The sequence below is a fragment of the Protopterus annectens genome, chromosome 11.part0 (assembly GCF_019279795.1).
Source record: "Protopterus annectens isolate FY-2018-M chromosome 11.part0, PAN1.0, whole genome shotgun sequence".
Classification (NCBI taxonomy): domain Eukaryota; kingdom Metazoa; phylum Chordata; order Ceratodontiformes; family Protopteridae; genus Protopterus; species Protopterus annectens.
In genome coordinates, this window is record NC_056745.1 from 77040937 (window position 1) to 77185115 (window position 144179).

Sequence of the window (144179 nt, forward strand, 5' to 3'; positions counted from 1 at the left end):
GGCATGATTTATGATGAGCGCAACATAGAATTTCAATGCCATTGTGGGCATCCAGTGGTCAAAGTTCATCATGCTATATACATATAATCTCAGTGCTTACATTACTGGGTTTATGCATAGTAGGACTGTTGTCAATGCTGTGACTAACATGGAATCCCACTTTTCAGATGGGTAACATAACAAACACACATTTCTGCATTTATTTGTAGATAGTGTGCCTTTGTCACCATTCAGTTTTGTGTGTTAGCTCCTCCTGTACTATGTTATCATCATTGGTGGACTCAATGTTTGTACACAATATGCCTGAATCAGCAAACTTGGTAAGCCAAAGGCCATATACTTTTGACTGAACTGTCAAATAAAGTCAAAACAGTGAAGGGCCAAGCACAGATCTCTGGGGTTTGCCAATGGCAGCAGTTCTACTGGTACAGCTTGATTCACTAGTCTTCACAGTATGTATTCTGTCAGTGAGTCATTTGGTTACCCATCAACTGACATAAGGGTTAATTCCCAGTTGGGAGGATTTCTCAATGATACCTGCATGGGAGATTGTGTCAAAACCCTAGATCAGATCACAATAGACATTATGCACTGTCTTACCTTCATGCAGGCCTATCACATGAAATCAATGGGCTGCAACAACATCACAGATTGCCTATGGCATGACTCATCACATAGACCTTCCTGATGCGGTTGAATACACACTTCAACACACCCTCCACATGGGCTATGTTCCCATACAAGGGTGTACATCAACAGGTATGTATAGAGACATCCTGACTTTCCTCGACTGTGAGGTAGACCAACATGTCATCACAGACCTCTTGTACATGTAAACTAGTAGTATTCTGGCTGTGTGCAACTAACCTGTGTGAGTTGGTAATGCTACATCAGGTCAGTTACATCTGATAGATATCCTCTAAGACGTCCTCAAGGGCATGCATGATGACATAGTATCATCTTGTAGAACTTGACCAGGTCAAGACATTTGACACAAATCCACACTCATATCTGGCCATAAATAGCTATATCACCAAATGGGTAGACCAGTGTGTCACATACATGGCATCTGACTATGTTGAAATTTATGACGTGACCTATATCTCAGGTCCATTGATCAGGTCCATACATCAGGGTTGTCTGCTAGGCCCTTTCCTGCCCATTAGTTAAGTGAAGGACATCACAGATGGCATACACATGCTGTGTCCAAAACAGCCACCTGAAGGACTACAGATTGTGGGCAATCATTGACTCCAACTGTGATATCAGTATAATACAGCCAGTATCAACACATACCAAAAACTGCTGCCACATCCATGACAACACCTGCATTGACAAGAAACATGGGAGGGATTGTTGATTCAGGAAACAAACACACCAGCCAAGAAGAATGTGGACATCACACCCTATAATTCGACTAATAGGTATGCGACCCATATTCTGGGGTAGATGGTAAGTGGTACGTCCACCAGCATGTGGTCACAAGGCTGCCAACTCCCTTGAATGTAACACAAGTACTGGGTATGTGAAGGACATACACATCAGAGGTCATAATACCTTCTTGGTTCCCAGCTTTCATCACACCAATATGTGAGTACAATGCACCCTTCTTCATGTACCTCCCTACACATCTTCCAGTGATGTGGAACTGAAGTATATCACTTTTGTCACAGTGCACTGTCACACAGCCTATTGGCCATACCTAGGTATTCTTTCTGTGGAATATATATGAGTGTCTGATGGTGCAGAACACCCATCAAGTTGTTACTGCAGATGCATGTGCGCTACCTATACTGTTTATACACACACTACACACATAGGTGATTGACTGCATTAATGGCATGTATATCATTCATGACAGTGTGGACTGTGTCATAGATATATGCCATGCACAGAAGGCAACTAGCATGTATTGCCCATACTGTGTCATAAAGGTATAGCAGTGTCCCTTCTAACATATCCAGCAGATTCTATTCAGTGCCAGGACAGTGTGTATGGTTACCTTCACAGAGTGTGGATGTATCACAATAGTTGTTCAAGTGTGCGTGTGTGTGTGTGTGTGTGTGTGTGTGTGTGTGTGTGTGTGTGTGTGTGTGTGTGTTTGTGTGTGTGTTTGTGTGTTTGTGTGTTTGTGTGTGTGTGTTTGTGTGTGTGTGTGTGTGTTTGTGTGTGTGTGTGTGTGTGTGTGTGTGTGTGTGTGTGTGTGTGTGTGTGTGTGTGTGTGTGTGTGTGTGTGTGTGTTTGTGTGTGTGTGTGTGTGTGTGTGTGTGTGTGTGTGTTTGTGTGTTTGTGTGTGTGTGTGTGTGTGTGTTTGTGTGTGTGTTTGTGTGTGTGTGTGTGTGTGTGTGTGTGTGTGTGTGTGTGTGTGTGTGTGTGTGTGTGTGTGTGTGTGTGTGTGTGTGTGTGTGTGTGTGTGTGTGTGTGTGTGTGTGTTTGTGTGTGTGTGTGTGTGTGTGTGTGTGTGTGTGTGTGTGTGTGTGTGTCCCTATTCAGAACACACATTTCCCTTGAGTGATCATTTTACATGGCAGTCCGTGTTCTGTTACAGATCATTAACACAGCTTCAGTACAGAATGCCAGCTATGGGATATCACAATGCTCTGCACTGTAGGTACACTGTCCTGTACTGTGTTTGGACCATATAATTCACAGTCACACCTATCAAATGTCTGGAAATTCCAAGGATGTGCAGATGATTTCTTTAACAAATTTGTGTCTTCCTGCCATATCACCGGGATGATCTCTGGCCTGATGTGACTCAATATTACATACAGTTGAGTGCATCTCTCTCAACTCTCTTGATTTGTGTAGAATGTCCAGTTTTGTCTCATATTTGTGATCTTTTCTTTATAAGATTTTGGTTTTCTAGCAAATCATTGGCATGTCATTGTGGAGTGAAGTCAGAAGCTGATGACCGACATTTGTTTCAAACTTTATGTTCCTCAGAAAGTTCATGCTACTGTACAACCTATTATTCTTATCAACTTTCTAAGTTTAGAAGAGCAATATCAAAAATCTGTCCTTATTCTGGGCCTTTGTCCCTTCATTATTTATAGCTTTGTCCAGATTACTGCTCAAAGAGGTTGAGAGGTATGTTTGAGTTTCATTCTAACACATTTCTATGTGACATCTATGGCAAATGTCCCTGCTTATGATTTAATGTCCTTGCATTATGTTGGCCTTTGTGCAGATGAACAACAGCACTAACAGACTGACAGCTATCTGTGAAGCCTTGGTGATCATTGTGGCATTCTGAGCAAATCCACAGACCGTAGGTGTTCTGCTTTAAACAGAATTGTATTTACATTTGCTTACATGGTTTCTTGGCCAGCAACACTGTTGCTAGCCACAAAACCTAGGTTAGACACACCACATGGCATTATTGTTGCCACCACTCAAACATGTAAACTAAATGTGGGCTTCAATGTGGAGACTACACAGAGTTTATTGCATCCCAGGGGTTTTTATAGCATTTAACAGTTGATTGACACTCCATGTTAATTATAATAATTCATTAAAGCATTATGAAAAAATAACCCTCACGTTATCCATGCTGTATATTTCTTACTTCATTTTATTCCTTCTTAGAAAATATAATACAACTTCCATAAATGGAATGCATTAACCTTACGACCTTGTTTATACTTTGATGTGTTCGGGTTTTGTGCTTTCCATGGGACACAGCTTAGAGTTTTAATCTGGATCACTCAATTTACTATGCCAACAAGTGAATAAATGAAAAAGTGACCAGACATTGGCTTCTTTCAGAATTGAGTTACACTATGTAGAAACCTGTATGGTCACTAAATAATACAAAAAACCCCTTTAAAGTGCAAGGATTGTTTTCCCTAGCAAACGTATATAAATATATGAATGCATAGTTCACAAATGTTTCAGTACAAAGTTCCTTCATGTTACTCTGTTAAAGTCATAAAATGCAAAGAGAAGACAAGAAAGGAAGCAACAAAAGAGAGCGAATCTCCTGCACAGCTTTCTCTTATAGCTACGGCAACATTTTACTTGAAATATCTATAAACATACAAAAGAGTAGCTTTACAAATACATATCTGACTGCAGTTCTTTGTCAGTCCACAAAATTCCCACTATTCCTGTATACTTTTGGCAGACACTGCGGAAAATGTATAATCAATCAAAACCAGTACAAATGTCTGTGCATACTTAATTTATCTTGAGTGCTTGTATACTCATTTTCTATGTACAAAGCGACAAGAATGGACAACAACAGATATTTCCATGAAGATAATATCCTCTGTCCTTAGTAGTAGACCTCATGATAGCCTTAATTGGTGCAACATAGCCAGTTATGGCCACCTTACTGCAATAATTATTTCTGTACATCTACAGGATCAAAGATAGTCTATATAGAGTTTTAGTTGAAAGGAAGAGTAGAAAACAGGTGACTTGAAGTTAGGCAAGGAAAGTAATGTTATAAAGAGAATGATCATTCAGAATAACATGAATAATGTTCTTAGTCTCAATGCTTGTATGTTTCTGAATGACTTATATGACCCTTTAACAACACAACAGAAATCAGCTGCAGCATTTAAGGCAAGAGGTCTTAATATACCTTTTTGCATGACTGTGTGATCCAATATTTTTATTCTAGCTGTGCCACACTCTCTCCTTCAAAGAGTCATATTACATTTTAAATGGTATCTATTCCATCCTAGTCACTAGTAATAAAAACACTGTACATAAAGGAAGATACTTGGCATGTTGGCGTACTCAGCTAATACAGAAACTTTTCTTCCTAACTCCAGAAAAGTGCACATTTAGATCAAAGTTAATATTTAAAAACATTCTTTTCATTTAAAATATCTGCTAGGCATATACAAACTGTTAGGTTCAACTTCTTTTATTAAATGAGAAACTTAAAGCAGAGAAGAGATAATGTAAGTTCCTAAAAAAACTTAGAGACCTGAAGTTTTAAAGGCTGGAGATATTAGACGTGTTTTACTGAATGCAAAATGGTCAGCTTGTTACTCAGTCATTCAAGCTAAACATGCTGTCTGCCTTTTCAAGTCTCACTCTCTATTGAGATGTTCAAAGATCTTCTGCTTTTTAAGGTCAAATGCACCTACAAGACATTTTTCAAATATAAAAACAGATCTATGATCAAGGCATTGCAGCCATTTTGGATGCTCTCCTTAGCTTTACTTCAGAAGTGATACTGGCTAAGTAATGAAGCAGTGTTAAATAATGACTTGCTCCCTCTGTGGAACTAAAAATCAGCATATGAGCAAATTAAACTAAATGTAATAACACTAGCATTTCTTATTTGTGGTAAAATGGCATGCTAGGTCAAAAAGACATGAACACCTGATAGTCCATTTTATGCTGTGAAATGATTGATCTAGTACATTAAAAACATAATTTATTTTCCTTGGAAAACCCGGTATTGACACAAATATGTGAACTGAAATATAAATACTCAATAATTTGTTTAGTGTCATGTTAAAATACAGATGAAAGGGATATGGGTGGCAGGAAAACTCTATTTTGCCTATTCTGTGCTTCTTTTCTGCTTCTGCAATCTGTTCTTGCCATTTTCCGACATTTTTTTTCTTGCTCTTCTGATAAACCATAAAGAACTGTCTCTGGCTGTGACAGCTTTCCGAATACTTATGGTATGAAAATGATTTCAGTAGTCTCTCTTCCCAGCATTAAAATAGAATTTTCTCACATCCAATTCATATATCATATGTTATTTACAAATTGCATACCTTAATGCAGTGTTATACTTATTAATTGGTCCAACAGCCGCAGCATATCATAAAGTTGAACCCAATGGATGTGTCATGTTGCAAGTTGCATATTAATTTTGCTAATCTGTATTCACTGTGCTTTATGTAATATTGGTCACCAGATATTAGCTGTGATTTTGAGGTATACTGATACTAATGAAAGAGGGCCAGTCTACCGCAGTATGTTACCAGTAAACTCAGCACTCGAGATGTAGATCAGCCTCAGGTGAGTCTGTGCCACCAGAGGAAAATTCTATTGTACACCCCCAAGGAGAATCCATCAAGCAATGGAATACTCTTTGACATTAGAGCCAACAATGGCCGAACAAAGCTGATTATAGGCCATCTGAGCTGACGGGGTGCAATAGGGTGCTTCACCTAAGGGGGTGACATGTAGGCCTCCCCCCACACTTTCAAATGAAATCTACAGTGCCATGTATACTTCACAGAATACTACAATTTCTAGTCCTTTTATTTAGGTCAGCTACAACCTGTAGCTTTAAGGCAAGTTATTTTTTTTCTTTTCAAATACAGCCGAGTGGAACTACCCCATCCACCCACAACCTCTTTTCCCCATTGTTACACATAGGATCAGGGTGTCACTTCAACATGATAGTCATCTAGAGCCATTGTTCACAATGCCAGGTGGCTAGGCCATGTATGATGAATTTAGAGTGTCCAGTCCACCTACTGCATGTCTTTGGAATGTGGGAGGAAACCAGACCACCAGGAGAAAACCCACACAAACACAAAGAGGACATACAGACCCCACATAGAAGGTACCCCAGCTGGAAAGCAAACTGGACAACCTCTTGCTGTGATGTGATAACACTACCTACTACACCACTGTGTAACCAAGTGTATCTGTGTTTCTGGCCATTAGCATAAGAGAAGAAGACATGACCAGTAAAATGAAATGAAAAAAAAAACATCCAGGGAAAACGAAGTGTTCTGTTGTGCTTTTATTCCAACTTGCAGAACAACTCAATGAAAAGCATAAACGCAGAAATTCTCCTACACGTTTTTCGTCACAGTAGCTGTAACTTCTTCAGATAATGACATTACTGAATCAGTCTTTATTTAAACACATTGGTTTCCTGCTAAAAAACATTCCAACCTATCAGGCTTAAACAAAACCATTTGAATGACATTCACAATTACCTCGTTAAAAATGTAAAGCTCCCTTAGCTTACATACCAAAAAAAAAACGTTTTTATAGTCTTAAATAAACATTAAAAACCTGTCCCTATTAAAAACTTAATTTCAATGATACATTGTCAGAAAACTTGAGTTAAAAACATGATGAATAACAAAGTTTAAAAATGTAGTTTAAAACCATAATATATTAATTTAAAATATGCATTTGCTGTGTTACATTAAGAAGTGTTCACGCTCCCTCTTGTGGCCAAACATATGCACCACTATTAAACACAATGTAAAGAAAGAAATAGAAAAGGTATTCTAACATTTTTTCTTTTACAATTTAGCAGCTCTCATTTATAACAAAGATTTAATAGAGATGGTCTCATTTAGGCCAAGGGGGGATGCTGCCTCCAGTGTCAATTGACACCCCATTTCTTTGTATTCAATCCTCTCCTCCCAAAGACCCCCTCTGATGTCTTTTTTCACCCCCTCAAGTACAAAAAAGGAGACTTTTACCTCTCCACATTCCATGCTATGTTTGTACATGGCATTGGTTTTTTTGGACATACAAAAACAACTGCAAGCAGACTTCCTTTCTCTTACAAAATGGCTTAAAAACAAAAAGGTAATGCTGAACACTTTCAAAATTAAAATAATGTTGGTTCCTTCCCTAAGTGGCAGAAAAACACTCAATCACTTCTTATCCATGATCATCTTGACAATTCCATTGATTAAGTCATCTCCTTAATATACCTTAGTATGTGGCTTGATCCCACACTGAACTTTCACCTTCACCGAGAAGAAATAAGGAAAAAAATGAATTCCCTTCTACTTTCTCCTAAAAAATTTCTCCCTTACTCTCCTGGCCAACCAAGAATGCCATTGGCAATGGTATTCTACTAGCACTAGTTGCAGTAGCATCCAAGAAAAACTAATCCACTATCCAAATTATAAGCAACTCTACCTGTTATTTCATTACCCTCTGTCCCGTAGAAATGAGCATCCTTGTATCATGCTTAATAGAGCCTGCTGGTTATCTGTCCAACAACGTGGAAACCTGCTTCTTGGATCACAACTATACAGGCTCCTCAAAGTACACTTCTGCCTCAACCTCTTCATATGACCCCCAATCGAAGAAGTCTTAACCACTCTGGCCACTTCTTCAATGTTCCAGAACCAGATTTCATTGCACTAGCCATGCTCTCTCCATCCTTGGCCCCAAGCTCTGGGAATCTCTCCCTACTAATCTTAAAGACCTCACTTCATACCCATCATTTCATGCTGAACTTTAATATCATCTCAAATTTCATCTCTTAAATTTCTCATAACTTTGCACTATGTATAATCTCAGCTTGCTGCCATTCTATTCTAAACAAGAAGTGTCTTCCCTTGAATGACTTTTGTGTCTCAGTGAATTTAATGAAGACAGACTGTGATAGGAAACCTCTTAATAGAAGCTGATGACCTGGTGAAATTTAAGCACCAACCTCCCCTTCATGACCTCATCTCATACACTGCCACATTTATGTACAGTTTCTATACATATTCTATACATATCCGAGTACAAATCACAAAATAATCATAAACAGGATGGTAAAATAGTGGAATCCTATACCTACCCTAAAGGAGTTTGGTTTAGTAAAAATAATGCAAACATAATTCTACACAAATATAGGAATAATCTGCAGCAATGGGCTCAGACCTCATACTTTTGTAACACCTCCTTCAAGATAATCTGGGATATAGAGTTATATGCCTTCTCTGGGTACAAAATCATATGCAGACAGGACTGCCAAACTTTGACACCCTTTTAAATATCTTTTCAGGGTCAGTGAATTGATTTAGTATTCCATGGCTTGGACAGATGTAACATGATTCCTCCTCAGTTAGATGCTTGACTACTGGATGGGGGTCTCCTTTTCAGGACCCAAGCATAGGCTTTCTCATGCAGACTTAGGCATATAATTCCTTTACAATTTGATCACACTTTCCTGTCTTTTTTTTAATGGATACCATCTCCCAAGAGGTAAAGTCCCTGCCTTCTGCATAACATTGAAAAGGAGCATAAACCACAACATCCTGAAAATGTACAGTACATTAAGCATTTTAGCCATATTGTTCCATTCCTGTAACCTTGCTGCTTCAAAGTTGCATAATCACTGCATTGATCACATCTACTGAAATGGACACAGTCTCATCAATTGCTTCTGACACTGCTGCCCAGGAAGAAGGCATGTCCATCAAGTTCAGAAGCTCCTCAAACTGTCCCTTCCACCTTCCAACAGTGTATCCACCCGAGGTCAGCACTTGTCCACTATTACTGAAGATGGCCTGGGTGATATCCTACCTCCCCCTGCTCTCCTGAATTACCAGATGGCTTATAACACTTTTCTGTAACCATCCAAAAGTCATTCAGCAAGGCCTTGCAAAACCCCTCCCACTCCGGGCTTTTTCTTCAAAAATCAGTAACTCATGTCCATCACGTGTAAATACTGATTTTGGTTTTAAAAAATGTTGTAATACCCCTTCCATTATAGAATGCAATTAATATTAATAGCTAATATTAAAAAATATTATCTAATATAACAAGTGTTATCAATTAACTGTTCCTGGGGAGGTATGTTTATTGATTGTAATCTTGACTGTAAAGCTTGAGAAGCCATAAACAAAACTTTGAGACATATACTTTTCTGGTAATTGTTATAACATGTATTATTCTTTATAGTGCATGGATTTCCTTGCTTTTTTTACCATATTATTCATTTATCTATGGTCCTGTTTATGTATTTATTCATTCATTCAATCATATATACATTTACACACATTTATTATGAGGAAAATTGAAATTTTAATGTTACTGAAATGTTGTTCCATTTCATAGCTCTGCATTTTTAATGATTTTTTCATCTATATTATCTTGACAATAGTTTGACTAATGACTTTTTTAGTTGAATTTGTAGTGGGTGTGCTTTCAATTTAGATTCAGATTTCCATTGGAACTGGTACATTTGTGACCTGGTTTATGTACTATCACTCATTTAGATATTTTACAGAGCTAGTTTTAGAAGCTGGATGACATAGGAAGCACAGTGTTACAGCTTTATAATCTGCCCAGTTTTGTTTTCATATAAGATGCCCCTTTTATACTTTATTCGAATGGTTTAGTACTTGAGAGAGCACCATTTTCTGACTTTCATCAGACTAGTTATATATTGTTGAGGAAATATAGATGCAATTTGTTCTTTAGTCAAAGAAGGTATTTTCATTTTCTGTTTTATTTATATTTGTTTACCAGACTAGTGCACTGGTCAGTATTGACAAACTTCAGGCTCAGTCTGGGTGGAGTACAAAACATTTCACAAACAAAACATACCTAGAACAGAGTAGTTCAGACTAATAACATAGGAAAAAAAACACTGTATATACATTCTAGTAAATAAGCACAGTGCAATGTACAATCAAGCAGAGTGTAATGTACATTATATATATATTAGTTTCTAATAAGTGCATCTGGAGAGAGAAGAGTCTCAAAAAGGAGGTAGGTTAGGTGGTATGTCCTTTGTTGAAGAAGTGCTTTTTGAGTCGCGTTCTGAATTTGGAATAAGTGCAGATTTCCTTAATGCCATAAAATATGAAAACTTAAAAAATCAGCAGTGGGTTTCTCAGGCAGAAGGAGGTTCTACATATATTAAGCAATGATTTAAATGCTATGAAAACTAAATAACATAGATTTGTATTCCATGCCTTTCTCATATTGCGTTATAGTTTAAGGCAAAAATCAATGATACCTTTGCCATAACACTATACCACAGATCGTTTTCTTATCTAATTAAAAATCAAATCATAGCAGAACACTCAGAGCTACAGCACTTCTTTCCTTCTAAGTAAAGTAAATTAACTATTATATGGCCACTGAGATTTCCTATTCTGTCAAACAATCCTTTTCTGACTATCAGGTTTTGTTGATCTTTGTTTATGTCCCTTATTGCTGATGCTTAGAGACAGATTTATTCTCAGTCCAAATTGGTGGAACATGCATCTGGATTTTAGGGGTGATGGAGGTGTAGATATGTGATGGTTAGAGGATATTTATACGTCACTGACCATGCATTTACATACAATAAAGGAGATACCAATATTTCTTATTTAGATGTAATGGTTAAAAAAAGATTTCCATAGAAACTTTGATTTCACAAATACATAGGAAGCCAACATTCTTATTCCTTTTTGCATCACACTAGTTGCCACCGATTACCTCAAAAGAGGGAGATAGCGAAAGGCCAGTTTGTTCGTGCAGCCTGCATGGTATCCTTGTTCAATGATTTTAATAAGGAATGCAATATGTTGAAAAATATGTTCCTTAATAGAAGGTATCCCATAGAATGAGTTAATAGCGTAATGGATGAAGTTATAGAAAAATGAGGAAAAGGGTTTTATGTTCCACTGTTGTTAAGAGAGTGTAAAAATGGTGAAATCACTCAAATCATTAGCACTATGATGTTTCAGGTGGTAATAACTTAAGAATGGAACCAACCAAAAGTTGTGACACCTCCTTAATTATTATACAATAATGAAACTATAAGGGAGATAATTTATAAAAACTGGAGTTTAGTTATCAATAATGTGGACATAAGTAAGAAGTTGGGAAATAAACCCCAAATTGTTCATAAAAGTGGTACAAGCTTTAATAATATCTTTGAAAGTATCCAGATAAGTAGGCGCAATAAGATTAATCGAATGTCCAGATCTGGGCATTGTAAATATTGTAAATATATGTCTTTGGGTGAGTCTTTCACCATTCATATCCTGATTAAAAAAGCTGCTGGTAAATATAACTGTAATACATTACTTGTAGTATATATAGCCCTCTACAAAGAATGGCTTTTTTTGTGTAGCTAAAACAGAACAAAAAAATAAATGAAAGAGTTTATGAACATATATATATATATATATATATATATATATCTATATATATATGATATAAAAAACAAAGGCGCACTGACACTTAATATAAACATGTCAGTTAATTTCCTACACATATTTATTTATTTTTTATTTTAGAGAAAGTTGACAACAACCCAAAGGGGTGGACCGCGGAACTTGATTTTAGAGAAAAGGGAATTATTGTGGTATTTAACCTGAATGCAGGTGTTTCACTAGTAGTGAATGAAACATTCCCCGGGATTCATGAAGCTTCCGCCAGGTGCAGGCATAGCATTGGGATTCTAACACCAAATATGGCCGGCGAGCGATCCGGGTATGAGCTGTTTCCACATGCGCTACCGGCGTACGCTACGCCCGCACAGCTCCTGGCTCCTGTATGCTAATTACCCCATTTGCAGCAGTGTAGCATGCAAATGAAGGTATTTAGTGATCCATGAAGTGGTGCAGGCATAGTGTAAGCATGCAGAAATGTAAACTGTAAAAAATGGTTTACAATTTTGCAAACATAAAATCGGAGCCATGACAGCATGGCCAAACACATGTATTATGTTGTTAATATATGCCAAATGCTAAATATATTGCCATTGGCATAAAAAAATGTAAAAAATATAAAAAGAACATTTAATTTCATTTTTCGCACTATCGCGAAGTTTAAGCACAGGGCAGCATTGTGCAAACTCAATCGCAAGGAAAATAGAAACATATAGAATAAAACTGCAATGTAACACATATCATGATTTCCCCATAATAGTCAATGGCAGGCATGTTACACCACACCATGGTGCAAGGGTTGCTAAGGGGCTGTGACAGTGTTTTGTGCAGTAGCTAGGAATTAGTAGGCAATGCCATGCAATTGAGAGGAGTAATAGTGAATCACAGATTCCCTGCTGGTGTAAGGATGCACCTCACAGCATAGCATTATAACACCGAGGTGTGCCCTTGAGATAAAAATGACATCAAGAGAGGGGTGTGTCACCCTTGCTGTAAGCAGATTGGAGCATTGCTAATCCGGGTTTCCCATAGCTAAGCAAAGCTGCAGGAAAGGGGTGTGTTGAACTGGCTATAGCTTTGCTTAGCTGAGAGCACACAAGGTAACTGAGTATGCATGTGAACGGAGATTGAAACACACTTAAGCTTGGTAAATGGGTTTGCGCGACACGCAACGGAGCTGAAACAGGAAGGATATAGGAAAAAAATAAGGAAATGTTGCAGCAGGGAAATTGGAGTACAAATGACTAATTAACACCTAGGAACCTACAGTGGGCCATTGACAACAGCTAACAAGGCTGCAAGCAGCTACCTGCAGAACAGGAAATGAGAGGGGCTGTACTGCAAAGAAAACAGTAAAGTGTCACAGCAGAACAAAGCAGTTTTGCATTATATCAGCTACAAGACACATTTTGCAACACATGACAAGGTAGGAAAAGTACAAAACAAGAAAGACGGCAGGTGGAGGCATGCCTGATAATGGGAGGGGATCCTGGTATAAAAGTGAATTAAAGGGCAACAGATTAATCAAGGCAGGCAAGCATAACTCCACACTAAAGGCCCCACACTTGCAGTACTAACCCTAATTAAGATACCCTGCAGATGGAATTGCTCATACACACCCAATGACATCAGCAGCATCCATAGCACAATAGTATAAAGTGTGAAAGCACCTCACACACACTTGTGTATTCCCATACATTCTGCACCATTGGTGTATACAGATGGGGAACTTTTAATATGTGCATGTTAAGGGCTGCCATAGCTTTGATCCACCAGCATGTGTTGGAGACTGAAGGTGGTGTGGAGAATGATGCTCACAACCACCCCAGGCACCAGAGGAGGAGAAGAGTGTTCAGACCCAGGGTAACCTACCAGGGGCTACATGATCTGGAGATAGTAGAGCGTTACAGGGTGGATAAGGACACCCTACAGCAACTTGTGAAGCTGTGCTGGCCACACCTCAGACCCAGAACAAACAGAGGGGAACCCATCCCAGTGGATACGATGGTATGTGTAAGCCTGAGAATACTAGCTACAGGTACATTTCAAAGGCCAACTGGGGATATCATGGGGATCTCACAGGCATCAGCATCCAGGGTACTTCACCAGTTCCTGGATGCCATGTTACCACATGCCAATGAGCACATATACTTCCCCAAAATGCAGGAGGAGTTGGACAGCAATATGCATCTCTTCCACCATGTGGCAGAATACCCGGAGGTACTGGGTGCAATAGACTGCACGCACATACACATCAAGTCACCACCCGGTGAGCAGGGTAGGCGCTACATAAACTGCAAGGGATACCCCTCCATCACCTACCAGGTCATGTGAAAAGCCCAGGGCATTATCACGGATGTGTGTGCTGGCAGCCCTGGAAGCTATCACGACTCCCACATCTGGCATGCCTCACAGCTGTATCAGGAATTTGCCAGGGTGGACAACCCATATGGCCACCTGGTGGGGAATGCTAGCTATGCACGGGAACTGTGGATGATGACTCCCATCAGAAATGCACAAACACCCATGCAAGAACGCCATAATTAGGCACATGCACAAACCAGAATCATCATAGGGCATGTGTTTGTGATGCTTAAATCACGGTTCCGTTGCTTGTACATATCTGGTGGAGCCTTGCAGTACTCTCCAGGCACATGTGCCCACATCGCCATAGTATGTGCCATGCTACACAATATGATCCAGTGGAAACAGCTGCAGCAGGGACAGAATGGTGAAGGCCCTCACAGCCCACCACTATTGCCAAGGACCCCACATGCACAGAGGTACTCAGACCACGAACACCCTGAGCCAGTCCCAGTAGGCAGACAGAGGTGTGCCCAGTATGCCCATGATTTGGGAAGGAGGGAATGTATAGCACACACACTGACAGTGTAGGCACCTAGGGACTGACACCTTTCTCCACCTGCACACACAGTACAAATGGATGGCACATACACAAGACTACCTGTAAATTGTCATGTATAGGCAGTCTACTGTGTGCATCCAACATAGGCAGCCCTCAACTATTACACACACAACTGCTATTGGCACAAGGTAAGTCAACACCCGAACAGTAAATTAAGCTATCAGCATGTGCTGATACTGTGTGTATAGGTTCATAGGTAGGTACTTGGCTAACTGCCTGAGGGCATTCATAAGCCTAGCCAAAATGTGTCAGCTTTTGCCACCTCACTGATTAATTAACTGTCCCTCTGTAGAGCAGAGCCAATGGCGGGATCCTTGGGGTGTATCTACTGTTCCCCATCCACTCTTCAAGGTTCCTCTTGAAGAGTGTTAGTGAGTGGCTCTGTATAATGTAATTAGGGATGTAGTTCCAAAGCATGGGGAGTTTCTGTGACAGGAATCTGTCCCTCCAGCATCTTCTAGTTATTGTTGTGGCAAGGTTTAGCTCACTACAGCGTGTGGCTCACTGTGACATGGATTCCCATAGGTGGAGCATATCCATTAAGCCTGAGTTTGACATGGCTTTGTTGGCCAGCAGAGATCATCTCTGAGCAAATGAGATGCCACTGAGTAAAGCAGGAGTTTATTCTATGATGGGACTGATGACTGATGAGTAAAGGGGCACTATAACCTCAGTATGTCTAGATGTGAACCCTTTAGTAATCAGATGGCCTACATAGAAGGATGTCCTAACTACTTTGGAGATATGATTGTCAAAGGAGAGATCACTATCTACCTTAGTTCCCAGATACCCTATTACCTCATCTGTATTAAAGTGGCTGCCACTTATGTGTTAATATGTGGGTGTTTAGCTTTTCCAAAATGGAACAACCATGCAGTTTGTGGCACTTAGCTGGAGTCCATGACTTTAACACCCTGTGTCGGTCTCTGTGAGGTCCCTTGAAGGATGTCTGTGTCATCTGGACTGTCAATTATGGCTCCCAGTTTGCAGTCATTGCCAGACATGGTCTGCCATAGTCCACCTGTGTTTGCCTGAACCTCTGTGAAGTATATGCCAAACAGTAGGGGTCCTAGGACTGAGTCCTGTAAACACCAGTTGTGACTGGTTAAGAGTTGGACCTGGAGGCTGCTAGTCTTACCATGTGGGTTCTATGTGTAAGCCTGTTGGCAACCCATCCTGTGATGTATGGGTTTATGTACAGGCTGGTGAGGTTATCAATAATACCTGAGTGGGAATGGTGTCAAAAGCCTTGGTGAGGTCCAGGTAGTATGTATGATCCACCTCTCCCCTCATCTAACATCTTGGTGACTCTCTGTAAGATGTCAAAAAGGTTCAGTAGGCATGATCTGCACTCAACCAAGCTGACCTGGGTTGGGTCAAGTGTTTGGAGGTTGCCAATGTCTTTGTCAATGAGTGCCATGAGGATGCACTCCATAGCTTTGCAGGCCAGGCTAGTCAGGCTTATGGGGTGGTAGTTGCCATGGCCAGTTGTGTTTCCACCTTGGTGGGGTGGAATAACAGTTGCTATGCACCATTGTATGGGCATGTTGCCTGTGTAGAGGCTGAGGCTGAAAAGCTTAATTAGGTGGGGGTTAGTTTGTCTTGTAGTGTTTGCAAGATGCAGTCTGGGACACCAGCTGCCTCCACTGATTCTGTGTTTTGCCATCTAAGAGGGCCATTTCCACCTATGTGTCTCTGATGTCTGGGATACTGTACTTTACGGGTATTGTTGTGGGCTATTCAGGGGGTGAAGTTTGCATTGAATGTATCTGCAAGGATGTTGACGCTATTAGTAGGGTCAGTATATTTTGTGCTATATTGCACCGGCACAGTGCAAATCTGTGTGTTACCACTTAGATCCTTGACATAGCCAAAGAAGGCTTTGTGGTTATCTTTTGAATCCCTGCCTATTTTCCTGTTGATGTTAGCCTTGGATGATTTCATGAGGGACCTATGTTTCTTACTAATACTGGTCATGGATGTCTGCCCTTCTTGGGTTTCGCTGTTTTTCTGGACTACTGTCCTTCTTCTGTTGTATATCCTGTTTATTGCAGGGGTCCACCAGACTGGTGTCCTTGTCTAGGAAGAGCAAGTCTTGGATTATCAGTGATGGCACGATCCATATATCCTTGTAGGTGCTTACAGAGTGCATTTGTAAATCTTTCTGTATCTTGAGCAGTGTTTTCCCTTAGCGTGGGGGCTGTGAAACCTCCCATCTCTGTCTTTAGTAGTGTAAATTTAGCTGTAGGAAAGGTATTCACTGTGGTTTCCTTGAGTGGGGGAGATGGTTGGGTGTGGAAATCATCAGTGAATAGTCTATGGTCAAATCTAACCAGTGACCGGTTTACCTCTGCTGTGGTGCACCTATCGCCCATGTTGGTGATTACCACTTCTAGCATGTTTCCACCTCTTGTTAGGGAGTTTACCATCTGACACAGGGCATATAAGGTGATAAATGCCATGAAGCGCTGGGCCTGGAAGTGAGTACTTGAGTAAGTTTCCCAGTTAATGGTAGGAAAGTTGACATTGACCAATACCAGGGTGTTTGGTAGGACTGTCATGTTTTCCATGTCTCCAGGTAGGAGGAGTGGTGGTCCTGGGTCATGGAGGGTGATCTGTAGCAGGCCACAGTTTGCATTGCAGTTGTGGCTGATGTTAGCTGTACATGGATGATCTCAGAGGTATCATGCTGCCCCACTAACCTGGAGGTGTAGGTATCCCTGATGAATATGGATACACCCCCTCCATGTCTGTTTCAGTCCGTGTTCTGTGGTTAAAATGTGTGGTATGGGTTATAATCCAGTAGTGCTGGTGTGCTCTCAGGAACCTTAAAACAGGTCTCAGTTACTGCACAGATGTTAATGTCCATATGGAGGAGTGCTGTGAGTGCGTGCATTTTGTGATTACAGCTCCTGGCGCTGAGTAGCATAACCCTCATTGATTTTGCTATTGTGCTGTTTACGGAGGTGGGATTCACCTTCAAGATTTGCCTAAAAAAGGCACCATAGGGGCGCCAATAACCTTGGCCAGTATTCCAAAGCCTAAGGCTGGCACATGCAAGCCGGTATGGTATTGTTGCATGCATGTTTCCCATCTGTGCTTGTTTCACATCTTTCCTGTAGGTAACCTACTGGTAAGCAATATAAAGCCTTAAACTGATACAAGTCTTCTAGCTTCCAAGATAGACTTTTGGAGTGATTAAGTATCAGTGTTCTGCATGTTCTTTCTGTACTTAACTGTTTTCTGACTACATGGTGATTTTTCATTGTATATTGTGATCTGAAAGCTCTGTTTATTCACATATTATATCTGTGATGGCCTGCACTTTAGAGGTTCACAGATAGGTAGTAAGCTATCTGCCCAAGGGCATTTAGAAGCATAGCTACAGTGTGTTGGCTTTCTCCGCACCATTGATGAAGTAACTGAGCCTCTGTCAAGCATAGCCAATGAAGTGATTCCAGGCAGAGTTGCTGAAAGCTGTTGAAGACTGGGGAGGCGGAGGGTGATAGGGGCACTTAGTGATCTAAAGAGGGCATGTTAATGTGAAAAATCAACACCATTCAATTTCCCCAACAGGTCTTGTAGCTATAAAACTGGAGGGGCTCCCCCACCCCCTGGCTGTATGGTTCTGGGACACATGATCCAAGGGGTGTATATTCTGTTACCCATTTACACATCAAGGTTTCTCATGAAGTGTGTCAGTGAGGGTCTATGCCTAATGTAGTTAAGAATTTAATTATAGTCTCTCATTTCATTTGTTATGTTTTTATTTCAAGAGTAAGTGAATCTCAATGGGTTTGGGCGCCTCCACCCTTTGCTTAGCCTAGCTTACACATAGAAATCATCTAAATAGGAAATAGACAGAAGCAACATTGATGTCAGTAATGTAATGGTTACAGCATTTGCATAGTATTTGTGCATTCCTGGTTCAAATCCCAATAAAGTCAGTGATGGTTTTCATGTTAAAAAGTATACCTTAACCACAGCTTGCATATCTAGGTAGTATTCTTCAGTATAATAAACATTTGAAACACCCATATATACCCATGTGTGCTGGAGAGTAAAGTCAACAGAGAATGTAATGTTATGTGAGCACATAGTGAGATGTTACTTCACTGAAATGTATATATCCTGAGTAGTTAGCAAATGTGGCCGTATTTGCGCGCACATGTTATAAGTTTTAAAGTTTGTTTAACTGCTGCTTTGATGTTACACAAACAATTTTAAACATGCTTACAACTGCTTAAATGAGCCTTATTCTGGAGTAACACACATTTTAAAGCATCACAGGTGTTGAACCCTGGACCATGCACACCATAGTCATGGGACTTACCACTAAGCCATTGGAGCTGTATACATGTTTCAGGGTCTTTAGACTACATCTTATACTATAGGCGTTCCACAGTACTGACCACAAATGGGACAGTCACTTTGTGTACATATGTACAGTACATTGTAATGTACTGTAGTTTGTGAATCAACATATACAAGTCTACATATGTGTAACTGTTACAAATGAATACTATATGTATATATATATATATATATATATATATATATATATATATATATATATATAGATATATACATGGGTCTACTTAATTTGCCCTAATTTCCAATTGACTGACACCCATTTGACTGACCCCATTTGCCATTTGACTGGCACTTCATTTGACTGACAAGTATTATTGGCAGTCTCCAGAGCACTGTAAGGCAAGTAAATGGAATATGTCCCCTTCCCCACTGTAGTGCGACCCTGGAGTTAGAATATATAGTTGGGGAATTGTGGGGGCACAGCCATCCACAATGGAGTGTGTGGTTTTGATTTAATATTGCTTAGTAGCAATTGCCCCCCCACATCCACCTAACTATATATTCTAACTCCAGGGTCTAACCTTCAGACAGGTTAAAACACAAAAGGGAGTATTGTGTGAAAATAGGACAAACCGCCATGTACCCAATGAAAGATGCATGCTATAGATATATATATATATAAATATATATCTATATCTATATATATATATACACACACAGAGACATACATAGATACATGTCGATATATAGAGATATACATATATATGTAGATATATAGATAGGTTAAAAACATGTACACATCTATGGAGGTACATATAAACGTATGCAATAATATATATTATATATCTATATCTATATATATGTATATATCTATCTATATATATATATATATATATATATATATATATATATATATACATACACATGTATATACAGCATCTGAAGTGTTCAAATATGAGTATAACATGGACCATAGCAATCACACACTCTGCCACCCCCAAACAATATGAACATAACATATGAAGAGTATATGGCAATACACTATTACAAATATGTTCTATGGACATGAACCAAATAGGGTTAGTCACCAACACAACTACAGTGATTGCAAATATCCATGACAGAAATACACAGACATCTTTCATTTAGCAAAACTTTATTACATTCCGATGTATTGCCAAAAGGATTCAAGGTCTTACAATACCTGCATGCTGAATAAAGAAACGGAAGGAAGGATTTGAATACACCACCTCCGAATCAGCTGGCGCTGGTGCAGGATGACGATTCAAGTAGAACTGGAACAGTGAGACGTACAAATGTCATTTACAACAAAATACCAGAAGCTCCTTTTCCCATCAGAATGGAGCAGCGCTTCAGAGGGAGATCCACAAGCAGAGGGCCCAGGAAAAGGAAGAACTCGACAGACAGGTACGGGCAGCAGAAAAAACAGATGTTTTGACTGATCTGGTTTTTAACTGTTCTAGTGTTATCCTCTCTACTTCTGACTATTCTCTATTGAACAGAGGACTGAGTTACATACCCTCGCAACTGAGTTCACAAATTGACACCTTTTGTGACTTACGGCTATTTGCCAGGAATATAGCGCTCAAAATGTTTTTTGGTAGTGTTGAACACATTAACATCAATGACAGAAATAAGTTGACTTCGACTTTGAAACGGAAAAGTACTTTTTGTCCACCACTTCCACACATGGTGGAATGTTTTGTCAAATCGTGTGAATTTGATATGTATTCTCTCTACTCCTCCAAGCATGTTACTAACAAATTTTGCAACCTGAACAAAGCAGAATTTCATTCTTTGATTAAGTTAAGCAAAGATTGTAGTATTATTATAACAGCAGCAGACAAAGGGGGGGGGGGGAGTAGTAGTGCTAGATAGAAATGATTATGTTAATAACATTGAACATTCTTTATCAGGTAGTAGCTACAGAGAGCTGACATTGGAACAAGTTTTAGCCATTATCTCTAATATTCACTCAGATATGTATGACCTATTGATGTGCCGACAAGTGAGCCATGAAATGTATGAGTTTCTTCATATAGAGCATCCTCTTATACCCACACTGAAAGGTTTACCGAAAATACACAAGGTGTCGAGTCCCATTCCCATGCGACCAATTGTGGCAGGGAGACAATGGGCTACATATAATATTTCAATTTTTATTGAGAAGATGCTTAGACCCATGGTAGACACTATTGATACTATTTTGAAAGACACTAAGCATCTATTGAATGACATTCAACAATTCAACAGGCAGAGTTCAAAACAGAACTCCATCCTTTTAGTCACTCTGGATGTTTGTAATTTATTTACTTGCATTCCGAATGACTATGGGATGCAAGCAATTCGAGATATTATGGTGGCCAAGAGTGGTTTTTCAAATGACAGACAAATTTTGATTGGTCAGTTATTGGACACAGTATTGAATAACAATGTGTTTACATTTAACCAGAAATATTACTTACAGACATGGGGTGTAGCCATGGGCACCCCATGTGCGAACTCTTATGCCAATTTGGTATTACATTCTTGGGAAACACACAGTTTGTTCAATAATGAATGGATGAGCAAAGTTTGTTTATACAGGAGGTTTGTAGACGACATACTTCTATTTTGGGGGGGTACTGTTGAAGAGTTGAACATTTTTGTTAATTATTTACAATCCACTACGGATTTTCTTAAGTTCACTCTTTCATATTCCAGTACACATATTAACTTCCTGGATGTCAACTTATACTTTGATCCAGCAGGTATTATCCAGTCTAGACTTCACAGGAAAGAATGCTGGAGGAATAGCATCCTAGAATTTAGTAGCATGCACCCCAGGCATGTGTATCCTGGTATAGTGAAAGCTCAGTTCACACGATTAACCAGGATTATACAAGATTCAGCAGTTCTTAAAGAGGAAGCTGAAAGAATGGCTAACATTTTTTTGACCAGAGGGTATGACAAAACAATAGTAGAGAGAGCTAAGCAAACAACTCTGTCCATTAATACAATATCTAATACTCAGAGTGACATACAGATTTCTGGGAATACTTTGCAAAGTATAGAGTCCGGGACTTCTGTAGATATAGGTACGCATGGGTCCAATAATTACAACTCAGAGGATTTTTATAGGCAAAGAAAATATAATGGGAACAGAATTTCTTATATCATGAAATATACCAATGACAATGAACAAATCAGGAGGATAATTTCCAAGCATTGGAACATCCTCACAGCCACTGAAGAAATTAGAACTCTAGTGGGAGCAAGACCATCTTTTATTTTTCGTACTTGTAATAACCTGAAGGAGATTTTCTCTAGAAACTTTAATAATACAGGCATATCTCTTCAGCATAAAGCATCTGGTACTTTTCCCTGCACCAAATGCAACATGTGCCAACACATTACAACTATTCAGCATTATGCACATGTAAATGGGGTTTTTGAGTTCAAACCCAGGAAATATTATGATTGCAACAGCAGCAATTTGGTATATATGGCCAATTGTTTGCATAGCCCAGCATTTTATATTGGTTTGACTAGTAGGAAGTTAAAAGAACGTATATATAACCACAGCTATGATATACGTAAGAACAAGGAATCTAATGCATTAGCAAGACACATTGGTGAATATCCAACACATGAGTTTAAATTTAGAGTATTAGAAACTTTAGCAAAAAGCAACAGGATGGGGGATAATTTTAACCATCTAGCCAAACTCGAATTGAAATGGATTTTTAAGACAGGAGCACACAGGGATCCAGGCATTAACAGTTTTGTCTCATTGAAACCTATTTTAAGTGATAGGTAAAGCTCATTGTTATGCCTTAAGGAACTAGTCATTATCTCTTTTATGTTACATTTTAAAAATTCAATAAGGTTGTCATACATCTTTTGTGTACAATTAGGATTCATACATTAGTGTTACAAAGCTCGATTTAACTGAGATTTTGACATAAGCAAAAGGATAGGGCGTGATTCTTTTGTTATTATGATTGTGCACATTTTATTGTTTGGTTAAGTACCCATCTCTGGTTTTTTGAACTGGCACTAATTTCTGTGATTTTACAAATAGTTGCCTCTGGAATCGGAAGGGAATGCATTTCAGTCTTATTTTCTGCTCAGCAGAACTGTCCACTCAACAGACTTTAGCGTACACACTTCTTAAGAATAATACGATACTATTTTGCTTCGCCGTTGTCTGAAATAGAACTAGTAGGTGACTTGTTATGATGGTAATATTTATAACATTCAATATTAATAACATCCAATATGGTCATTGTTTATGTTGGCTTGCAATTTTTAGATTGCGGCATAAGATTGATTTGACGCATGTTATTTCGTTATTTTCATTATAAAATCAAATGGATGTTATATGGTTTATTTACAGCAACTGTCATCTTTCTCTTAGTTCTTAGCTCTAAGCTGTGAGTATGTTTTATTAGAATTTTGTAACAATTCGAACCAGCATAAGTGGCCGGTTTTATTTTTTATTTTTTATTTTTTATGTATTTTCTGTGTGCTTCAGCTTGATGAGGCCAGAACATTAGTCAATTGACCATACATTTTGGTAGATAGTGTATTGCCTGCTTTTTAATTTTGGGGACCCATTGTCTAAATTAGGTTCCTTGATTTGGCATTTTTATTTATTATTTTTACAAACACTAACATGGACTTTAATGACTTAGACAACAATCACAGTATACTTTGTTTCTGTTTTATCCTGCTTTAAGGGTTAACGTCCTAGCAGGTGTTTCAGGTTAGTGTGACTAATCTGGTACATTATACATTCTTTAGCTTTAAAATATAATTTATTGGACAACATGATAGAGTACCAAGGTCTTTATTCCATCTTATTTAAGCAGGAAATGCATAATGTATTATTGGAGTATACCGTTAACATCAGTTTGAGTCACGCAGTGTGATATCTATCAATATGGATTTAGAACATTTTTATTTGTGGGAACCACTATTCAGTTGCCCATGAAAGTCAGGATTGCTTGTTCTACATTTTCATGTATAACATTATATGATATTTATAAGTGAATCTAGACCATATTTCGAGAAGCTTGACTCACATTCAAATGCACAATATCACATTACTTATGTAAGTGAAACGAGACCGCGTTTTGAGGAGTCTGATTCACTTTATTCTTATTACGAAATAATTTACGCATCATTTTCAACAGCATTCTTGTGCTTCAGCATGAGATTTTCAAGTGTATTCAGTTGTTAATATATGATGCGATTAGTGACACATATCTGACGTGTTTTAAATAGCAAGTTTCTTAGTTTTTATTTTTCTTTTATCATGGAGTTAAACAAATGATTTGTGTTTATAACAGATTTTGTATTGATGGGAAGCGCAGCAATATTATTGAAATGCATTGAACATCCACATTTGTTAATTGTTTTCTTTAATTGAAACAGCACTGCTATTGGCTATCTACTAATTTATAAGCTAGCAGTTTGTGGCATTATATGAGATCTGATGAAGCGTGCAGTTTTAGCACGTGAAAGCGCTTATCTTTTTTATATTTTTTATGTTTTTAACTGAATAAATAGAGCTTGGAACTTCTCGTGGTGTGTCCTGAGGTTTTTATCCAGTACCAATACCTGCATGCTATACAGGAAGCATTTAACAGTGCCTTAATGAATCAGCCTGCAATTACCATAGTATTAGTCCACTAAGGGATAGGTGTTCACATAGGGAAAGAACCCCCACACACATATAGAACATGTATAAAATCAGTTCCTACACACCTGCATCTGCTATGTACACCCACCAACATCTCCCCCAACAGCCACACTAATTACAACAATACATACTGTCATACCATAACCAATTATTCACCCACTGTACAACATCTGCTGAAACCTTAACATACCTGGACAGAGACACACTAACATGGCCCTTTGTGAAATAGTTGCTGTTATACAATGGAATAGCTGCTGATGTTACAGGGTTTGTTTGAACTAATCTTGTTCCAGGGGTTGAAAAGTAATTACACCAGGAAGTGTTACCAATTACTGATTATCAGCACAGTATGATACACATTTACACCAAACTAAAGATGTCTGGTGAGCACACTATAAATCCCCTAACATTATATGCATAGCCATACAGCCTTGAGCTGGTCAAACATCCTGTCCAGACTGAAACATATGCAGAAGTATTAGGTACAGACAAACCCTGCACAAGTAGCAATGTTCAGAAATATAACAGCAGTACTCATATTTAGACCAAATCTTCTAGGCATTACACACAATATATTTGTGTTTGTCTCCATACAGCTGTTGCAATAGATTTCAGACAACACTTCCAGGCCATCTTGCTCACAAGTAAGGCAAAGGGACAAAGCCCAAGTGGAGTACTCCACTGTTGCCATGGTATTGGCTAAGGGAGTAGCTGCACAGTTGATGTGCATGTAATTAACTACTGTGGAACACCAGTTGGTGATCAGGATAGCACATGTTACTGATCTCTAACTATAAAAGGATGCCTTGTCTCACATTCAAACCATCTGTATCTACCTGCAGAATAGTACAAAATACCCAACAGAAGATCGAAACACAAACTGAAAACGATTAATATACCAGTCAATAACACCTCCAGTTACTAAGAAGGTATGTATAACATTTAGTATGTCTGTGTATGTAGTACCTGTTCTGTAATAATTACAGTGTAATCAATGCATACAGTGGAAATAGCTATCTTGTAGTGACGTAATGTTGAGCAGTAGTTAATGCCTGTAGTATTTTGTGTGTACTGCTGTAGGTCACAAGGCAAACTCCTCATACACCAAGGGATGATATATATGGACTTGGAATTCACCAATTCTTTTCCAGCCACTGTCAGTGTCAGGGTTGGTCCAACAAGTATGTGCTATAACAGGGGATAGTATATGTTGATATATTGTAACAGTAGACATATGTATGGGTGTATTAGTGAGATGAACATGTCAAAGGTGGGCTTACTGTGCAAATATGATTTGCATTGTGGGATATTGTGCCAATAACTGTGTAATGTACAGTATTTTAGGCAGATCTGTATTCCATTTTACATAGCATTTCTGTTATGTTATGTAAACATTAGTTATGTCTATTGGCAATTACAATACTCAATAACAGGATACATATGACTTGTATTCATATGACAGTTTAGCAGCATGATAGCAAAGAAAATTGGAAGAGCTAGCTAACTAGCCATGCACATAAGACATGTAGTATCCACTTTGCTAGCATCGTTTGCAAGCAATAACAGCTGTGCATGTGTACATGTTATGCAAATGTGTAGTGACCCTTGTTACAGGGCTGGCCCAAATGGCTATGTGAACACCTACATACAGTGGATATTGAGAGTAGAGACACACTGGTTGAACTTTCAGGTTTGTGCTGCCTAACCTCTCATTGCCAACCTAACATCCGCTTGCAAATACTGTATGTAAGGATGTGCACAGTACTGATAATGAAACAGGTTGCATATCATCTGTAACTCCAGTGTAACATCTGCAGTAGGAGTGTAAGATGTAGGAGACTGCTGCCCATGTGTAATAGCTGCTTCATAGGTGATGGCTTACACTATCTGATTATATCCTGATCATGTTGATAGTAGGAGCAGAGTCTATTGATACTTGACTCTGTTTGGGGAGTGGGTGTCTGTGCCCAACAGAGCTCATGGTTCTGGTGGATATGTGAGTATATACCCAGAAAAGGATACATACCTGTTGACACTTGCATCATGTGTAATCAATTATCAGGATGTGATGTGCTACTCAGAGGAGGATTGCTGCTAAAGGTAGCTACTAACTTTCTGTAATAGCCTGTGTTGTCATGTTCATAACACAAATATTTACTTGTGAGCATCACTGTCTAAAACATCTTCATAGGCAATACGTAAACTAAATACAGTACTTGGTACTTGTAGTACTGAATGTTCATACAGGCATGTCCACTAGTCAGCTACTGGTGTTTACTAACGTCAGCATTGTGTATGTGGCCATCCTGGGGGAATGTAATTTCAATGCCATGTACACTGCCAAACCCACCTACCACCACACCCCACACATTGTCTGGGATGCAGCTACAGGGGTAAGCTGGAAGGCAGTCCAGTCTACAGCCACGACTGGACTGGACAGTCATGAGGTGTAGGTTAACACATGCATCTCATCACCACAACAACACATACCCTTACCAGAACTGGACAGTCATGAGGTGTAGGTTAACACATGCATCTCATCACCACAACAACACATACCCTTACCAGAACACAGTAAGGGCACCCACACATACCACCAGAAATCACACACATTCACAGAAGCTTCTAAGTATCTGGCCAAGCAAGAGACCTCCCAAGCTGGAATAGACAACAAAATACAAAAACTGTATGACATAGTTTGCATAATTGTGCCACACGTCAGAACACATGGCCAGAAACATGCCCAACAGTACTCATTTGTGAATGCAAACTCTAGCACTATGTTACACGCCAAGCTATACGAGGGCAAACATGCTATCAGCTGCCTGTCTGCCGTGATTAGCCACATTTCCATACACTCAGACCACCTTTTGAACTGTACACATGGCTCTGGCATATTCCATGTTGTTGTGCAGGACCTGTGATGCTGTAGCCTGGACTGCATGGAAACACACATGTAGGAACTGTCAGGTCTTGTAGCCCCATGCAGGTATGTCCCAAGGCCTGGGTAGCATTCTGACATTGGCCAGAATGATACTGCAGTACAGGGAGAAAAGGATTGTATTCCACAATTGTCTAATGTACTGGTGTAATTCAAAGGGTATCCAGTATCTCTCTGCCTGGGATAACATGGTTGACAGACCGTGATGCTTTGCCAGACAGGGCCTACACCTGTCACACCTGGGAATCTGGATACTGGCTAGGGCTCATGCTTCCCCTATAGCGCCTTCATCGTGCAAAGTTCCAGTGAAAGTCCACTGCTGTAACAGGGACAACCAAGCAATAAACTGTGGGTCTTGCTACTCAATGATACATTTCAGAAACTCAATATGGACTCACATCAATCCTTAACATGGAGAACATATCTGTGCAGTGGCTGAGATATGGTTCAATGCTCTGCAGAGCACCCCTGCATGACCATGTTATAACACATACCTCACCTCTTGGCCATTATCCTTTATTGGAACACACGGGCCACAGGTGTGTCCATATTCCTGAAGGATATGTACACCCCCACGCTAGCTGCACTTGCATAACTTCAGATGCAGTTTGCTGAGCAACTACCTTTCTGCCAAAGTGGAATCCAAATTGCACCCTGCGACAGATAACCTACCACCATGCTTCAGAATTCCCAACTGTCATATTGTGCTGTAATGGGGAATATTAATTTTGAAACAGAAAACCATATTAATGGCTACTCTCAACTATTCCATTATGAACTGGGAAGACTCATGTACCAACACCTGTGCTCAATGTATGTTGGATTTCCTCAACCCCAATGAACTGGATCACCATAGTCACACAAATAGGGCTAACAGTATGCTACACATAGTCAGTCTCCAAAGCCAATGTTATGCTTCTTAAGAGCGAAGTGGTGACTGTCATGGCAGCCACACAGATGGACAATGCATGTGCAAATGCTGAATCCTACGCAAATGCACTTTAAGCACTCATATAAGTGCAGTGATTCTGCCATTGAAACAGAACCAGAACTCAGTAAGATGCAGATACACCATGTAAAACCACACAAAGCTACTGTGAAACTAATTAGCCACATATTATGAGGCCAACCACAGAGCATTCTATAGCTGTGTCATGAATCGTAATGGCAACAACAAGACCTGCCATGCTTCACAGCACTATGGCATGAGAAGTACTGCATCGACAGAAATAGCACCTGTTCATCCAGATAGGGTCTTGGATAACCTAAACCCACACTCACCTCCCCCCAACAGGGACACATATTTATATATCCATGTACACTACAGAGCCCCTGGAATAACAACTATGCAAGTACAAGCTGCACTCTCTAAAGCCATACATACAGCTTGCATGGGACCTGTCAACATCCCAGGGTGTATCTTACACAAATGTCAGAACAATTTGCTCTCTACATACACATCATGTTTAATCATAGCTTTATGTCAGGCTGTGTACACACTGAATGGTGCACAGCAACAGTTATCACACCCCACAAAGGGGGAGACACCACTGATAATGGGAAATAGTGCACAACTACCCTGCTGAGTCTGGTCTGTAAGGCCATGAACCTTGATCAACTCATTTGATGTAGTCAGTACAGATGTAGATGACAGTAAGGTTGATTCACACATCATATCATGGCCTTGCCAGGTCTTAGGACACCATCACCCATGCTGTGTTCCAGCTACACTCAGTAAACTAGGTGCATATTCCTATGTCACAGGAGTGGTTGGCATCTGGACTGCTGAGAGAACCAACACTACAGAAGGTGTCTGACTAATACATGCACATCAAACCAGTGCCAGCTACAGTAATACAGGGTAATTCCTGGTACTCCCCCTCATTGTTATCTATACCACATAGACTAACACAGAAGGCATCTGCCCATTGGAGTTTGCAAATGACTATGAACTAGTAGCAATAGTTGACTCAATGAGTGCTGCTGGAAACATACAGAAGGGCCTTTGTGGGTCAGATGTGTGGTGTGTGATGTATGGCCACAATCTGACAGCTAAGTATTGCATTGTCATCCCTAATGTTAAAAACTCTGCACCCATGAATGACCACCTAGGCAGTGGTCAACATAATGGAAACTGTGTGTGTATGGGATGCAGCTGGACAGTAGTCTTTCCTTTGATAGCTACTTCACCACACTAGTCAGGTAGTCATAAGTGGTATCCCTAATCATGGCAGGGTGCCATCCATGAATATAGAGATCAGTGTTCAGCCATATTCAACACTCAAGTGACCCATATTAGATCACATATATTCTTTAAGGGTTATTGGCCATGTTCAGATGGCCTACACCTGCCTTCTCAATCCCTAGCTCCACTATGTAGCATGATGCCTACCCTGAATAAAGCCATGTCCAACACAGAGATGTTGGACATGCTACACTTACACATCCTGATTTCAAATAAACACATACTTCATGGGCATCCACCTTTCTAGTACAAGGATCACAACATGCCTGACAGATCACTGCCTTATACACTTTACATACTCCTGCCATAATATACATCCCTGTCCAGCAAAGCTGCACATTGCCCCTCTTTGAGACATGGTGTGATGACCTCATGGCAAATATATCAGTAACCCTGTGGATCAGTTCTGTGGCACTGCTTGAACTGGCCACTGAAACATAACTGTCTGTTGGCTACAGCTAGGTAACCTTTCAGCCTAGGCTCATAAATGGCCCAGGGCATATAGCCTACTAGTTCACTATGACCAAACATGCTATAGTTGGTATCCAACCCTGCAAATACCATCAAGCTAGCCATTGTCCCATGTGTTTCGCATGTGCAACACAGGTAATACATGGCAGGATGCTAAACTGCTGTACAGTGCCATGTAGATGTATATGGCAAAATACATACATGTAAAACTTTCCGTGAGCAAGTCTGCAGGGTCACAGGTCATGTCCCTTAAGGCTGTGTATGACTATATATGTGACATATACACAACATTAAGGTCTATTGCATTAATGTAAACACATCCAGGCATGTGCTGATAGGTAAAGACACCAGTACAGGCAAGCAGACATGCCCAAATCAAGACAACATCCACATAGAGTATGAGCAATGTCATCACTTGACACACATATAACAATAACATCAAATCACCAGTACCTGTCAAATGCGTGTGAGTTAAACATGTCAGTGGTGTTAGTGTCATGTAGATTTGCAAAGACATATTTGTAATCTTAATAAATGTGATACACATGTATGTTCAGCTGTACGTCTGTACTTCTCTGTGAGTTACTGTGTACACCTTCTTGGAGGATGAGGTCCTGATTCCATACTTCCTTGATAAACATGTAACACTCTTCAGCCATGTGCCAGAGGATGCACAGCAGCAGGATGCCCAGTGGGAGGAACTGCGCAGGAGGGTAAATGATGTTGTCGGCCACAATCGCACCTATCAGCAGGTGCTCCGACACTGCACTGATATCATTAGATGGGCGAAACAGCGTTCAAATGCAATTTCCAGGGAACAAGGTGCAATAGGTGGGGGGGGGGCACTCAGCCAGCCCCCACTCACATGTACCGAGGAGCTACTGGCCAACCTGGGGACACCTGCAGACCTCCATCCACAAGCTTTAGCTGGTATTGTGGAGGTGGGTGTCTCACAACCACTGAGCCTGGAGTTGCCTGGCAAGTCACTAATGCACATATAACACAACTATATTTCATATAGTTACATGTGTTACTGTACAATATGTAATGTAACATCATATGCAAGGCATGTATGCACACATGCCACATATTATAGTTTGCTACTCTATGTATGCACAGGTGTGCATACTTCATAGTATAGTGTATTGTGCTGGCTTATGTGCTAACATGTTCATTGCACCCTGTAGCTATCACACCGATGTGGATAATGATTTTACTGCTGTGACACTCCTATTTAGGTACCTCTGGTGTTTCGCAGTGACAGCAGCCTGTTGCAGTTGACATTGTTATTATTTAGCAGGCTTGATAATGCACAGATCATATTAATTGCATGCTATCTGCCATGTGGCCATTTAACACACTTACACATTATGTATGGTGGCCCTGTTAATGTATATACAGGTCAGACCTGTAATGCATCACAGTGGTTACCCATGTGGAATAATTGAAGACTATATAAAACACCTACACTAAACCTTACAAACTGTCATTGCCAGATATGTGGACAGCTATGAATACAATGGTGAAGGTGTGGTTCACTGTAGGGACATGTACTACAGATCAGCATTACATATGTGGGGAGTACAAACAGTACTATACAGAGAGCATATGTGTGCACACACTCTAAATGTTTTGGAGCTGGAGTATGACCAGCCCACAGGATTCACCCTTGTGGATTATACCCTTGCTATGAATGTCACACAATGTCATGTGCTATCTGACATGTCCATGACATTTAATGGGCTGACTGCAACACTGCTTAACTATCCTGCAAAACATATCTCACATCCCAAACATACAACCCTTTGTCTGCATAACCCTGTCCTCAGTGGAGCATATGACATCTATGGGTGTATGTCATATGGGACAACACTGACATGTGAAATAGATGCCCATCACAACCATTGGAGAAAACATGTTTGCACGTGGCCATGGAGGATGGCCAGAGACATGAAGCAACACACACAGTAGAAGTGATGTACATGTGTGTACACCCTGTTGTACATTGGCTCAACACAATACAACTATGGCCTTTGTGTAATGGTGATATTGCAGATGTGAAACACTAAACATCATGCAGGCCTGTGCACAGCTTGTGTAGGCATGACATCAAACCACCACATAACATTTCTTGAACATCATGAGTGTGTCATGACATGAAAGCATTCCCCTATACAGTATCCAAATACATACATGTGTTGCACAACATACACATACAATCACATCAGGCCACAGATACAGCACATTCACCTTGCTGGTGTCAGACATCACTGTCATGCTTGCTCCTCATGTGAATGAGGTACACAGATGGCATGTGGGACATGGAGTACTGCTAGGCTAGCTGTGTCTGGGCACATAGTTGCCAGGCATCAGCAATATGGTTGCAGATATGCAGGGGTGTCATCTGAATACACTTCAGTGACCTGTGTCACACATTTCACATTAGGGTTTAGTGTGTATACACCTCAGTGACGTGGGTCACATTCCACATTAGATATGTATTGTATCTGAACACAGTCATGGCTATGAATTGTGTCTGTAACTCACACTGTATAGCAATAGTGAAGCCACATGATGCCCTGCAATGGCTATGCACATCAGCTCAATGTGCAGTATGTCACTGTATATCTTTAGGGCAGACTGACAACATTGTGTCAGCTGAAGGTCCATGTTAGTATAACACGTTCCTACATTGGGACACCATTACCTCACTGTATATTTGAAAGGACACCATTGTGTTAAACATGTATGCATGTCATTCAACACGTCAGCAGAAGACATGTCATACTACATGTGATTGGCAAGGTCATATGCCACACATCAGACTGGTGTACTGTTAACCAGTGCTGGTCTGTGGCTCCATTGCAAAGTAAGGACAGCCTTGTCAAACATGTGTGTATAGACACATGCACATTGTCTGTAGACACAGCTCAGGTGTAAGCAGAATAATGTTGAACAGACATGCACTGCTTTAGGGGAGATATGCAAGCTAGGGCTCAGGAAAACATAGTATCCACTCAACATACCCTTCTGCTCATGTCCTCACACACATGGGCAGTGGCCAACACAAAGCATCAGTGGCAGATGTACAAAGTTCAGCGATTGTCTGTTAACATGTGAGGTATGTTGCACAAAACATGGCAGTGTGGTGCAACGGTGCATAGTGCATGCATTGTGTTGCAGGTTTGGGGCATAACCTGCTAACACAAATGGTGCAACACAGGGATGTATGCTAACTACTACTATAATTGTTTAAGGTGCATGACTTCTGCTAGAACACATGCATGCTGTTGTGTGCAACAGGGATGTATGATAACTACCACTATAATTGTCTAAGCTGAATGCCTACTGCCATTTCACATGCATGTTGTATGCCATTGGGTGCCATATCTCGTGTCTCTGTGTCTGTCTGTGTCTCTGTTTGTCTGTCTATCTGTCTGTGTGTGTGTACTGTGATGTATAACATGTAATGTACAGTTCTTGTCTGCCCCTCACAGGTGTTGATGTAGGTGTGTTGCCCTCCTGTGGTTCACCTGATGTTAGTGTCCCCAAAGACTCTAGCAGTGATAATGAAAATATGATTGAGGCACAGGCAGGGTTGTCAGGGGCTGAATCTGTGCCATCGGTTGCCATTACACCTGCATCCCCCTCATCCCCACACACAGTTCTCATGCCTACACATACCCCATCACCAATGGCCATAGAGGAAGGACAGTTGGCGGGTGGCAGCATGGAAAAGGAAAGTGGGGAGACTATGGAAGGTGTGCCTGCACACCATGATCCCAGCCAACTGACTGGCGATGTCCCACACAGGCATGTGCCCAGTGCTGCTCATAGGAGGACCTCTGGCCAACATGCCCCTGCAAGACATAGCACATCAGCTGGTGTAACCAGATGCATGTTTCAGGCTGTAATGGAGGCACAGGCACATGTTGAATGGCACAACAGAGAGGGTCTAAAGCTTCAGAGGGCTGCTGTCCCTTCATTAACTGACAACATCCAGGCAAATGCAAATGCTCATCATCATCTTGCAGATGTTTTGTCTAGATGATTGGGTGACAAGGTGGGAGTCCTTGACCATGGCATGTCAATCCTCAAGCGTGGATTGTCTGTGCTGGAACATCTGGTGGGAATGAGGTGTCGGGGACATGGAGGTAGGCCAGCTACATCACTTGTTGAAGGTCTACGTGAACATGCTACTTTACATGCCCGCTCCCATAGTGGCGGTAGCAGCAGCAGTGCAGCTAGTGCTGTGCTGTCCACACCAGGACACAGCAGGCCATGTGCATGTGGTCCTGGATAGTCCCAACAGGGACACAGTTCCAGTGGACATGTGTCATCAGACAGTACCCAATCTGGACCTCTGCCTGGTAGTGCCCATGTAACCCCTGGCAGGCGCAGGTTACGTGGCCATGCCCAGACACTGTGAACTGTGAAACCTGCTCTGTACAGTCTGCAGCTGTCAATAATACCCCTGTGTAGGCCAGCCACATGCCAAACCTGTGCGCATACATACACGCACACACCAGAAACAAATGTAGGGCACCTCAACACACACACACACACACACACACACACACACACACACACACACACACACACACACACACACACATAACATCCACACATGGCCAATGAGATCAAAGGCCCTAATCCACACACACACATGATGTCATCCAATGGTGCAGCCTAGGCCTCTGGCAAACATTATCACCCTGTGCATATGATGATGCCTGTGCCACATCCCTGTCATCCACACCATCAATACAGGGATATGCTCATATGGTCTGATGCACAGGGTGAACGTACTGGCAAGACAATGGCAGATTACAATTGTTGAGTAGTGTTGACAGGCAGCAGACATACCACCATGTACTACAGTTTTAGTATACATTTTGTAATTTTGACAGTATGTATCATGTGTAACAACAGTAACTGCATGTTGATCTTGATGTTCTGCCTTCCTCTTTCAGGTGTAATTGCATGTGCCAGGGGATGTCAGTGTTTACGGTTAGTGTCCCATATGTAAATGTAGACTACTCACAGGTCTGTATGACAATACCTACATGTACGTTGTAGCTTCCACATCACAGTTATAATCTCCCAAGTTTCAAGCATGTTTACTGATCTAATGATCCAAGAGCATGGTAGCTGTGTAGTAAGCTACTGTGGCCAGAGCCGTCACATCCATAGTGGGTGACATCACAGGTATAGTTACCTGGAGCGGGGAGGAGGTAAAAGAGAGGTTTAGCAGATGACAAGTGTAAAGGCGGCTTCTCATTGGGAAGCAGTAACACCCACTCTCATGACAGGATGCATACATGTGCACACACTCAGGGATTCACAGACACACCAACACACCCATGCACACAGGGATTCAAAGGCACAGTAACACACAAACACACATACACAGTTGCCAGTATTGGGAGGAGAACCCCTGCCTATGTGCAAATCATCATTACAGTACTAGGCAATTACAAGACGTGCCACAGAGATTACACATGTGCAGGTAGTCAGAATGGCCTAAGATCAAGGACATCAACAGGGATATTTGATTGCGGTGAGTGTATGTGGGGAGGGGGGGGTTCATCAGTAGGCTATGTAACAACAAGCCTCACCCCAGGGTGTACATGTTTACAGGCAGTTAGAATGCCCTTCTAAGATTTATGACATCAACAGGGATACTAGATTGCATTGAGTGGATGGGGGAGGGAGGGGGTCTTATCATTTCACTATGGTAAAATACAGCCTCACTCCAGGGACCAAACAGCCATACATACACACACACACACACACACACACACACACACACACACACACACACACACACACACACACACACACACACACACACAATGCGACATTCACAAAGACATACACCTATGTGTGTTTTCCCCTTCAATTAACAAAACCATAGCTTAGCAGTTACACAGGTTATTGTAGGAATGGTTGTAACACACCTGTGAGCTGTCCTCAGTAATCATTCATCTGCAAATTAGCCCCTCCACTTAGTAGTTATGTCCAAACGTCTGTCCATGCCTAAAGTACAGCTTACTGTACTTTGAGCATTTCACCATATACAGTTGGCAATGTTGAGGCTGCATTGCAACTGCATGATGTACTAAGACAGCAGTCACCTTCAAACATCAGACACTGCACATGCATGGAATCTAAACACACATCAATACATGTACACATATGCGGTCTCCATCAGTAAGTGGACTAGCAGGTCAAGAGGATATATTCCACACCTTTCCCACACCATGTGTGAAACCTAGCTAAGCATTACACCATAATGGATGCTATATTCATGTACTGGTAGGGCACACAACTACCTTCACTGAATAGCCAAGTGCACATTTATGACAACAGCACATCAGCAAGACACACACACAGCAATATTCCATGTCATGATCCCACGAACTGTTAGTTGACAGTTCCACTGTGAAGACAGGGCACTGTAATGGTCAACAGTGAGCACATCATATTTGCCACACACGCATCATATTTGCCACACACACCTCATGATTACTTGAAGAGTGCCATCAATGTGCTCTGTTTGGGCTAGGCATTACACTTATTCAAGCATGTGCGAGTTCTATGGCTTGTAAAAATCTCACCCCAGCATGTTCTGGCTATTGTGGTAATAAGGTTACTGTCCAGACAGCACACGGCATGCATGGCTTGCAACTGTTGACATGGGGTATATGGAGGAGCTATGGGCACACATGGCTGTACATGTACATGTCATGGACATATCACCTGTAACTATTCAGGAACATACGGAGCATAGCTGTATTTCTCTGATTCTGTCAATACAGGCTATGTGTGTAGGTCCTATGATCCTATTTGGGTATGTTTGTAGACACTGCATTTGGTGGACATGTCTAATGACATACATGCCACATGGGTTGTTGTATGATATGATATGATATGATAGGTGTCATGGGTGACCATTAGAGAGGGAATATTACCTCTGTCAACATAGATATCAAACCATATGTACTGTTAGCATTCAGCAGCCATGGACCTATCTTCCATGTGCATGTGTGTAATGAATGTAGCCACCTGTATGTACAAAGGACAACAACAGCTATGTTATTTTCATTTATGCTGTATGAGTGTGGGATGTACATATCCAGGGCAGGTACATCTAGGCCATATCCAACCATGAGGATGTTTTTTACTGGTGTAAAGCAACAGTCAACTGTGTTAATGCTGACAACATCCGAGGGACCATGATATGTGTACAACTGACCTGGTTACAAACAGTGGTATTATTGCATTGCATAACACATTATGCAACTGTGTCAGTACATGGGTACTTTGCACAGTTGATGTAGGGCTAGGTACAGTCCACCAGTCGAAGGTTATTTGGTGTTCTACCATACTATTTCATACCACATGTATGGATGTGTATTGGTAGTCTGAGGACATGGTGGCGGATGTATATGAGGATACAACCTAGAATGCAGCTTTTGCCACTGTCACCTGTACCTGAGTCATCTGTGATGAATTATGTTGGAGTAATGATCTTTACTTGTGAGTAGCCTTTATGAATATGTGGACACCACCACTTGGAGTGGTCCATACCAGTCTTATGGCCCACATGTCTGGATCTGAGTTATATGGTGGTAGTGCTATTGTGCACTACAGAGCCTTCAGCCAGGTGTTCCTCACTGCACAGATGTCAGTATTCCCCATTGTAGGTTCTACATTGAACAAATGGATTACAAAAGCCACACATCTAGCACTGGTTATCATAAGCATCCAATGCAATTGTCTTGTAGGTGTCAGGGTGTTACTTCTGTGTATAGGACATTTGCCTTGGAATGGCACTATATGGGTAAATGCAACCTAGGTATTATCCACACTCCCTTGAATCATGGATGCATGTGCTCTGTGACAAAGGCATGTCTTCTTTCAATCATGACATCCCGGAATGACAGACACTGGACAACATCATAATTACAGCAGGACATTGGCTCATTGTTTTGGTCATACAGTTGCCACTCATACCTTGACATCATTGCGGGTGGCAGTATTGTGCTTGGTATTAAATGCTACATCTAAGGTGTCGGACAGCAGCAGATGCTGTGTAGATGACCAATGTCAGATATGCTTAGTGAAGCAGTCCTGCTAATAATGACAACTACTAACACAGCCGGGAGAGGTCATTTTGACACCTGTACCTCAGTACCATTAGACAATGGGGCTCACATATTATGCTTGCACATGCCACTGTTCCAAGTATAATGCCACTGTCCACAACCTGATATCAGTGTATGCCTTTCAGGGCAGCAATGTGTGTGACAAGTGTAAATGTCCTGCGAGTGAGTAGTCTATAATGCATTGCTTCCTACACAGACATTGAAACACACAGAAAACATACATAACTGCCATGGTTGTATATGGAACCCTACCACAGTTCTAAATCACACTCCAGCAGTACACAGTTACCCGACGTGCTACAGAGATTACTGGGATACAGCAGTCCCAGAGGTGTATTTCTAGGTGGGTGGCATCAGCACCATTGCCAAAGTTGAGTATGTGAATTGTAAGGAGTGTGCATACTCTAAAAAGCATTGTTCCTTTCTCAGGCAGATAGACACACACAGTTGGTAAGTCTGGGACTAAAACACCTATCAAACTAGTTTATCACACTACAGCATTATGCAGTCACAGGACATGCTACAGAAATTACTGGGTTACAGCAGTCCCAAAGGTGTATTTCTAGGTGGGTGACATCAGCACCCTTGCCAAAGTTGAGTATGTGAATTGTAAGGAGTGTGCATACTCTAGAAAGCATTGTTCCCTTCTCAGGCAGACAGACACATGCACACAGTTGGCAAGTCTGGGATTAGAACACCTACCAAACTACCCACCAAACTAGTTTATTACATTACAGTCTTACACAGTTACAGGACGCACTACAGAAATTACTGGATTACAGCAGTCTCAGAGGTGTATTTCTAGGTGGGTGACATCAGCACCCTTGCCAATGTTGAGTATGTGAATTGTAAAGAGTTCTAAAAAGCATTGTTCCCTTCTCCAGCAGACAGACACACACATTAGTTGGCAAGTCTGGGATTAGAACAGCTACCAAACTAGTTTACCACACTACAGCCTTAAGTAGTTATAGGATACACTACAAATATTACTGAGTTACAGCATTCCCAGAGGTGCATTTCTAAGTGGGTGACATCAGCACCCTTGCCAAAGTTGAGTATGTGAATTGTAAGGAGTGCGCATACTCTAAAAAGCATTGTTCCCTTCTCAGGCAGACAGACACACACACAGTTGGCAAGTCTGGGATTAGAACACATACCAAACTAGTTTATCACACTACAGCATTACTCAGTTACAGAACACACTACAGAGATTACAGTAGTCCCAGAGGTTTATGTCTAGGTGGGGTGACATCAGCAGGATTGCCAAAGAAGGGCATTTCAAGTGTACTGTGAGTTGTACATGTCTTTTACCTGTGTGTACCCGCTGCTTACTGTCACAAAAACAAATTCACAACTGCCTTATTCAGTCTTAAATGACATTATCAACACCCTTGCAGATCTTGAACCCTGAAGCATACATACCAAGGTCACTGGACTTACCACTAAGCCATCTAGGTTATATAAATACTTTGTGGTTTTTATAATGCACATTTTACTACAGGTATTTCACCGTACTGAAAACAAATGGGATAGTCACTTTGTGTATATATATACAGTACCCTTGAATATACTGTACTCTGTGAAACAACATAGACAAGTCTACATATGTACAACTGTTATAACTATATATTAAATACATATATGCACTTACACACACACACACACACACACACATACATATATGTATATATATATATATATATATATATATATATATATATATATATATATATATATATACACACACACACACACATATGCACAGACACAGCTATAGCCATATATATAAGCATGTCTGAACACCCTTTGTGACACAGACAGGTTCTAAAGGAATTGATGTGTACACAAAACAGAGGCAACTCTTGTTTTATAACATTTAAATCTTAATCAGTTCACCAGAAAAGGGATGGTTGCTGTGTATGTGGAGTTTGGGGTGGGGAATGATGGCTAAGGAAATATACCCCGGGGTTTGTGGAGTTTGGGTGGGGGAATGATGGGTATGGACATACACCCCTGGGACCACATCTGTATTACTGCTCAAAAGTGGCACAGGAAAATAACATACCCAACAGTAGTCATTCTTGACTGTCTTTTCTTTTCTATCCCTAACTATGTAATAATTTGTAGACTCCACTCACCACAGATAACTACCATGGTGTGCAACATGTTAAAAAACATAACACATGGGTATGCCTGGCTACAGGGTAGTCTCACACACACACACACACACACACACACACACACACACACACACACACACACACACACACACACACTTGCCAGTATTGTGCTTACAAGTCTTGCCTATGTAAAGGTAACTAGTAGAGTGGTATGCAGTTGGGGTATGTGCCACAGAACCCATACAATTACACTTACTCTGATTCTGCTTCTGAGCTGGGTGACATCACAGGACTGATTACATGCAGTGGGGAGGGGGGACAAGGGTGGTTTAGTCGATGACAAGGATAAAGGCCAGTGCAAATGGTGGTTTCTCTATGGAAAGCAGTAAAACCCACTGTCATGACAGGATACAGACACAAATACACCCACACAACCACACTCAGCCATTTGCTCACACACACACACACACACACACACACACACACACACACACACACACACACACACACACACACACACACTTGCCAGCAATGGGATCAGAACTCCTGCCTATCTACAGATTACTATTACAGTACTATGCAGTTACGAGATGTGACACAGAGATTACACATTGAAAGCAGTCAGAATGCCCTTCTAAGATTGAGGACATCAACAGGGATACTGACAGTTAAGATGTACATAGCTGTAAACCTGTGTGTTTAAAGTAGGAGTCCATTACAACCTGTATGCACAAACAAGACACATCATCTGCAGGTAAGACATAGGAAGGTCTGAGAGGTATAGCTGTAGCACAAGCCCTGAACTGCAGTAAGTCCATCTGTGGAATGGACAACTACTATCACTATACAGGGTTACAGTGGTCATGCTCATACACATAGAATCACAGGACTTGTTTGGATGCATTGACTCCAATTACACAAGGTCACAGTGGGCATGCTCATACACTTAGTAGCACAGGGCTGTTTGGGATGCACTATGACTACAACTACACAAGGTTATACTGGGCATGCTCATACACTTAGAAATAAAGGGCTTGTTTGGATGCACTGACTCAAATTACACAAGGTGGCAGTGGGTACGTTCATACACTTAGTAGCACAGGGCTGTTTGGGATGCACTCCGATACTAACCACAGAAGCCCACAGTGTGCATGCTTATACACTTAGATGTACAGAACACATTGTCATGGACTTCTATTGTAAACACACAGGTTTACAGCTATGTACATCTTAGCTGCCAGTATATGTGCACATCATACAGGTTTACTACCAGATACATGTGTGTGGCTCGTAAATGATATATCTGTGTCTGTGCTGTGTGATACACATGCATACAGGTACATGGCGTACTGCCACATATATGTGAAGTATACACAATCGTGCATGTGTGGAAGTGACAGACAATAGGTTAACTGGGACACACAGGTGTATGCTAACTACAGCCCATGTCACGGACTATCAAACACAGACATGGCATGCATTGCAAAGCAATGGCCACACATAATGGTTAACAGGATGACAAGACAGTTAATACAATACCCATCTGTGTGGGACATTGCAGACACTACACCCCTGAACCACACTGCAGACCATTGTCAGGTGGCCTGATGCCAAAGATTAGCCCTCACCCAGCCTTGTACAGCCATCTTGCACAGCCAACCACTACACACCCATGAAGCAATGCACACATGCATGTCAGTACTGGCACCTTGTGTCTGCGTGTGAAGTATGATGTTCCCAACCACAGTCACACCCAGTATCACTCCCATTGACATACTGACTGATGTCAGACACGTTCACATGCCCTAGCCCATAGAACCTCAGGATAACCCCTGTGGTGCATGTAATACCTGTGCATTACTGTAGTATGGCAAATTAAGTAGTTAGGAAGTGTATTTGTGAGCCTGCCAAAGTGTGCCAATGTGTCTGAGTCCCTTAGAGAGTGTGGTTGTATTGACAATGACATCTGTTCATGTGGACAGCCATGTGTGCTACACCCAATGTATGTCTACTATATCTCTGTTGCAGATGTTGTTCACCAGCACACATATATGTTCTTACAGCATGCCAATATGTCAGCTATGTGGCACATGGAGTAACTGCATCCACTTGTAATAGTAATGGCTGGTCAGTCAGGGGTTTGAACCCCTGTACCAGTAGGTGTGTGACAGACGATGCTTAGGTTTTAGTCTCCCAGCCTCTGTCTGTCCTTCACACAGACTCTCTGGTGGATGTGGAGATGTACACCTGCTCAGCAGCAGCTTGTGTTTTGTAAGTGATGGTCATGATCAGGTGATGGTCTCTGCACCTATTGCAGTCCTTCTCTAGCTGAATGCATGTGGAACAGCTGTGGTGACATTCCCATAGCCAATTGCATGGAAACACAGTACAATATCCAGGAACATCATGCTGGTGTTTGCCCATGACAGTCGCTGTGAGTGGAAACTGGATCTGGTGTTTGGTAAGCAGCATCACAGATGAAATCTGGATATTCCTCAAATGACACACACAGTGGAAAATAGCCTAAAGACAGGAGGGTGATGTACCAGACATGACTACAGCATGTAAGTGTAGCTATGCTTCATTCAGACTACTGCCAATTTAACAAGTTGTGTGTGGTAATGGCTAGTCTGCGTGTTTTAATAACTGACAAGACAGTGCTCTGTTTGTGACGAAACCCCCATCTGTAGGGTCATCTGTGGACTGGTCAGTGTGTGGCACCATTTGTTTCTTGTGTTACTCACAGAACACACATCTGTGAACTGCAGAAGCATAGTGTGAGGATTATAGTCAGTACACGGTGATAGTGATGAGAGTTACTGCCATTGCATCCCTGATTGGACATACATCACATGAAACAGTAGTATGACAGTCACTGTCTGAGGTTATTACAAGTGACATGCCAATAGTGGGCCACTGTTCATAGCTGCAGTCACAAGTCATCTATGGTTTGAACATATGTCATGCAGTATATATGCATGTGTTGTGCTCCCTCTGCAAATGTGTGACATCTGTTGTCTTGGGTTGATGGTAATATCTATGCATGCTGTTATAAGTAATCCTGAATGCTGTTGACTATTACTAAGCCTTATCTGTGTTAAAACGTAAACACCATAGGCTGTATGGGATTGGAGGTCCCGGCGGAACTACCTGTTCCACTTCAGCTGGCCATGGCACTGGGCACCAGCATGTCTGGGGCCCAGCCTTGGACCTCCACCTCTGTTGGCTCTGTACCACCTTCTGTTGGAATAGCCACTGAGGATGGGGCCTGCACCCCCCTGGGAGCAGGTCCAGACAGGAACTTGTCAACCATTGTACAGTCCAGACCGTGGTGCGTAGGGGGGCACAATAAGTGGTTTCGAGGTCAGCTACACTAGCCCGAGAGCAGAGTGTCACATTTAGAGGGTGAGCCTGCCCCACCTAGACAGCCCCAGCACAGCCACCTTTGTGGCTGTGAAGGTGCAGTGGTGGCTGCCCATGGATGGGGACATCCATTCCACTTTTTCCATTTGGGGGCTCATGGGCTTGTGACTGCCAAATACCCATCCCCATCCAAGGTGTATCCCCCCACGTGTCATATCCCATCTCTGTATGCTGTCTTATCTGTCATCCTACCCAACCTATCCTCCACAAGCATACCTACTCTCCTTCCCCAACATCCCACGCTCACCTTACGAAAATGGAAACAAAAGGCCAATTTGTTCCCAGAACAACTTTTGCCCCATTCATAGCTGTCCATTTCACACGTGTCCACTGGACACATGTAACCTTTTTAACCTGCATCACAACATACTACTGTTGTCCTCACTCCTCTCTCAGGCACACGATCCTGGTATGCACATGACGTCTAGAGGTTCCAGGTGCACATGATGCAGATGACCCCATTGTACACACGACACTACTGGTCCCTCTATGGTTACCCCATTTAACTTTTTAATGATGATGATGTTGCACACAGCACCTTGAAGAGTACTGTTCTCAAATAATGATTGGACAGGAACTGTTTTGTTAATGTAAATGAAATGTTCAAAGTAATGTATTTGGGCAATATACACATGTTTGCGTGTATTAATGACACATGTCTGTCTAAGGGAGACTTGATAATACATAGGACAACACAACTACATAATACAGGAGTTGCTGGTGTTTCCCTTTTCATTCTTTTTTACTGCTTTGTTGTCACATGGTATGTTCTTGATATATCTATATATATCTATATCTATGTATGTATATATATCTGGACATAAACACACACACATACATCTACATAATGGAATACATTTCCTGTACTGTTGAATGACTGTGCTGGATGTTATATTTGTGATAACAGCTGATGTCTTTATATCTGCCATGGCTTAGTGGTAAATCACATTGGCTGTGGTGTGCAGGGTCCTGGTTTCGAGCCTTGCAGAGGCCGTTTATTTTGTTGCTGGGCAGAACAAGGGCCTTTGGATACGGAGTGATTAAGGCACATTTAAGCAGTTGTAAGCTGGTGTGCACGAGTTTGTGCGATGGTAAGCAGTGGTTACTTTTGGTTACAGTTCCTTACACTCAGTTACCTTCCTGATTGCTTAACCTGTGTAGGCTGTGCTTACCCCCCGCGCAAATAGGCTGTAACCCACTCACTGCCGCTTAAAAGTGCTTACTCCCACTTACCCCGCACTAATTTCTTTAAAGGAAAAGAAAAAAGGGGTGATAGGAAAGTGGTGAAAAAGGGGCACAAAGAGGGAAAGACAGTAGGCAAGGTAACTAGGGATGTGCAGGAATGGTGTAGGGAAGGTCCATAGCTGTCCATTTCTTCTACAGCAGTGGCTGTGCATATGCAATAAATTCAGTGGTACATTTGGACACTCACAACTCTGAGAGAGGACTGAGGACAACAATAGTATGCTGTGATGCCAATTAGAAACATTTACATGTATCCAGTGGACACATGTGCAAAATGGACAGCTATGTATGGGGCGTGCTTTTTTTGCGGGAACAGATTGCCCTGTTTTTCTTTTACTTTTAGGTGAGAGTGGGATGTTGGGAAAGGAGAGTAGGTATGATCAGGGAGGATAGGTTGGATAATATGACAGACAAGACAAGATGCGTACAGGGGTGGTATATGACATATGTGGGGGGACACCTTGGACGGGGAGCGGTGTTTAGAAGTCACAAGCCCATGAGCCCACAAATGGATACAGTGGGACTGAGGTCCCCAACCATGGGCAGTCACCACTGCACCTTCACAGCCCAGAAGGTGGCTGTGCTGGGGACTGTGTAGGAGGGGCAGGCTCACCCTCTAGTTGTGCCTCTCGGCCCTCAAGCTGGCATAGGTGGCCTGGAATCTCCCTGTTGAGCTCCCTACACACCACGGCCAGGATAGTACCACAGATGACAGGTTCCTGAAAACTCCCGTTCCTGGGGGGGCCGAGCCACATCCCCTGCAGCGGTTCCACCCATAGGTGGTGCAGGGCCAACGGATGAGAAGTTTTGAGGCTGGGTACCAGATGTGCTGGTGCCCAGTGCCATGGCCAGCTGAGGTGGGACAGGTGGGTCTGCTAGGACCGGCCTTCTCATACAAGCTATGTTATAGCATGTTTAAGGCAGATATGGGTTAGTAATAGTCAACAGCATTCATGATTAGTTATAACAGCATGCACAGGTATTCCCATTACCCAGGGCACCAGATATAAAATAGTTGCAGAGCAGGCAGAACACATGCATATATGGGTAAACAGTGACCATTACGACAACATGCAAGTTTCACTGATGGCAATAGGACACCAATATGGAGGTATTTTAACATGGCACATGCATAGAAACAGATGTGAATATTTATAAACAAATAGGATATATGTCCCAACAAAGGTTAGCAGTGTAGACATACCAAATGAGTTGTGTAAATCAGTTATTTTTTGCACATATGGTAGGGGTGAGAGAGAGAGATAGTTTAATTAACAACTAATAAATCCTTGTAGCTTTCACAACATTCATAGTCACTGCAGTGGTCTGTCCCTTACATGTATTATTACACTACCCAATGGCGTTATATTGTACAATGGTATGTTTTTAGGTTAGTATGTACGGGACCTATGTCTTACGTACAGGCTTGACAAGATGCAAGTGTAATGCAACATGTTTTGAGACTGCTGGCTGCTGTCATACACTTCGGGTGAGATGCTGGGATGACAGGTATGTTTGCATGCACATTCTCTGACTACGTACAAGTCTGACTATCAGTTATATGTCATTTGCAGCTGCCTACATTTATTGGATTATCACACTCATTTTTCAGGGGAACAGGGCAAAAGGCAGGTGATGTGGGCCATTTATCAGGACATACTGGGCAGATTGGAACAGTTGACTGGGCAGATTGGAACAGTTGAGGGGTATGAATATGCATACCACTTTCTAGTTGAGCATTATAGTATAATCTGTACAATTGCTGTGTGTGACAAAAGCATTACTGTTAGGAGCACTGTACACTATGCTATCAGGCAATTGTTGTGAGGCTTTGAAATGTATTTAGTCAAATATGACTGACCTGTTTGCACTTCCAACATTGTTATAAAGCACTTCATACACATGTTATTGGCATTCCACAGTGTGGGTAACACTGCTTACTACAGCAGTACTATTTAATAACTGCAACAGTACAACAACATATGACTGCAGAGTAAACAGAAGCAATGCAGGGGTTACACCTTTATTCGCAGCATATTACACAAATCTGTATACTGGTACAACACTTTCTGAGGCTCTTACATTTATTTGTTAGGACAGTACATGCAGGCTATTTACTAACTTGCCTTGTGACACATCCTTTGCAGTCTAGCATCATAGGCTTACTGGTTCACAGCACACTCATCTGTAACTGTCAGAGAAGTACAGTGATATTTAGCCATACCTATCAGTTAATAACTATGTAGAGGAAGGATTACTTACTCAGTTCTGGGGCATTCTGCATCTGCCTTGCTTCCTGGATCCACTGTTCCAGGACATCCCCCCCTCCATGGCTTTAGGTCTGCATGGTGGTGCCTGACCTGCTCACCAGTCCAGGGAATACCTGTGGCACTAGTGAGGTCATGGGCAAGACTGTCCCAGGCCTCTGTTTTCTACTGCAAGCCCTGGTACTGGGCCTGCAGTAGTCTGCTGTCATGGTGCTTTACCAGGAGCCAAACCATGAATTTGGACTCCTGGATGCCCCAGTGCTGTGCTCTAAAGCGAGTGCCTTCTCCCACTCCAGCCATTCTTCCTGCAGGGGGATGCTACAACCAGTTATGAGCCGTATTCCTGCCTCTTCGGTTTAAGTAGGGCCGGATTCCCGCACTTTTCTGTAATTGGCTGGTTTCGAAAAGGCTAAGCTATGTCTTATTCATTACAGGTTATATATGTGTCTGGTATCCATCATTCATGTGTACATACACTGTATGGGGTCCTGGGTACTTCATAACTTTATTACAGTGACACCTCAACTCTGTGTTTACTGCAGTACTCCAATTCACATATTTATGGTCTGTGGCAGGTTATAGAACATTACACTGTACATAGATTCAGTTCACATGTTTGATTTGATTTCCCTGTGGTGAGGATTAGTTTGCTGATACCTCCTTTATATGTATTGCTATTATGGCATAGTGGTTAACTACTGTAACTGTGATGTACAGGGTCCTGAGTTCTAGCCTTGCAGAGGCTGTTTATTTTGTTGTTGGCCAGAACACGAGCTATTGGGTAAAGAGTGATTAAGCCACTTTAAAGCAGTTGTGAGCAGGTGTGCGTGGGTTTGCATGGAGCTAAGCAACGCTAACCTCTGGTTACAGTTTCTTACACTCAGTTAGCCTCTGCATTGCTTCACCAGTGTGATACTCGCATACCGGCAGCCAAACAGGCTTACACCCACTTGCTCCTGCACTTGCAAATGCACTGCATTTGGTGTTTGCATCTGACACTCACACCCCTGGATGGGGGTGAGGACTACAATAATACCTTGTGATGCCTATTACATCGGCTTACATACCTGCAGTGGGGTGTTGCGACCATGTGTTCCTAGGTGTTGTGTAGTGGGTTATGCAATGACACATACGGACATACCGTACTTAGCCATTTAAACTGGACTGTGCTGCTGTGGGATCCATATTGGGAATGGCTGACCATTAGGTGTAAGCATGCCGGACGACTATACAGAATCCGCGGCCTGTCCAGAGTTTGCTTCATACTATTAGTGTGTTCCGGTTACAATCTGCACCTGTCTGGCAAATACCTGGGAAATGACACCATTAAATACAGACAAGTAATTGGGTTTAGGACCCCACATCCTTCAGCCGAGTCATGCTAATGCATACCTATTATTCTATCAGCTTTCTAAGGCTGTACATGGAATGTGTGCTTTCTGTCCCTATTTGTTCTCCCAATGGTTTATGTTCTGTCCAATGGTTTTGCTCTTAGGGGTTGAGAAGTATGGGTGTAAGCTCTGCCCATTTCGGAATATTACTTACATCCCCAGGGCGGTCCTAATACAACTGAGCCAGCCAACACCTGCATGCCTAGGCCCATAATTGCATAGCCATAGTTCCCCCACCTGCCCCTCCTCTACAGCACTCATCCTTACTGTGGGTGCGGGTGGGGTCTAACCACACCACTACACACTGCCCACTCTCCATGTGTCAGGACCCATGTCGTACATTGTGTTGACCCATGGGTTATCAGGCTTACACAACCTACTGGTCTGTGTACGTCTACAGCCTGGTTTAATGAATCATTACAGGGACTGACTCCGATCATCAGTAATTTTTGGGGTGTCCCACAAGGGACATTGATGTCTTTGTTTCAAGATTAGATCTGGCAGGTCTCTCCCACTGGCAGTATCCTGCCTGTGGTGTGGGAAGCAGTGGTGTGTTTACTTGTATCGTGTGTTTGTATGTTTCACCTGTCTAGGTGGGGGTGGTTGATGCTACATGGTACACATTTGTTGACTGGACACCTCACCCCCATTTGCACAACCTGTGAACATATGTAATTCGTAACTGCTGTATCATATCCTAGCTATTTACATGTGTATATTTACACACACACACACACACACACACACATATATATATATATATATATATATATATACATTACTATATACAGATATATCTGTATATGAATGCATACATGTATATATTTATATATTGCTGTCTATGTATATCTAACAACATATGGGTGTATGGGTGTCTGCATATGTATATATCTATATGTGGGTATGTATATGTATTCTCTTTCTGTATGTATATATTTGTACTATGGAGAGGGAGAGGTATATCTCTATGTAGCTATGGGTAGATATGCACACACATTCCTCTACATGTATACATCTACATCTGGTTATTTCATTCTCTGCCATGCAGATTAGACTTTGCTGCAGTGGGACTCGTAGCGGGTGTGGCTGCTCTTTGGGTAATGCCGCTGCCCAATGAACACTTTTGCTCACATTCCTGGGGCCATCCGTATAGACCCACATCAGCCAACACCTGCACACCTAGACCCATAACTAGCTACACATAGTTCCCCCACCCGCACCTCCTCTACTGCACCCATCCTTACTCTGGGTGCAGATCGGATGTGAACACATCACTACATGCTGCCCACTCACCACTTCATGGGACCCATGTCACATGTTGTCTCGACCCATGGATCATCAGGCTTTCCCACCCTTGTATTCCAGGTATGTACACACCCCAGCCAGAATAGTCGTCGTATCTGCTTCCTTTTGTTATATGTCAATTTTTGGGGCATCCGACAAGGGATGCTCCTGTCTGTTCCAAGATAAGATTTCACGGGTGCACTCTGTCCCCCTTGGTTGTATCCTGCCTGTGGTCTGGGGAGCAGTGGACTATTTACATTGTTTGTGGGTTTGTGTGTATGTCTCCTCTGCCAAGCTGTGGGGGGGGGGGGTCATGCTACGTGTTACATGTTTCTTGCTTGAGCCCCTCACTTCCATTGGCATAGCCTGTGAACATATGTCATTCTTGTGTGCTGTTTCCTATCATACACACATATACATATATATATCTGCAACCATATATATGTATGTCTGGAAGGCAATGCATACCCCTGTGCAAATGCACTTAAACATGCTTACTGGTGCTTATATATGCTTACTACTGCTTATTTATGCTTAAACCTGCTTACTAGTGCCTTATTCATTATGACACTGACACTTCGCTCCAGTTCACTTTTAATATGTTATTATGCAGGTTATACAGCAGACAGCTCAGATACTCACTTCACGTATCCTCAGACATCCCAAACGTTAAGTCCACACACATTGGTGAAATGAGTCACCAATAGGACACTATTCACATTTTTTGGGTTGTCCCACCAGGGACACACGTCTTTATTTCAAGATTAGACTCTATACTTCATTGCATCAATACTCCCGTTAACATGGCACTACAATAAATTAATAACTATCACTATGTGGTAAAGCACATGTTACACATGAGAGCTAATAATGTACGAATTCAGCAAAATTATATTACAAATAGGGCCGGTTTAGGGATTGGCATTGCTGTAGCAGGCATATCACAGGTATGATTCCATATGTGAGAAAGTCCTCACATTTGATTTTTTGAGAACAGCACTGACTTCGGACAATGTACACACGTCTGCATTTTTGCAGATTCGTCCCTTCCCTCTTATGTACAACCTATAATTCTATCTACTATCAAGGTTTGTAGGGGCACTTTCATGTTATCTAGGTCTGCAAAAGGAATGAATGTGTTACAGGGAATATACTTCTACATATAGATGTATGCATGTGTGGATGCATATATACTTATAATGAACTCACTGACCTCCATGAGGTGGTCCAATTAGAACCAGGCCATCCAACCCTGACATGCATGGATCCATAATTTCATACCCATGGTTTCTCCACCACACCCGAGTTTGACATACATGCAAACCATCCATTCTCCAGTTGCTATCACAGCCAAGACAGACCTCCACACATTGCCCTCTCTCCAGTGTTAGGGACCCTACACATATGTTGTCCCAACCCATGTATCATCAGGCTCTCCCACCATTTAGCCCTTGAACATACCTGCCCTTGCTTGTGTAATTGTCGGAGGTCCAACTTTCCTAACAATTTTTGGGTAGTCCCACTAGGGACTACCCTGTGATTGTTTGTAAAGTAGACTTAGCAGACTGACAATGTTACTCCCACTGGTAGTATCCTGCCTGTGGTGTGAGTAGCAGTGCTTTGCTCACCCCTGCCCAGCTTGATATGACATACACTGACAGCAAAAAATAATTCTGGAGTTGCTGTTGATTCCCTTCTCATTCTTTTTGTATGCTTTATTGTCACGACGTTCATTCTTCATATATATATATATATATATATATATATATATATATATATATATATATATATATATATATATACGTATTATATATCTGTACATACACATGCACATACATCTACATAATTATATAAATTTCCTATTCCTATGCTGGGCACTGCTTACACCCATGCAAATGCACTCAGACTTGCTTACTGGTACTTATATATGTTTACTACTGTTTATTTGTGCTTACACCTGCTTACTAGTGCCTCATTTATTGTGACCACTTTGATTGAATGACATTAGTTAAAGATTTCATGCAGTACTCCAGTTCACATTTACATGTTATTATGTAGGTTATACAGCAAAATGATGTATAAATATGTTCATATACACATTGCACATGGAAAATGATATGTGCTATAGTGGGACTCAAAACATGAATGCCTGTTTGTTGGGCAGATGTTCTAACCACTACACTATTGACGTTAACGTTGACTGCGCATATTCTTTTCTATTTGGATGATTTTGATATGTAAGCTACAGTAAGCAGGGGGCGTTGACGTGCAAACATGCTGCACTTTGCTTACACTTTCAATAATGAAGCAATACAAATGTAAAATAGGGACATGGGGGAATATAATTGTGATAGTTCTAGGGACGGGGCTCAACATTCCATTACATGCTTGTGTGATTACTACTTTGATTTTATTTCAGTGTTCGTGGACACCCTTGTATGCTTAGCATACATTTCAGTATCCATGGACACTGACTTAATTGTTTATTATTAGAGGCAGGCTTGAATAGTAAACATAGTAGGTTGTGCAACTGTGGGGGCATGTTTATGCCTCTGTAGAGCACTTAAACACACTCCCTGCACTCCCACACATGTCCTGTGCACATCAAAGGTGCGGCAGCGTGCCCTCATAAATATTCATATGGAGCTGCTGCACCATCTGTAAGGAGGACACTTGGTGCAAGGCTAAAACAATCCTTGCACCGAGCTTCATGAATCCCAGGGATTATCTATTACATGTCATTTAAAGTTAAGAGCACATCAAAAGTGAATAATTAAGATTTTAATATAGAGTACTTAGTACTAAAGTAATAGCATCAATGCATATATTTTATATTTAACTGTTATTTTTATGGTAGCATAAGTTTATACAACAAATGGTGATGTCTATTGGTTTATGTGTGCCATGTGACGATGGTATGAGCTATATAATCTCTCGCTTGATGTGTAGTGAATTTTCTAATGAAGTTCTAAATTATTGGTGGATGAAAGCTCAAAAAACTGTTAATAAATTTTGGATGATAGACTAAGTCCAGGTTTTCATTTTAGTTTTTACACTGGGATTCAGTAACCTCCATATTGGCTTTTATATGTGTGTGTGGTAATTACATATTCATGCCGCTCACCACATTTAAACATATATAAGCATGATTTTGTGGCTAGCAACAGTTAGGGTTACCACCTGTCCTACTTTGTGAGGGACAGTCCCTCTTTGGGCAGTTGTGTCCTACATAAAAATTGAAAAAATGGCAAATGTCCTGAGATATTAGGACAAACATATTTCCTATATTTAATGTAATAGTTGCATTAAAACAGTTATTCTGTTTCTGAAACACCTAAATGTTATAAGGAACAGAATAAGCAACTAAAATGCTACAAGAATAAGCATTTATGTAGGCAAAAAAGTGAAGTTCTGTCCTTTGTACTGGCTGTGGGTATGTTTTGCCTTGCAAAATCTGACGTTTGTGCAAAAAAAGTCCCACTTTGGACATTTGAAAAGGTAGCAACCCTAGCAACAGTGTTACTGGGCAGGAAACAATGTTAAGCAACACACAGAGCAATCCTGTTTACATCAGATCAAAGTCGGTTAGTGTGTTTGCATGGGAATGCCACAATGGTCACTAGGGCTTAACATATAAGTTTCCCCAGCTCCTAATCTCTTAATGAAAGACATCTCGAAAAAGCCCAACATAATAGGGGGCAATGACCCCAAAATAGGGACTGATTCTACATATCTGGACCTTAGAGAAATAGTTTCTAAACAGTAGAGGGCCCAGCACAGATCCTTGTGGTACTCCACTGGTAACTGGTCTACTGGTGGAGGTAGACTCCCCAAGGTAACTGGTCTAGTGGTGGAGGTGGACTCCTCAACGTTGACAATGTGCATTCTTTCAGTGATCCAGTTGTCTACCCATCTAGTAATATACAGGTTAATTCCCAGAAGGGAGATTTTATCTATGATACCTGAATGAGGGATTGTGTCAAAGGCCTTGGCTAAATCAACATAGGCAGTATGTCCTGTTTTCCCTCATCCAGATCTTTGGGGACATTATCAAAAAAGTCTACTTGATTTAATAAGCAAGATCTACCCTTGACATAACCAAAATGGGTCACATCAAGGGTGTGGAAGGTCAACTATGCCCCTGTGGAAAAGGTCCATGATGATTCTTTCCATAGCCTTGCAGATAAGGGTGATTAGGCTTATGGGCCAATAGTTCCCAGGGTCAGTTGATGGAAGTGTAGGCACATTCAACTGTGAAGATAGTTCTTGTTCTGCATGTTAACAGATTGATGTGCATTACATATCCCACAGCCTTTGATATTGATTTATGTAGTATAGTTGAAATATGTGTAAAAAAGTACTGAGACACCAAGATTTAAGTTCATGGGGAGAGACAACACATGGCTGCATTGTAAATAAGTGACATATTGTTAGATAGAGCCTTCAGTCTGTAATGTTTCCACATGTAGATTCATGGTATAAAGAGTAAATGGACAGTAAACAGTACTAATACATGCTGATATGTACTTTGCATAGAACAGAGGTGAGTGGTGGGTTTGCAAGATGTTGGCAAATCTTTTACCCATGTATGATGCACATTTCCATTACTTTCCCTGTTTGTGCATAGTTAAGCAGACCACAAATGTGAGCTGCTTTGCTAAAAGTCTGAGAGTTAGTACTGAGTCTATGAAACGCACCTGCTGTTTAGCTGAAGCTGTGACAGCAGGTGTAAATGCATTAACACATTTATTTTTGAGCTCAGATGATACTGGGCTCAAATCCAGGTGTATCTAATACTTTTTAAATAGTGATAATACAATAGCATGAATTCTTTGTAGTACATGTGTTGCTGTGTGTTGGTATAGTGTAGCTGAGTTAAGCAGCATGGCACGAAGGTAACCAGATCATTGTCAAACTGCTCACTGTCACTTGGCAATGGTGCACAATGCCAAACTCCATGCAATCATAGACGCTAAAAAGTGAAGGATCCAGTGCTTATTCTGGTACTTATGTGTGTTGTGTGTGATTCTATTTTTTTGACCAGATTATACTTGGTAAAATGGGTTAAATAGGAAAGTGGTAAAATGGGAAGCAAGCAGGGGGAAGAACAAAAAAGAAAGCAATACAGGAACATGCAAAAGTGAGGTAGGAAAGACCCATAGCTATCCATTTTTTTTCAACAATAGAAACTGATAATATGTGCAGAATTTTGGCTGAATTTGGATTGTCACCTCCACAGCGAGGAGTGACAACAATGTAATCATGTTGTATAGCCAATTGAATGAATCAAGTGTATCAAGATGACATGTGTGCAAAATGGAGAGCTATGTATGGGGCAATATTTTTTTGGGACAGGTGCTCATTTTTTTTAATTCAGTAAGAGATGAATGCTGGGTACGGGGTGTAGGTATTTCTGGGTCAGGTAAGTTGGATAAGTGAGGAAGCAAATGTAAACAAACAAGACAAACAAGGCAAGACACAGGGATGGTGAGGGACACAAAATATTGGAGACACTATGATTGGGGTTAGGAAGAAGATAATACATGCTCATGCCCATCAAACATGGAGACAGTGACAATCAAGTCCTCACCCACTGGACTGTCATCACTATCCCCTTACTCCGCTGGCATCTGGAGTGCTTGACATCTTCTCCTACTTACCATGAGGGAAAGCAGACTTTCCATCTGGTATAGGCGTAACCCAGTGGTGTGGTGTGGTGCACGACTCGACGCACCAACCCTGCATTCCCCAGTGTGGTGAAATCTTCACCTAAACCACTGCTCCTGGAAGGTACCTCTGCATCAATTGCTGGGGCAGTACTACCTGAAGGTGCAGGTAGTACATTGGCAGCAGAGATAATGCTGCCTGTTTGAGTCCCAGACTTGAGCTGGAGCCAGTGTAGAAGGGCCAGGCTGATCTACTGGGGCTGGCCTATCTCACTGTGCTGTGTAGCATTTAGATATTTGGTACACATGGATGACATGGCGACATTCTGATGACACATAATAGAAAATCAAAAAAGAGAGATACGCTTTGTAGTGAGAGAAAAAAGAAGATAAAAATAGTACCATTCACATGTGGCATACAATGCTTTAACACAATTATACAACTATTTTATCTGAAGTATTACATTTAAGTATCCTTCCTAACAAATACACACTATACCTACAGATTACTGAAAGTAATCCTTGAAATGTTTATATATTGCACATATGCATGTTCCACTTATACAGACTACAGTTAACAGCAGGGCATTTATGCCACTTGCATAGAGCTTAATTTAATGTAAATATTTTTAAAGACATGCAGTACTGTATAGTTGTGACTCATAGAATTTGAACCCAGTCCCTCTGACTGCAGTCTTATATTTGACTCCTAAAGTTGGTTTGTGCTACAGACTAATGCATGCATACTTGCTTTTACAATTAGGATATGCATGTTCAATTTGCTACAGTTGTATAAATAACCCACAAATCTGTCTTTACCTTTTAAAGCTACAATAATACTTCTCTTGTGCTGCATACCAGAATTCAAAATCAGTGTCTCCATTCTAGCAGCATGAGCACGTCAATTGAACTGTATGTTGGCATTAGCTGGGGAAAGAACAAAAAAGAACAGAAGAGCATTATGCATACCATTCTTGCCTGTATGTTTGCTCAGAGTTTGGCATCCTGCACCAATGCCAAGTAACAGTGGGATGTCCACAGTCTTAAATTCAGTGAACCAACAGTTGAGGGTATCCCTTATATACCTGCTTACTAGTACATGGGATGTCAGTAGCACTGGATACAGCCTGAGCCAAACTACTCCACACCTCAGACTTGTACTGGAGCCAGAATAGTCTCCATGTAGAAGCCTTTGGCTGTGGCACTTTACCAGGAGTCCAGTAAGTATCCAGGACTCATGGACACCATACCTCTGTGGCCTAAACTGGGAAGCTTCCCCAAAAACTTCAGACATGTCTAACACCCAAACTAGAGCAATGGAAAATTATGTTTTTGACCAATTCTATCACATTTACTGGTAGTGCACAGGGCTGAGCAATGATGCTAACCACATTTGCATGATTTTCAATGGAGTGCAGCACTGCCAAACAGGGAATATTTGAAACAGGAAGATTAATCTGACACTTGGCCTTAGTTTGAGGGGTGTCTGGTGATGTAGCTTGGAAATATGTATTGAAAATTGGAAGGTATGCACTGGGGGCATACATTTCATGACCTGATACATTTGTGTTTGGCTTTATACAGTAAGAAAATAGATTTTTAAAGTGTGGGATTCAAACCTAGGCAATGCTGCTCAGACTTATTCAGGAATCATTCATAAATACATCTGACAGTTTGAGGTGCTATACGTGTATGTGTGTGACCTCACAAGGTTCTTATATATAGCTCCAGTTATGTATGCATCTTATTTAATTGTGAAGACCATCCAAGTCCAGATAGTAGAATTATACTTACAGAAATATTGTAGACAATATACCCTCAGTCATACATCTGAAAACACACTAAGGGTATCTTATCCATCATACATATAATTCATATCAGCTCCACCAGCTAAAGTGTTACAAGTGAGAGCAAATATAATGGGAAATGGAACAACAGTAGAAATGTACGGAATGTCCTGTATTAGAACCCAGGACCATGTGTATGAAGGCCATACACTTACACCTGCTGCCACAAGAATGTTTAAATAACACCTGTCTATTCTACCAGTCATTGCTATAAAGTGCACTGTCACAACAGTAAAACATAGGTTGCACACCCTGCACTAGAACCCAGGACCATCTGTACTCCTCATCTGCACTTACACCTGATACCACAGGACTAGTGACATGACATTTCCAACAACACCTACTCATTCTTAAGTTGTCTGTGTTAACCACTGTGCAAGGCCACTTAGAGTGCTTGCATAGTGCCCAATAGAATTAATTGAATGCATCCATTTTCAGTTAATGGCTGTCTGCACCCTATCTGCAGGCATTTGATGACTGCAGCTGTTAGGGAACCTTGCTAACCACCATACAATGCCTCTTATTGGCACTGCATGATAGAAAGAAAAAACTGCAACAATGTATTCTTTTTGACCTTGGCACTTTTACAGACTCCCTGTCTGTAAGGGGTTCTGCAGGGTTTCAGTTTGCTTCCTGTGTTGGCCACTAGTCTGGGATTGTGCACTGCTAAGCTTTGCACAAAAGATATAAGCACAACCAAACCTGACATTGATTTTCTTCATTTTCCTTGTTTGGGCTAAGCTATGCACTGCACAAACACTTACCAAAAAATAAATAAAATAAAAGAGAAAAGTAGTTGAAATTAAGAAAACAATCTATAATAAAAATGCTACAAAATGTTTGTTAGTACACATGAAATATTTCTACATAGGTCTGGATTTGAACTCTCACTCCAAAGAACCTTCAGAACACAGTAAGGGTGCCTTATCCCTTTTTACCACACAAGCAGCTTTGCATCAGGGAACTGAAATAATTCTGTATACAACCAACTGCAATGTCATCCACAGTACTTAAAAGCCATGTAGTTATTTATACATGTATAAATTCCAGATGAAGTGCACTGAGTGATTACACAACCATTTATGACTATTGCTTGCAAAAATTCAGCTCTGTCTTACCTCTCTGTGTTTATTGCTCATTCTTCTCTTATCTGACCAGTAATCTGAGACATACAGTCTATAAAGCATTCATTATCCTTGTCCTTAAAATGTGTGAGGATATTAAATAGCAATAATATACAGTTGTCAACAAATGAAGAGGAGGTTGGATGTTAATGAACAGAACCTATGAATTGTGTGCTACTTACATGCATTTCCAACCTTGATAAAATTACTTCTATACACTTTGTCAGTCTAACCTGATACACCCAGTGGAAGTAGGGCAGTCAGCATTGTTGTTGTGTTTTCCTTCTCCCTACCAGTAATTATTCTCAGTTGCAATCCATTAAAAAACAAACACAGAGGGAGTGCCTGCACTATGTTTATCTGGTACACATTGTCAAGAATTTGGGTTTTAGTGATCCTAATGAGTTGACACCTCATTTGCATCTTCACTGGGCTAACAGCCCTGAATCTAAACCATAAAAAGGCGACCATGTTGCTAGAAAACCAGAAGGTGAAAAGACATGTTTATGTGGAGAACACAGAAGAGGAAATTACTTTGGGATGTATCTGCACAGAAGACTATTGAACTTGAGAAGGTATGTTTGCATTTCTCAGCTATGTACTGCAGATGCTGAAATGTCATTTAAGAAAAATTTGTTTCATACTGATATAATATATTAATTAGCATATGCTACTGTTATCTGTATGCATTACTTAGAAGTGTATTGATGGTGTGGGCATGTTTGTCAGGGTATTTCACAGGTATACATGATTAGCAATAGCTTAAATTAAATGTTCTGTCTTAAATCTGTACACATTCCAGAGACAGTTCATCTGATAACACTTTTAGAATTTCACTGATGGTTTGTTAGTAAAATGTGTCATTGCCTGTTGTTTTATGGGTGGGGGAGCAAAGCTGCATTTCTGTGTTGGCATAACAAGGATATGTTGTTATTGTTACTCTCTCTTGTTTTGCATCCGGCCTCGCTTTGTGTGAATATAATATGTTACAAGCACACAATTCTCGTTGTTCATATTTCAGATATCGTGACTGCTTGATGTTTCTCCACTGGGTAATACTGAAATGACACCTTTTCTTTTTTATCTAGGAACAGCTATTTTTTAGTTATGTGATACTTATGTGTATTATCCTTCTGTTGTGTTTTAGGACACCTAGGACTATGGCACCCAGGCATCTCAATCCCCAGAAAACACCCTTCAGTGACCCTGAAAATCAGGTTATTGTGGAAGCTTTTAGTTGACGTGGTGCCTTTTTGCATGAGAGAGGAATTAGAGATATATCAGGCAGAATGCAAATTTGGCAGCAGATAGTTGCAGATGTGAACGCAGTAGGTGGTCACAGCAGGATGCATGATCAGGTGTGCCATAGGGGCACTGACATAATCTCATCTGCACTGAGGAGAGCAGCTGCAGTGGTCCATAATTGGATGGGTACCGGGGGCCTTCTATAGACCCACTACTAACAGTAAATGAAAAGCTCCTGTCCAACACTGCTGACCTGCAGCTCCTCAATAAACCTGAGAAAAATCTGTAACCCGAGTCGATACCAAGAGGTTTGAACATCAAATTAAAGACAAAAAAGATGCATCTACACTTAATTAATCTATAACTAGAAAAAAAAGTGGAAAAAAAAAGTATTTATCTATCAGGATTCCAAGTGATTAGCTAGCTCTGAAGAGAGAAATAAACAAAGGACTGTGTGCATTCTTCATTTTACCTGTCAGCTTGGGGAAAGGAAAATGTCACAAGAAGGAAAAAGCATGGAAACAACTACTACCAAAACAAAGCTGTCGGAATTACAGTCACCAGTAAAGGATGGGAGTGCGAAAAAGCAAAGAATTACTAGACAGGAGGAACAACAGAAACCAGAGACTAGATCTAAAACTGATCAACCACTGAACATGGACGATATCAAACATGCTTTGTTGCCTATACAAGAAGCTTTAAAGGACTTGACTACTCAAATACAAACTTTTGGCGTTTCATGTAATCAGCTGCTACAGAGAATGGATAAAACAGAGGCTAGAATTTCAGAAACGGAGGACAAAATAGACTAGCTGGAGAAGAAAACAAAGGTATATGATGTGGAGTTACAAGCCATGCAAAGCAAACTTACTGATTTAGAAGCGAGGTCTAGGAGAAATAATATTATTATTAGAGGGATCCCTGAAAACATTCAGTATGCAGAGCTAATACCAACTATAACACAAATACTTGAAGTTTTGTTAAATGATGCTGATGGAGTGAAACAAATTGTTATCGAAAGGGCACACAGAGCACTGAGAGAGGTACAAGCTTCTAATATGCCTAGACCTGTATATGCTAAGATATTGAACTTTCAAGATGTTAGCAAAATACTTTTTACTGCAAAAAAGAATGGTGGCTTTGTTATGTGGAAAAATAATAAAATATCTCTGGCTCAGGATTTACCATTACAAGTAAGGCAAGCTAGGCAGTCTTTATCTGCATACTGTAAATTTCTGATTGACAAGCAAATTAAATTCCAGATGAAATATCCTAATGTGCTTACATTTGTGGTGGATGGGATTAAATACTCTGTTTCTACTAAAAACGAGGCAAAGAGAGTGTTTCTGAAGGTTTTTAAAGTTTTACCTGCATCAGAGGGCTGAAAGAAACTTCCGTTGAGACTGGCATGCTCCTGAGGTCAGATCCAGTATGTACTATACTTTGAGGCTTAGGTAATCCTTTGTTCCCTGCTTAAGTCGTTTAGGCCTCTGTAAAAGCAATAAAACTGTTTGTTTGCGATAATCCGAGGGTCTGCTGGCCGTTTTACGAACATTTTTGACCTCTACAAACTATTTCCGTCGAGTGGTAAACAGGAAATCTCTTGAATGCAGCTGAGAGTGTGGATTTTGATGTAACACTTCCTGTGGTCCGGATGTGAAAGCGGTCCCCCATCATGAGTATTACTGAGGGTTTCCTGGTTTGAGAAGCTGAAAAGAACTGACATAATGTGTTAATGCTTTTTTTAACAAGTAAATAACATTAGAATGTGTACGTAAAGCACATAATAACATCTGTTTTTCCTGTTTCTTTTTCCTTATGCTTATAGTTTTAAACCAAATTATATTTTTACAATATCTGCAGTGGGTGCAAGGTATAGCACTGTATATATGAATATAAATAGGTAAATAGTGGCTATTGGGTGGTGTTAATCAGACAACTAATGGTAAGATAGTTGGGAACTAAAGCATGCAACTTCTAAACTTTGATAATTGAGTTGCAGGCACTGTGTATGGTACAGAATTATAATGTGGGATGCATTTACGTTTTTTTTTGTCTGTTTTTTCTTTGTTTTTTTTTTTCTTTTTTTTTCTCTCTCTCAATAAAAGTGGTATATAAATAATGATTGTAACAAAAGAGGTACTTGGGGTAGGTATAAGTAGCTAGTTAATATATTAACATTTTTTTCTTTAAATGGTAATAATACTTTACAATCGAGATTTGCTTAATTAATAGTTGGAACATAAGCTGTAGAGCAATAGCAGTGTTTGTTAGGGAATGTTTAGTTTAGACTTTGTAGTAGCTAAGTTAGAATATATAGGTTGTAAGTTTAGGAAATGTTTTAAGTTTTATTACATGAAGCTTTTAAATATGTTTGTGTTTTTAACCTTGTTCATGTTTTTTCACATACAAGACCTATATAAGTCCTGGTCCAGGGGTAAAGTGTGTATGCACTGGCTGGGGACGGGATGTAGGAAATGCTTCCAGATTATGTTTAGTATGCAGTTAATACATATCCATTGGACAATTTCCCTCTTATACTATTATTGGATAATTAGACCTGTCAGTGTGGGAATTAGACTCATGGAACGTTCAAGGGCTCCAGAACTTGAAGAAGAGGAAGCTGTTACTACCTATATTGCTACAGGACAAAGCACTGTTTGCATTTTTACAAGAAACACACTTGTTAAATGATCAGTGGGATGATATTAGGAAAAAGAACTGGATCAGAGCGGTGGTGGCATCAGAAGGTAAGACAAACAGTGCTGGATTAGCCATAATTATTAAAACTCAATACAAAGACAAGATTTTAGACTCTAAAGTGGATCAAAATGGGCAATGGTGTTATGTTACTTTATTGGATAATGTGTTTGATAAACCTCTTCTACTTTTGAATATATATGCACCATGTAATGACAAACAAAGTTTCATAACATCATTATATCCAATCTTAACACAGTATGATGGTTATTATTTTATTGTGGGTGGGGATTGGAATACCTATCAAAATCCAAAGTTGGATAGGTCTTGTCCACAAAGAGCATTTAACAAGCAGGCCGGGATAGCATTAAATGACTTCAAGGAAGATTTTCAATTATATGACCCCTTTTGTTATGCACATAATATTAATAATGCAAATAAGTATACCTTATATTCACCATGCCACAAAACGTGGTCTAGGATAGATTTTTTTCTTGATATCCAAAGCATTAATTAATTTGGAACCAGTAGTGGTTATACATACTTGATATCTATCAGATCACTCAAAAATTTCGTTAAGGTTTTCTAAAGATGTAAAAGATACAAGAATGCATAGAGGTTACAATTGGTCACTTAATCCAAATCTGTTAAATAAAAAGGATATAATAGATGGAATTGTAAAATATCTGAAAGGTTTAACAGATAGGATGAAGCTTCTGGAACATACTCCTGATATTGAATGGACAGCAGCTAAATCTCAAATTAGAGGATTTATTTTGCAAAAAGCCTCATATTATAAGAAAAGGCAAAACAATGATATTCAAAAATTAGAAACAAAAGTGAAGCTACTTGAGAAAGAATTGATTCAGAATTTTAATGCTCAAACAGAGAATGAAATGTTGAAATGTCAAAGGGATCTCTTCTTGCTGCATAATAGTAGAGTAACACTTCAGGAGCATAGGTGTTTAGTGAAATATGCCAATAATGTTCAAATACCGTCAAAAGCATTGGCAAGGATTATAAATCAATTGAAAACAACTGTACATATTTCGGAAATACAATCCAGTGACACAGTGTATTCTAAAACTGAGGATATTATTGATATTTTCGAAAAAATCTATACCAAGGTTTATGAGGGTCAAATTGATAGGTCTATACATAAACAGAATAAAAGATTCTTGCAAAAAATTAATTTTCCAAAATTAGAAGAGAGTCTGCAAGGTGATCTGATTAAACCTATATCTCCAGAGGAAATAGTATATGTAATTCAACATATGAAAGTGCATAAGTCACCAGGTCCTGATGGTTTGACAGTTGAATTTTATAAAGAGTTTGCTGATAGTTTTGGTAAAATATTGTCTCATGTATTTAACTACACAATCAGAAATAAAATTAGTGACCCTCACCTTAATGCGTCAAAAACAATCTTTATACATAAAGCTAATTCAGACCCCCAAAGCCCAGATAATTACAGGCCAATAGCATTAATAAATTTGGATATGAAAATTCTAACTACCATTATAGCATGTAGATTAAAAAAGATTATGATCCATTTAATTTCTAAGGAACAGGCTGGATTTATGGCAACTAGACAAACTAGTGATAACACACTTACACTACATAATATGATGATGTATGCTAAACAAAACAACTCTAATATTTATGCCCTTATAATAGATGCTCAGAAAGCATTTGATAGAGTGGATATAAATTTTTTGCTTGATGTGTTACCTTATTTTAATATGCCACAGGAATTTATTCAGATACTACAAATATTATATAGTAATCCGTATACTACGTTATATATTAATAGGAGTTATTCTAAAAGAATACAGATTAAAAATGGTACACGGCAGGGTTGCCCTTTGTCCCCCTTTTTGTTTAACCTTTATTTAGAACCTCTATTTTTATATATTAAGCAAAATTTGTATCATAATGCACCAATACTTTATAGGAATAAATTATTACTGTCGGCATTTGCTGATGATCTTATTATTTATTGTACAACCCCAATTTCTGATAGTGAAAAGATATTAAATGTTATAAACGAATTTTCAGAAGTCTCTAATTACAAAATTAATTGGGAGAAAACGAGTCTTTTCCTGTTAAGAACCCCTAAACCTTTTTCATTAATGTCCCTGGTGTGGAAGATATCATGTAAAGAAAATATCAAATATTTGGGTATTAGCTTCTCTACGGATAATAAGGACTTTTATAGTAATAATATTAAATGATTATGGGAACTAATAGTAGCTGATTGTGGCAGATGGAGGAATTTAAGACTACCGGTATTGGCAAAAGTATCAATAGTGAAAATGAATATATTACCACGAATCTTGTATATCTTTAGGTCTGCTCAAGTATCAATTTCAAAGACAGTTTTTCAACAAATTCATAAAGATCTAGCTAAATTTATTTGGGAGCCGAAGAAAACTAGAATATCGTATGAGAAATTAATGACCCCCAAAGAGCAGAGGAGGACTTGAGTTACCGAATTTTGAGGTGTACTATTTAATAGTGAACGCCAACAGGTGTTTAAGAATTGCTAATTACGAGGTAATTAGTACAAAGTGGATACCAACTTGGATGGTCTTGAATTACAAGCATATTCTAGATCGGAACATAAATCCTAAAGCTTTACCCTTTTTGGATAAAACTAGTTTGATAAAGTATGGGATTATGGACCACTTAAAAACATATGTGTCATCTTTGCAAAATTTATTCCAATCAGTAGACTTGCTGCAATATATGATGGTTTTTCAGCCTTTCCATAGGAATCCCAATTTTAAACTAAATAATCAGTTGATTGATCTTAGTAAATTCCCATTAATAGTTAATTTGACTCTGATTGATGTTTTTAATAAAATTAATTAATCGGCTTCGCAAGTTAGACAGGAATTGAATCATATGGTTGTCATGAGACAAATCAGAGAACTTGCTCTGAGTCATTTTGAAAACTTTAAACCGGTAGTCGGAATTGTGGATAAATGCTCTGAATTGTGGCAGGCTCTCCAACAGGAGGTCAAATTTATAACAACAACAAATAAATTAATTAAAGATTTAAAATTCCAGGATAAAATTCTGTTGTCAGGGTATTGGGTTAACAAAATGACAGTAGCAGATAATCAGGTATTAAAAGCAATTGATTTAACAATAAAATCGGTCTCTTTTCAAAAGTTGATGTATACGCAGGTGATGATTTGGAATAATGCTTATTATACTCGTCTTAGGTTACATAAATTTAATCCGAGGAATTCTCCAACCTGTCCATATTGCACAAATCAAATGGTGGATCTTCTTCATATGTTCTGGAGCTGCAAGTGTATATATAAACTTTGGAACTCTCTTAGAACACAACTACAAAAGATGGGTTATCAAAGTTCAACGTTATCATGGGAATTTATGATTCTAGATGTTCCTCCAAGAGAGCTCTCTAGGTCACAAACTATAATATGTATGAATATTTTTTTTGCTGATGAAGTTATATATAGCTACAAATTGGTTAGAACCAGATAAGACATCATGGGATAATTTCAAACTTGTGGCTATAAAGCATATATTAGCACATAAATTACTCCTGAAGCAAAGTAACAAAAATATTAATAACCCGAAAATATGGGAAAAGGTTTTTAACATTATATTAGCATAATACTGTTATTAGGAATATATTAAAGTTTGGATGTATATGTGGAGGAAACAATGTTTTGAAAACATGTATGATATGTATGGACGCAAAGTACTTCTACAAATGTTTTGGCTTTGTTTTTTCTTCCCTGGTGTTTTCTTTTTTGGAATAATGACGATTTTTATATGGAAGCATTTCGTGTAGATATTGTATATAGTTTTGATAGTAATAGTAGTGAATTATGTGTGTGATTTTATTGTATTTGGAAAATATATATCAATAAAAATTTATTATGGAAAAAAAAAGAAAAGCTCCTGTCCACTGTCAGGGATCCAGTCAGCTCCCAGGAAAGTGCAGAATAACATATCCTGGACATTCATGCTACTGTTTCAGGGAGACAGCAAGTATGGCCCAGGAGGAGCTTCCAGGTAGGCTTATGTATCTCACTTGTTAAATAACCTTGTGTAGTAAAATATTTGCATCAATACATTAGTTCTGTTTAACAAGAAATTTGTTGGGGGGGGGTTGTAGATTGCTACAGTTGACAACACATTCTGATTGATTACACATGGGGCTTAGATTGGACTTGTCATCCAAGTTCTTGTTGAAAGTATAGTTAATGGACATATAATGTGTAAAATGTTGGCCCCCCTGTGTCACTGGTAATTGAGATGATGTTGTACTTACCATTTGCTTAACTTCTTCCAGGACCACCCAGCATATGCAGCCTACAATCATCTGCACATTTTTATGTCAGCACTGATAAGTAATTCAAAGAAATATTTAGTTTGTGATGCTGGTTCCAGGACTGCTGTGTGCATTACTGTGCTGACTGTAATAGTGTCAACACTGTTAGTTTGTTAGCATATATTGGACTATAGTAGTGTGGGTGTTAATTTTTCCTCTATTTGCTGGTTATTATCACAGGTGTTCCTGACAGTGGAAGTGTAGGACATCTATCACCTGATGTCAGTGTAGCAGCAGACTCTGATGATGATGGTGGCCAAACAGTGGCACAGATGGGAGGGGGGGGGTGCAGAGGTTGAACCTGACACTGAGGTTGGCATCCATCTATCCCCTGTAATTCCATCAGACACAGTCAATAGGCCTATGCCTACTCATTTCAGTGAGCACTTAAATGTTCGACAGGTGGAGGGTGAGGCAATTGATCCGGAAAGTGTTGTTACTGCTGCTTCAGTGTCTGTTGACTCTGGTCATAGACAAAGTGTGGGTGAGGTGTCAGGCAGGTTGGTTGTTAGAGGTATTTGGAGAAGGCCTGCTGTCCATCCTCCACCTGATACAGGTGTCTCTTCCCATGCAAATCAATGCATATTTAGGGCTGTCATAGAGGCACATTCCCTTAGACCCTCCAGAGAAATGCTTTGGGTTGTAGATTTGGCACAGGGTGACATGCATGGCTGCCTCCACCATGTTGTTTAGTCAATGGATCGGATGAATGACACTTTAGAAAGGGCGGTGTATGTGATGGAACATCTGCTGAGAGGGGGATGGCATCCTCATGGGCTTAGGTCATCCACATCATTCACTGTTAGCCAACTTGGCCATGTCTGATCTTGCTCCATAGTGCAGTACTTCCAATACTTTGTCAGTAGTTGAGCCGTTCACACCCAGATGTGGGAGACCATGGGGTCATGGTCTTAGGCGTCCTTGTGAGGGGAGCTCATCCAGCATACATCAATCATATTGAGGTAGCAGCAGTGCATCTGAATGTGGGCATGGATTTGTCAGTGCAACTCCTGGCAGAGCCAGTTCTCGTGGTCAAGTATGACAATGATGAACTGCCACCTCTACCATGCATGGCTCACACCTGTCTAACATACTGTGATGTAGAGCTAGAACTTGGTTGTGTTCATGCAGATACACACACCAGTTTCACCTGGAGGACCAATACAAACAACATACAACAGTTACGTGGTTCAGCCATGAAGCTTAAAACTCATTTTGTCTCACTTGTTACTTTATCTGAATGTCTGCCTGCTTTTCTTTCTTACTCACACACACTCACCAACCTTTTGTGTCAGCGTAGACTTCTTGCCTCCCCCTATAACACCCTGTGCAAGTGACAATGACTGCCATATCCCTGTTTTCTGATTTTGGATTCAGGGATACATAAGCTTTGTGTCTAATGTTCATTGTGCATAGCTGAGTTAGTATTTAGTATATTTGCATTTGTGATGTTGAATTGGTAATTGTACCTTTGACTTATATTGGTCTTAGGAAAGTTAGACAGTTGATAGCATCAAACTTTTTTGCATCAGTATTGTTAATGATGTTGTGGGGGTTGTGAAGTCTGAAACTGAAATGTGTCTCATTACTTTCTTACTTCTCTCTTTAATGATTTTCCAGTACAAACATATGGAGCTAAACTGAGGGCATGTGGTGACCATCAGTACTTTGGAGAGGTATGACTGTGTGAATCTTAGATGCCTGAGACCTGCTACTTAATAAGGGACACATATAAGTAAAATAAGTCTCTGCTGTCACACATTAAGGTCATTTCTGTACAAATCACCCACCTTTTACTTGCTCGTTCATATTATTAAACAATACACTTTGGGTTCAACACTTACCTTGTAAATCCAGCAGTTGCAACAGTTTTATTTTAGGGCTGACTCAGTCAGTTGCTGTGAGAAACAATCATTAAATTGGTAGGTAAAAGCTGTGGGGATTGTCTGGCATCAGTGTTACTATATTTATATGTGTAGAAGAAAGGTTTAAGGCCTCTAGGTGGTGAGTGAGTGTGCTACGCATTGTCTCTTAGCCAATACAATGGCATATTGAGCATGCCTATATTTGCCTACATCCACAGCATTTGCAGGTTCCCCCCTCTGACTCCTCACCTGAGTGTGGCTGTGATGACCTTGCCATTGGTGGTGTGATGTGTGCCCCTTCCCTTTGTTGATCCTGCTGAAGCTGTTTTCTCAGGATGATGTTGTGTAGCATGGCATGTACAGTGAATATTTCAATTCACGTATGTGGATTGTACTACAGGACTCTCCCAGATGTATCTAGGCACTGAAACCACGACTTCAGCTGCCCAAACACACGCTCTGTAATATTTCTGCTTGAGCGTATGCTTCATTATGGCATTCTTCAGCAGGTGCGTGTACATTTTTGATGAGCATCATCAGCCACGGTTCCAGGGCATAAACTGCATCCCCCAGTAAATGACCATCTTCCCTATGAACACCTAATACAGTTGGGAGGTGTGCCAGATATGTGAGTCATGGTAACTGCCTGAGTTGTCAGCACACACAATCATGATGATTCCCTTGGCATTACACATGACTTGGTAGTTAATTGAGTGGGAGCCCTTTCTATTTATGTAGAGCCTTCCCTGTTTTCTAGCTGGTGCCCTACTTTCAACATGTGTGCAATCTATGGCACCCAATACTTCAGTGTAGTGTGCTATAGGGTAGAACTCCTGCATATTTGTGGCCCCTGTCTTCAGGAGTACAGGGAAAATATATGTGGTCAGTGGGATGTTGGAGCATAGCATTCAGGAACTGATGAGCATGTCCTCTGTTTGTCTCTGAAAGGTACATGTAGCTAAAATTTTAAGTGCTACACATACATTTCTCTCCACTGGATGGGTTCCCCTCAGTTTGCTCTGGCTTTGAGTTGAGGACGACAGAGGTTGTAGTGTGTCTATATTCACCCTGTAGTGCTCTACAGTTCCCATGTCATGTAGATTGGGGTAAGTTAACCAGGGTATGAAAACTCTTCTCCTTCTTGACCTTGGCCTATTAGCAGCAGCAACTGCATAGACTTCAGCCTGTTGCACATACTCATGAATTAAAGCAACAGCAGCCCCTAACAATTTTTCTGTGTAGACTCCTTTCCATGACTGTATTCCAATAGGTTTTGAAATTTGCAGGGAAAACTAGCACTGAGCCTACACAGTTACTTTATAGCCTATTGAATAGCTCCTCCATTTTGGATTGGTTGATTAGCATACAATTCAGCTGTTATGCTGTAATTAGTATGCCATGGTGTTTACCTTGTTTGCACAGCTCTGAATGGCTCTACAGACTATGTAGAGCCACTTGCTGAATCCAAAATAGCTTGCAACCACGCATGTGATAGAAATGGACCATGTAGGCTTTATTGAATCTGACCATTAGTTTATCAGTTTCATTTGCCATTTTGTAATTTGGGAGGATAAGCAACATAAAGTGATATGGAATGTTTCATTGCTACCAAAGGCTTTAAGTGTACTTGGTATACTTGATATACCACTTTGCATTCAATCAGCAGCTGAACATTTTCCACAGATGTAGATCGTAATTGTAGGGCAGGGTGGACAAAGGTGTTATTCAATCAGCTGGAACTGAGTAAACCTTCCTGACGTCTTGGATTTTTGTTTTGGAGCCTTAGCCAATGAAAAAGGGTTTCAATAAATAACTTCTCAATGTTGCTGAGGTCCTCATTTTGAAATACAAAAAATAAACAATGGCTTCAGAACATGGTATGTATACAGTAGATAGTAGGCAAATTAATATTTGAAATCAAAATATTTTTGACATTGGGGAGAAGAAAAATGAATCTTAAATGTTGGCATCAGTCAGCCAATTAGTTGAATGTGGTTTCATATATCAGTTCTGAGGACAGCTAATTAGTGGGCATAAGTACATCTGGGTAAATAGTATTCTTTACAGGGAAAAATTCAGAAATTTTCAGACATGATTTGCTACAGAATGTTCACCTTAAGTTATTTCATTAGATAGTTATTACTTTTGGTAGGAGAGTTATGACACACTGCTAAACAAGTCTTTGGAGTTAAATTACTTGCCTACTGGTTAAGGGAATAGGAGAACTGAAGAAGGTTTACTGGACCCCCCCCCCCCCTCCCCACACACACTCACATAAACATTCTCTGAGGAAGGAGAGGTGTGCTGTATAATCACTGAACAACCCTTTGCTTGGTGTATAAATGTGTACAATGGCTTGTATGCTTCCTGGTACTACCAAGGACTTAATTATTGATTGTATTATGGGCCAATTTGTACCGGAGGATGTATGAATTACTAAAAGGAAACAGATGTGAGAAATATTTATTATAACCATTGAGTAAAAGCACTTGGGAGCTGACTGGCCAACAGTCTGATAAAGCTTTTCTTTTTCAAAGATGGTGGTGGCGGTTATAAGGGCCAGTGCTGGTGTAGTGGATAAAGAGATAAAGCCTAACTATTGCCTAGGTGACCTGACTTTGTAGCATGGGCACTTGCAAGTGCTAAGGTGATGTAATAATGGGCCTATGCAAAGGGGTTGTGTCAGATGTACAAAATGCCACTATCCCATGGAGAAGAGGCAGCATTGCAAAAGGTAACCTTGGAGTGGGCAATAAACTCACCAAACTACAAATATGTAGAAACCATACACTGTTCAGAACCATGCACTTACAAGGGGAGAGTATTTGTAGGCCACTGTTATAACAAGGTCCACTCATCCTCCCACCCAGGGGTGGGGGAAAGACATTCAAAAAATGCTCTCACTGTTGTGTTGACAGTGAGATAATGAAGTACTCCTAATGACTGAATGACGTCTGAATGACGATCCCTCTTGTACAGCTCCTGTCTTATAACAGAGTTAAATCCCCCTTTCAGAAGAATGAATGGGCAATGTCTGGTCAATCTGAGACTTGATAATAAACAAGAACAGGGTAAAAAGTAACCTACAAAAAGGAATAAAGAAAGTAGATATAAGTGGTCCCCCAGCCTCCCCCTGCAGTTCATCATAGCACTGGAGTTCCCAGTTCATAATGTGTAAAACATGTGAAAAGAGGACACAGTAGTTCAAGCATATGGGAGCAGCTGTTATGTAAGTAATTTACAAGAGGTATCAGAGAAAATATGGTAGAATATTCCATCAAACTTGTGCTCAGTATGATAACTTTGGAACCCCACTGAACTAACAGGGAGCAGAATGGGTAGAGTGAGAAATGGTTGAATACGTGGTGGTACAGAAGTTTGTAGCAATCCTGCTGCTTATGGAGCTAAAAGTTGTACTAGCAAAATGTATGTATACCTCTCCCCTGTCATTCATGCCCTTGCCCTAGAAAGGGGGTTGTTTTTCTCTAAACAGCACTGGACCTCAGAATACTGATTTAACATCCAAAAACTCAGTGACTCAGACTGACAAGGTGGGTGGTGATGTGGAGACATGGACATCCATATATTGTGACATTGAATTAGGAGTGCAAAATGCTTACATAAAACTTCAGCAAATATTACTGTTCTGTGACCTCATACAGGATAGAACACGCATGAATGATGATCAGGATTCTGCATGTGAAGCACAGTAAAAGCAGGTCAGAATTTCCTGGAACTTGCTAGTACAATTTGTTGTGTTACGGTAAAACAATAAAGCCATCTCAGGAAGACAAGTCCAAAACTGAGAGTAGGATTTATGTCCATACAGCTGAACAGCTGCACAACAGCTTGTATAATGATGGATTTAAGTGGAAAAGGCTTTGCAAGGTGATCCACAGAAGAAGGCTTAAACAAGCCACATTCTGATAAATCAAGATTTACTGAAGACTTGACCTTATATACCCTGCTATGACAGCTCCAAGAAAAACATTACAACACACTGGCTACTGTTACCTTTTCTTGTCAGAAAATGCATTAGTAAACTATAGTAAATATTATAGCAGGGTCTTTAATTACATATACATACACACACACATGCAAATATACATATATACATAAATATATATTCACAGAGAGAAAGAGAGAGAGAAACACACTAGGCATATAGAGCTTAAAATAAACATTCAAGCATTCATTGATGTACGTGCTAATTATGAGACATGTTCACAACCATTTTACTATCTGAAGCACACTGTGACATTTCTGAAAGGCTGAAATTAGTCCAAGATTCCCTTAATGCTTCTGTTGACAGACTGATACTTAAATTCCATGCACTTTTGAAGAAAAACTGCCTTCAGTATTTACCTCTCAGAGTTCAGTCTTTCCGAATTTGTTGTTACATTCTTCTGGAGAGCACCTAGTTAGACTTTTCTCAATAATTCACTTTTATTTGCTCTATAGGTTTGACAGGAAGGATATATTATCAAAGACAATAAAAGGCAGCCGTAAGAGACAACATGCAATCTCCATTTAATGAGATCTTCAGAGTAATAGGAGATATAACACAGGAATGGCAATTTAGCAGGAGGCATGATAAAAGTTCACAGTATAACAGGATTTACAGGACAACTCTTTGTTGATAAACAAAAAATAAATAAATAACAATGTGCACTTACAACAACTGCCTACGGTAGCAGATGTTTGTTTTATATCAAAGTCAAAGTAAGCTTTATTGTCATTTAGAACTACATATGTGTAGCCTAAATGAAATTTCGTGCATCAGCTCAATTCTTGAGATTACAAAGGAAAGTGAAACAACACATATAAGTAGAGGAATAAACATAACTAACAAACACAATACTACTCTCAATGCACCTAAAGAAGAGCAGAGACATTTACCAGCACTCATATATGAAAATAATACCCTCCACTGAGTTAAATTAACTACTCTATTTAAAGTAATACAAAACACACTACAAATTGAGCAATGCCTAAGTTATTTGTCTAATATTGCACTTGAGTGGATTAAATAATATTGACTGAATATAATAAATAAATATTGCACTTACTTGGAATATATGTAAGTATACATTGCAGAAATTAATAAAAATTGACTTATTATGAGTCCAGACCCCCTGGGATTAGTGCCCATGTTCAGAAGTCTAATTACTGTAGGGTAAGAACTGTAAATGAATTTTGTAATCCTGCAGCAGATGCTGGGATATCTCCTGCCAGTTGCCAGATGCTTAAACAGTCCATGTGCATGATGCATGGTGTCCTGTATTATTTTGGTGGCCTTCCGGATGCTTCTTGCAGAATAAAGTTGTACTGATGGAGGACTAGAACCTGTTACCTTCTCTGCAACCCTCGCCACTCTCTGTAGCGCCTTCCTTTCTGCAACTGTCACCTTTCAGACCACACTGTGAAGTTGCAGGTGAGGATACTCACTATTGCACCTCTATAGAAGGTGGAGGGAATATGAGTAGGAAGCTTAGCTTTGTCTAGCCTTCTTAAAAAGTAGAGGTGTTGGTGAGTTTTCTTGACCAGTTGGATAGTGTTTCCCAACCACGAGAGATCCTCTAATATTTGTAAACCCAGAAAATTCATACGCTTAACCCTCTCCACAGTCTCACCATTGATCCTGAGCACTGGGTGATTTGTTCTCCTTTTCATGAAGTCGATGATAATTTCCTTGGCCTTGCTTACATTCAGGTCAAGGTTGTTCCCCTCACACCAAATGATCAGAGATGCCACTTCCTCTCTCTATGCCCCTGCATTATCCTTTGTGATGAGCCTCACGGCTGTGGTGTCATCAGCAAATTTGATGATATGGTTTGACTTGTTCTTAGCATAGCAGTCGTGGGTCATGATGGTGAATAACAGTGGGCTGAAAACACATCCCTGTGGACCTGGTGTTAATCATGAAACACTTTGATGTGTTCTTACCCGAATGCACCTTCTGTGGTCTCTCAATCCAGAAGTCCAGGATCCAGTTACAGAAATGTTTCCTGGTACCACCATATTAAATGCAGAGCTGAAGTCTATGAACAGCATCCTCACATAGTTATCTTTGCCTTCTAAATGCTCAAGTGAGATGTGTAGTGCTACTGATATGGCATCAGCCATGGAATGATTAGCTCTGTAGGCAAACTGCAGAGGGTCAAAATCAGGAGATAGGCATGATGAAAGATGCTTTTTGATCAGCTGCTCAAAATATTTCATAACAGTGGATGTCAGAGTGACTGGTCCATAGGCTTTAGGGCTGGAGGGAGTGGTTTTCTTAGGTAGTGGGATGACGTTAGTTTCTTTGTACGATGAGGGTACTTTCGCCATGGCAAGAGAGGTGTTAAATATTTCCTTGGGTACTGTGTACAGTTTATCAGCACAGACTTTTAATACCTTGCCCAGTATGTTGTCTGGGCCAGTATCCTTCTGGAGTTCACTCCTTAGCTCTCTTCTTACCATCATGAGCATCAAATCAGTTTCTGAAATAACTAAAATGAATTCTTAAAGGTGAAATAATTTTATGGCTGTTTTAGATGAGAAAAGCAGTGTATAGAGTACCATGCATCTTTGGCAGCATTGACATTACCACAGCCTCTGAATGATGGCAACTACCAATTCATTGGTGATATGCTTTTTAATTTCAAGTGGCTTAAACAGTTTCCAAGTTTTCTAAAGGTGTGTTATGTAGCTGCATTGCTTAAAACAATCAAATGCATTAATTAAAAAAAATATTTACTAAAATTGTTTCGCTTACTTTCTAGAATTCTTTACAAATAATAAATTAATATCTTTCAAGAAAGTGATAGGGTTCTCATTAAGGTAATTTGTTTCTCCTTGAACTACTGGAATTTAAATGCATTTATGTTGTGCTTGCAAGGGCTGCAAAGAGACATAATGTGGCTCCAATAGACAAATATGCACATTACTAATGTGTTGACCAGAAAAGCTCACTTTTCTTCAGGGATGATATCATGTGTGTTATATCCTTGGCATAGGATCTTCCCTCTACACAAATATTAATGGAATTATCTCTTCTAGGAAAGGCACATAATGTTATCAAATGCTCAGAGACAGCACTGATATCTGACCGTTTTAGGATGCCCCAGACAGAGGATGTTGCACTGGGGAGACAGGCGTGATAAGTTACTTAGAAAGATGATTCTAGATGGTATGCAGTGCTTAGTTATTGGTATACACAGTGAGATTCAATGAATATTCATAAGTGATAGAAGGACCATATGAGTAGAACTATTCTCTGTCTCATATCGCCTACTAAGAGACAATCTCTGCTTGACTTACAAAGCCATGTCTGACCCAGTTCTGTTTAGAAATGTTACATCTGAAGAAATCCCAATCCCTCCACACCACACACTCCAGAGACCTCAACCTCATTACCGCAATCAACAGAACATGCTGGAGGGACAGGTTCATAACCCAGAGACTGCCCATGCTATGGAATAGACTTCCATACATGTCAAACAGAGCACCTCACTGGCTCTCTTCAAGAGAAATCTTGATGAGTGGATGAGAAATAGAAAATTCACCTTGGGGCATCACTCCAGTGGCTCTACTCGACAGAGACACTGGGAACTAAGGTCGGGTGGCATGATGCCAGGGTAATGCTATAGTCTAAGCTTGTAAAGGCTGCAGGGCCATTAGCCTAGTACACACCTATGAACCTATGAACATATGGTATGTGAGCACCAAGTTAGCCGTAGTATTATTTTCTGAAATGGGATTTGGTCAGCTGGATTTGGAAATGAAAAAATGTAACAAAGAAGTAGCTCATAGCAATGTGGCCACAGTGCAAAACCTCAGAAACACAAAAAGTGTAATCAAACCTAAAAATGTGTTTACGTTAATAACAAGTCAGTATAGATGAACATGACTGGGAATTGTTGACTGTAAGGGCAAATCCCAATTAGGGTTAAAATAACCTAAAATTAATTTGTTGTGTGTGTGTAATGTCTGACATATGGTATCTGGAAATATTGACACAAAGGTAGGGGGAGAAGGAGGTGGGATATATTGCATGGAAACATTCAATTTATTGTATGTTATGTCATTTATAATACTGTGATTATCTAATAGCTGTTTCTCTTCTGGCTCTTGGAGGCATAATAGATAAATTGTTGGAATAGAGAATAGTGCCTTCTGCAGCTTTTAGCTCGGACTGTCACCATGAAATGCCTTTAAGATAACAAGCTTTATTACTGTGCATTATGTGTGTCTAAGATCGGACTCAGTGTGATGTCAATGAACTGAAGTTTATGAGTTAAAATCCGAGTCTGTAGAGAGCCAAGTGCATTTTTCACATTATATACCTAGGCATGACCAGTTTTACTCCTAGCTGACAGAGTGTGGTGAAACCGTGCAAGGCCTGATGTCATGTTTCCCTGGCATTGTAGATTTCCAATGGACATCCACAGTTACAGCTCAGTTGTAGAATGTAGTTAGAAAACAGCTTCTTCTGTCAATTATAGGCAAGAATTTGGAGATGGTAAATGTATTGTTTCTCCTGCTGTTTCTGAGAACGATAATGGTGATGCTTTGTTTTCTGCAAATCATGGACCAGAATTGCTTTTTTTTGTAGGTTTGACTACCACTGTAGCATCCTTTCAGAATTTGGCCTGATAAACAAAGTCAGACAACATCAGTTACCCCTTGTGATATCAGTCTCACCTGTACATAACCTGAAATTAATTTAGTGACTGTGCCTCACACTGTCAGAGAATAACCATTAATCTGTTGGCATAAAATGTTAATGTGGTCATTCTGAAAATAAGATTATTTTTAAACTCAACAGCCCATGTGAAATAGCTTTTCCTGAATGACACTTTAGTAATATGCTGCTGGCAATAATCAGTGATAAAGTAATTTCACAAAAATGTATTGTAATACTTGGCTTCCTTGAAATGAGCTTGGTATTTTTCAAAACAGCCTCTTAGATGAAATTTGTGAGCAAACACAGCAGCTACATGATATGCTAGAATGTTATGGATGATAACGATGACTACGAAGATGATGATGATGATACAGATGACAGGTTTTAGTGCCACTTGTAGTCATTAACCTTTGACTATTTTATTTCTTACTGAGGCAGTTTATGCCATCACGTGGCTCATGTTGCCCTCATTTTGGACTCATAAATAAATAGACTACAGTAGACCCTAGAGTAATGAATGTGAAATGGTCTCTTCTGTCCTAGATTTATTTCAGTTCTTGAGTGAAGAAACATACATTTAGAAACTGCTGGACCTAGGTAATGTGTCTCATCTATAGTTAATCCAAAGCATGCTTCCACTGTCAGCCAGTAGTGGCAACTAGTATTGTCTGTCGATATGAGTTATTTACAAGGATCCTTCCCTGATGGTCGACAGCATCAACCATCTCTCTGCTGTTAGCTATGCACAGCTAACAATTACAATACTACCTGTCAGTGCCAACAAAACAAATGTATTAAATCATCTACCAAAACTCCACCCTTATCTACAGCCAGAGATGACCAGATTAAGGCATCATCAGCAGTCGTGCTCAGAGCAGATATTTTTCTGTGTCAGCAGGAGATAATAAATATTTTCCCTTAGCCACTTAATTGCTCAGTTAGTTCTTCTGCCCAATTGGGCAACACAAAAAAACAATCTGGTAAGGAAGAACCCTTAAGCAAAAGAGATTGAGATCAGACCCACATAAGCACACATGGAAAAGCAACTAGTTTTTCCTGATTGCAATGGAGATATGCTCTTAATCAATCATCATCATCATCATCATCATCATCGGCCCCTTTTTTTCTATTTTTCTACATGGGGTCGAGGTATCATGTTAACTGTCACCAACTCTCTCAGTTCAGTGCCACACTCCTGCCTTCTTCAACACTCATGCCTGACTGTCGCAGATCTTTCATACACTCCATCCTCCTCTTTGCTGGACATCCTCACTTCCTCTTACCTTCTTCCTGTCTGTCCTAAATCTTCATCACCAGATTGTCTTCTGCTTTTCTACACATGTGCCCAAACCACCATAATCTCTTATCTTTGATCTTTTCTGCAACTGGAGCTACTTTGGCTTCTGCTCTTATGTCCTCATTTCTTCATCTGTCCCACAGTGTTCATCCTATCACCTTTCTCAGGCACTTGATTTCCATTACCTCTAGCTTCTTCAACTGTTCTGCCTTTACTGCCCAGGTTTCTGTACTATACAGTAGTACTGGTCGCACCACTGTCTTGTACACCTTACTTTTCAGCTTCTTTGGCACTCTTCTGTCATAGACTACACCTGATACTCTGTGCCAGTTGGCTGAAGCCCCTCTGATTCTAGCTTTGACTCTTCATTCAGACTACCCTACTCCTCAACTACTCCTCCCAGATACTTGAAGCTGTTTACCTGTTCCACTATCTTCCCTTCTATCTCTGTTCTCAGCTTCTTCTGATTTCCCCAATTTGCTGCCATTCCCAATGTCTTATCTGTGCTTAGTTTCATCCCATTTGCCTTCAGATTTGCATTCCATTCTCCTATCCTTTGCTGAAGTTCTAGCTCAGAGTCTGCCTGTACTGCCATATTGTCTGCATAAAGCAGCTTTATTGATCTGTCCCCTCTGACCTCTGCTAATGTAGTCCATCACCAGTATGAACAACAGTGGGCTCAGAGCTGAACCCTGATGTACACCCAAACCCACTGTGAACCCCTCTGTGAGAGCGAACACTGTTCGTACTTGAGTCATTGAGTCATTGTACATAGCCTGCACTAATTCTACCAATGTTTCTGGGACTTCAAACTACCGCACTACTGCCCAGATCAGTTTTCTTGGGACCTTGTCATATGCTTTTTCCAAGTCTAGGAATGTCAGTTGGACTCTCTCCTCATCTCTAGCTTCTTATGAAGTATCTATCTCAATGCAAACATTGGGTCAATTGTGCTGCATCCTGATCTGAATCCAAACTGCTCATCTCCCATCTTACATTCTGCTACTCTGCATGTCCATTTATCAATCACCCTCTCCAGAACGTTCATGCAAGGTGATATGAGTTTGATGCCTCTGTACTGCCCACAGTTGTGGATGTCCCTTTTGTTCTTGCACACTGGCATGAGTATCCTTATTTTCCAGTCATCTGGGATACACCTTTGTCTCCACACTGCTATTAGAACCCTCAGAAGCTATTTCTCCCCTATCTCACCCAGCATCTTTATCATATCTGCTGTGACCTCATCTGAGCCTGCTGCTTTCCCTGACTTCATCTTCCTTAGTACTGTTCTTACTTCTTCTAGGGTGGGCTCCTCTTCTTCTCTCATCTTAGGCTGTTTCTGGGGCTGTACAGCTTCTGTGGGGTTTTCTTCATTCAGAAGCTGCTGGAAATACTCCTTCCATCTGCCTTTGATGTCCTGTGGACTGGTGAGCAGGTTGTTGCTGGCATCCCTTATGAAGGGTGTCTGACTATCTTCTTTATCTTTCTGGCTTTGCCTTGCAACCTGATATAGTTTCTTTGTGCCCTTTACTGAGTCATTTCCAGAAGTTGGTACAGTGCCTTCGATGCCCTATTCTTTGCTATTGCAACTTCTTTCTTAGCTTCTTAATCAAATAGCTCTATAATTCATGGCCTTCAACATAAACTTAGTGTACACAATCTGCATTCAGGAACATCCCTACCACACTGTGTGATGCTCAGTTATCAGGCCTGACTGCAATTCATAAAGAAATCATAATAATTAGGCATCAGCACTCTCAGTTGGTAGCATATTAACAAAGAAAGGGGATCCCTTTCTTGGCAATGCTGCACCCTTGTATTGTATTGTATTGTATTGCATTGCATTGCATTGCACTGCATTGCACATAACTGCTCTTCAATAGGTTTGCCTGTTCAGACCACATAGTTTTCTAATGGTGTTGGCCATGGCTTTTAAAAATGCCAAGCACTTCTGCATCAGCTTTAGGAGTGTATGTGTAAGAGATGGCTTGTTATGGAAGGGGGTTATATTTAATGTTTTTTTGTGTGTGTGTGTGTGTGTGTGTGTGTGTGTGTGTGTGTGTGTGTGTGTGTGTGTGTGTGTGTATGTGTGTTTATTATGAGATGTATGTGTTTGTGAGTGCTTCTGGGTTAGGATTAGCGTAAATGCTAGGTAAGGTGATTAATGTGTTGTGTGTGCATGTAAACTATATGTGTGTGGCCATCTAGTGTAGTGGTACTGCTTTGGGAACAAAGCTTGATAATATTATGTGCAGGGTAAGGGTTGTGGGCAGAAAGAATGCTTGAGTTGGCTCAAGAGTAAGGTGGTACGGGAGGTATACCCCAAACCATGCCTACACAAATATCTTTGTAGTGATAAGGCTCAACTTTCTAGTGTGTGTGTGTGTGTGTGTGTGTGTGTGTGTGTGTGTGTGTGTGTGTGTGTGTGTGTGTGTGCATGCGTCTGTAATAAAATGAATCTTTGCATATTGATGAATCTTTACATACTGAACAACAGGATTGCTATTCCCTAGCATATATTAATCCATGGTAAATCTTTGTGCACAATTGTTATTTCTGTATATTTATTCTGTACTGTCTTGCAGTAGAAGCTTATGAAAAGCCTTCGTAACTCAGCAGTACATATTCCCCCTGAATTAGTCCTTCCATTGCTAATTATCCCACATGTTATTAAAGTTCAGACTGACTCATGAACTAGGGTCACTTTTGATACACAACTAACAGTGTCTCCACTTCTATATAATGAGTTCAGTTGCTCTGAAAGGGCAGGAGCATGCAGAAGTCTTAATTTGTAATTCTTCTGAAGTTATCACAAGCCATTGATAATAACACAAATGAAATATTTTATCACTAATACTTTAAACTTAAGCTGCATGCATTTTTGAATCTGCTGTTTGAAGTTTAATTTATGTTGTAAGGTCTCATTCAAAATTGGATTTAAATAGCAGATGCAAATCAAATGTCAAAGATAATTGGGTTTTCTTTCCAGAGAGAGAGAGAGAGAGAGAGAGAGAGAGACACGTTTTATTAATTTATGTATGTGTGCATGTATGTATGTCTGTATGTATGTATTTATCTATTTATTACTTGTTGACTGGCTAGGCCTTTTTAGCTCAAGTTATTCACTGAAAATGTCCTAGGAGAGAAACACTGCTCATAAATACAGTAATAAAAAGTGACTGATAACAAATAAACAAAATGCAAAGTAATAGGAATCAGTTTAAAACAGCATCAAGAGTATTTGAAATGACAACAGAGCCTCATATTACTTTCACATTATAAATAACTATTTTGCCTGTAGTATACCAAATACTTTGCTTCAAAGTAAAACATTATATATAGTGGAAAAGGGCAGAATGAAATATGCTGTTCAGAAAAGTAATTTGTTTGCCAGTTAACTAGGTGCAGTTAGAGATCTCAAAGGAAACTAAGAGTGGTTGAATGAACGAGTCAGTACGTATCAGAGTTAGAGGTATCATGGGAAGGTGTCTTTTGGTCATAACATTACTTTGACTAAATTAGTATGTTACAGTGCATTATGCATATAGGAATGTTGCTGTTGTGGTAGGTATTTGTACAATATGGAAGCAATGTAAATATATTAACTTATGAGATTTTAAGCAAAATGCAGTGTAGTTTAAAGCAGTTAGTGGCAGTATTAATAGAAGACAATTATATAAAAGACATAATTTGCATATATTATATATATATATATATATATATATATATATATATATATATTTATATAGGTCCCCTTCAAAACATCTAAAACCCATAACATCGAATTTCATAACATCTAACACTACAAATCACATAAAAATAACATCCCCTCTACATATAATGACATCAAACTACCAAACACATTTTTTACTACATTTCTACAGGGGGGCTTGATACAGTAGGGTTAGGAAATTAACTTTTTCCCACTGTAGTATGATTTTGGAGTTGGTATATTTAATTTACTGGGGGTGTGGGGGGTGCAGGTGGGATTGCCCCCCTGCAGAAACGTAGTAAAAAATGTGTTTGGTAGTTTGGTGTCGTTATATGTGGAAAGGATGTTATTTTGTTGAGTTTTGTAGTGTTTGATGTTCTGATGCACATTTTTGATGTTATAAAATTCGATGTTATGGGTTTTAGATGTTTTGGGTTTTAGATGTTCTGGTCTCAATCTTATAAAATTAGATGTTATGGGTTTTAGATGTTTTGAAGTAGACCTATATATATATATATATATATATATATATATATATATATATATATATATATATATATATATATATATATATATATATATATGTATACGGTTTGCATTCACCATTGCAAACTGCATTAGATTGAGAATGACACTGCTGAAATGCAGTTTTCCAATGGGCAGTTTTGTGAACCCATATACATTGACTACACCACATTGAATGGGACTGCAGTGGTGGTGTTGTGGTAGCATTGTCGCCTCACAGTAAAACGTTGTCCTGTTCGATTCTCAGCTAAAGCGTCTTCTGTGTGGAGACATGCATGAATGGGTGTACCTTCATTGAAGGTTGTGCGTCAGAGCTGGCAACTCGGCATGTAAAAATCTACTGCCAATCATTAGCGGACCGGATTTCCGCTGTGGCGACCCCTAACTGGGAAAAGCTGAAAGACACAACAACAACAACACCACATTGAATGGGTAGTGTAGTTCAAGTGTTTGAGTTAGGAATTTTGAGTGGAGATCGCAGTTCATTGAGGACCAGGGAATTAATCCATTTCCTCACTGTAGTGCGATCTCAGAGTTGGTATATATAATTTGCAGGGGGTGTGGGGGTACAGCCCCCCCACATAGGAGGTGCAGGCGGGCTTCCCCCCTGCAAAATAGTAAAATACACATCCCATTGACTATGGAATGTCATGGTATGGTAAGCTGAATAGTATGAGTGACTGACATCACCTCCTGCTATGTCGAATACATTGAACTACAGGTGTCGATGTATTCAATTTCGACCTGGCAGCAATTTCGCTGTTCTGGATTCAGGATTTCGGGTTGACCATGTGACCGGTTGACCTATGCAGTTTCAATGTTTCAATAGTAAACCTACATATATATATATATAAATTAAATGAAACATCAGAAGTTCAAACTTTACAAAGCCGACCACAAAAAAGTTGACTTTGCAAATGTTGACACAGTATTACACATGCATCAACCAACAATGTCAGCGCATGCAAAAGTTAAACTTAAAAAAATAAAATAAAACATACTTTTTTGCAGGAGGCAAGCCACACTGTATCCCCCCATGTGAAATCACCCTTCTAGTAGCAATGCTACAGTGCCAGAAAACATGTTTTATTTCTTTTCTAGGGTTTCATCCAGGGTTAGGATAAAAGAGTAAAACATTTATGTGTTCACCCAGCATCAGCTATGTCAAGAACCATATTGCAGGAAATATGCAGAATAGCAGCCCCCACAAACAGGCCAGGTCTGTGACTCCTGAAATCACAAAATTGGTTAAGGAAACAGGGTGATGGCAGCAACTATTAGAAAGCTCGTTGAAAGAAATTATATTTGGTTGATCCAGGTTTCAGAGACTAGTTGTAGGTTCCAGTAATGAATTTGTTTCTAGTTGACTAGCTTTGTCTTGTACTCTCGTGAAACATAGGTGCATCATTTTTGGGCTATTGACTGACCTGGCTACTGGGATACAAAGGATTCCAGGGAATATGATGCAGTATACCTGACTGTGTTTGCATTCCATATTCGCAAAAAAGAGCAACTGTCCTGTTCATACTATGTAAAGCAATAACTACTTCTTAAACCTGTACCTTCAGATGTAAACAATGGTTATTGCCCATATAATGCACCAAAAAGCACACTTGCTACCACCAGAGGGTGGCAAAGACAATGTGAATGAGAACTTTTGTATAGATGAATCTGCTGCATCCAAAATGGGTGAATCAGGGTCTGATTTCTGGATTATATTTATTATCTAAGACATTGAGGGAGCGTAGTAGAAGCAAAAATGAGCCTCTAGTAGTAACATCAAATGTTTTAGCAATGGCACAAGGAAGATAACCAGCTGTAAATTTGAACAAAGTCCATTTATGCAGAGGCAAGGCTAGAGCAATGAGAATTTAGGAGACCAGAAATGGCCTAGTGATATCAGGCAGACATAATTCTGTGAACTTCAGCATAAGAGCTGCACAGATCAGTATAAAATGTATGTATCTAACACAGCAACATATGGAAACATTAAGATAACACTCAAAATCCTAATACTGTATCATCAAAGAGAAGAACGCAAAAAAAGTGGCTGTATTACTGAGAATACGTTGAGGCAGACTGAAAGGACTCTTGACTTCCTGACTTCTACATTTTGAAATATATGCACAAGTTAAGAAAGGGAAGCACAAACAATGCCTTAGTCAGTCACGAGTATGAGCTGGGGCATAAGGTTAACTTAATGTTTCAGATATTTTACAAAATGTTTCAGCAGCAAAAAGAATGCTATGGTGTATCCATGCAGATAGATTTCAGAAGCAAGGGAGTAACATTCCAATTCTAGATTGTCTCCATCAGATCAAGGCTTAAGTATGGCATACAGTTCTGGAGGCCATAAAAGGGAAATATGTTAGGCTGCTGGAAACCATCTTTCTACCTCAAAACCATTATGAAAAAGAGATTGAGACACTACTGCTATATTTACCCAATAATGGGTCCCCAGGCTCTGATGTCCTTTTTCCAGGTTCCATAAAAAGTGATCTGATCTTATATTATGGCATACTCATTACAAACTGAAGATCTCACTCTGTCAATAAATTGTCCCCACTTGTAAAGAAGCAATTGTCACCCCCATCATCTGTGATGGAATCACAGCTGTGAAATATCTTTGACATATGTATATGTGTATAATGCACATCTTAATGGTTTATTTCATGTTACTTTTATATAGCTGACGTACTCTGTTTTAGATTCCTTTCCTTTTTTGTATGCACCTGCCAAATTTGCATTACTTTTTTCTTTATTTGTACCTATAGTTTTATATTGTAAGCATCGTCTCCCACACTGTTGTACTGCAGTCTTGATATTCTTTTGGAACTCTGGGCTGATATGGGTCCATTTTGGCTAAGTCCTCTACCCCCCTTTTAAGAAAATGAAACAAATAAACAAATAAATAATAATATCAGTATACAGAGCAATGTCATGGATCATTCTGAATCGGACAGACAGAGGAGAAAGTATTAGTTGCTGTTAGCATACTGTAGAGAATAGCTGTTCCCTGAATCCTAGTAAATACTTTTTTCTCATACTCAGATGTGCACCTATGAAATGGATCAACAGAACTTGGGGGGGGGGGTCCACAGATGTATTCAAGAGGGCATGGTACAGGTAGAAAAAGGGTAAGTAGGAGGGCAGAGGGACTAAGTAGAATGTTAAATGCACTTTACAAAAGCAAGCAAGGTAGGTTTGTTTTCTCCTGCCATTAAGCAAATGCAATATAATATAAAGCCACTCAGATTATTAACTACTCATGTGGTTGAGGAGATGTTGGCTTCTTGTGCTCTTTTTTATTTTTTTTTTTGGAAAGGGAATCTATAACTGAGTATTACTTTCAAGAAATCCATTTAAAGAAAAAAATCTCCTATCTTGCTAAGTCTATTGATACCATGAAAAAAATATATAATACATCTCTCTGTACTGAAACACAACATTGATTTTACTAGCATGAAAATAAACCCATATGTGAAAGCATGAATAGCCTGCATTCTGGCTTTTCATTGCTTTAATATTCTTTTTTCAACACAGGGGATCTGACCTCAATAATATATTATGTCAGTGAAGATCAAATATATTGACTAAAACTCCTGGAGAAGTTTAAGAAATACATATGATGGAGAAAACTACTATTTATTCTAAATCTACTCCTGTCCTTTCCAGCATGACTTAACAATAGTATATTTCTTGTGATGCTATAAAATGTAACCATAAATCATTTGAATATGTTTGTGATGTAGTTTAAACAGATACATAGACAAATAAATGACAGTACACTTAGAAAAACAAGGTTATTGATTTATTCTGGCAGATTGGGACTAATTAATTTTTTTACTTGACATAGAAAAAATGTTTTCTTCATTGTTTAAGTTTATATTTTATTTGAAATTTTTGTTTCACTCTTGAAATTGTTTTTAAAAAAACATTGTTTAAATGGGCCATTCTAAGTCATATTTATACTTTTTCTCCATAGTCCTTCTTTCATATTAACTGAACAGAATCTACTGAATACAACTGATCCTTCTTCATGAATTTCTTATTATCATAGGATCATAGGAGGTTACTAGGCTATTGGCTCTGAGGCCGTTATAAGCCTAGCCAAGAGTTTAGCCCATGTTTAGACAAGTCAGCAGCTAAAGACCCTGTCCAGCAGGGACACAGGTGGAATCCCAGGGGTGTATTTTTTGCTTCACACCCAGTTATACAGGGGTAAAGAGGTACTCTGCTTGATGTGGAGATGGAGTCTATTCCACAGAGAGGGGAGTCTCTGGGACACAAATCTGTCCCGACAACAAGTCTTATTGATATCACAGACAGATTACATGGTTTGCTGTTACAATTGCCTATTTACTATTCATGAGCAAAATACAAAATTAAAATTTTTAAATAATATTGTGAGTGAAACACTGCGGGTCCCAGACATAACCCATTTTGTGAACAGCCAAAAGCTTCATGATCAAAAGAAAAACAGAAATCCAGCAACTGGTTTTAAATTTGAAAATGCTCATAACCATTGCCAGCAGCCTTAAATTTGCATCGACTCTTAGGAAGTAGCTGTTTGTGTACATTTGCACTACGGAATCAATGATAAAATGGTCAAACATCCCAAGTGGGATGATTAAGGAGGAGCTATTGCATCAGTTTTATTACCAACACAAATTAGTACAACTCCAGTTTCTAACACAATAACAACAGCAACGACACTGCTACTACTACCACTACTATTAACAATAATTATGCATTATTTCATATAGAAACAGGCAAATAAGAACTATAGAAGCAGAGGCAATGGCAAACTGAACTGTATGATGAGGAGATGACCAAGATTTGTGAGATAATGTTAGCAGGTGAAATTGACTGAGTTTCTACTAACACAAAAAGTGCAATTTAACATTTTAAGACTTGCATTTGAATCCTGCTCAATATGATGGGCAGCAAAAATATTTGGCTTATACATTCACAGAAAAAAAAAACTTGATTGACTAAATCTGATTATTAACTTTAGACATCACCAAACTGGTGGACTTATTGGGAAAAAAAAAACAAAAATAAATAAATAAACAGAAGAAAAAACATTAAGATATCATGCCACTCATGCATGTATGAAAGAAACGGTTTGCCATCAAAATGTCATATATCAGTTACGCGACCTTGGAAGGGCAAAAGGCACTATCCTGAGGTGTCGTAACATTGATTTTTAAAATGACAAATTCATAAGAGAGTGCTGGTTTGCATTCACTTTTGTGGGTTCATCATTTTAAATGGAGATCACACTATAGTGGGGACCGGGAAATGTACCCTTTCCCTCACTGTAGTGCGATCTCAGAGTTAGTATATATAAGTAGCAGGGGGTCTAGGGGGTGCTTGCCCCCTGCAAAACATTCATAGCACATAACCGGAAGTGTAGGTATTTACAATAAAGTCGACATTCCTGAGTTGTCGACTTTCCTTAATTCCTACTTTCAGTTATATGACCATTTTACGACATTTTGAGTCACATAAGTGAACACTTGCAGAAATTAGTTGTGATATTTTGATATTAAACCGAAAGAAACAATATGCCATGTTTTAAGTATAAGAAGATTCATATAAACTGTAGTATGAAATAAGAACATGTTAGCAAGGCAACAGACAAATAACGTCAGAGTCAGAGTGGTTATGGTAGTAGCCCATAAAATTACTAGTGTTACAAGTAAGCTATTGAATAACAAATGCCTCAGAAGAAGTGCTTGATGATTACAACACATGACATTAAAAGAAGTATAGACCTGTTTTTAGAAGACATGTTACTGAGAGGATGTGGATATCTCTAATAAAGAACATTATTATCTGACTATGAAATGCCCAAAATATGGCATCAGTTCAACAAATGCATTCAAGAACTTTTTCACTTTACTCTGGAATGTTTATGTAAAATTATCAACTCTACTGCAAGTTTACTTAAAATATTGTAGATAAACAGATTAGATAAATAGAGAGAGATTAGATAGATAGATAGATAGATAGATAGATAGATAGATAGATAGGTACATAGATAGATACATAGATAGATATGTAGACTAGATAGATGAGATAGATATATAGATATATAATAGATAGATACATAGTTTAGACAGAAAGATAGATAAGTAGATTAGATAGATATATATCTAGCTAGATACATAGATTAGATAGATATATAGATATGTAGATTAGATAGATATGTAGATTCGACAGATCGATAGATGAGATAGATATATACATTTATTTATTTATTTTACGTTTGTTAACCGGGATAGTCCAGCTGGATATATGTCCATTTTCAGTGGAGGCCCGGGGAGAAAAGCTCCAAAGAGACAATTTTTACAGAACCTGCAGATAAACTTGGGTACATATTTCATCTAGATCCATTAGGGTATCTAGTTATTGACACTTATAGGTATAAACTACAGACACTTATGGTATAAACTACAGACAGATACAGTTTACAATAGTCATAAACAGTTTTACATCGTTCATACTAACACTGTTATATGTATGTTATCATACTTTTGATGTGGTGTACATTTATATGCAAGTAACAGATAGAACTCTAGTTTAGGACAATGGTAGATAGATACATAGATTAGATAGAAAGATAGATATGTAGCTTAGATAGATATTGTAGATTAGATAGATATTGTAGATTAGATAAATATTGTAGCTTAGATAGATATTGTAGATTAGATAGATATTGTAGATTAGATAGATATGTAGCTTAGATAGATATTGTAGATTAGATAGATATTGTAGTTTAGATAGATATTGTAGCTTAGATAGATATGTAGCTTAGATAGATATTGTAAATTAGATAGATATGTAGCTTAGATAGATATGTAGCTTAGATAGATATTTTAGATTAGATAGATATTGTAGCTTAGATAGATATTGTAGATTAGATAGATATTGTAGATTAGATAGATCAATATGGCTTTGTGTTAATTAAATGCACTTACTTCATTTTCCATTCTCCCATTTAAAAACAGTGAAAGAAGGAATTATCTAAGTAAGGTGCTTCAAGAACACAAGTGTTTTTTTGCAGGTGGGGGTGATGCTGTAGACAAAGTGCTATATTTACCAATTTAGTGTAATTTTTGTTTTTGTTTTTCACAGTTGTGTATTTCTTTTTTGTGTGTGTGTTACCTCTACATACCTAGGCTGAGGCTTAAAAGGGCATTGCCCCAGTTAGCAAATGAAGAAAATAAATACATAAGATTTATGTTAATAATTACAATACAGGGGTTGTTATAGTGCTTCATAATTAAAGTTAAAATGCTTAAATAGCTGCATGGATTACATGTCTGTTTAACAAGTCATACAATATTGTATTTGCTATGGCTTCAGTTTACACACCATTTCAGAATAATTCACATTTATTTTTTAACACATAGTCTGGCAGATAGCATACAAGATTAGGGCTATTAGCCATTAATAACATGATTCTTGTAGTCAAGGGTAGAGTATTTTATTTCTTTCATCTCCATTTGCCTACTGTGTAACTCTGAGCAAGTCACTTAACCAGACTGTGATTCCAGGTCTCCCCAAAATGGGACACTTTGTCCAGTATGCTTAATGGTTAACAAAAATGCAAAATGAAAAACTCTTTGCCTGCATATCTTTCTTTACTTAATTTTCCTAGTAGTATTCTTGCAGGAAATTTTAATACTCCTTTAAACCATAACTGTGATTAAGTTCTCAGACTTGTTCATCTATTTATGAATACCATTCTAAAATATTATTGCGGACTGTTTTATGATTAGTAAAGAATCCATGCCCTTCTGAGCTGGGAATTTTCTGGTTAAAGGTTTATAGTGCCTGAATATTTGAACTGTATCTTATTGAAATTGGTTCACCTTGTTTGCTCTAGCATAGACTAGATCCAGGCCTACTGAATCTAGCTTTGTTTATATACTTGTTGTTTGTTTGCTTGTTATTTGATCACTAGTGATATCTGCATTGCTTACTGTACTTATTTTTTTGCATTTAGTTACTTGTCACCCACTGAATCAAACACATAAACACACCCAAACAACTGCTACCTCAAGACACCCCACATTCTAGCCCAATGGTTCCTGGAGTTCATAAAAAAGACCATAGTGAAGAACTCAGGACTGCATGGATCAGGCAATCCCAAATAAAACCAAGACTAAATGATACAAAAATCACTGAACCCACAGACAAAAACACAGCATCAATGGGACCTATGAACCTATGAGTTTCTAGATTTACCCATTTAGATTTAGAGACTAAGGTTTGGATTTCAAAAGATCAAGAGAAGCATTGTAGAGGGTCTATTTTGCCATGCAGTGCTACCCCAAACCTATTAATTGTTCTGCCCCCACATCGGATGGTATCATACCGAGGGGTTGAGTATATTTATTTATTTATTTATTTATTTTACATTTGTTTACCAGGAAAGTCCGACTGGATATATGTCCATTTTCAGCGGAAGCCCGGGGAGAAAAGCTCCATTTTGAAAAGTACAGTTACATAAAGACAATAGAGGCATTTGGAAATACATGTAAAATACATTAATCAGTAAGGCACAAATGTACATACATATAAAATACATTCATCAGTAAGGTGCAATCGTACAGACAACAAGTTTGACTTCACTAAGGTAACAATATTTAAGACATTCGTATTAGGTCTAGGTCCCTTAAGAGTACGGACTCTATCAGCATATGATTAGACAGGGTTTCCACAAATGTCAATAATGTTATTTTATGCGTGGCTTACCTGGCCTTATATGGTATGCTGTGCTAGGGACAGGTGGTGAGATTGAGAGGTATTCTATGGTATTGTAGCTACATATAAATGTTGTGTTGCAAGGTTTATCAGTCCTAATTTGCATTACCAATGGTTGATCAAAGGCTGCCAGCTGAGCAGCAACAGTTGTATTTCAGCCATACTGCTACAGGTAAAAATGTCTTAAGCATAACAGTAAAGCTGGACACCAAAGGTCACTTGCTGTAATTGTGTACTTACAGTGTACTTCATTTAGTGTTAAACAATCACATCTAAAACATCCCCCATTAAATGAAGAAGAAGACCAGAGGAATATAGGTACTGCTAAGCAAACAGCTGCCAACCAGAAAATGAAATGCTATGATGGCTCTATATACTCCTCCCCTATATGTCAGCATTAATACTTCAAAAAAAGTTTGTGAAAAACCTCACCAGTCTAAAAACGCATGGCTTACCCACCAAAAAACCTCTGTGAAAAAACTCACCAGTCCAAAAATTCATGCCTTACCCATCCCCCAACTGACCCCAACCACTGAAGCCTTCTAAGCAGACTACACTCACACATGCACCCCTACACATACACATGCACATATGCATACTCCCCAACACTACCTGTCTACTAAACTCCCCAACACACCTCTGCCATGATGGGTGACATGAGCTTTTGGCCTTGTTCATTAATATGAACAGCCATGTGTTTTATGTCGCTAAGCTATTCTATCAATCACTTGGATATGTAAATGTCTTACTGCAGGCATTTCAGGGGAACAGCACATGGGTAGTTAGCATGGGCCATTCCTCAGACATGCACATTAGCATTGGGAATGACCTCAGTGACAGCTCACTGCAGTGGTGCACATCTTCATGCTAAAGCACTGTGTTAGGGCTGCCTTTGAATTAGAAGTGGTTACCACAAGGTGTCCACTGTATGCAACCCTCATAATAACCTTTTAGAATCTGGCCCATGATTTTATTTAAAAAAGAGGTTTTACAATGACCACTTTATGAGCCCACATTAACTCTGAGTTCTGTTTAGATTTAAATATTAATTGCAGCATTGATTTTTTACCTTGAAACATAATTCCTGATCCTAAACATTGTCCACAGAATGTTAAATAACATTTAAATGTGATGCAGTATCTTATATTCTAAAGAAACTATTTATTCTGTTCCAAGTTGTTTTCTAAAGAGACATTTTAATTTTTACTCAAAAAATTGAAAATAATCCTATGAGAGTAATACATATTATCCCACTACTTTATTAAATAATTGGGCAGCTGCAGTGGTGCAGCGGTTAGCATTGCCACCTCCCAGCGAGAGGTTCTCTGGTTCAATCCTCGGCTGGGGTGCCTTCTGTGCAGAGTCTGCATGTCCTCCCTGTGGTCATGTGGGTTTCCTCCCACATCCCAAAGTAGGTAGAATGGTCACTCTAAATTGGCCTTAGGCATGAAAGTATGTGTGTGTGTGTGCCTTCAGTGTAAAGTTGGGTGCCAGGCTGGCAACTCGACACTGTAAAAAACTCCACTGCCAATCATGAGCAGACAGGTGACTCACTGGGGTGACCCCTAACCAGGAAAAGCTGAAATAAGAAGACTTTATTAAATAATAATTTTTAAATATGTGGTAAAATTATGTATTATGTTTTCAATTTATTTAAAAAAATATTTTGAAATAACATCGATATATTCCTTATAGAAACATTAATCTGGCTAACCATATACTGCAGAATATTATAGTCATTTTCAATACTTCATTGTTTTTCTACAGCTGCTGATAAAAGTTTGATTCTGTGCATAGGAATTTATTTATTTATTTATTTATTTTGCTGTAACTTTTATAAGCAAGCACTTCCTGCAGTCATTCATTGAAGTCATAGGATTCATTCTAATTTCAAGGCAATTGAGTCTAGTGAACCCATTGCCAATACCACCCTCTGCCATACCCCTTTTGTTTGCTAGCTAGGCTAGGTAAATCCTGGGTGAATTTGTGGGTACCTTTCCAATGACCTATTTTCTACTTGAAGAATGAGTGTTGCACTGTTTAAGCTGCATGGGTAGTGGATTCCAGAGGTGCGGTGTGATGAGTCTCTCTCTCTCCATCACATTTTATTTATTTGCTGGTGAAGATTTAATTCCCTAGTTCTGAAATGTGTGGACCTATAACACTTGCAGAGATACAGAAGATTCAGGACAACTGGTCTCTAATATTCTGAAAAGAGAGGAATAGACCTTCCTTCAAGAGTCATGTGACTGGCCACTGCTCTGCTGTTTTCATCTGTAATCCAAGGAATCTGTTGCATTCTGCTAACTATAAGTACAATTTTATACTGTACTTTGCACTTTTAAACTGTATTTTTGCTATATTGCTGATTTTTTAACACTGTTCTTGCTGATTTGTTGCATGATTTGTCTGCTGTATCATAGACTAGATTCAGACCTGCTGTATCTGGTTCTGTTTGTTAAATTGAGCACTAAACCAGGCTATCTTTTGTTGGAGAGGGTCCCCTGCACTCTTGTGGCAGGAGAGTGCAGTTAGGACACTCTGATTGAAGGTTGCTGGCACTGGGCTCAGTTCTGAGCTTTTTATTGGTTAAATTGTTTAATTTAGTGCACTCACTGTTGCTACATAAGCCCTGCATTTGCACGGATTTCTGCTTGTTTTAACACAGCTCCACAGAGCCACCAGCCACTGCTCTGCTGTATTCATCTATTTACACGTAGCGCACCACTGTGCACCATCACACACTACTACACAGTGAGGGTAAGCAGTGGCGGTTATCGATGCAAAAACTTCAGTAGATAAATTTTCCTATAGTAACTGCCCATGATCCAGTCGAGAAGACCTTAAATTGTACTTCGCTGCTCGGAGAGCACCTCAGGTGCACTTTTGCCCTTTAAGCAGTCCCAAAACCACCAAATCTACAATTGCCTCACACCATTTAGAGAATCTCCACTAGTATAGACTATTTATAGAGCTCTCCATTAGTATAGACCCCACTAAGAGCACCCAGTTATACCATATCACTCCATGTTTTCTCCCCACTGTGAAAACAGGATTTAACCTAGCATTATGGATGGTGAGTTTCCTTCCATTTCTGCTACCAGCCTGATTGACATGAGTATCCTGAGGCAGTATACCACTGCCTCATGTACACTGACAACCCTCTATGCCTAAATCACTCAAGTATAATTTGTGAAACATGCATCTATACTAAGAATCTGGAATCCTTGTTCTGTCACGTACAGAACAGTAACCCTGAACAGGCTGTCAGCTCATATACTTCACCTCCTTCACAAATGAGGCACTTGACACACAAACCATCATATGCGGAGCTACTCACCAGAAACCTACCTAAACACTCGAGACCTTCCAAACACAAACATTCTACAACTAATACAGCACTTACAGCACTGAATACACAGAAACACACAAGCATCAGTGTCTCACCAAAAAGCCCCTAAGGCAAAGCAGATCTAAACCAATTTTTTTTAGTCATAAGTGACTCCATTCTGAGATGTCCCACTCAACAAGCAGGGAAAGAAGGCTATGGTTAGCTGTCTATCAGGTACCAGGATCCGTCAGATCACACATACACTCAAGTCTCTCAACAACAAGTACTGTTATAACTCCATCATAGTTCATGTTGGTGTGAATGACTTGAGACATACCTCACTGGACCATATGAAGAGAGACATGATAGAGCTCTGAATATGTGCCCCAGGCTGGTATGTTCCTAGCCTTGAGTAGCATTTTACCATCACCTAGGATGATACCACAATGTAAACAAAAATGATTGACTTCAACAATTGGCTTAGTTTCTGGTGTCATTCTTAGGGGATTCAGTTTCTGTCAGCCTGGGATGACATGGTTGATAGACCATGCTGCTTTGCCAGAGATGGTCTTCACCAGTCACCTCTAGACATTCAGATATTGGCTAAGGCACTTGCCTCATCCATAGTGTCTTTTTAGGTAAGGTCTTAAAAACAAAGTTTCCGATGAGAAAATATCACTCACAAATGAATCAAAGGTTATGCTGCTAAATGCTAGGAGTTTAAATCAGAAACTGCACTCTCTGGAAGCACTCCTCTCCTTGGAGGATGTTGACATCTGTGCAGTCACAGAAACTTGGTTCAGGGCTGAAGAGAATACCCTGGCCTTGCAAGGCTACAGTTCCTTCCACACTTTCAGACCACAAAATGAATGTGTGAGAACCAAAGGAGGAGAAATATCTATCTTCATTAAAGATAAATACACCTCTAGACTGGTTAAACAGGAAAACTCCATGGAGTTACTCCAAGTTCAGCTAACTGTGGATAAGACCCCTTTCAAGTCATCATTAGCTATAGATCCCCTTCAATGAACCATGATACCCACGCTGCTTATTTGGACCTACTTGAGACAATCAAATTACAACCAAGCACTTTAGTCGTGGGTGATTCTAACTATCCCTCCACTGACTGGGAAACTTATATGAGTACCAACATGCTCACACAAAGGTTCCTGGACTTTGTTAACACTAATGGCCTGGAAAAAATAGCATGCAACTCCACAAGAGACTCAAATATTCTCGACCTAGTCCTCACCAACATGGGTGACCATTGCACCACCACGAGTATAGGACCCTCACTGGTTAAATCTGATCACAAATCAGTCACATTTGAAGTAGCTGAACCCCTCTTAGGTGAAATTAGGCCAAATAATGTCACACCAAAGCTAATTATACCCTCCTAAGGGATGGCATTAATAATTTCTAAGCTCCTATTCTTACAGATGGCATTGACGACTATACTAAGGTATACACAGATGCCCTGTACAATCACATGTACAAATGCATTGATACTCCTATACCTGATAGAATCAAAATAAGATTCTCAATTAAAAACAAGCCTCCCTGGTGGACATCTAGCATTAAGAAGTTATACAACAAGAGGAAGAAGTCACTGTTTAAGAATAAAAAAGAGAGGTCCCAGCACTGGAAAAGCACCCTCCTCTGATTGAACAGACAAATAAGACAACTTGTAAAATCCTCTAAGAGCAACTTCAAAAACAAAATTTAGTGACCATAGCTAAAGATAACCATAAGGATTCTTCAGCTATATCTGTAACCTAAAAGGCAGGACCCAGATGTCTACTGAACTAGCTGTGGATGGCATCACGCACACTGATCCTGCAAAACTAGCTAACCTATTAGCTGACAGGTTTGGTGAAAGTTTCACCCCCTTGTCTCCTCCAAACATTATACAAAGCATTCCTACATCTCCCCCATCTTGCAAGAGCAAGTCATTAATGCTCTCTTCAAGGCCAAAAACACAGCATCTATGGGACCGGATGGCATTCCAGGTTGCATTTTAAATAGCCTAAAACTAGAGTTACCAACTCCATTAGGTACTCTCTTCAACCACAGCCTGAGTATGGATTTTGTTCCTACTGAATGGAAAACAGCAACATCATCTCCCTTCATAAAGGGGATACAGAAATAGACCCTGGGAACTACAGACTCAAGCTTAACTGGCCTTATCTGTAAGGCCATGGAACAAATCATCATGGACCTTATAAATAAGGATATATGTGAACTCCAAACCCTTGATCTGACACAGTTTGGTTTTGGCAAAGGTAGATCATATCTGTTAAACCTGGTTGACTTCTTCAAAAACATCACCAGAGCCATAGACAAAGGCAGATCTGTGCATGCAGCCTACATTGACTTAGCCAAGGCCTTCAACACAATTCCATATTTGGGCATCATTGATAATCTCTCCCCAGTCAAATATCACCCCTTATGTCATCAAGTTGGCTGCTAACTGGCTCAATGACAGATCACACTCAGTAAAAGTTGGAGACTTTACCTCAACCAACAAACCTGTCACCAGTGGGGCTCCACAGGTGTGAGTGCTGGGCCCCCTATTGTTTGGAATATACTTATAAGATGTTCAGGCCAAAACGGGGGTTGTGGCTGACTAATTTTGCTGATGATTGGAAATTAGGTGCAGTCATTGAATCCCCAAACAATGTCAATACACTTCAAGAGGGACTTACACAAACCAGTGACTGGTGCCAAAACCATAGATTCAAACACAGTGCTAAAAAATGCATTATCACCCATTTGGTAAAAACAATATCCCTGCAGACTACCATCTAAATAATAATAACCTAAGTAACAACTCCGTAGTAAGTGTCTTGGGAATGCAAGCTGACTGTAACCTAAACTTTAACCACCATGTGTCTACTGTGGTAAGGAAAGCATTAGCAAAGACATTGCCTCAAGAGCAAAAAAGGTCACAACTCCCCTGTACTCGACCCTAATCAGGCCAATAATTGTGTATAGTGCTCCCTTTGGTATGTACCTTACTAGCCACTTGCAGCAACTTGAGAGACCTCAGAGATTTCTAACCAAGAAAATTCAGGGGCTCCAGCACATGTTATACATTGACAGACTGAAGTCACCATCACTGTCCTCAGTAGTGTACAGACTACTTACAGGAGACTTGTGCCTGACTTATAGAGGAATCTCGGATCCAAACTTAATGGAAATGCTGCAAATCCACAAGTCAAATGGGGCAAGGGTCACCCACTCCAGGGAACTTAACCTGGCCTGTGACATAAATAGGACCTGCTGGAGTGACACATGTGTCTTTCAGTGGTTGCCAGTTCACATAAAACAGAGCTCCTCTATGACCCTGTTTAAGCATAGTCTGGATGACTAGATGGGAAACCATAAATTTCTGCCAGGGATTTCACTTATGACCCTCCTAGATATGGGCAGTCATTGCTAACTAAGATCTCGAGTTTTGGCAAGATCCTGTATATTGGGTTTCTCTAGTATTATATTGGGTACACATGGCTAGGCTTATAAAGATGTTCAGGTCAATAGCCCGGAACCACCTATGAACCTATAAAGAGTTGAACAAAAGGAGAGTACATCCAGCCTTACTTCTTAGTTTAAGGTCTTTAAGACTACAGTAGTCTTAGTTTGGGACCTCTTGGATCTCACTATTTTTTTTAAAATGAGGTGCATCTCAAAGTGGGCATTATACTCAATAATTAGCTTAATCTGTGCTGAAAATGTTCACCGGATTCTTTAGATAGGATGTTCCTTTGATGAAGCCAAACTACAGGGTGTCAAACCTTATGAGATTTTTGATATCATAGTTTATAAGGTCTGTTATAATACATTCCATGGCTTTACAGATGATGGTCAGAAGAAAAATGGGTCCATAGTTCCCAGGGTTGGTGGCAGGGTCATCCATGTGGAGGGGTTTCACTACTGCACTGCACCAAACCTGAAAGACAAATCCTGCCTATAAACTTAAACAGTCTGAGAAGTGTCTCTGAAACACCATGCTTGCCACTGTTTATTAAACATCCAGCTATGTTGTCAAACACCATGGCATAAGTAGTTTTGGTCATAGAAGGTACTTTCAGTGCATGTTCCTTTGTGATAATAGAGAGTTTAAGGGATTCAGTAATTTGTGGACTTTGGATAAAAATCTGAGGCAAGTTAGCACTGAATGTCTTTGCTAGTATATTGGGAATGCCTGTTTAATATGTAGTACCATTTTGAATAAGCCAAGACCAATGCTGTGTGTTATTCCCTAGTTTCTGAATGTACCTAAAGAAGGATTTATAAATATCATTAGCTTCAGATAATGGCATAAATTGGCTGGTTGTTTTAGTAGACTCAATAGTTTATATTTTGATACTATCTTTGATATTAGCATTTTTTTTGGATCTGCTGTATTATTTAGGGAGTTTTTTCCTTTTGCTGTAAAGTTTATTTGTGTTGTAGGACCATTCTGGTGTTTGTTTTTAGAAATGCCCATTATAGTTTTTCTCGGTTGGATTGCCAACTCTACACATTTATCTAAGTGGGTGTACAAATCCTTTGTAAAGCTATTTGTTGTATCAACATTGGAGAGAATGCTACCATTAATGCATTTTGAAATGCCATCATAGAATTGGATAAGGTTTGTACATCTGAAATCCTCAAATTCAGTGATATTTGATGCAGGGGCTTTATCCAAACGCCAAAAGCACCAATAAGCAAATAATTTCAGCAAACCTTGGATCCTGGTCACACCAAAAAAACTTTTAATAGATAAGACTTGACCAAAACAAGAATGGCATAAACAACCATAGCAGAGTTACAGTTACAGTGGCCTGGACATCCTAATAGTCTCCCATAATTAGAAAATGGAGATGTATGACCATCATATAAATCTACAACAACACATGCACCACATTTACTCATCTTCTTTTTTTTTTTACTGATATTATTATTAAACATTTTTCAAAACAGATTTTTCAATCCTTTTTATTAAGTAATTTTACCTAGTTCACCAAAAAGTGTGAAAGTTCTGTTCACACTGTCAGATCCATGCTTCCAATCTAATATACAATATTGATATATCTCATGAAATCTATTTGAAAGTGTCATAAAAGTGTCAGTTGATTCTGATGTATCAACTTTTGTATCTGTGTAAAATAATAGGTTTGTATAAATGTATAAATTTGTTTAAATTCAACCTTTTACTAATAATTAAAGTCACAAAAATAAAGTCACAAGTCTGTTATACTCATAAGTTTTTAACACTCTCATTCCAATACTTGTTGTTTGATAAAGCGGGATGGCAGCTGTCAAAGTGTAAACGAAATATGTATATGTTTTTCCTGAATATACTAATTCAAATCTCTAGTAAATATAAACTCGTTAACAACATCTACAGTGGTTAATACAGAAATACATAATTACATCTAAATTCTTACCATTTCATTTACTTCATTGAGATAATATTTGATACCTACCTGTCTGTCCCTTTAAACAGTTCATGCTTCTTTTTCTTTCACAAATTGTTCTATTTTATAATTTATTGGTTTTTTGATTGCTTAATGAATTGCTAATTGTTGCTTATTCACTCACTAAAATGTTCTTAGCATTTAGTATTTAATGGATGATCATGATGAAGATATTTTATCGTGGAATTGAATTTTGTTTTTTTGGTTCTTTATCTATTTGATGCAGGGGCTTTAGACATTTTGAAGGTTAAAGTGACAAGTTTATAGTTCAAGGTAAAATAACTGAGGAAGGATATACCAGGGCACATAGCACATGAAGTGGTTATTTTTGTGAGGACTAAAATGAGAATAGTACGCCCTCCAGTGGGGTTTGTTGACTATTGGTTTCAGGAAGTTTAGGGATAGTTAAAGTCTCTGAATATAATGGAATTTGTTTTTTTCAATTGTTCACAGAATATATACCATAGTGTTCAAACCTCATGCTTGCTTAACTCAAGATATGCTCTGGTTACCTGGTCTTTTCGACCTAAAACCTATATAGTATCACATCCCCATTAGCCTGCACACATCTATGTATTCTGAATATTTTCTGAAAAAAATCAACTTAAAAAGCAAAAAAAGATCAACAAAAATATATATTTTGTGAACAACAGAAGCTATTAACATTTTACGAATAGCAGCACTGTTCTTTATGATACTAGTCAGTGCAGTCATAGTCTTTCCATAAATACTATAATATATTATAATCCACATAAACCCAGTATTATATGTTTTGATAAACTTTCATAAAGAAATTGCCATAGCTTGAAAACTGTACAACCTAGACATATATTGGTAGGATACTTTTGTTAACCAGACATAAACTTTTCACGACAGCAAAGATATTACTTCCTGAGTGCATGTTTATTGAGATCTTTTTTTCAGAAATTTGAAAACATATGCTTAAATGTATAATTATCAATACAAGTAAAATTGAATATCTCTCAATATATGCAAGTTACAGTGCAAATATCAATGGCAGTTTTATTCAACAACATTTAAGGTTTCACATGATGCCACATAATAGTTTGTAAGTCACTTGTTTTTGAAGTATTAAGTACATATGAAACGATTGTTTTTTTTTCATGAGTACTGACAAACAACTAACAATATATTCAGTACAGTGTGATGTAAGTGGACATTGACAATGAACGTCCCTGTCTCACACCATGATAGTTCACATCATACCCTCCATAGCATCTAGGTCTCTCAGATGTGTAAATATGAACATAAATATGAGTGATAAGTGGCAAACAGTGGCTACGTTCTCTACTGTCAGACAACTTAGTTTAACAATCTTAGAGTCAGTTTGCTAATAATTCCTTGCTCTTTCTAATACTATTATTAACTGGAAACTTACTTAGTTACAAAAGTCGGACCCAAAAAAGGTCTGGACATCATATGGCTCTATGGATGCTAACTGGAAGAATGCAAACAAGGTGCTATAGGCTTTAATGAGATAGTTGCTAAGGTTATTATTTCTATAAGCTGTTATACCACTGAGCACATCCAGTATCAGAAATAACAAAATGTTGTTTTGTATTATGAAAGAAAGTGTTTGCAATCTTTATATTGCTGACTTCCATTATTTTTATTCCTATAGTCCCCTATGCATCACCATGTTACGTTAATCTGAACTTCTGCTTGTTTGCCAATAAAACATAGACGAGGGAAAGGTGGTTCACACAGCCTACATTGATCTCACCAAGGTGTTCGACACCATTACTCACTCGGGTATTATAGAAAAACTCACCAGTCTGAACATAAACCCCTACGTCACAAGATGGGTTGCCAACTGGCTTACAGACAGAACTCACACGGTAAGAATAGCGGGCTCCAGGTCCGACTCTAAACCAGTCACAAGTGGTGTCCCATAAGGCTCAGTCCTGGGACACCTACTGTTTGGCATATATTTCTCAGAAGTACAGGCAAACACAGGAGGACTATGGCTAGCCAAGTTTGCCGATGACTGCAAACTGGGAGCCATAATTAACTCTCTGGCTGACACGGACATCCTTCATAAAGGCCTTACTGAGACAGACACCTGGTGTCAAAGTCATGGCCTCAAGCTAAATGCCAAAAAATGCATAGTCATCCCGTTTGGGAAAAACAAAACACCCACGAATTACCACATAGGTGGCAGCCTCCTTAATACAGAAGAGGTAGATAGTAATCTCTCCTTTGACAATCATATTGCCAAAGTAGTTAGGAAATCCTTCTATGTGGCCCATCTAATTACTAAGGGGTTCACATCTAGAAATAAAGAGGTTATAGTGCCCCTCTACTCGTCACTCATCAGACCCATCATAGAGTACAATGTCCCATTTGGGATGTACCTTACAAGACACTTCCAACAGCTGGAAAGACCACAAAAGCACCTCACCAAGAGGATTACTGGCCTCACACATATGTCCTATGCAGCCCGACTGAAAAAACTCCAGCTGTACTCAGTGGCATATCGCTTACTCAGAGGTGATCTCTGCCTGACTTACAAAACCATGTCCAACTCAGAATTGATGGACATGCTCCACCTAAAGAAATCCAAGTCACTGCGAGCCACGAGCTCTAGTGAGCTAAACCTCACCACAACAATAAATAAAACATGCTGGAGGGATAGATTCCTGTCACAGAGACTCCCCATGCTTTGGAACAAAATTCCTAACTACATTAGGCAGAGCCCCTCACTAACACTCTTCAAGAGAAGCCTTGACGAGTGGATGGGTAACAGAAAATACACCCCTGGGATCACTCCATTGGTTCTGCTTGACAGAGGCTCAGTTAGTTAATCAATGGGGTGGCGAAAGCCGACACGCTCTGGCTAGGCTTATAAATGCCCTCAGGCAGAAAGCCTAGTACCTACCTATGAACCTATGAACCTATGAACCTATGAACCTATGAACAAGTGTTTTTCCCTCTTATCTTCCACATTTTCCCCTAACTCTCCCATTTCCTTTTGTGTGAATTATTTCCTGCCTTCCCTAGGTTTGCATTTCAGCCTCCTTCACTTCTGTCATGATGGTCAAAAAATCTTGTATTTTGGGCTCCTCTTCTGTTTACAGTTTTCTAGTTATGATTTTTATAGTGACCAATAAAACTGAAGCTACTAATAATATAACATGCATCAGTGTTTCTAGATTTCTCACCTAGCTTAAATAACACTCTAGTTGTGGCAAACTTCATTGGTACCCCAATACATTTTGGACTAAAACTTCAAGATACAATCAAAACGTATCCATTCTTGGAGAACTCTAAACGTGTTGCCAATTACCCCCTAAATTCTGCTTACATTTCCAGCAGGCATTATTAACTTTCTGAAACATTCTGTTTAAACTACTCATAGTAAGAGGTAACTTTTTATAAGTTATTAATGGGGCATTCAAGAAAATAAAGCCAAATCCTCTAGCTATAGATGTGACATGCTTTAATTTTTTATGGATCAACAGGCAACATAAGAACATAGTTTGGCTAGTCACTGAAAACAATCAGCTTTTAACAAAATCTGATGTACATAGCATTAGAGTGACAGCAAAATTTCCCAAATATGAACAAAAAAAGAAGTGAAAAGTTCACATATGAAAACCTACAAAAAGTAAACTGTCAGTTGGCATTTAGATGCGATGTAGTGAAACACTAGTGTGTCCTTAAGGGATCATTCACATATTTCCCATGATCCTCTGTCAAAGGAGGTTTAAAGTATTATGCTTAGTGAAGTTTCTGGTTTACCAGGGTCCTTTTGACCATTTAGTGATGAGCTGAATCATACAGCTGAGGCATAGGCTGTACAGACATTACCTCTCTGAAAACCTGTTAGAAAATGTAGCCATGAAATCTACAAGAAAAGGGTATTGCAGCATTTTAAAAGTGTGCCTCTGATGCTGTAAGACTAAAATATTATTAATAAGCCAGTTGTGTTTCAAGTAGAGGAGAATAAAAACAACATGGGAGCTATGCACTTCTGAGAGAAAAGACAAGATGTGTATTGGTCAACAACATTTCAGGATTCACAAAAGAGATATGATCAAATGGAAACAAAGGACTGTTTGCAACAGCATATGTGTGTAAGAGATGTCATTAATATATCTAGACTAAATCTGTTCAGTAACAAACCCAATCAAACCCTAGAAAATGATATTCAGGTATATCCAAGACTACAGGTATTGGACATTACTTAGGCTATAAAACTACTATATGAAAGCAAATAAAGAGAAATAAAACAACACATAGCAGTTATGTTGTCTAGATCAAATAGGACAGGAGATTCACAAGGAGCAGATTGAATGCTAGAACTTAAAACTCTTTGGATAACACACAGTCACCAATAAAACAAATTAAATTAATTTCAGGGGTGTGACCCTCACATAAGCATTCAACTATCAAAAGTCATGACAATGAAAGGCTGGACCAAGCAACAATCATTAGAAAAGATGCCACTGCAGCCTTACTTTTTCTTCAAGAAATAAGCCTTGTTCAAGGCTTGATGTGTAAAGCTGACAAATGTAATAGTATCCAATGAATGATAAAATGAATGGTTGGGAGGGTGGCCTAATGGTTAAGGTGTTTGCCTTACAAACACAAGGTGCAGGATTTGATTCTGACAAGGGATAATTGGCTAGGCTTAAAATGGCTCGCAAGGGCAGTTAGCCTAGTACTAATCTATGAACCTATGAATGTTCGTGAGAATGCTGAGGTCACAACTATGAACTGTGATGTGGAAAAAAGATCAAGAGATATACATTTTATGAGGAATTTCAAGTCAAACTGAACAAGTAGGACATAGTTGTACCTTCTCCTAGGAAAAAGTATAATTTAAAGGTTATACAACATCCCTTAGCCTGTTCATACCAAGGCTTGTAGGTTGGAAGCAAAACTGCATTATCCCTTTAAAAACAACAGACTAGATAGTAATCTGTCTTTAATTAAAATATTCAAAGTGTTGCTGCAATGAAATCTGAGTGGTTATTACATCTCCTCAAACGTATTAAGGGGTAGTGTTTTTGCATCTATTAAGAAGGCATAACATGATGTAAAATATACTAGTGTTTCTTGCTCAGAGAAAATATTGATAAAAGAACTTCAAAAGTTATGCTAAACTTAGCAAACAGGTTTGATGCATTTGTTATATTTTGACAAGTCTAGAAATAACAAATAATACATCTAAGTAAGCATTCTTTGGAACAAATCATGGGAGGAATGTAAAGTTCCTGAGGGCAGGGAAAGAGAAAACATAATTCCACTTCACAAGACTGGAAAAAGATAGATACCAAAAGTTACCAGTTTGTCAATCTTACCATTCTTACAGAAGAAAATCATGAACTCACTAACAGAGCATAAGTGGAAGGTAGCAGGGCACTGCACCCTTGTCAGCACTACTTTGCATCTAAAAGGGCATGACAGACACACATATATGTATATATTAACAGCTCAAAAGGAAAGTAAATCTCTGACCCTTGAACTCTGCCCCCATGTTCTGGATGGTTGTCACTACCAGTAGCCCAACAAAGTGTCTCTGAACAGTTAGGTACGTGTGTGTGTGTGTGTGTGTGTGTGTGTGTGTGTGTGTGTGTGTGCGCATGCATGCGCGTGCCTGGGAGGGGTGCCTGGGTTCAATCTCTAGGGAATGTACAGAGTTTTCATTTCGTCTTAAGTTGTTAGTACAATAGTTGACTCCTGGTTTGTACTGCCCTGGATGCTTGCATGTTTACAAAGCAACTTCATGGTGGTTTCCTAGCTGAAAGGGAAACTGCTCTTGGGTAAAATCCCAGTACGCAACTGCCCAGTGACTCATTGTTGGGTAACTGGCAATGACAACTGCATGGACTGCATGAGGGAAGGGGCAGATGGCTCATTCTCCAGACCAGGGTTAGAATTTTCCTTTCCTATTGAATTGTTAATGTAACACAATATTCATGGTTTCAACCTTAAAGAGAATTAAACTCATACCTCTCAACCTCCTAGCGCAAGAAATCTGGACAAAATCTGACAAAACAGAGGGACAAAGGCCCAAAAATAGGGACATATTTTAAATATTGCTGTTATAAACATAAGTTTCTAGAGTAGCAGGGTCTGTTTTGATATACATTTACTGAAGGATTTGAAGTCTGAAACTCAAATATATAACATTATTTATTGGCTTCAGTCCTCAGATCATCCAACTAATTTTCCAGAAAACCACAATTGTATGAGGAACAGACCAAAATGTGATCCAGAAGTCTGGACATTCTACAAAAATCTGAACAGTTGAGAGGTATGATTAAACCGCTTCACTTATACAATTAGATTTCTGCACCGCATATAATCAAGTGCAAAGTAGGGCAAGTTCCATTATCAGGCTTTATGTTTGTTATGAATTGCCACAGTAGCTGTTTTTTGTTAAATGGGAAAGACGTTTGTTGTGAAAAAAGACATTGCTTGCACCAGCAAATGTCACACTGAACCACAGAGGCAGCCACACTAAATTGTCATAGGTAGAATGTTTGTTTTAGTTGCTCTCATCGTTTAGAAGTTAAGTAATTAAGATAAATAAATTGTTTGTTAATTCTTAGTTTTTAATAATTGGCTAAGCATGTCAAATCTGGTTAAATAGCAAGCTTGTGTAAGAAATGTGCTTAATTTTTACAAAGGCTGATACCAAGGTACTAGTTTAATAAAGTGTAATGAAGGACATTGGCTTTTAACCAATTCTCTTTTTACACTTTTTCTGATAGGAAAGTATGTTATTTATTGAAAATGGAGTAGTCATTAGTTTAAAATGTAATTAACTTCTGTGACTTAATAACCTGCCTGGCAAACCAGAAGGGGGTTGGAGAAATGACATATGTAAGTATCAGCAAGACGCCTGGCACTGTATTGCAGAAAAGTTAGGAAACAGAAAAGACAGCCATGGAGTGGGTCATAAGGTGATAGCAAAGGGAAAAGAGTAGCCAAACAAAACAATACAGTACACGATAGGAAATAAATTACACTCAGAGTAAAAGAAGCTTATTAGCAAAAAAACTGCAGGGGTCTCAAGAGGGTTTGTTGTTTTCAATTTCTATATAAATGACAGCACAGCAGAACGTGAAGGAAATCGACACGGTTTGTTTGAGTGTGTATTTTTTAATGTGAAACCTTTTCATTTATGACCAGCCGACCAAAAAGGAAATTCACTCAATTTCAACAATCCCCTTTCTACTGTAGGTGTCTCTGTTCCCGGGAACAGTGTGACTGACATTACAAACTCTGAGGTCACAGCCCTCAAGATATGCTAAAATCACTTACGGAATTACTGGCCTTGATGAAATGAGTTTTGTTGTACTGACCTTTGACAGACTGTATATCAAAAAGGACCTTTGCTGCTGCAAAAACTGAAATAAAATGCAAAATGATGCATCTGGCAAGCAATAACCACCAAACATTAAAAGTTTGTATTTAAGTAGGTTAAAGAGCATATTAGGCATATTAAAATGGGTTCCAGTCTTGTGGCTAGGTTACAGGTTAACAAAGTAATAGGGCACAGAGGGTCTTTATTCTGAAATATGATATTAGAAATGAAAAGCATCACAGTGATCAGTAGAGGCCAGGGTTTTTTTTCATAGTCTTTAATAGTGGCATTACAATAAGAATAAAAGAAAATTCCGTCATTTTTCTAATAACACAAATTAATACTTCATTTAGGCGTAACTGGAATTGTGTAACATGTAGCACCAAAACATAATAAAAAAATATCAAAATTATACCTCTGGAGTGCAACAAATTTCAGAAAGAATGTACACAAATCAACATTAAGCAATGGCAGCAACAAATAAGGAAATTCAGAAAAGGCTCGGCCCATTACTACATCATATGATATAACACTGAACAAGCAGCTTATGAGAGCAGAAGAGAAAGCTGATAAAATACTGAGATACAGGAGGGGAGGCATCATCAACAGAATTTTATTTCCTTTCTATACAGATAACTGGAAAACTTACCATGGTCTGCAGACATTATTAATTTAAGGGCAATGACTGTGTACAAGAAGTTCAAAGGAGGGCAACAACACTGAAACACATGGTTGGTGTACAAAGTCTTACACAAAGAGATTAAGAGAAGTTAATATGCAGACTTTTGAAGAAAGAAAGCAGGCAGAACTAATGAATAGAAGTGTTTTAGTCCTTCAAAAACACAGTTTATACCAGGGCAAGACAAAGTTTTAAAGTTGTGGAAATTTATGAAAGCTATCGATTCTAAAGAACATTTGAACATAGGAAAATGAAAAAGAAAATATACAGGCAATCACAGATGGCTGATATTTTCTTTGCAGTCTCACAACACAATGGTATGAAACTAATAGGTTATAAGGCAGAAGCAAAAATTGGCAGAATATATACATTTTGAATTCCTTCTGGTTGGTACAGCAGTTTCTATGCAGCCATTGATATAGTTGCAAAAAGTTTTTGACAGCAATTCAGCATAGGCTGCTGTGTTATTGGTGTTTGAAGAGACAATGAATTTTGAGAAACCATCACTTAATGAAAGGTAATTTGACATGGAATATTTCCTAAGAATCCTAACTGTTACCAGTTTTTACCATAGATACAGAGTTGGTTTTGATTTTAATGGAGACAGCTTTATGGTCGGAGCTTACCAGGGAGAATGAAACATGGCCGGGTGCAGCATTCTCCTATATTTGGGAGTATGAGGTCCAGTATGTTGGAGCCTCTAGTGGGCATTTTCACTTTTTTGTTAAGGATGTTTGTATTTATAAAGTCCAAGAATCTATGTGCCTGTTAATTTTAGACTGCTTAGGATTCTTGACTTATAGAGAGGTAATTAAAGTCACTCATGAAAAGAGTGTTAGGTTGGATTGTAAGTGTCTTTAGTAGGTCCAAGTATGTATTGTGAGATTCTTGGAGCATAGAGGGTGACCTATAGCTGGCTGGGATAAAGTACTGGATTTTATCCATGGTGATCTGCATGTGGAAGAAGTCCAATGTATCATCTTGTTTGACCAACACAGAGGTGTGTTTGTTAATGATGTATATTGAGAAACCACCTTTAGCCCTTGTCTGTGGAGCTACTTGTCTGAAAGGGTAGAAGGTACTGAAACCTTACACTTCTGAGGTACTGTCTTCCATTTTAAACCGTGGCTCCTTAAACTGATCAGATGTCTATATTCCCTAGTGTAAGCTGGGCTTGAAGGCAGTGTATTTTTTTAGGCTCCTGTTATTCTGTTATTGAGTAGTAACAACCTGATATTCATTGGAGTTTATTTTGCTATGTCAGTAGGTTGACAGTATGGGGGTGGATACAGTTTTAGCCAGTTTTCGAAAGCCTAGGGAGGGACAGGTGCAATCCATCCTTGGCAAAGCAACATGATGTGTTACCCATGTCTTCCCAACTTGACAAAATAAATACATTTTACCAGTGTTTGAAAGCATGGATGGCCAGTGTTCAAAACCCTAGAGGTGCCATTATTCAAAAGCATAGAAGGGACAGGTGCAGACCATCCTTGGCAAAGCAATGCGGTCTATCAACCATGTCCTATCCAAGATGACAAAATCAACACAGTTTTATTGTAAAGTGAAAAGAAAACTCAGTGGTGTGGACTCTTCTCATACAAACAAGAGCACCAAAGAAAACTACATTTGTGTAGTGATAACCAAATAAAATTATACAAAATTCCTTCTTTCAAAGCATCAAAGTCCCATAAACAATGGAATAGGATATTTCTTTCAAAGTGTTGTAATTCCATTCTGCAGAAGGAATTAATGTTTATTCTATATATGCCCTTACAGGTAAACTCTCTTTACTCAGGATTCCTTTGTAGGAAGATATAATCTACAGCGATTCTTCTTTCTTCAATCTACTTCTCAGAACCATTGTTTTAGGCACACAATCTAAGACATGCCAACTCCTCTGAATTGGTAGGGCTATAGCCCTCTTCTTATACAACTTTTAATTTTAAATCTGGTCTATAAAAGACCTATTAGCTGGATCATGCAGAAATTATCTCTGTGTAACGCATGATGGTACCTAACTATTTAAAGCAACAGTTCTAGTTATAGCATGTATTCACACTAGCTACATCATTTTTAAAAGGCAGCAATTCTAGTTGCAACATTTTCTCAAACTACTTATATTTCTTTTGTATGCCATTATAGTGAGAAGCTCTGCATTATATTTAAATGACCTGTTTCCTGCCTAAAACTCTTAGTTGCAGACCAAATGTATGGTCTATGAGTCCTGGACAGGCCATCTGCATTATGATGCATCAAGCTTGATCTGCATGTCATCATAAACTTAAACAACTGCAAGGAGGGTGCCCATGTATATAGTTTTATGTTTCCATCCTGCTGTCTATTCAACCACGGTCTGTGACAACTCAACAAGGTAGTACTTTCTTGAAGATAGTGCCCACTTGCTTGCTAAGCATATCCTCTCAATAGCTGAATAGATGGTGGTTTTTCTCTACTCAATTTTCAACACAGAAAGCATATGGAATATTCCTCATCAAAGGTAAATTTTAAAACTGCATGAAGGCTTACCTCTTATGCATCAGTATATATTTTAAAAGGCCCACTAAAATCTGGAAAGGCTGAAAGACTCAGTGCAAAGGTATTCTCTTCAGCTGGATAAAGATATGATTTGCCTCTAGTGTCCACTTAACCTTAAGGACATCTTTTATTTTGACATCTTTTATTTTGCAAAATGTGTAAGAGGAACAGGATATTGAAACAAAGTAGGTTGTAATTTTTGATAATACCCACCTTATGAATGCCCCCATTTAACTATGCTTGTCAGGAGTATGTCAGTTTCTTACAGCTTCATTTAGTTTTTCCATTTGGGTCCTAACAATTCCCTTTACTATCAAATAGCCTAAATATTTTACCTCTGTCATACCCAACTTTTTGAAGTCATTTGTAGTTAAGGAGGTTCATCTCTTGGAGTCTAGTGCAACTTGGAACACAGATAAATGAGAGTTCCAGTCTTATATATGTATTAATAAATAAGTTCTTAGGTATATAATAGGCAAACGACCACCAGGGCCTTTATATGTCTAGCCATGCAACCCAACCCAAATGTATCCCTATGTATCATGGGAGGTTATTTGGAAGTGTTATACTATTAAGGAAGTTTCTAGAGGTTATGTGTGTGTGGGGGGTCTATGTTAGTTTGAGCATTACTGTCTGCCTCTGTCTGTCAGAAACATGGGAGCCAGACCAGGATGAATTTCCAATTTCCCATCATTGGTCAAGGTTATGCTTAAATAGGGCTAGTGATGGACAATACTTCACAAGAAGGGGTGGCCTGTTCCAGAATATGGAGATCCTCTGTGACACATACTGTATCTGTTTCACCAGCTTATCATAAGCAAAATTTAAATAATTAGATCTAGTAGTTCTGATGTTGTTCATTTTATGGATATAGGTTCATAGGTTCATAGGTTCATACTAGGCTATCTGCCCAAGGGCATTTATAAGCCTAGCCCATAGTTATGTGGCTTTCTTTAGTTGAATAAAAACTATGCCTATCATTTTTCTGTGCCTCTGTCAAGCAGTGACACTGAAGTAATCCCTGGGGTATATCTGCGATCTCCCATCCATTGGTCAAGATTCCTCTTGAACAAGGCCAGCGAGGTGCTCTGCCTCACATGTACCGGATTTTGTTCCACAGCATAGAGTCTCTGGGTGATGAATCTGCCCCTCCAGCAGGCTCTATTTATACCCGTGTCAAGGTTTAAGTCTCCTGTGGTTCTGAGGGATCTAGATTTTTGAGGTGAAGCATATTCATCAAATCTGGGTTTGACATGGCCTTATATGTCAGGCACAGGTCACCTCTGAGCAAGCGGTATGAGACTGAATAAAGCTGGAGTTCTTTCAGTCGGGCAGCAGAAGATATATATTTGAGAACCTTTATCCTTTTGGTGAGGAACTTTTGGGGCCTTTCAAGCTGCATCAGGTGTCTGGTCAGATACATTCGAGCAGGGCATTGTACTCAATCATAGGTCTAATGAGTGATGAGTACAGGGGACGATGACCTACCTTGATCTAGATGTGAATCCCTTCATGATCAGGTGGGCGATATAGAAGGTTTTCCTAACTACTTTAGCAACATGAGTGTCAAACGAAGACTACTGTCAACTTGGGTCCCCAGATCCCTGATGACTTTTCTGTGCTCAGTGGATTGTCACCTATATGGTAGCTAGGGGTAACCTTGTTTTTCGAAGGGTATGACTATGCATTTTTGGCAACTTCAGGCCATGGCTCTGGCACCAGTTATCCGTTTCTGTGAGGCCCTTCTGGAGGATATCTCTGTCAGATGTGTTGCAGTCATCTGCAAACTTTGTCCCTCCTGTGTTTGCTTGTACTTCAGAAAAGTAGATGCCGAACAAGAGTGGACCCAGGACTGAGCCCTGTGGGACACCACTTGTGACAGGCTTTGAGTCTGACATGGCTCCAGCAACTCTGACCCTGTGGGTTCTGTCCATCTTGTGATGTATGGGTTTACATTCAAGCTGATGAGTTTTTCGATGATACCTGAGTGGGGTATTGTGTGCCAGGTCGAGGTAGGCTGTATGGACTGCCTTTCCCTCATCAATGGCCTTGGTGACTGTCTCAAAAAAGTCAACCAAGTTTAAGAGGCAGGATCTGCCTTTGACAAAGCCAAACTGGGTTGGATCCAAAGTCTGCAAGTTCCCTATGTCTTTATTTATGAGTTCCATTATGATCCTCTCCATGGCTTTGCAGATAAGGCTTGTCAAGCTAATGGGGCGGTAATTTCCAGGGTCTTGGCATTGTGTTTTGTCCATGACTTTGGCACCTGTCATCTGTCCATGTTAAGCCCTCTTGATATGCAAAACTTTCACCAGAGCTGGATCTGAAGATGCCTTGTATGCCAAGCATAGATCGCCTCTCACTGACCTGTAGGAGACTGAGTATAAAGATAGGGCTTCAAGATGATCTGTATAAGACAATGTGTTTATATCCTGGATTCTACTGGTAAGAAACCTTTGTGGCCATTCCAGCTGTTGAATATGTCTGTTCAGGTACATGCTGAAGGGGGCATTATACTCAATGATGGTTCTGATAATGGCAGAATAAGGTGACAATATGATTTTCCTGGACCTGGATGCAATGCCTCTACTTATATGCTGGGTGACATAGAATTGTTTTATTACTACCTGGGTAGATGTTGGCCTTTAATCGACATCTACTTGGTTAAATGTTGGTCAATGGCCAGATTACTGTCTACATATGTTCCCTGATCCCTGATTGTCAAGTCAACCCTTGGGATGTTTTATCAATGGAGTAATTAGCTTGGGTGACAGTTTTCCCAAAAGGCACTATAATGCATTTCTTGACATTGTGTTTTGTCCATGACTTTGGCACCTGTCATCTGTCCATGTTAAGCCCTCTTGTAAGATGTTTATTTCATGTGAAGATACTATGATAGCTCCCAATTTGCAGTCATCTGCATACTTTTTCAGCCAAAGATCCTTGACATTAGCCTTTGCCTTTGAGAAGTAGATGCCAAATTGGAGTGGTCCCAGCATGGAACCCTGAGGTACCCTGTTGGTAACTGGTCTCTTAGTGGTGGTGATATCACCAATCCTGACTTCCTGGGTAGTGTCTGTGAGCCAGCTGGTAATATAACAAGTTATATCGGGAGTTATGCCCAGTTCAGTGAGTTTGTCAAGTATCCCTTAGTGGGATATTTTATCAAGCACCTTAGCTAAGTCCAGGTAGGCAGTAGGCACCATTTTCCCCTCATCCATTGTCTTGATGACCTTCTCAAAGAAGTCCACCAGGTGTAGTAGGCACGACTTTCCCTTGACAAAGCCAAATTTGGATGGGTCTAGTATCTGAAGGCTGCTTATGTCTTTGTTGATCATTTCCATGATAATTTGTTTCACGGCTTGACCAGATAGTGTACACACCCACCAGAGGTTTTAACGTACTGAACCTCATGCTCACCAGTATGGGAGAATGCTGCATCCTCCCCAGTGTCACAGTGTCACATCCTCACTGGTGATATTGGACTACAAAGCTGTCTCCTTTTAAAAAAAAAATAACTTGGTAACCCCAGCAAACTCTGTAACAGTCAGGAACTATTCCCAAGCAAACTACGTTCTATTAAGCAATAGTCTGACAAAATTCACTGCCCCTCCCAACTCCGAGTTCACAGCAACCTATGCAGAATTGTCCTCTGAGACCCTGTATAACCATATATATGGCTGTATAGAGGCTGCTGTACCTACTAGAAGTAATCCCAAAACAAACTCTGAAAACAAACCACACAGATGGAATCCTAACCTTAATAAGGTATATAACAAAAAAATAAAAAAGACATGGTTAAAATCAGGAAGTGCAACTCTAACAATGATAGGAGCTCTGTAATTAAACTGCACAGTTAACTAAGAGGACTAATTAATTCCAACAAGGCCAATTACAAGGTTGATAGCCTCACAGGCTAAAGACAACCACAAGACCTTCTACAACTCAAAAGCAGCAAACACCACTGTGCTGAACTGGTGGTCAGTCGTGCTACCTTCACTCAGTAAAGCAACATATCGAATTTACTGGCTCTCAAATTCAGCTCAGACAACCCCCACTCCCTGCCTCCACCCATGAAATACCTACTAGCACAACTCCCCAACTATTAACAAGGAGCATGTACTGGAGGTGCTCACTAAGGCCAAAAACACAGCCTTAGTGGTCCCCTACAATATCCTGGGATGCTTCCTAAATATCTTGAAACTTGTCCTGTCTGGAACACTTGAGTCACTTTTCAACTATAGCCACAAAACAGGCTTCCTACCATAAGAATGGAGGACTGCAATGATTATCCCACTATAACTAAATGCTAACCAAATTTCTCAAACATATTGCTACTGTGTTCTCAAAATACTGTACTTTTGCCTTGTAAATATTCCTTTTATATATTTCTTTGTTTTTGTACTGTTAAGTATCTTACAACTTGAATTGTTAGGGTTTTTTTCTTATTTTTACTAATTACTTTCCTGGAGCTTTTCTCCTTGGGTGTCCGTTGAAAAGGGGCTCTCTGGGCCCAGTTGGACTAACCTGATTAACAAATGTTTTGTGTCTTTCGGCTTTTCCCGGTTAGGGGTCACCACAGCAGAACTCCGGTCTGCTAATGATTGGTAGTTGACTTTTATGTGCCGAGTTACCAGCCCTGATGCACAACCTTCAACGAAGGTACGCCCATTCATGCATGTCGCCACACAGAAGACGCTCTAGCTGAGAGTCGAACCGGATGGCGTCAAGGGGCGACAATGCAATAAATAAATAAGGGTAGATCATCAACCAACCCAGGAAACTACAGATTCTAAGGACATTGAGAGTGACCTGCTAGGATATGGTAAAGTACATTAGGTATTCTCAGGATGAAATCAGCTCATGACAACTCTATGGGCATGACCCATATGGTTCTTGAAGTATATTACAGAAGTAGATTGGCAGGCCTTTCTTCCACACAGATACTGGTGTCCGGTTGTGCCCCAACCAGATTTTGAACCCAAGTCTACTAGCTGGTAATACTGCACCTTAACCTCTGTGCTATCAGTCCAGGTTAGGAAATGATATAGGTTCATAGGTTCATAGATTAGTACTAAGCTAACTGCCCTTGCAAGCCATTTTAAGCCTAGCCAATTATCCCTTGTGAGTCTCAAACCCTGCATCTTGTGTTTATAAGGTAAGCACCTTAACCATCAGACCACCCTCCCAACCCAGGACATCATTTTGGTAAGAGAGTGTATGTCTGATATATATACTCATATGACTTTGTTCATAAGTCACGGAAAGGTCACAAGAGCCCAGTGTAGCCCAAGTTGAAGGGAAATATACTGGTATTACTGGTATTACTGGAATAAGCTCACTGTGCTAAAAGACTGACAGGTCTTTGGTTTCAGCCATTAAAAGGATCTAGCAGTATCTCTGTTAGATTTAATACACTCAAGACTTTTACCTTTTCCAGCATTTTTTTTAGTTCATCAACCCTAGGGATTGGGTAGCTGTCACATTTTGAAATGCTGTTTAGCTTTCTAAAATCATTGAATAATCATATTGTTGCATCTGGCTTTGGAATTAATCTTACTAGACTATTCCACCCACTTTTGGACTGTTATCCCCCCATCAGTAGGGCAATAGTTTTGTATAAGCCTTAAATATGAATTTTAGGATTACATGCATAGAGAAATAATTGTTAGTTAGCCTATACCAGCAAACATTATTGCACATTTTAGCAATTATATATTTGTATATTTGTATATTTGTATATTTATATTTATATTTATATTCATCTTTAGGGATGTTATTAAGTTATTAATTATGTAACATCAAGGCATATTTATATAAATATATTCATGTAGCATTCAATTAGCACTGCAATGATTTATTTTTGGCGCCAAAAGGCAGTTGATGAGAGATATATAAACTGGCTGTAACATTCAAATGTACGTTCTGAAGAAGTCTGGAGACAGATGAAAGCGCTTAACGTACTTTTATTTTTGGTTTTGTAAATAAAATTGTGTATTCAGTTCCTGAGTCCGAGCCGTGGCATTTATTGTAACTGCTCATATACCAGAAGTGTCCTTGTGGAATTATTAAGTTGTCGGTTCGTGTGGGAAGTTTTTGTTAACATCTTCAGGTATGGAGAACAACGAAGGTGCACAGGCTTTATTGGACCAGGGTGAGCTTGTTTCGATTCGAGCTGAACTCAGCGCACTCAAGGAGGAGATGACGAAACTTATGGAGCTGGTCGGACGCTCCATTACCATTGGCGGCATTGAAGCAAAACACTCATTGCGGTGCAGACAAACTTCAAGTTCCATTAGTGAGGAACGGATGGACAGGCACGACCTTTTAAACTCCTCGACTACATCAAGGATTGATGCCAGCACACAAATAGCGATTCCAAATGGGCAAGGCAGCCCAGCGGAGGACATATTTATTATAACTCAACAACGAAAAGATGATGAGAGGAGGGAACGGAACAGCAAGTCCCTTTCGGAAGACTTTACGTTTGATTTCAGTCTCTTCCAAATAAGAGACGAAAACGAGCGCTTAGGTGCTCGTCCTAAGAGGACTTTACCTACAAGGACATATGCTGCTAGTACAAAAACGCACATGGACAAAAATAAAGGTACAGACTTATTACCTAGCCCTTATGTTAAAAAATCAGTTCGCAAGTATTCTGTAGGTAAAATGAATCGAGTTAATAGCAGCAATAACAACAATTGCTATTTAGATAAGTTTTTAACTGATGATTTTAATTTTGACAAATATAACAAACATGATGCCAATCACAATGTGAGACTGAATAGTGAAACTGAGCATGTGTTGAATAACAATATCAAGGACAAAATATATTTGCTAGGTAAAAAACTTGTTACTATTAAGAACATCAAAATTGAAAATGCTTATTTCAGTAGATGTTTGATGCTACATGTTGTGCCTAAAGGCATTAGATTTTTTAAATTACCAATGGGACATGACATAAATGATGATACAATTGCTGATTTCAATAAGTTGTTTGATCAATTTGGGTTTGAATATGTTAAGGTTTTAATACAAAAAAATGATGAGAAGTTGTCCTGTTTAATTTCTGAAGTAGACAGGATCAATGTTGAGATTCTAAACAACAGTACTTTCAGTCAGTGGAGTGATTTATATGACAAGCAATACATGGAAGCAGATAGGAAAGCTAGGGTGATATTCCAAAGGAAAGAGAGAAAATTAATACGAGATGTTGAAGCATATGCTAACAACAGGGCATATGTATGGCCGAAACAGCATGATAGTAGACAGCAACATAATGAAGAACGATTGAATATACATAGGAGAGACTATGATGAATTACAGTTACAGGGGGGGAGAACTTATCCATTAAAAAACTACTATGGGACAAAAAACAGGAAATGGAAATAAATGATCAACATATTGTCAATGTTAATTCCGTTCACTATGTGAACCCAATAGGAAATAAGGAAGAATTTCAACTTTTAGATGCAGATGCACCTAGACCAGTTGAAGATGTAAAGATTATTGAAAGTGTAGATGACAGAGTGAAGGAATTCAGTAATGCATCTACAACACATAACATCTTGCATACCAGAAATGGGTTCAATGTATTCAATTACACAACTTACACTATTACAGACGAATTTTTCAGCTTATTCTCCAAGGGAATGAAGTTTATTCCCACCACCAAATTCAATCTAGTAGACACCATTGTGGAAGTTAAGTTATACTGTAGGAGATTGAATTTGGCTTTACATTTTGATCAACAATCAAATGGGATGGAATATAACACACATGGTGAATTGAGAAAGAGAAGCACTTTCATTCCTCCCATTAATTCCAACATACAATTATTTGAGAAAATGGTATGTAGTGACATGTACAAATTGAAAGGAATAGACAACAAGAATGAACCTAACCTTACCAAGATAGAACAGGAATGTCTCACCAAATTCATCAACAGTAAGGAAGTGAGATTGATGAAACCAGATAAGGGTGGAGGCATTGTTATGTTCTATAGTACTGATTATATCAAAGAGATACAGAATATATTAGATCATTCAGGGAATTATGAGAAAGTCTCACTCAATGAAATAAATATAGGACATAGACGTATAGATATGGCATTGGAAGAATATATGCTGGACAAGAGAATCACTATTGAGACACATGAATTTTTAAAGGTTGAATACCCAGTGTTAGCAACCATAGTGGGAATTCCGAAGGTGCATAAAAATATAGAACATCCACCATTTAGGCCCATCATTTCTGGAAGTAGAGCAAAAGCATTTCCATTAGGTATGGCTGTGGACAGATGGGTCAAACCAGTATACAAGTCCACACCACATTTAATTAAGGATTCTTGGATGTTTCTTGCACAACTCACACCACATCTATGGAAAAAGGAATTAAAGTTTATAACCATAGATGTGGTTGATTTATTCTCTTGTATACCCAAAGAAGTGGGTTTGGAGTATTTTTCAAATAGCCTAAGGAAAAACACCAATATGAGTTGGGACAAAATTTGTCTAATAACTGACATGATGGGTTTGATTCTCGATCACAATTATATCCAGTTCCAAAACGAGTTCTACAAGCAAACCAGAGGAGTTGCCATGGGCGCATCCTGTGCCCCAATTTTTGCCAACATGGTTATGCTTGAATGGGAATCTGAATATATTTTCAAATCAAAATTCCATCAGCATATCAAGTATTATACAAGATTCCTTGATGATTTGTTTATATTATGGGAGGGTCCGATGGAAGAAATAGGAAAATTCATAAGCTACATCAACAATACTACGGAATTTTTGAAATTCACTCATGTTGTCAAAGAGGATGGAATAGCATATTTAGATGTATACATAAGTCACGGGGATGCAGGTTTTATATCACGTATCCATAGGAAGGATACATTTTCCAATGATTATTTGGCATACACCAGTAATCACCCGAAACATGTTTTCAAAAATATCTACAAGGGCCAATGTATTAGGGCTGCCCGGATGTGTTCAACAAAAGACATCATGTTGAAAGAAATAGACCTTATTAGATCTATGTTTATAAATCGAGGATATCCTGGCAAAGTATTAAATGGAATTAACAAATATATAACAGATGAATGGGGAAAGAAGTTCAAGCCCCTGTTAGGAGATTATAATATTTATGTAAATTCCACCTATATGGGTGATTCCAGGTCAACGGAATATGGCCCAAGGGTATGTGTACTAACCTACTCTCCTATGATTAAAAATGTTGAATCATGTATTATAGAGAGATGGAATCAATTTGTTGCCAATAAAGAGTCTATTTTAGGAATTCATATGAAAATTGTATATAAGACAGGTTTTAATATTAAAAAATTATTGGAAAAAACAAAAGGCAAGTTACCAAGAGACAACAACAAAAATACGATAAAATGTGGGCATTGCAATCAATGCAAACATATTAAAATATGCAAAGGCACTAGGTTAGATAATATAAATCATACCTATATACATAGTATTCAAGGAAATTGCTGTTCTACCTTTGTGATTTACATGGCTACCTGTGTAGCATGCAACGCATTCTACATAGGAAAGACAGAAAGACACCTTAAAAAACGTATTTATGAGCATCAGTATGCTATTAGAACTAAAGACAACAGAAATGCTCTGTATCGTCATGTAATCAATACAAATGACAATCACCATTTTGAGTTTTATATTATCGATAAGGTTGAACCATCACCTTATGGGGGAAACGTTAAAGCTATTTTAGCAATGAAAGAAAGTAAGTGGCAGATAATTTGTGATGCAACAAATTTTCCAGGAATAAATGACAATATAAGCATCAAGCCCTTTCTAATATTAAGAAAATAGACAGTAACAGTCTGCCACAATTTATTAGTTTCTCCAACCTTGTGCCAGTTTTTAACCATTTTTAAACCATTAGTTTTTAAACTATTAGTTTTTAAACCATTAGTTTTTAACCATTTTAAACCATCATTCAAATAGTTTTATTAATATTGTACTAATAGACCTTGTTATTATCCACTTTTCATGCATATAACTTGTATTATTGTCATTGAGTATGGCCCAAGTTATGAATTAGCATTCCACTATTTTACTATTTATTAATAGGGCAATAGTTTTGTATAAGCCTTAAATATGAATTTTAGGATTACATGCATAGAGAAATAATTGTTAGTTAGCCTATACCAGCAAACATTGTTGCACATTTTAGCAATTATATATTTGTATATTTGTATATTTGTATATTTATATTTATATTTATATTTATCTTTAGGGATGTTATTATGTTATGAATTATGTAACATCAAGGCATATTTATGTAAATATATTCATGTAAGCATTCAATTAGCACTGCAATGATTTATCAATTTTTGGCGCCAAAATGCAGTTGATGAGAGATATATAAACTGGCTGTAACATTCAAATGTACGTTCTGAAGAAGCCTGGAGACAGATGAAAGCGCTTAACGTACTTTTATTTTTGGTTTTGTAAATAAAATTGTGTATTCAGTTCCTGAGTCCGAGCCGTGGCATTTATTGTAACTGCTCATATACCAGAAGTGTCCTTGTGGAATTATTAAGTTGTCGGTTCGTGTGGGAAGATTTAATACACTCAAGACTTTTACCTTTTCCAGCATTTTTTTTAGTTCATCAACCCTAGGGATTGGGTAGCTGTCACATTTTGAAATGCTGTTTAGCTTTCTAAAATCATTGAATAATCATATTGTTGCATCTGGCTTTGGAATTAATCTTACTAGACTATTCCACCCACTTTTGGACTGTTATCCCCCCATCTTAAATATATTTTGTATATTGTCTCACAGAGCATTTCGCCATATCTCTGATATGCTGTAAGGATTTAAATTAATGTTTTGCCATGCAATACTCCCAATATGGTGTTGAATTAGTTGTTCATAGGTTCATAGGTGTTTACTAGGCTAATGACCACAAGGGCCTTTTTAAGCCTAGCCATGCATCCCAAATGTCTGACAAGTTCTGATACCCTTGATAAGTGTAAGCATGGGCGTGGGAGAAGAACCATTTACAGGTTACCTGTTTGCATTAGAGACATAGGTGTCAAACCAGAGATGGATTTCCGGTTTCCCATCCAATTGTCCAAATTGCACTTGATTTGGGTTAGGAAGGAACTCTGCTTCACATGGATGGGGAGCCTGTTCCATAGACAGGGTAGTCTCTGGGATACATACCTATCTCTCCAGCAGGTCCTATTTCTATCACAGGCAAGGTTTACGTCTTTAGAATGGGTAATTCTGCTACTGTTTGTTTTGCGGATATGCAGGAAGTCCATCAGAGTGGGGGTCTGACAATGTCCTGTAATGCCAGAGAAAGATCTCCCCTCAAAAGACTGTAGAAGACAGAATACAGGTATAGGGCCTTGAGGCAGTCCTCATAGGACATATTACTTACGCTCTGTATTCTTTTAGTGAGGAACCTCTGTGGACGTTCCAGTTGTTGGATATTTTTTTGGAGCTGTGTTCTCTCAGTTAGCTCTTCTTTGCTTCTTAAAAGAAACTGTCTTATTTCTTGTCCCTGTAGCTTACATATTCCCTGTGATTCAATAAACTGAAATCTCCATGCAGGAGCAGTGTAGCCATTCCTGCATGGAATATGGCTGCTGAGCAGTCCAGTAAACTACTGTTCTGATGTGCATGAGCCTGTCTACACTATTCCTGCACGGACACCACTGCACAATGCTAATTACCTCATTTGCTGGTGAAAACCATGCAAATTAGGTGAATTAGTGATTCAGCAAGCAGGCAGGCATCTGTGCAAGAACAGTGTTAGTTGCAGAAATGTATTTGGCCACTAGCTGAATACATTTCTAAAAAAATTAAAATGGGGGCATGACAGGTCAAATAAGAGCATGTGTTATAATCTTTAGGCATGCGAATGGCCAAATATATGGCCATTGGCATGGAAAAGTGTTTCATTTTTCTAAAAATAAGTTGTTTTTTGGCCAGTCTCAGACATTTAAGCATAGGGCAGCGGCACGTAAACGGGATTGTGCCAAAAATAAAAAATGTGAAAACACAATTTCAAGGGTAATCTGCATGTTCCCATTATAGTCTATGGCATGCAGAATCAAAACAATACCAGGGAACAGTGGTTGCTAAGGGGAAAGGCTCTGGGTAGTGCAGTAATGATTGGACTAAGGCAGTGGGGTATGCAAACGAGGGGAAATTTACTGAATCACAAAAATATTCTAATTGCCAAACTGCACCTAACTGCGTAGGTGCTATAACATGATCATGTAAGCAGGAGGAGCAGCAGACATGAAAAGGAGGTGTGTCATGCATGGTGTGAGCACATTGGAGCTCCATGGCCCATAGATAAGCTTAGCTAAGCAAGAGGGTGTGTCTGAGGCTGTATTGACTTATTCCATGAAATGAATAGTGTGTTTGCATTCAGGGAGGGACATTTCTCAGTGTTTACATTAGCTAAATGGGTTTGTGCAGTGTGCACTGGGTCTAAAACAAAAACAAAAACAAACAAAAAAAATGGAAATAGCAGGACTGTTTATATTTGGGCACTGGGTTTGAGCGGGGTGCCTCTGGGCTTAAAATGGGACGAAATGGAAATGAAAAAAGGTAAAAAAAAAGGGAAATAGCAGAATAAAAGCAATCAAGTACACATTACATAGCTAGCAGGTGGAATGCATCATAGTCAGCCAATGATACAGGCAGCATCTGCAGCACAACAGTATAAACAATGGAAACAACTTACAGTCTGTTTTTTCCCACAAACTCTGCACCATTGGTCTACAACTGCGGGGGAATTCTAACTGGAAAGATGTTAGGGGCTGCCATTGCTTTGATCCATCAGTATGTGCTAGAGGCTGTGGGCGGTGAGGAGGATAATGTTGACAACCGCCACAGACTGAGTAGGAGGAGGAGTGTTCAGACCCAGAGTAATTTACCAGGGGCTATATGATCTGGAGATAGTTGAGCGCTACAGGGTGGACAGAGACATACTTCAGCAAATCATCGAGCTGTGCCAGCCTCAGCTCAGACCCAGAGCCAACAGAGGGGAGCCCATCCCAGTGGATACCAAGGTATGTGTAGCCTTAAGAATACTAGCTACAGGTATTTTCCAAAGACCTAGTGGGGGCATCTTGGGGGTCTCACAGGCATCTGCATGCAGGGTACTCCACCAATTCCTGGATGCCATGCTACTATATGCTGGTGAGCACATTTACTTCTCCAACACCCATGAGGAAAGGACCAGCAATATATGTCTCTTCCACCATGTAGCAGAATACGCGGAGGTACTGGGTGCAATACACTGCATGCACATCCACATCAAAGCACCACCCGGTGAATAGGGTAGGGTCTACATAAACCACAAGGGCTTCCCCTCCATCAACTGCTAGGTCATGTGCAATGCCCAAGGCATTATCATGAATGTGTGTGCTGGCAGCCCTGGAAGGTATCATGACTCCCACATCTGGCATTCATCACAGCTGTACCAGGCATTTGCCAGTGGGGGCATCCTGTATGGCCATCTGGTGGGGGATGTTGGCTAAGCACTGGAGCCATGGATGATGACACCCATCAGAAATGCACACACACCCACACAAGAATGCCATAATGAGGAACACGCACAAACCAGGATCATTATAGAGCATGTGTTTGAGATGCTCAAGTCATGGTTCCACTGTCTTGACATATCTGGTGGAGCATTGCAGTACCCTCCAGCCACATGCGCAGACATGTTCATAGTATGTGTTATGCTACACAATATGATCCTGTGGAAACAGCTGCAGAAGGAAGGGTCACACAGCCCAAAACCATTGCCAAGGTCCCAACAGGCACAGAGGGAATCAGAGGAGGAGGCCCCTGAGCCTGCACCTGTAGGCAGACAGAGGCATGCCCAGTATGCTCACTTTGGCAAAGAGGCAAGGCATAGCACACACACACTGACACTGTAGGAACCCAGGGGCTAACACCTCTCTCTGACTCACACACACAGTATAATGGATGAGACACACATCACATTACCTGTAAGTTAGCATGAATAGGCAATGAACTGTGTGCATCCAACATAGGCGGCCCTTAAGTACCATCCTCAAAACTGCGGCAGGCACAAGGTAAAAAGTCTTCTTAACAATAAATGAATGGATTAGTATGTTTTGGTAGCATATCTATGGTAATGCTGCATGCATGCAAGAGAATGGGGTAGACTACTGGGATGGCAGCAGACAACTGACAGCTATGTGGGACACCAGGAAATGTCTGCCCATTACTGGCCTCCCCACACTATGCAGTAGTACCTAAGGTGGCAAATCCCACTGCAGTATATGTGTGGGGCCAACTAACTTGGGGTCATAGGTCACAAGCATGGATGTCAGTGTGGGGGTCCCATACCCACCCCTCTGACACAGTAAGTCAGCTGTAGAAAACCAGACAGAAATGTCTGGCAAAGGCTCACAAATGGTGGCAATGTTGAATTACCCCCCTACAGACTCACACAGTGATGGCACTGCAGGTCTTGCAATTTCAATAAGGCTATGAAGGGTACAAAGTCTGAAACTCAACTGTATGCCATTGCAATCTGACCTGTGGTCTTTACTGATATGCCTCTAGTCCCCAAGACAAGTCACAATAGTATGGTAAATGGAACCAAAATGTAAAGCAAATATCAGCACCGTCTGTGCAAATGTGTACAGTTCACAAGTGTGCCCCCCATATACCCACAAAAATGCAGTAACATGTATGTTTGCAGGGAAATAACAGCATAGCACACATTGGCAGGGCTGTCCCAATACACATGAAAACATGTTGCATGTCCACAATATGCAGGGGTCAATGAGCTATGTGTATGTGTGGTTAATACTGTCAGGATCTGGCCAGCACATTCTCTTGGCTGTCATATTATAGTGCCCTAGGTACAGTGCTGTCTTTGACAGGACCATGTGCAGATAACTGCAGTGCTAAGTGTTATGCATGTCAGTGACACCTACTGCTCTGCCACTGACCTGACATATCTGGAAGTCACAGTGCTATGTGGAATATACCACACATATAATGGACTTCTTGAAGGCTGTGTAGCCAAGGTGCTAAGGGGTTTGTGAATATAGTGCTTTTTGGTGCTGTTTCTAGTGGTTATTTTCAATAATTCTTTTTTTTAATGTTTGCTTTTACATATAATGGACATGCCTGCACAGTAGAATGCACTTTGTACCAATAAATCCCAATCTCTGACAGCAAGACGTCTGGACAAGGGCAGAAATAAAATTGGAACAAAGGCACAATGATAGACATGTGTTGTAAATATCACCTTACATACTGAAAAAGTTGGTAGGGTGAGGGGTTTGCAGTAGCAGGAATTATCTGAAAGTTAGGTAGTCTAATACAGTAATGACTATCATTATTTTGTTACATCACTTTTCAAGGATACGTAACTAACTTGCCATAAAAACACAAGTTTACATAGATTGGATGAGATGAAACCTCTCACCAAACACCTGGACAATCTGCCAAAAAAATGTACAGGTTGGAGGTATGGCCACACCAAGATATGACATCTCAGGTTAGAAAGATACCACACAAGCAGGAGATCCCCAGCCAGTATATCACCAAGTTGCTGGACTGTTTATACAGCACGTCATCACTCAACTGGCTATAGCCACACCTCAAAACTGGCCTTGTTGGGCAAGAATGTACATAGCTGGACTCATAATATTTGTCTATGCATCATACAACTTGTATTCCTCTGGTAAAGCACTGCGATGATCTGAGGATGTCTACCACTAGGTAATGACACAATATACTGTAGTGTCAGACTACAGATATGGCAGAAAAAATGTCTGCTAAAGAAACCCAGTACCCCAAGAAAAGTCCTGTGTACTCCTGAGAGGTATGGCTGTAGCACACAAAACCCCAGACCGGAGTACACTTATCTCTGGAATGGAGTCCCATAGAAGGTCACACTGGGCATGCTCCTACACTTAGAGAATCACAGGACATGTTGGAATCCACATCGGACTATATGACTGTATTGTGTATATATGTCTGTGCATACAGATAGCTATGTACACCTTAACTGTCCCTGCACACACACATCAGACAAGATTACCCTCAACTAGCTGTAGGTGGCCCATATGTGATATATCTGCATCTGTTGCATATGATACACAGATATATATATATATCTATATATATCTATATATATATATATATATATATATATATATATATATATATATATATATATATATATGGGCAACAGATAACATATATCAAACATACACACACATAGATGATTGTAAGTGAGAGACAGGCAGTGGTAGAGAGAGAGACACATGGGGGACATACACAGATACCCTGAATGGCATACAGTGATGTCCTGCTGTGGAGAGTGGCATACCAGTTGTAAACAGTTGCATGTGCCAGCATAAAAAGTGACCCCAATTGTGTAATAGTACTGAGGTTGGGGTTATAATATCACATTACCTGCCTGCATGTGTGTGTGTGTGTGTGTGTGTGTGTGTGTGTGTGTGTGTGTGTGTGTGTGTGTGTGTGTCCATAGGTCTAAGTATTAGGAGACTATTCCCATTACTACACTTCACATTGCCCTACTTCACAAGACCTGCTGCTGTCATTCACCTTAGAAGTACCATTGGACACCTATCATCCCTATAAGCTCTGTAGCACATGCGATAACTGTGTAACACTATAGTACAAATAACTCGATAGGCAGGGGTTCTACTATCAGATCCGGTAAAGGTGTGTGTGGGTGTATAATTGTGTGTGTAAGTATGTATGTTTGTAGGAAGATGTATTTTTATATGTTTCCCACTCAGTGCCCTACTTTATCAGTCCTGCTGATGTCATTCCCCTTATCAGCACCTTTGGCCAGTTGTCAGCCCAGGAAGCTCTGTAGCGCATGCGATAACTCCAGAATACTATAGTGCAAATAACTAGACAGGCAGGGGGTCTACTCTCAGATCCAGCAAATGTGTGTGTGGGAGTATAAGTGCATAGACAGGCAGGGGTTCTACTCTCAGATCCAGCAAATGTGTGTGTGGAAGTATAAGTGTGTGGGTATGTTTGTAGAAAGAAGTGTTTTGATAAGTTTCCATCCCAGTGCCCTACTTTATCAGTCCTGCTGATGTCATTCCCCTTATCAGCACCTTTGGCCAGTTGTCAGCCCAGTAAGCTCTGTCGTGCATGCGATAACTGCATAATACTATAGTACAAATAACTAGACAGGCAGGGGTTCTACTCTCAGATCCGGCAAATGTGTAAGTATGTGTGTGTATGTTTGTAGGAAGAAGTATTTTGATAAGTTTCCCACCCAGTGCCTTACTTTATCAGTCCTGCTGATGTCATTCCTCTTATCAGCATCTTTGGCCAGCTGTCAACCCAGTAAGCTGTGTAGCGCATGTAATAACTGCGTAATACTACAGTACAAATAACTAGACAGACAGGGGTTCTACTCTCATATCTGGCAAATGTGTGTGTGGGTGTATAAGTGTGTTTGTAGGAAGAAGTATTTTGGTAAGTTTCCTACCCAGTGCCCTACTTTATCAGTCTTGCTGATGTCATTCCCCCTTATCAGCACCTTTGGCCAGTTGTTAGCCCAGTTAGCTCTGTAAATGTACGATAACTGCGTAACACTATAGTAAAAATAATTAGATAAGCAGGGGTTCTAATCTCAATACTGATAAGTAAGTGTGTGCGTGTGTTTGTGTGTGTGTTGTGTGAGTGTGGTGTGTGTGTGTGTGTGTGTGTGTGTGTGTGTGTGTGTGTGTGTGTGTGTGTGTGTGTGTGACTCATTCACCTTAGATGTACCTTAGGACAAGGTGAAATCATATAAGCCCTGTGGCGCATCTGATAACTGTGTAACACTAGATAGGCATTCTAATCTCAATACTAGCAACTGCATGTGTGTGTGTTTGGGTGAGAATCATATCCTGTGTAGGTTATACCATTTTGATGTGTGTACCATCCAATCCTGTTTACCACCTCCCGATGGCATTAGTTTATATATCATGTTAATTGCATCTGTTTCAAATGCAGCATGTTAAACCATTGTACAGGCCATACCAGTCATCTGCACAGATGTCTATGGAGTTTCCAAATGTTTGCAACCTATATGTGGTATGTGTCCCCTAACAATGGCCATTTATGTGATATTGTTGCCAAATAGGTCACAGTTAGTGTAGTGACACACATGCCAGCATCAGATATCATACCTGACCGAAACATCATGCTGATGCAATGTCTGTTACCCTATCACTTGTCCAGGCTTACTGGAGCAATAAATGACTCCAGTTGCTATTTCTGCTGGGTTATCACACCATCCATGAAGGCATTCACAACATTACGTGTTGTAAGAGGTAGTGAGTTATGTCCCTTGCATATAATCTATGTGGGGCATGTCATGTGTATGTAGCACTATAGTACATTAAAGTGGATATGTAGGTTTACTAATCTGTCTATTGCCGACTGTGTTTGTTTCCCTGTATGCACATTCCCTGTGTCAGTCTTTACTCTGTGTATGCGAAGGATATACCATTTTGTCTCCCTATTCCACCCTGTGAACTCAGGAATACATACCACAGACCTGTCATACACAGTACCATGCATGCCCTCACCAACTGGATCAGGGTTGAGTGTATGGGAAAGAAATGGCAGGGGCAACAGATGCAGACAGGTGAATCTGTTGTGGTCATTCTAATGGCTAAGCTTGTGAGGGACCTACTGACAGTACTCCAGTAACCTGTTCCACATGTATGAGTCTGTGGTACTACACAACACTGAGGTGACATGTCTGAAGGCTACCTGTCTGGTATGTATGCAAGGTCACACTGTCTGACAACAGTGTCCCTCACACACTGTTGCATGCATACACACCTGGTAAATGTACATATAAAGCTGTACCTTGGCTATGAAATGATTGGTGTATTTCCACTCTGCCATAATCCATGTTGGTAATGTTTGCAGGGCCACAGCCTGCAGACACATAGACACCTGGAACACAAACAAAATACAGCATGTCAGACTACATTCAGTCAGTGGTACTAACAGCAATAATGCATCATGCCTAATAAGGTACATACACCTTTATGTGTACCCATAACAAATGCAAGCAGACAGCACCTTCCACAGTATTACATAGCTACACTGTACTATATTCACCCTGTGCATCAGACCCATATTAGTATGTCCCTGCATGGATGGTATGGATGACAGGGATGTGGTACTGTTATCATAATGTGCACAGTATGTGGTGTAGGTTTGTCAGAGGCCTAGGCTGGGCCATACGGTTGACATTATGTGTGTGTGTTTGGAGAGGTATCATATAGATGGGCTGTGCAGAAGTGCTGTATGTGTCTGGAAGTGACCTGCCTGTGATACCGATGTGTGTGTGTATGTATGCACACAGTCACACCATGTGGCTTCCCCTACACAGGGGTATGTTGGACAGCGGTTAACCATACATGGCAGGGTGTCCAGTTCATCGTCTCTGGCCACGGACATGGCAACTGGTCCTGCCAGTGGTCTCACTGGCACCACCAGACCCAAAGCCAGATGGAGTACTGCTTCCTGATAGTGGCTGCTGTCTGCTGGATCCATGTCCCTGATGGGACAATCCAGGACCCACGTACCCATGGCCTGCTCTGTTGTGATGTGGACAGCAACCCCCCTTCGGTAGTGCTGATGTCACTGCCACTACAGGAGTGTGAAGGTGCATGGCCCCGTAGACTCTCAGCTGATGTTGGTGCTGACCTACATCCATGTGGCCAATGCCTATCTCCTACCACATGCTCTAGCACAGACATGCCATGGTTGAGGATTGCCAAGGTCTCACCCCACCGTCTATTCATGAGCTGAGTATTTTGACATGTGCCCTCAACAAGGTCATGCATGTTGCCACGTAAATCAGGAAGAGTTGCATCCAACACCCTGAGTATTTGTCTGGTGTTGCATTCACTACGTGCCTGTGCATACATGACAGCATGAAACATGCATCGGGTGACACCTGCTGTGGTACCTGAGACAGCAGCTTGATGAGCAGCAGTCCTCCTGTGAGCACCCCATCCATCCGCCTGTGTGGGACATCGCCTGCACTCTGGCTATGGCCAATGTCTACATTCACACCTTCCATAGTCACCACACTAGCTTGTTCCATGCCACCACCTGCCAACTGTCCATCATCTGTGGCTGCTGGGGATAGGGCATGTGCAGGCATTGTGACTGTGTATGGGGACATTGTGGATGACTGTGGGATGCCAACCAATGGCACAGTTCAGCCCCTGACAACCCCACATGAGCCTGACTATGACCATCGTCATTGTCAGAGTTTGCAAAGCTCTGACATCAGATTCTGAGCGGGAGGGACCATGACCACCATGTCCACTTGTGGGGGGAAGTCAACATATGTAAATTAATAAATCTGGCCACAACTCAGTCCAGTACTACTCACTGTAGTCTGCTGAAGAAAGACTTCAACAAGCTTATAAAAATTGAATGAATTTAATAACACAATCACAATGAAATGAATGAAAATGGCACGTCTCTAGCGCCTCGGCTACCATTAGCCTTTAAAGAGCAACATCTTTGTCTCATATTACCTCCCCTTTTATACCTTTAAAATATTTGTAACATACCAATTATTCGATTATCTATTTAAACAGATGCAAATCAGTAAAACATTTACTAAATAAAATTTCTGCAGTTACATTCTTTGTTCATCCCCTTAGGGTACAATGTATTAAATTTTAAATTCAACATTGCTTCCTTCTTACGCAAACACATTTTAATGTTTTCTTCACTCATAAAATTTATTTTAACTTGTTCAAGGACTGTGGCTTGTAAACCTCTACAGTCCCCTTCATGAACTTCATTGAAATGGCATGCCACTGAACTTATGACTTTATTATTCTTAATATCTCTTACATGTTCCTTGACTCTAGTACTTAAACTTATTTTACTTTCCCCTATGTAATACTTTTTACAGGGGCAACTTAATGCATATATAATACCTGTACTCATGCATGAATACACACTCTGCATCTGAAATCTCTTACCATTTATATTTTGAAAATAATCCACTATATATTGGCAGACTGAACATCTACCACATCTTTTTGTCCCTGGTACATCCAGGGTAGTTAGTAAATTAACCTGTGGTTTCTTATAAGTGTAAGTAAATCTTTTAAATTACATCCCCTCCGATAGGAGAACCTCAATCTAACATTTTGTAATAATGATATTTCTCTGGCAATAATATTCCAATATTGTTCCAATATTCTTTCCAGAGTCTCGGAAAATAAATTAAATGTTGAGACAAAGAACATGTCTTGAGTTTGCCCTAAACTTCGCGCTGATTGAACATTATCTAATCTAGTAAAATTCCTATTTACCTTTGTTCCACTATTAACTAATGCATTCAAATATTTTTTAATTTTATTTTCTTCATAACCTCTTTTTAAAAATACCCTTGACATTTTATCAATTTCTACTTTACATTCATCTAAATCATTGCAAATTCTACTTATTCTTATAAATTCGTTGTAAGGTATTGCTTCTAATGTGTGTGGGGGGTGGCAACTAGAAGCATGAAACATGAAAGAAGGCTGATCACATTTTCTATACATACTAGTTTTTAAATTTCCACCCTCCGTAACCTCCACTGTGATGTCCAAATAATGCACCTTAGTTCCTATCTGCATTCCTTCAAATTGTATGAAAAAACTATTAATATTTAAATAATATACAAAAGACTGCTTGATCTTCTCCTCCTTTACAGATAAAAATAAGATCATCTATAAAGCAACAATAATCTAAAACATATGTCCTGTAAAAACTACTTCTATAAATGTGTACATTTTCCACCATACCCATAAAGAAATTAGCATACATGGCTGTCCCTTGAACTTGTTTGTATAGTATTTCATCAAACATAAAAAAATTGTTAGTCAAACAGAACAAAATCAACTCCTAAATATATTGGGTACATGGATTATCACCCAAAAAATGTTCAATTGCTTGCATTCCTATTAAATGCTGAATATTAGTGTAAAGACTTACCACGTCAACTACTATAAAATAAATACCTGGTTCCCACTGAATTTTTTCCATCCTTTTCATAAAATCAAAGGAATCTTTTACATATGAATGTAATTTAATCACCTCCTTCAATAAGAAATGGTGCAAAAAAAACAACTCAAATCATTCGTAAAATAGTCCCAGGCTGATACTATGGGTCAACCTGGTGGAAACTTACTTGTTTTATGAATTTTGGGAACACAAAAGAATTTTGCCATCTTATTGTTTCTATTTAAAAATTTACTTTTGGCCTCTGAAGCCTTAAAATAACATAAACATATTCCCTTATGTATTAACATTTTATATTCCATCTTTGCTTGCTCGTAAACTGTCATATCTACTCTTGTATAAATACGTTCATCATCTAGATGTTCTTTACTCATTCTCAGATAGTCTGGAGAATTCATTATTACTAATTTACCCCCTTTATCTGAGGGTTTAAATACTAAATGATCTTTTTTACTAAGATTCTGTAGTGTTTCCCATTCCTGTTTGGTTAAATTAAACTCCATGTTACTTCGCAAGAAATCATTAACCTCTTTATCCAAGAGAAAATTCATTGCATGAACAAGGTTATGGCCCCTATACCAAATGGGGCAAATGGACATAATGAAGAGGTATTGTACTCTTTACAAATGGTAGAGACTTATGTAGTTAACTTGTCGGACTACGCTTTGAATGAAATTGAAAAATCTGTGCTGAACAAAGGCTTGAAGTTTATTCCTACTGTGTTACCTAGGCCTCATAAAGTTAAAATAGACTTATTTAGAGTAGTACGCAAACTACATTTAAAATATTTTTTTTAATAATAGGGAGAATAAAATAAATTCTTTAAATGATGTTGGTTCTTTTAGTGAGGAAGATTTTTTCTCATGTGAATCAGAATGTGAATATAATGCATATTGTTGTTTAGATTTTATCGCAAGTCAAGGGTGCTACAACATTTTTACCTCCTTTTAGAAATGAGATGATACAAAAATGTTATCATGCAAAGTTCGTTTTTTTTTTTAATTTAGAATTTTTTTTTTTGGGTTTTGATGGTTTAAGACTTTGATCACTAAAGTTCGATCTTTAGTGATTCAAAGTTTTAAACCTTTGAGATTATAATATAGACCCCCATAAGTGGCACCTGTTTGGCTGGACCCCCACCTCTAGCAGTATGGTCCCTGGCAGCCTTTTGCCAGACACGATGTATCAGGTCAGTTGCACGATGCCTGACCTGATCGTATATGTGGCCATGGTGGCCCAAGGTGTTAACTCTGTGGACAAGGTCTTCCCACAGGACAGTCCACTCCTGCAGACTTTGTAGGCTACCGCCAAACATCACCCCATGGTACTGGATTATGGAATCGATGATGGCTGCATTTTCATATGCAGTATATCCTGGCTGCCACTGCATGCCACCGGGAAGACATAAGCAAGGAAACACATCACAGGACCTCAGACATTGCCCAAAGTTATTTACAGATACAGCATATCAGCACTGCCTATCATTAGCCACCACTTACAACCACATCATACCCCTGTCATCTATCAGCACAGTATGAGTTTGTATTGCACTCCAGGTCCTGATGTGTCTTGTTCCCCTCAGTGAGGGGCAGTACATTGCATAAACCACCATTCATCATTCACGTTTGTGTAGAGGAATGACAGTGGCCATCTTCCTTGCAGATGGGATGTCAATGGTGCTCAGGCTTTGCTTGCATACAGTGTGTAATGGAGCTGGAAGCATATGCCTGAGTTCATGTAGGATGCAGACAGGAATGTCATCAGATCACATGGAGACTTACTTTTGTTGACTTTGATTAGGCAGTATACACCTGCTCTCTGATGATGAGGGGAGGGGTGCAGGTGCTGTGCATATCCACCTATACTGATGGTCAGCCAGGGGGGTGATGTTTGCCCTAAATCTGTCTGCAGCAGGTTGGCTATAGCTATGGTGTGTGTGTATGTGGTGTGATTGACCACCATAAGAGAGTGGGTTGGGTTGTTACCTCTGAGATTGCAGACATATGTGAAGACGGCCTTGTGATTGCCCTTGATGGATGTGTCCAATTTGTACTCATAGTTAGCCTTACAGTAACCCACATGTGACCTTATATGCAAATTACAACAAAGGTTGACACTGCCAAGTTGGTGCCTGCTCCTACTTTGCCCTGTACAGCCAATACAGTGACCAGTTATGGGATTTGTGTATTGCTGCTGTCCAGTAAAGGGGATTACTCTACCTTGGTGGAGGCAGGTTTTACAAGTAAGGTATTGCTGAGTCCATACAGCTATGTAGCTGGTCATATACCTGTTTGTAGTTGGCATATATATTACATATATATTTTATATGCATATCTCTATATATCTTATGTAAATATTTTCCATATATATGCATCTCCATACATATATACGGGTCTACTTGAAAACACTGACACACCAAAACACTGACAACGAGAACACCGAGACTGGAAGATCGACAGCTGAGATGACCAACAGTTTAAAAGCACAAAACTTCACATGCCCGACAAACCACAATCCTGACAATCAACAAAACAAAACAGATACATTTTCCGAAAAACACACACACAACACAAGTACACCAAAAACCTTACAAACCTACACTAAACCTTACATACACAACTATCTATGCACTAACCTTAACCCAAACCCTAACCCTAAGGTCCGTCACTATTGCACACTCACCTTACCCGCGCCCTAACCCTAACTTACTTAACCCGCCCCTAACCGTAAAGTCTGTTACTATCGCACACTTACCTTACCTGCACCCTAACCCTAACTCACTTAACACGCCCCTAACCTAAAGTCTGTCACTATCGCACACTTACCTTAACATGTCGGTGTTCTCAGCATCGGGCTTTTAAACTGTCGGTCATCTCAGTTGTTGATCTTCCGGTCTCGGTGTTCTCATCGTCGGTGTTTTGGCGTGTCGGTGTTTTCAAGTAGATCCATATATACATGTGTATATGGTATATACAAAACCTGACTGATTCTACAGAATCTTTTCCCTACTGTTGAATGACTCTACCACATGATATGTTTGAAAATGCATCAGGTATCCTTATAGCTCAAATGGTGTAGTGGTACATTGCTCTGACAATGGTGTATAGGGCCCTGGCTTTGAGACATGGCACGGCTGATTATTTTGTCGATAGGCAGAACAGTAACTGATGGAGACAGAGTGATTAAGGCAGTTTTAAGGGGCTTTAAGCAGGTTTGCACAATGCTAAGCAATGCCAACACATGGTTAACCATACAGATGCTTAATCTGTGTTGGCTTGACTTAGCATCGCACAAACCCAGTTACTCCCGCTTATACCACTGCTAAATTCTTTAAAAGAAAAGAAAAAGAGGTGATAAGAAAGTGGTGAAAAAGGGGCAGACAGAGGGAAAAAGAATATGAAAGATAGCTAGGGATGTGCAAGACGGGTGTAGCTTCCATTTCTTATACAGCAACAGCTGTGCATTTGGCAGAATTTGGAGGTGAATTTGGACACTCAAACCTCAGAGACGGGTGAGGACAACAGAAATGTGTTGTTAAGCCAATTGGACCCAATTACATGTGTCCAGTGGAGATGTGTGCGAAATGGACAGCTATGTATGGGGCGATACTTTTTTTTGGGACAGATGCCCTTTTCTTTTTTTTTAAGGTGAGATTGGGATGTTGAGGAAGGATTGTAAGTACATCTGGGGAGGTAGGTTGAGTAGGGAGACAGACAAGACAGACAAGACAGCAGACAGGGGTGGTATATGACACATGACGGGGTAAACACATTTGACAGGGCGGGTGGTTGGGAACCCGAAGCCCATGGGCCCCCATATGGTTGCAGTGGGACTGAAATCCCCACCCATGGGCAGTCACCTCTGCACCTTCAAGGCCCTAAAGGTGGCTGTGCTGGGGGCTGGACAGGAGGGGTGGCCTGGCCCTTGAGGTGTGCCAGGCGGCCCTCAATCTGGTGCAGCTGCTCTCTGAACTCAGATCAAAGGGTGCTGCATAGCAAACCCTGAACCTGACAGCAGGAGACAGCCTCCTGTCCACTCCTACTCCTAGGTGGGGAATGGTCCCTGTCCCCTGAGGCGGTTCCACCCAAAAGTGGTGCTGGAGTAGCAGACAAGGGAGATCCAGGTTGGGTCCCAGACATGTTTGGGTCTGGTGCCATGACCAGATGAGGTGGGACAGGCAGATCCACTGGGATCTGCCTTCCCAAAAGCACTATGGTGTTGAGGTTTTACAAAATATGTTGGTTAGTTATGAACAACACATTTCAAGATCAGTTATGACAGCATGCATGAGTGTTCCAATTAACCCCATAAAACAGATTTGAAACAGTTGCATAGCAAACAGAACACATGCATAAATGGAACTACATTATGCATTGTAACAGCATGCTAGTAACATTGACGGCAACAGGCCACCAACTATGTTATTTGAACAAGGTATGTTAATATGCAAGTACTCAAACATATAAACAATAATATAACACAAGTCCCAACATTAGAGTTGGTGCACAACATACCCGTAGTATATGAGTAATAATTATTGATGCAGCTGAGTGGTGAGGGGAGAGACAAAAAGTCCATTAACAACTGTTTATGCTTCTATTTTCCACAACAGTACTGCACAATACTCTATGGGTCTGCTATTACTTTTCATCTACCTATGGCCCATAGCTTCTGTAGTACAAACATACCTATTAAACTGTCAGCCTGGAATGATATGAGGCAAACTGTGACAACCCTGGCTACATGACTAGAGGAGACTCATACATGTCAGGTTACATATCAGGCACAGGAAGGGTACCCTGAACTGCCGTTATGTGAGCTTTGCTATTGGCATATGTCAGCTAGTTTTCCTATCTGTGCAATGATTATTTGCAGCATTAACCACTAGCCGTGACAGCATGACACTTTAGGGACATGTATTGTGAACATACCTCTCAACCTCAGAGCATGACATCTGGACAAAGCCATACATAAGAGTGGGACAAAGGCCCATACATATGGACAAATTTAGATATTGCTCTTACAAACTTAGAAAGTTGATAAAATAACAGGTTTTGCATTTGCATTGCTTTTCTGAATGATATGATGTCTGAAACGTATATGTCTATCATTATTTTCTAACTTCAGTCTATAATGATTTGCCACTGATTTGCCAAGACACCACCACTTTATGTAAAATGGACCAAACTTCTGAGACAAAAATCTAGACATTCAGTGAATAGCTGTACAGTTGAGAGGTATGATTTGAGAAACGTGCATATTGTATGTACCTAACCTGCTGTCATTTGCAGACATGTATTGGGACAATTGAATAGTTGTACACAGTTTATTAGTATACTCTTCATACGGCTACAGGCAACATTTCCTTACCTGTAAAAGCTGTGGGAAAAATAACTGTTAACACTACCTGACTGTTATTACATTTATTCCTGGTTCCTTGTGTGTAGATTTGCACACATCTTAGTATCGCTCCTTGGATATGAACTGTGTGTGGGTGTGCAAAATTAACAACTAAGCTATATCTCATCACAATGAGCTACATGGGAACTGCTGTTTCTTGTTTCACTGGTTTCTGTCTAATAGTCTCTTGTTTAGATAGTCTGAACTTGCAATCCTGTGATGCATGACAGATAGTTATTGTACTGTGTGTTACTCCTTTGGATTACTACCATCTGGAAAGCAAAGGTTAACACAAGGCAATGCTGCATGGAACACGCTTTGATACTTTACCTATTACTATTCAGGGTTCAGAGCTTAGTGCAGCACATATTTCACATTTAATTTCTATCTCATTTTACAGCTACACCATCCACAATTTCTTTTAACAGCTTGTTTACAGAAGAACCTCAGTTACTGTATGCTGTCACAGCCATATTTTCTGTGAAGAACCTGTATACATTCTATATATGTCTACAACAACATACCAGAATAAACACAACAGTTTTTTTGTAAGGATCTTTATTGTACATCAATATTAGTCAGTCAGACCTTTTTATTTATTCAGTTCAAACAGTAACAGTATACCTACTAGCAGTAAGCAATGTACTCCTTCTTAGCTATTTGAACAATATACTACAAAATAGATTTCTACTCACCAGCCTATTGGCCCAGCCTCAGCAGTCTGTCACCATGTGCTTTGACATTCATAGTCCTCTCTGCTGCAGCTGTAGGGGAGAAAAATACACATTATACATATCTGTCTATCACATTCTCAGGCTAGTATTTGCTACAAACTAATTGGTAGTGATACTTACACATTACTGGAGCATTCCAGTCCCATCCATCTTAGATCCACTGGTCCAAGAGCACCCCCTTCCTATGCTTTAGGTCAGCATAGTGGTGCCGTACCTACTCTCCCATTCGGGGGATGCTGGTAGCACTATTTAGGACATGTGCAAGATGGTCCCAGGCCTCCACTTTGTATTGGGAGCCCTGGTACTGGCCCTGCAGCAGTCTCTCCTCATGGTTTATTACTAGGAGTCCAGCCATGACCTTAGGCTTCTGAATGCTCCAGCGTTGCAACCGAAAGTGCAGTCCCTCTCCTATGCCAGAGATTGTATCTGCACAGATGAACTACGAAAGGTTATGGCTGCATTCCCACCATTTAAATAGTGCAATATTCACACCCTTTGCTGTCACTGGACCACTTTGAAAAGGTTAAGCTCTGCTAAGCTGTGCACAAATCCGCTAAGCTGGTTTTAACGCTGCTTAAAGGAGAAGTTGTTGTGCAGTGTTTAACAGTGTGCAAATCCATTTAGCTGAGGTACCTGCTACTTAGCATTCATGTCTTAGCAATGGTTACACCTGCTAAGCATAGCTAACCATTGTTAGCCATTGCTCACTTTTAATTTTTTAAATATATCAGAATACTGACTTCATTTATTAAGTGTATATGATTTACTTTACATGACATTCCTCTATGTGCTTTCCTTACATTGGAAAGGGGTGTGGCTATACTGTATGGAACGTGGGTGGTTTCACATGTTATATGCACTCACACTTACATTTTACACCAGCTACACTACCCTGGTTGACAAAAAAAACAGTTACTACATAATTTAAGTTAAAAAAAATATTTTAACATTGCTTTCCTATATAAAAATAACGTGCCTGTCGTGGTACTCGAACCATGCACACCTGCATGTGAAGTCAAGAGTCTAACCATTACATAATCTCGGCTTGGAAATATCAGCTGTATATTTGTATTTATCTCCTATGGGATGTTTAAGCTATAGTAGGATTTTCTTTCTTCATCAGACATACTGATTTCTATCATTTAACTATAGACATCTGTCCTTTCCATGTTTTCATGACATTGATATGGCATATCTGTTGTGGTATTCTTTTATCAGTTTATTTAACTTTGTAATATATAGTTTTCTCACTATTTCAAACGGATCCTTAAGCTTAGCAGCTTAGCCAAAAAAAAAAAAACTATGGAAGAGAATTAAAAAAAAAACTTGGTTTCTATCTTTGAATTCCCTGGTTCTTGCATTTCTGTTATACAATTCTTGGTCCTAGCTTTTTCCATCTGTTCCCATACAATGTTACGAGTATGGTCAGCCTGTCTTAACTGACAGAGTGCTTTGTGATACTTGTAAATAAGGATTTCTCTCCTTCTGATGAAGTTCCTTACTGGTTGGAATGAAAGCACTTAATACACAAATCAATGGAATAACATGACAGCATTGTTGCAGTGTGGCTGGTCTTAAGTATTTTTGCTGATATTGTATTTTTTATGTGTGGTGGTTTTTGGTTACTAATATCGAACACTTCACAAGGATGTCTGCCATATAATAACCCCAAAAGGATCAAACCCTGTCAAGACTTATAGCACTTTCTTAATGGTAAACAGGAAGTATGGTATTTAATGGTTCCAGATTTTACCATCTCCCTTGATAAATGTTATCAGCATGGATTTTAATGTTCAGTTAAAATGTTCCTCTAACACATGTATTTGGGGATTATATACTGAGGGTTTAAACTTGTTAGGCTTAAATTATTGGTGCAGTTGGTGCATTATTCTTATTAAAAATGAATTTCCTTTGTCAAGAAGTATTTCCTTAGGTATTCCTAATTTGGAAATTAATAAGAATACCTTCTTAATTATAGATTAACATTAGTCAGGATATTTATTTGCATAGTTTAAAATCACTCATACGTATTAAAACCTTTTGTTGTATTCCATAAAAGGCCTAACAGTGGTCATGAGAATGCAGTCAGATAGCACATCTACAGTAGGCATTGAATCAATGGAATTTTAAAGCTTGGGTAGTGGATTATCTTTTTGCATTCATGGCATCCCACATGAAAGTTTTTTGTATTATTCCTGGCCATTAAAATCTTGTTAGGATCCTTGTTTTAGTCTTGTCCATTCCTAGCTGCCCCCCAAGTAGATGGCTACTAATTTCATCACTAAGATTCTAAAATCTTTGGGTACCAGTGGTTGACATACTGTATCTTCTTTGTCAACATTACAGCCTCATTTTGTAATTCAGTATATGGACAGGAAGTTGGAACACTTTGTTCAGATTCTTCCACAATAATTCTTGCTACATTTTTTTGCTTAAAGCGTCATCTTCACACTGTGCTGCTTTAAAATGAATCTGGCTTACTTACCTGAAAGTCTTTTATATATACATATATGTATGTATGTATGTATGTATGTATATATGTGTGTGTGTATATATATATATATATATATATATATATATATATATATATATATATACATATATATACACATATATATATATGTGTGTGTGTGTGTGTATGTATATATATATATATATATATATATATATATATATATATATATATATATAGGTATATATACATAGATAGATATAGATAAATATATATATATATATATATATATATATATATATATATATATATAGAGAGAGAGAGAGAGATAGACAGATATAAATATACGCATACAAACCCACACACACACACACACACACACACATATATATATATATATATATATATATAGAGAGAGAGAGAGAGAGAGAGAGAGACACACACATACAGATAGGATGATAGCAGTTACAAGGCAACTGAACCATGTAGTCCTTTCTGCCTTGCCAGTACCTGCCTGTAGTTCTTGCCTAGTTTTTCAAGGAGGTCCAGGTCAGTCCTAACAGGAGTGAAGTTATAAATACCCATCCAGTTGTCCAGCTTTTTTTTAAAGGTAGACAGTCTGTCACAGTGTCTAACTTAGAGAAACAGTTTGTTTTGGAGAAGGGGTAGGGGCTGTATGACAAATCTTGTCATTTGTTTGTTGGAGTAGTTTTTGATCACTGGCCCCTTATGTTAGCTGGACTGCTTGATTTATTAAGGTATGAGATTTCTTGGACTACTGGATCCTTTTTGGCCCTATAAGAAAGACTCATGTCACCCCCTAAAGAGTCTATACAAAACTGAATATTGGGTTAAGGCCTCCAGTCTTTCTTTGTTGTTCAGATCATTTAGAACTCTGACATTTTTAGTTACAAACCTCTGGGGTCTTTCCAATTGTTTGATATTCTTAGTAAGGTACATCCCAAAGGGGATATTGTAGTCAGCGATGGGCCCATTCAAAGTGGAGTAAAAGGAGGTGAGGACTTCTTTTGATCTGGAAGAAATATGTTTTTCTTTCACACACACACACACACACACACACACACACACACACACACACACACACACACGCATATAGATGTATATATATCTATTTCTATATGACAAGCCCACCTTTCATGTATATGTGCACTGTAATATATAGTGTTTAAACTATGCTGGGCCTTCCAGGTGTAATTGTATGAGATGTGTCCTCAAAGGAGAGAGAATAACATATAATTATAAGTGTGAGTGGCATCTACAGACATGCATCTCATACTGATTAACGTATTGACAATCTGGTTTAAATACAAAGTGGCATATGCATTATTTCTGATGTACAGTGCACCCAGACAATATATTTTATATGAGCATTTGTGATCCCGGTCATCTACCACGTGTGTAACTTTAGGTGGCAATACATGTACATGTAACATTTTCACTGGTGCATAATATTTATGGCATGTAAACCCTATATATATTTTCCAACTGTGTAACAAGCATATATTAGTATTCTGTATAGATGTATCCATACTGGCATATTCCAAATGCAGGCCACTGTGTCAGGCCAAGACAAGGGTTTAGAGGTTGTACTGATACTATTACCTGTACAAACTACCAAACATGTTTTAGTGAGTGGATAATGAGGTATAGTGGCTGCGTTGTTATCACAACCTATTTGCTTGTGTATGGGGGGAGCAGAAATAAATGGCATTTAAAATGGCTGTATATCAGGTAAGAATTAAGTCACAGGCAGAAACGTGAACATTACTGAGGGGTGTACTGGAACTGTAGATATCATTCTTTTTATATTAGCAATATGATGAAACTGAGGAGGCTGTACACAGATGCAGTAACTTCAGACAACTACATTGAGCTGTCAACATTAAAATGAATGTTTGACAGGCTGTGTACATTGATGCACAGAACTACTATGCATTGCAATGACTGCATTTAGCTAGGTCTGTGGGCTGAAGTAGTGCTGCAGATTTTGGAA